General features: G+C 39.5%; 1 protein-coding gene and 1 pseudogene across 9 annotated transcripts; one reads left to right on the plus strand and one right to left on the minus strand.

Annotated features, from left to right (window-relative positions):
• The first annotated feature begins 8,119 nt into the window (after positions 1-8,119).
• PIAS2 (protein inhibitor of activated STAT 2) lies at positions 8,120-113,782 on the plus strand. 9 transcript variants are annotated; one of them, XM_006075270.4, is made up of 15 exons: positions 8,120-8,321; positions 26,879-26,967; positions 40,412-40,886; positions 47,582-47,666; positions 58,670-58,720; positions 58,851-58,941; positions 65,434-65,568; positions 68,611-68,716; positions 70,098-70,171; positions 77,078-77,238; positions 88,589-88,722; positions 90,991-91,162; positions 99,399-99,538; positions 103,797-103,834; positions 105,835-107,884. In XM_006075270.4, the coding sequence occupies exons 3-15, from the start codon at positions 40,415-40,417 to the stop codon at positions 106,015-106,017; spliced, it is 1,842 nt and encodes a 613-aa protein (XP_006075332.3). In that variant the 5' UTR covers positions 8,120-8,321; positions 26,879-26,967; positions 40,412-40,414; the 3' UTR covers positions 106,018-107,884. The 9 variants fall into 9 exon arrangements, 8 of the variants coding, with proteins under 8 accessions (XP_006075332.3, XP_006075336.3, XP_006075330.3 ...); XR_006547767.2 differs by lacking the exon at positions 26,879-26,967 and adding an exon at positions 101,491-101,663 and having other exon boundaries at positions 8,121-8,321; positions 106,133-107,884; XM_006075274.4 differs by lacking the exons at positions 26,879-26,967; positions 105,835-107,884 and adding an exon at positions 110,251-113,782 and having other exon boundaries at positions 8,121-8,321.
• LOC112581417 lies at positions 97,968-98,325 on the minus strand (annotated as a pseudogene).
• Positions 113,783-137,308: the final 23,526 nt, after the last annotated feature.

Consider the following 137,308-nt stretch of genomic DNA (forward strand, 5'->3'; position numbering starts at 1 on the left):
TTCCTTCCAAGAAGTAAGCGTCTTTTAATTTCATGGCTGCAGTCACCATCTGTAGTGATTTTGGAGCCAAGAAAAATAAAGTCTGACACTGTTTCCACTGTTTCCCCATCTATTTCCCATGAAGTGGTGGGACCGGATGCCATGATCTTCGTTTTCTGAATGTTGAGCTTTAAGCCAACTTTTTCACTCTCCACTTTCACTTTCATCAAGAGACTTTTTAGTTCCTCTTCACTTTCTGCCATAAGGGTGTTGTCATCTGCATCTCTGAGGTTATTGATATTTCTCCTGGCAATCTTGATTCCAGCTTGTGTTTCTTCCAGTCCAGCGTTTCTCATGATGTACTCTGCATAGAAGTTAAATAAACAGAGTGACAAATACAGCCTTGACGAACTCCTTTTCCTATTTGGAACCAGTCTGTTGTTCCATGTCCAGTTCTAACTGTTGCTTTCTGACCTGCATACAAATTTCTCAAGAGGCAGATCAGGTGGTCTGGTATTCCTATCTCTTTCAGAATTTTCCAGTTTATTGTGATCCATACAGTCAAAGGCTTTGGCAGAGTCAATAAAGCAGAAATAAATGTTTTTCTGGAACTCTCTTGCTTTTTTCATGATCCAGCAGATGTTGGCAATTTGATCTCTGGTTCCTCTGCCTTTTCTAAAGCCAGCTTGAACATCAGGAAATTCACGGTTCACATATTGCTGAAGCCTGGCTTGGAGAATTTTGAGCATTACTTTACTAGCGTGTGAGATGAGTGCAATTGTGCGGTAGTTTGAGCATTCTTTGGCATTGCCTTTCTTTGGGATTGGAATGAAAACTGACCTTTTCCAGTTCTGTGGCCACTGCTGAGTTTTCCAAATTTGCTGGCATATTGAGTGCAGCACTTTCACAGCATCATCTTTCAGGATTTGAAAGAGCTCAACTGGGATTCCATCACCTCCACTAGCTTTGTTCGTAGTGATGCTTTCTAAGGCCCACTTGACTTCACATTCCAGGATGTCTGGCTCTAGGTGAGTGATCACACCATCGTGATTATCTGGGTCATGAAGCTCTTTTTTGTACAGTTCTTCTATGTATTCTTGCCATCTCTTCTTAGTATCTTCTGCTTCTGTTAGGTCCATACCATTTCTGTCCTTTATCAAGCTCATCTTTGCATGAAATGTTCTAGGGAATTGCAAATCAAACAACAAGGAGATATCATCTGACACCTATTATGATGGATAGTATTAAACACCAGAATATAACAATGGTGGATGAGGATGTGGAGAAGTTGGAACCACTGCATACTGCTGGCAAGAATGTAAAATGGCACAGATGCTTTGGAAAACATGACAACTCCTCAGAAAATAAAATTACCATATGATCCACTAATTTCACTCCTGGGTATATACCTCCCAATATTGAAAGCAGGATCTAGGAGAGAGATTTGTTGGCATTAGTCACAATAAAAAGTGGAACCAACCTACTATTGACTCAATGTCTGTGTCCCTCAAAAACCCATTTGTTGATGCTTCAATCCCCATTGTGATGCTATTTGGAGGTGGGGCCTCTGGGCAGTAATTAGGTTTGGCTGAGGTCATGAAGGTGGAAGCCCTAGGATTGGATTAATGTCCTTATAAGATCAAGAAACCAGAGATCTCTCCCCATCATTTATGGAAATAGTAAGAAGATGGTCAAATGTAAACCAGGAAGGGGAGCCTCATCAGACACCAAATGCTAGCTAGCACCTAGATCTTATATGTCCCAGCCTCCAGAACTACGAGAAATAAATGTTAACTGTTTGAGCCACACAGTCTGTGGTATGTCGTTTCAGTAACCCAATCTGATTAAGATACAACCTAATTGTTCATGGACAGATAAATGGATAACCAGAATATGGTATACACATACAATGGAATATTACTCAGCCTTAGAAGAAAATTTTGCTATATGCTACATTATGAATGAGCCAGTCACAAAAAGACACATACCATGTAATTCCATTTATATGAGGTACCTAGAGTAAAGTTAAGGTGGAAAATTTTGCCATATGCTACATTATGGATGAGCCAGTCACAAAAAGACACATACCATGTAATTCCATTTATATGAGGTACCTAGAGTCAAGTCAAGGTGGATATGTTTTATGTGTTATTCTACTTAAGTAGGACATTCCATAGAGAACGCAATGGCACCCCACTCCAGTACTCTTGCCTGGAAAATCCCATGGACGGAGGAGCCTTGCAGGCTGCAGTCCATGGGGTCGCTAGGAAGCGACTTCACTTTCACTTTTCACTTTCATGCATTGGAGAAGGAAGTGGCAACCCACTCCAGTGTTCTTGCCTGGAGAATCCCAGGGACGGGGGAGCCTGGTGGGCTGCCGTCTATGGGGCCGCACAGAGTCAGACACGACTGAAGCGACTCAGCAGCAGAGTCAAGTTAAGGAGAAAGCAGAATGGTGTTTGTCAGGGGCTGGGGGGAAGAAGAGAATACGGAGTTACTGCTTAGTGAGTATAGCGCTTCAGTTTAGCAAGGTGAAAGGAGTTCAGGAGATGAACGGTGGTGATGGTTGTACAAAATGTGACTATACTTAATGGCACTGTATTGTACACTTGAAAGGGTTTAAGATGGTAAATTTTAGGTTGTGTATATTTTATCACAATTTTTTAAATTGTAGAAGGCTTCCCCTATCATGCTCAACGTTGGTAAATGTTCCATATGCATTTAAAATAATGCATTTTCTGCAAGTCCCATTCTGGGTCTTCTCACAGCCCCACCTCAGACAGACATGGTTGAGTCTGATCAGAACTGGGACCTGGGGACAAATCAGCACACCCCACCTGGCAGGGAGCTACTGCAGTGTTTGGACAAGGATTTCTCCTGGTGACTTTAGGAAAAAACAGTCATCTGTCTTTTATTAATCATGTGAAATTCTTCTGATAAAGCTGCACACAAGGCATGTGGCTTACTTGAAAGCGAGAAAGGCATATTCTTCTCTCAATCCATTATCTCAGAGGAGGGAAAGAAGGGTCTGAGTGTATGTGCTTTGTGGGAGATTTACCAGGTGGCTCAATAGGTAAAGAATCCGCCTGTAATGTGGGAGATGCTGATTCGATCACTGGGATGGGAAGATCACCTGTAGGAGGGCATGGAAACCCACTCCAGTAGTCTTGCCTGGAGAATCCCATGGACAGAGGAGCTGGGGCATGGGGGTGGGGGTGGGGCTACAGTCCATGGGGTCGCAGAGTCAGACACGACTGAAGCAACTGAGCATGCACGCACATTATTTGTAGTGACCGAGTTAGATCTGCTAATTACGCAGTTCCAAAAATCTGTATCTTTAATGATTTTGTTTGCTTTTTGTATCAATTACTGAGATAGTATGGTAAAATGCTTCACTGTACTTGTGGGGTTTTGTTTTACTTCTCATTGTAGTTCTGTATGATACATTAGGACATGTCATTTAAGCGCATACACCTTTAAAATTGCTGTGTTTTGCTGGTGAACTGAACTCATTAAGTCCTTAATATGGTAGCTCCATCAGGTCTATAAACATAGACCATTTATAGTTCTTCCTGGTCCAGAGGCAATTTACTAATCAGAGGTCATTTTTATCATAAACCTCTATTATGTTTCCAGGTGAAAAGAGCTAGAAAATTAACTGAAGGTCAAGTTTTCATGCGGAAAGGAAAAGGGTTTTGTTAACCCTTTACCCACAGTGTTTTTTTTTTAATCAGTCTGAAAATCTCCAATTTTATCTTGTCATATATTGCTTCTGCCTCATTTTGGTTTTTTGCTCTTTGAGGACTCCAATGAAAACATTTGGTAGACTTTTTCAACATTATCTTTTCTGTCTCAAATTTATGTCTAACATTTTCTTACACATTTTCCATCTTTTTGTTTCCCTTAGCTTCATTCTAGTCTTCTAACATGCTCCAGTTATTCTTTTAAATTATGTGTAATATACTATTAAACCTATCCATTGAGGTCTTTAACTTCTTAATTCTATAGTATCTATAATTTTTTTCAAGGTTTGCTTGTTAATTTACTTACTTGTGTAAGCATGTTTTTATTGCAGTCTTTTTCTGATTTTTGATTACGTGTTGGTCATTTAACTTGGAAAATTATCTGTAGGTTAATTTGAGGTTTGGGGTGATAAGATCTTTACCTGGAGAGAATTTTTGTTTATGCCCAGTGTCTGTAGAGTACCATCCTGGACCTATTTTTCAATATTCAAGGAGTGAGATTTACTGATTAGTAGAAAAACTGAATGCAATTTGTGGACGTGCTGACATTTCCGGTTTATCTTTACTCTGTGGTGTCTTGTATTAAATATCGGGGTTGTTTATTGGACTTTGCAAGTTATATTTCAGTTTGTTGCCGTTTAGTTGCTAAGTGGTGTCTGACTCTGCAATTCCATGGACTGCAGCCCGCCAGGCTCCTCTGTCCATGGGATTTTCCAGGCAAGAATGCCAGAGTGGGAGTTGCCATTTCCTTCTCTGAGGGATCTTCCTGACACAGGGATTTAACCCGCTATTCTTTTCTCCTGTATTGGCAGGTGGATTCACCACTGAACCACCAGGGAAGTCCCAGTTTATAGATTTTACTTTTGGATTGTCAAATTCCTTAGGATAAATGTTCAGTTTAAATGTCTGGAATATTGCCTTCTAGGATTTTGTCTGGATAACGCTTTACTTTTGGCACTTGCTAATGATTTTCTAAATCCAGAATTTTGTTCTCGGTTGTTGAGTTGTACCAAGTTACCAAGTCTCTAACATATAAGCTAGGGTAAAACCATCCTTGCATTACTGGGATAAAATCTGCTTATATGTTAGGTAGGATAATTAATTTTTGTCTGGTTTTGGCACTGAGGTTATGACAGCATTTTAAAATAAAGAAGTTTGTCTCATTTGAAAATTCTCTCTACAGTATTAGAAATCAGATCATTGGTTATTTCTGGTGGGAAGTTTGACTGAGAAGGAGTAGGAGGGAATTTTCTGGGGTGATGAAAGTGCTGTGTCTTGATAAACATTTTTCAAAACTAAATGAATAGTTCACTTAAGATACGAGGGTTTACCTATGTTATCTATACCTTAATAAAAACTGTTCAAATATTAGTAATTGCTGAATCTTGTTAGAAAGTATATTTATCGTGTTATGCTTTCAAATTTTGTGTTAAAAATGGGAATATAAAATATAAATTCATTGTTTATTTTCTTTTCCTACTGTTCAGTAAAGGCTAAGGCAGAATGCAAAAGGTGTGAAGAAATCTGATTAAAATAGATGTGCGCTTGGCAAGGAAAGGTGGCTTGAAACTATGTAGGAGCCTTGAATACAGATACAGGGAAAAATGAAGAAGTCAATGGAAACCAAATGAGAGATACTGAGATCAAGAGACTGATGGATGTACAGATAGGCAGGGAAAGGATTAAGACAGGTGCTTGGAAAGTAAATTCAGTATCTCATGCATCATCCAACTAGAAAAGAATATTCTTTTCTAAAGTACTAGAATATATCATATAGATATTTAAGTGCTTAATACTTTTTTTGGTGTGTGCTTATCAGCTGTTTAAATACAAAAACAATCACCTATCAAAGGTAAGTTTATAAAGTATAGTAAAATTCCTGATCTCACTTAATTCTTCAACATCCTGAGGTCTAGAATAGATTAGAAAAACGGAGTTGAGACTTTGCCATAGTTAAGACAGCTAATATGTGGAAAAGCTACTTGTGAGACTTTTGAGTCTGTGTAGTATAAACTTAGGAAACTTTAATTACAATACTTATGTTTTTAATGGGAGCTAGATAAAGGGGGTGGTCCAGCCAGGTAACTGCCTAGAACCTCAATCCATAAACAGTGTTAACATATTTAATCACTTAAAAATATAATGAGGAGAAAATTGTATTAAATGGAATTCCTCTAGGGGAACAGTTCTACATGTGGCAGGTGTGGTAGTTAGGTATGTGGTCTACAGTAACGGTGAGACTTTGGTACTTACCTCCTTCCTCAAGTCTCATCCATGGATGTATTATGTCACACTACAAAGAAGTTATATCCAACCAAGTGCAGAGATTTCTTTTGATGAGTAGGATTTACAAATTTGGATCAGAGCTAAATTGTTCATGACAGTAAAAAGAGACTTGCTTTTTACCCATTACCATTCAGCCTTTCCTTTAAACAAATATTGAATTAATATTAGGGAGTATAGTTTAGGACAGATGCCCAATTAGTAATCTGGCCTGGTGAGACCAAGTAGTGGTTTAGGCCAGTCTAAGACAGCATCTAGACTCTTTGCAGGCAAAGCTACCCAACCCTACAATGAACATTTCAGCAATTGTAGCGTGGCTTTTCTTGGTTTTGCGTGTCAGTGCCTCTTGTGGGTTTTAAGTGCCTTGGTGGAAGGGCTGTATTGTATTCTATTCATATATTCCCCTAAAGATCCTAGCCCACATAGGCCTTCACTTAAATGTCTGTTGAACAATGTTAAACTCTGAGGTGGAAATCAAGGCCTAAGATGAATAAGCCAAAATCAAAACTAAGTCAAACTGAGACCACAAAAATCAATGGTGGAAAGCCAGAATTCCACCAGTTTGACTTAGTTTTGACGGGGGAGCCTGGTGGGCTGCGGTCTATGGGGTCGCACAGAGTTGGACATGACTGAAGCTACTTAGCAGCAGCTAGTCTGATACTGTTCATTCTTTTACTCACTAAACAAATAGGAGGACAACAATTTTTCAGGCATCTGTCAGTTATTACAGTCTGCTGCTGCTAAGTCGCTTCAGTCGTGTCCGACTCTGTGCGACCCCATAGATGGCCGCCCACCAGGTTCCCCCGTGGGTTTAAAAACATTTTAAAGGAAAAAAAGGTAAACAATAATTATTTATATAATAATTACACAGAGACCTACACAATTACCATGTAAAAACATCAGGAGGGAAAGGTTCCGGTCCTATGAGCGGTCAGAGAGGGATCTGAAAGAAAATGGCGCCGGCAGCTCAGGTGGTAAAGAACCCGCCCACATTGCGCGAGACCAGAGCTCGATCCCTGAGTTGGGAAGATCCCTTGGCGGAGCCATGACAACCCACTCCAGTATTCTGGCCTGGAGCATCCCTATGGATAGAGGAGCCTGCGGGGCTACCGTCCATAGGGGTCGCAGAGTCGGACATGACTGAACGACTAAGAACAGCACAAGCGCCATGTGGGTTTAAGAGGTCTTTCTGAAAGAATGATACTTAAACTGAGATCTGAACGATGAGGAATTAGGTGAAAAGTCAGACTGGAAAACTATTTTTGGTCCAGGGGTCAACATTAGGTGTCTGAAATGGGCTTCATCCACCTCTTCAAGGAAATCTGAATCCCAGATTTGGTCCAGCGAATTTCTGACCAGCTTGACTCAGCACCTTGTCTCATCCTTGGTCAGCACTTCAAGGGTGAGGTGAAACTTCCTTCATCTCTGCCTCTGGCATTTCATCTTTCCCACCTATCTGATTTCCCTGACCCCTCTCTATCAGGGCACTTCTGGGCGCGCTCCTATTTCACTTCTCCAACTACCCTCCCCCAACTCGCTCAATTCTGCAATCCTTGACATTCAGTCGCCCTTCAAAGTCAGAAAGAACTAGCCATGTTAGCACTTTGAGGCAATTGGCAACCCAAAGAGGTCTTACCAACCCTGCACCATGAGATGGGAACAATAGTTTATCCAACATCCACGTTTAGGTTGTTCCGCCGCAACTAACCCAGGGGATGCCTTTATTTTGGGTGGACCTCTCTGTCCACAGCCACCGTGTAGAAGGGCCCCGTAAGAATTTTCCCGAAATGTTCCAGTCACGAGTCCCAGGCCACCTCCTCTTCTCCGTCACTCCCTTCGCCCAGGCCCTCCGGTAACGCTGCAGTCTCCACAGCGCTTCAGGAACTGGCGCCTGGCATCCACGCCGGGGACCGAGGGCAGAGAGCTGGACGGCGACCGGCCCGGCTTGGCCGGAAGGCGTGCGGGAAGGCGGGCAGGCCGCGGGAGAGGGCGGGGACCAGCGGGCGAGGACAGCGCGGCGCGGGGAGGGCCGGCGCGCGGGCGGAAGACGCGGGCGGAAGGCTGTGGGCTGGGTGGGCGGGGCCGCGCTCGCCGGGGGGCGGGGCTCCAGCGCTCATCACGTGACGGGCCCGGCGGCGGCAGCGGCGGCGGCGGCCGCGGCGTCTTTAGCGGCCCCCAGTGCAGGATGGTGCTGGAGGCGGCGGCGGCGGCCGTGGTGGCGGCGGCGTTGTTGGCGGCAGCGGGCGGGGGTGCTGTGGCGGCAGAGGCGGCGGCGCCCGCGGGTGGTATAAAATGGCGGATTTCGAGGAGTTGAGGGTAAGCGGGGGCGCGGGAGTGGAGAGCGGAGGCCGCGGGGGAGGGGAGGGGAGGGGAGGGGAGGGGAGGCGGGGAAACCGCAACGTCGCCGGCTGCCACCTTCTTGTTTCGCGGGGAGCGGTTGGCGGAGCCCGGAGCCCCGAGCCTGGCCGGCGTCCGAGCAGACGCCCGCGCGGCCGTGGGGGGAGCGCTCGGCAGCGGAGGACGCGCGGGCCGCGCAGGGGTGGCGGGCCCTGGGGCCCAGGGTGAGCCGACCCGTGGGGTCCGTCGGGGGTACGCACACCTGGCGCGAGGGGTCGCGGCCGCTCCCGCCAGGGGCTCGTGGGGACCCAACTTCCCTCATTTATTTTAAGGGATGAAGTCGGGAGTAGGGTTTGCTTTTCCACCTTCGCGAGGGGTGTACGTGTCTGGCGATTCCTTAGTCTCCGGGCCACTCACTTGAGTGGGAGGCTGTTTTCGGAAACGTGAAGTTGCTTTTAGAATTCTCTCTCTCCTTGGGGTGATGCTGCTGTTCAGGACGATCTGTCACGAGAAAGGCCCCTTCCTCCCACCAGTGCTCCTTGCACGTCTTGGAGAGGAGCGTCGTCTTTTGGGAATCCTGCCTTTCGTCATCGGCCTTAAACGTTGGTGTTTTTCTTAGTACTATGGGTAAGAACTCCGCAAACTCTGTGTTGTCATGAGAACAAGGTCATAACTTTATTGTTGATACGCTTGTATTGTAAAGTAGAGGTTTGAAATGGGCTGTGTTGCGGTTAGAATGGAAAATATATATATATATATATATTTTTTTTTTTTTCCCCGAAGCTGATAACCTTCAAAGCCCTGAGACAGAATTGTGATAAACGAGCCAGAATTTTTTTTTTTGTTATGGACTGTTGAGTTACTGACGGCATAAATAAGATTCTTAAGGAGGGAAATCTGATTAAAAAATAAATAGTCTTCAAAGAAGTGATGAATAGAAACTTTAAACTGCGATCAGTTTGCACAACATAGACATGTGTTGTTAGCGTTACTTTTTCAGAATAAGAAAGTGGAATCTGGCAAAAGATTCAGTGTGTATGTTTATTACGGAATTTGGGAGTGGGGTGTATTGGGGGAAGGGATGTTGGCGGGTTACCTGGCTGGTTTGGTGAACATCGGCAAAAGAACGTATTCATGGCTCTGATCTAAAGGTAAATTGTTTTGGTTTGAATAGTGCCTGCCATTTTCTCTCCAGCTGTTTCAAAAATTACTTAATTCCCAGTGAAAAGTATGTTAATACGTTTTATGCACTATGCTAGTTTATACAGAGAACCTGATACTAGGTAAAGGGTGTTCATATGGTTAAGTGTAAGGGTGAGTCTCAGCTGTAGAGCTAATAACACCTGTAGAGCTTTTGAAACAACAAGGCCTGAGCCTCATCTGTAAATTAATGCATTAGATGTAGAGTGGATTGAGGATACTGAAGTTTGTGGTTATTTGTATCTGCAATATTGTCTTAGTTTTTGTGTACTAATGGGTATATGTAACTTGTCCTCTTCTAAGCTTTTTTTGTTGTTGTTGTTGATGAAAACTTTCCCAAGACTTGTGTTAGACTTTTACAAATGTTGGTCACAGCTTAATAAAAAGTGGAGAATTTATTGGTGAAAGGCAAAAAGGGCTTCCCTGGTGGCTCAGTGGTAAAGAACCCATCTGCAGTGCAGGAGATGCGGGTTCTATCCTTGGGTCAGGAAGATCCCTTGGAGAAGGAAATGGCAGCCCACTCCAGTATTCTTGCCTGGGAAATCCCATGGACACAGGAGCCTGGCAGACTCCAGTCCACGGGATTGCAAAAGAGTAGGACATGGCTTATCAACTGAACAACAGTGGAGGGCAGAAAAGGCAGTCAGTGCTTATAGGTTGCAGTTGAACCAGAAACTGGAAAGTGGTTGAAAACCAAGATTTTTCTCTTTCTGTCTTTATCTCTCCTTACCTCCCTCCACTCTCGTCTCCAGCCCTCAGCCCTCTCTTCTCTCCCATTTTATTTTGTGGGTCATCTTCATCATTTTTTTTTTTCTGTAAATTAGTTGTCTTTGCTTCCTACACTTGCTAGAAGATGGCCCCTTCCCGACAGGTTGCCTTAGGAAACAGGAAAATTTTCAGAAGTGAGGAGGGTATGAGCTATGCAAACGCTGAGTTATCACCCCAGATTTTGCCATACTGCTTAATAGCATCGTTTGCACTTAAAGATGTGCTGTAGCTCTCCCGACTCCTCGTTGCAAACCTTGATGATGGTGGCAGATATCCATTATAATAAAGTGCTTATTATGTGCCTGGCTCTAGTTTCAGAACTTTACATTCATACTTATTTAAATAGTTCTCACAAAAAGTGAGGCCCAGAGTGGTTGAATAACCAGACGGAAGTCGCACAGCTTGATACTGGGAAGACCTGGGATTTTTAACTTAGGTCTAACTTCAGAGTCAGCGCTCCTAAGAGTCTAAGCTGTACTGCTCTGTCCAGTTTCCTTCAGGTCCATGGGGTGTCCCCTACCTGTCCTCCTGCACTCTGTGAACTAAATTGAATGCTAAACAATGATACCCTGCTTATATGACATAATATTGAGGGGAAAACCAGACAACTGGCTAAAAATCGAATTAGAAAGGAGGAAAAGAGGAAGACACATTAAGTGTTTTCTAAATGGTTTCTGAATCAGAGTGTATTCTGAATCAGAGTATATTCTGATGATCAGAGGGATAGTGAAGTAAATTCACGGATGGGGAAAAATCACAGGCATTGGTTTGTTGCCTAAATTCTTGGCTATAGAGGAAATGGCCAGCAGACCTGAATGTTGCATGTTTGGCTCATAATGCCGCTCAGAAGATTTCCTTTATCTTTGTCCATTATGACTCAGGGCCACTTCCTAGAAGCCCATGTCACAAGAGCAGGTCACTGCTGGCTAATGCTGGTGTCTCCTGTACAGAAGGTCCAGAATTTGGGGAAGGAATTTTGGGAATTTAGACCTCACTGTGCTTCAGTGACTCCTGTACCTTTGCTTTTCTTGGGGGAGGGGCGTCATTTGATGGGGCCACTCCTGTAGACCCTTAAGAGGCTGCCTGACAATTTCAGTTTTTGAGACTGCCTTGTGGGCCAGTACTAGAATTCTTGTCCAGTCATGGCAGAGTGTGGCATCCCTACATTTTGCCTCTTGCAGTTCAGAGGACCAGCAGAATACCAGCACACTCCCTTCAGTTCTTAGGGGAGAGAGGATCTGATTGGCTGAGCACTTAAGCCAGGAGATGAGGGTCACAGTGGGCTTCCCAGATGACTCAGTGGTAAAGAAGCCTGCCAATGCATGAGATGCCAGGTCAGTCCCTGGGTTGGAAGATCCCCTGGAGCAGGAAATGGCTACCCATTTCCAGTATTCTTGCCTGGCGAATCCCATGGACAGAGGTGCTTGGAGGGCTACGGTCTCTGTTCACAAGGAGTGAGACAGGACTGAGCAACTAAACAACAGCAACAAACAAAGATGATTACAATAATGCATCATGTGTTAGAAGCTTTCAAGGTGCTGTTGTTCAGTCGCTCAGTCGTGTCCGACTCTTTCAACCCCATGGACTGCAGCACGCCAGGCTTCCCTGTCCTTCACCATCTCCCAGAATTTGCTCAAATTCATGTCGGTGATGAATCGGTGATGCCATCTAGCCAGCCACTCCTCTGTCGTCCCCATCTCCTGCCTTCAGTCTTTCCCAGCAGCAAGGTCTTTTCCAGTGAGTTGGCTCTTTGCGTCACGTGGCCAAAATATTGGAGCTTCAGCTTCAGCATCAATCCTTCTAATGAATATTTAGGATTGATTTTCTTCAGAAATGACTAGTTTGATCTCCTTGCAGTCCAAGGGACTCTCGAGTCTTTTTCAACATCACAGTTCGAAAGCATCGGCACTCAGCCTTCTTTCTGGTCCAACTCTCACATCCATACGTGACTGTTGGAACAACTAGCTTTGACTGTATGGGCGTTGGTCAGCAAGGTAATAATGCCTCTGCGTTTTAATACACTATCTGGGTTTGTCACAGCTTTTCTTCCAAGGAGCAAGAGTCTTTTAATTTCATGGCTGCAGTCACCTTCTGCAGTGATTTTGGAGCCCAGGAAAATAAAGTCTGTCACTGTTTACATTATTTTCCCATCTATTTGCCATGATGTGATGGGACCGGATGCCATGATCTTCATTTTTTGAATGTTGAGTTTTAAGCCAGCTTTTTCACTCCTCTTTCACCTTCATGAAGAGGCACTTTGGTTCCTCTTTGTTTTCTGTCATAAGGGTGGTGTCATCTGCCTAGCTGAGGTTATTGATATTTCTTAATTCCAGCTTGTGCTTCATCCAGCCAGCATTTCGCATGATATACTCTGTATGTAAGTTAAATAAGCAGGGTGACAGTATACAGCCTTGATGTACTCCTTTCCCAATTTGGAACCAGTCTGTTCCATGTCTGGTTCTCACTGTTGCTTCTTGACCTGCATACTGGTTTCGCAGGAGGCAGTTAGGTGGTCTGGTATTACTATCTTTTAAGAATTTTCCACAATTTGTTGTGATCCACACAGTCAAAGACTTTAATATAGTCAATGAAGCAGACATAGATGTTCTTCTGGAATTCCCTTGCATTTCCCATGATCGATGGACGTTGTCAGTTTGATCTCTGGTTCCCCTGCTTTTTCTTAATCCAGCGTGAACATCTGGAAGTTCTCGGTTCACGTACTATTGAAGCCTAGCTTGGAGAATTTTGAGCATTACTTTGCTAGCATGTGAAATGAGTGAAATTGTGTGGTAGTTGGAACATTCTTTGATATCGCCGTTCTTTGGGATTGGAATGAACACTGACCTTTTCCAGTCCTGTGGCCACTGCTGAGTTTTCCTAATTTGCTGGCATAATGAGTGCAGCGCTTTCACAGCATCATCTTCTAGAATTTGAAATAGCTCAACTGGAATTCTGTCACCTCCACTAGCTTTGTTTGTAGTGATGCTTCGTAAGGCCCCCTTGACTTCACACTCCAGGATGTCTGGCTGTAGATGAGTGATCATACCATTGTGGTTATCTGGGTCATTAAGGTCAGTTCTGTGTATTTTTGCCATCTCTTCTTAATCTCTTCTGCTTCTGTTAGGTCCATACCATTTCTGTCCTTTATTGTACCCATCTTTGCATGAAATGTTCCCTTGGTATCTCTAGTTTTCTTGAAGAGATCTCTAGTCTTTCCCATTCTATTGTTTTCCTCTATTTCTATGCATTGATTGCTGAGGAAGGCTTACTTATCTTTCCTTGTTATTCTTTGGAACTCTGCATTTAGATGGGTACATTTTTCCTTTTTCCCTTTGCTTTTCGCTTTTCTTTTCTCAGCTATTTGTAAGGCCTCCTCAGACAAGCATTTTGCCTTTTTGCATTTCTTTTTTCTTGGGGATGGTTTTGATCACTGCCTCCTCTACAATATCACCAACTTCTGTCCATAGTTCTTCAGGCACTCTATCAGATCTGATCCCTTGAATCTATTTGTCACTTCCACTGTATAATCGTAAGGGATTTGATTTAGGTCATACCTGAATGGACTAGTGGTTTTCCCTACTTTCTTCAATTTAAGTCTGAATTTGGCAATAAGGAGTTCATGATCTGAGCCACAGTCTGCTCCTGATCTTGTTTTTGTTGACTGTATAGAGCTTCTCCATTTTTGGCTGCAAAGAATGTAATCAGTCTGATTTCGGTGTTGACCACCTGGTGATGTCCATGTGTAGAGTCTTCTCTTGTGTTGTTGGAAGACGGTGTTTGCTATGACCAGTGTGTTCTCTTGGCAGAACTCTGTTAACCTTTGCCCTTCATTTTGTACTCCAAGGCCAAACTTGCCTGTTAGACCAGGTATCTCCTGACTTCCTACTTTTGCATTCCATTCTCCTGTGATGAAAAGGATATCTTTTTTGAGTGTTAGTTCTAGGTCTTACAGGTCTGCATAGAACCATTCAAATTCAGCTTCTTTGGCACTAGTGGTTGGGGCATAGACTTGGATTACTGTGATGTTGAATGGTTAGGTCTTCATGCTATGCTATGCTGCTGCTAAGTCACCTCAGCCATGTCCGACTCTGTGCGACCCCATAGACGGCAGCCCACCAGGCTCCCCCGTCCCTGGGACTCTCCAGGCAAGAACACTGGAGTGGGTTGCCATTTCCTTCTCCAATGCATGAAGTGAAAAGTGAAAGTGAAGTCGCTCAGTCGTGTCCGACTCTCAGCGGCCCCATGGACCGCAGCCTAGCAGGCTCCTCCGTCCATGGGATTTTCCAGGCAAGAGTACTGGAGTGGGGTGCCATTGCCTTCTCCGTTAGGTCTTCATAGAACCTTTCAACTTCAGCTTCTTCGGCATTAGCGGTTGGGGCGTGGTCTTGGATTACTGTGATGTTGAATGGTTTGCTTTGGAAACGAACAGAGATCATTCTGTTGTTTTTGAGGTAGCACCCAAGTACTGCATCGTACTCTTTTGTTGACTAGGAGGGCTACTTCATTTCTTCTAAGGGATTTTTGACAACAGTAGTAGATACGGTCATCTGAATTAAAATTGCTGATTACAGTCCATTTTAGTTCACTGATTACTATAATATTATGTTCACTCTTGCCATCTCCTGTTGGACCACTTCCAGTTTGCCTTGCCAACAAAGGTCCATCTAGTCAAAGCTGTGGGTTTTCCCGTAGTCATGTACGAATTTGAGAGTTGGACTGTAAAGAAAGCTGAGTGCTGAAGATTGATGCTTTTGAACTGTGGTGTTGGAGAAGGCTCTTGAGAGTCTCTTGGACAGCAGGGAGATCCAATCAGTCCATCCTAAAGGAGATCATTCTTGAATATTCATTGGAAGGACTGATGGTGCAGCTGAAACTCCAATACTTTGGCCACCTGATGCAAAGAACTGACTCACTGGAAAAGACCCTGATTTTGGGAACGATTGAAGGCGGGAGGAGAAGGGGACGACCGAGGATGAGGTGGTTGGATGGCATCACCGACTCGATGGACATGAGTTTGAGTAAGCTCCTGGAGTTGGTGATGGACAGGGAAGACTGGCCTGCTGCAGTCCGTGGTGTTGCAAAGGGTCGTACGCTACTGAGCGACTGAACTGAACTGAACTGAGTTTACCTTGATCATTGACCTAGCATTCCAGGTTCCTATGCAATGTTGTTCTTTACAGCGCTGGACTTTCTTTTCACCACCAGACACAGCCACAACTGGGCGTTGTTTCCACTTTGGCTCAGCCTCTTCATTCCTTCTGGAGCTGTTTCTTTGCTCTTCTTCAGTTTACTGGGCACCTACTGATCTGGGGAGTTCATCTTTCAGTGTCCTACTATCTTTATGCCTTTTCATACTGTTCATGGGCTTCTCAAGGCAAGAATGCTGATGTAGTTTACCGTTCCCTTCTCCAGTGGACCGTGTATTGTCAGAACTCTCCATCGTGACCTTTCCACCTTGGGTGGCCCTGCGTGGCATGGCTCATAGTTTGATTGAGTTAGACAAGGCTGTGGTCCATGTGATCAGTTTGGTTAGTTTCCTGTGATTGTGGTTTTCATTCTGCCCTCTGATGGATGAGAATAAAAGGCTTGTGCAGGCTTCTGATGAAAGGGACTGGCTGTGGGGGGAAATTGGGTCTTGCTCTGGTGGGTAAGGCCATGCTCAGTAAACCTTTAATCCAATTTTCTGTTAATGGGTGGGGCTGTGTTCCCTCCCTGTAGTTTGGCCTGAGGCCAAACTATGGTAGGGATAATGGTGATAATGACCATCTCCTTCAAAAAGACCTATGCCAGCACACTGCGGCTCCCAGGACTGTTGTAGTCCGTGCCCCTGACCCCGCGGCAGGCCACTGTCGACCCACGACTCCTCCGGGAATCAACCCATGACTCCCGGACACCTGTGGGGAAGTCTGGCTCAGTCTTTTGTGGGGTCACTGCTCCTTTCTCCTGGGTCCTGGTGGGCATGAGGTTTTATTGTATCCTCCAGGAGTCTGTTTCCCAAGTCCTGTGGAAATTCTGTAATCAAATCCCACTGGCCTTCAAATTCAAATTCCCTGGGGGTTCTCAGTCCTTTTGCCCGAACCCCAGGCTAGGAAATCTGTTGTGGGCCCTAGAACTTTTGCAACAGCACGAGAAACTTCTTTGTTACGATTGTTCTCCAGTTTGTGGGTTGTCTGCTTGGCTTATCTGTGGCTGGTCTCATGGTGACCTCCTCCAGGAGGACTTCTGCCACTTGCCGCACCTCCCAGGTCTGCAGTCAGAGCCCCTGTCCCTGCGGCGGGTAGCTGCTGACCTGGGCTTCCACAGGAGACCCTCACACACTCAGAGGCAGGTCTGGCTCAGTCTCCTGTGTGTGTGTGGGGGGTCACTGCTCCTTTCCCTCCATTCTCCTGCGCACAGGGTTTTGTTTGCACCCTCCCAGCGTCTCTGGCGGGTCTGAGATTTGATTGTAAATGTGTCAGAGAAGGATTTATTCAGTTCAACTGTTGCTTGTTGAAAGTGTTTATGTTGTTAGGAGGTTGTGATTTATTAGGTTGGTGCAAAAGTAATTGTGGTTTTTCTTTGTTGAACTTTGACGTTTGATACTGGAATATGTTCTTGAATGTTGTGCTATACATCATTTTAATATGTATTTCTTGCTGTATTTTTTTTGCTAATGACTATTACTTGCTGTTTATTTTATATTTATTTAGACTATAGAAATAATGTTAGACAAAAAGCAAATTCGAACAGTTTTTGTTATTTGAATTCAAAATTGGTCATAAAGCATCAGAGGCAACTTGCAACATCAACAGCACACTGGGTCAGGCAACTCCCAGCAAGCGTACAGTGCGGTGCTTGTTCAGGAAGTTTGGCAAAGGAGAAGGGAGCCTTGAAAACGAGGAGGGCAGTGGCCGGTCGGCAGAAGTAGACAACGACCAACTGAGAGCAATCCTTGAAGCTGATCCTCCTACAAGTATGCAAGAAGTTGCTGAAGAACTCAGCATCGACCGCTCTATGGTCGTTCAGCATTTGAAGCAAATTGGAGAGGTGATGAAGCTCTGTTAGTGGGTGCTGCACGAGCTGACCGCAAATCAAAAAAAATCATCGTTTTGAAAAATGTTGTCATCTGTTATTCTACTAAAGAGTAATGAAAGGTTTCTCAGTTGGATTGTGACGTGCAATGACGAGTGAATTTTATACAACAACTGGCAGCCAACTTAGTGGATGAACCGAGAAGCTCCATAGCACTTCCTAAAGCCAAACTTACATCAAAAGAAGGTCAGGGTCACTGTCTGGGGGTCTGCTGCCTGTCTGATCCATTGCAGCTTTCTCAATCCCTGCAGAACCATTACATCTGAGAAGTATGCTCAGCAAATCAATGAGACGCACTGAAAACTGCAGCGCCTGCAGCCGGCGTTGGGCAACAGAACCGGCCCAGTTTCCACGACAGCGCCCAACTGCGCGTCGTAAAACCAACGTTTAAGAGTTGAACGGATTGGGCTATGAAGATTTGCCTTATCTGCCATATTCACCTGACTACCGCTTGCCAACCGACTACCCTTTTGTACGCTTGTTTTCTTCAAGCATCTCGACAACTTTTTGCAGGGAAAATGCTTCTGCAACCAGCAGGAGGCAGAAAATGCTTTCCAAGAGTTCGTTGAATCCTGGAGCATGGATATTTATGCTGCAGAAATAAACAAACTTATTTCTCATTGGCAAACATTGATTGTTGGTTGTGATGATTCCTATTTTGATTAATAAAGATGTATTTGAGCCTAATGACTTAAAATTCATGGTCCAAAACCGGAGCTACTTTTGTGCCACCCTAATAGTTTGTGAATTAACTACCTAGTTGTGAATTAATCTGGAACACGCTCAGGCAGTCTGGTGGCCTGGATCTTTGTCACCGCTGCTGTCCTGCTTTCTTCCTCCAGAATAGCCTCCAGGAGGCAAGCGCAGTGGTGGAGGAGAGGCAGGATAGTTGTCGTCTGAAGTCCTTCACCTCTTCAGCCAGAGCACCTTTTCTCCCCTTGTCTTCTCCAGTTGTGTAATTTCAGTACGCTACTGGTGCGCTCCCTAAAAAGGTCCCTGCTACGATTTAACCTGGTCAGCGTACTCTTCGCACTTCTCCCAAGGTTGCGGGTGGAGTGGGATCTACTGTAGTAACTTTTTTTTTAAGGTTGTCTTATGTATTCCTCATCCCCTTCCTTTTGTGCACTGAGAGTTATCTTTTGTGTGTCAGAGAATGAGAGTGAACGTGTTTGCAAGAATCTAGTGAAAGAGCCAGTGATTATAACTTAATAGATATTAGTATACCAGACACAGAAGGTCTACTCAGAGGCTTAACTTAAGGCTTAAGTAATTCTATAACAGAAGATGTTCTGCCTAAAAGACTTGAGTGTTTGGTTCCTTACTTGCCATCCTGGTACCTTTGGGTGCTGTTGGATACAGAGGGAGAATGGAAAGGGGAAGGAGGGTGTTGAGGTTAGAGGTCCTCATCCCTCCAAGTTCCCATCTATTGGGCCAAGAAGTAGACTAATACATACAATAGATGTAACAGAATCCACCATGTAACTCAAAGAGGTTACTAGTGGACACAACTCAATTTCCAGGAGGGCTTCCATTTGAGATCATGTTGATGAAAGCAGATTCAAAACCAGATATTTAATTTAAAGTGAAATAGATAATTTTTCATAGTAAACCAAGGTATTCTTAGCTGTAGTAGACCTTTTTGTGTGTGTGTGCTCCTTAGGTCAGCACCATCTCTCTGGTATACATGAATATTTAATCTGATGAAGGTGACATTTTTCTAACCATTAGATCCTCCAGATGTTTGTCTTTTGTCAACGTTTGTGCCTTTGTTTTCCTGAAATGGATCTTAGCTATTAAAGCATTTTTTTTTCTTGCACTGTAATTGTCCTACCGTAAAACCCAGCCGTTAGTGCTTGTGGTCAGTTTGCAAAGTTGTGCACCCATCACCACTATTGCGTTTCAGGACATTTTCGTCACCCCAAAGAAACCCATGTCACTGTCAGTCCCTTCCTGCGTTCTCCTTCTCCCAGCCCTCAGCATCTACTGGTCCACTTTGGCTCTATGGATTGGCCTATTCTGGACATTTCCTAGTAACACAGTGTCACATGTGGCCTTTCTTGGAAAGAATCATGTGATTTCTTTGACTTAACATATAATCTTTCCAGGTTTGTTATTGTAGCATGTATCAGTACTTCTTTCTTTTTTATGGTTGAATAATATTCTGTTGTATGAAATATACCACATTTTGTTTGTTCTTTCATGAGTTTATGTATATTTGGGTGATTTCCACATTTTGATTAGTGTGAGCATTCATCTCTAAGTGTATAAGTCCTGTGTGGACATAATGTTTTTGATTTTCTTGGATAGACACCTAAGAACGTAGTTGCTGGGTCATGTGGTAACTCTTAAGTTCTTAAGAAACTGTCCAACTCTTTTTCCAACTGCTACACCATTTTTCATTCCTACCAGAAATATATATGTTATGATTTCTCCACATACTTGACCTCATGGATGTGAAGTGGTATCTTGTGGTTTTGGTTCACATTTTCCTGGTGACTCGATGTTGAGCATGTTTTCATGTGCTTATTGGCTATCTGTATATCTTCTTTGGAAAAAAATCTATCCAAGCCTTTTGCCCGTTTTTTAAATTGGGTTATTTGATTTTTTTATTGTTGTTTATGTTCTTTATATATTTGAGGTATAAGTTCTTTGTCAGATAATATGGTTTTCAAGTATCTTTTTCCTTTTTGTGGACTGTACTTCATTTTCTTTGTTACATACTTTGAAGCACAGATGTTTTGAATTTTATCTGTTCTTTGTTGCTTGTGCTTTTGATGTCAAATCTAAGAAGGCATTGCCTTATGGAGTGTCAAAGATTTATTCCTGTTTTCATCTAGAGTTTATAGTTTTAATTTTTACATATAGATGGTTTATCCGTTTTGAGGTATTTTTTGTTTATGGTGTGAGGTGGAGATAAAATTTCCTTTGCATGTGGATATCCAGTTTTCCCAGGACGATTTGTTAAAAATTCTTTCCCTATTGAGTTGTCCTGATAGCTAGACTTTTTATTCAGGAATCTGAATTTAAGAAATTCACAATTGGAGTAAATGTGATATGAAATCAATTGGTGTCATAGTCTAAACTATCCTATATGAATGTTCATTTTGCATCCTCTAGTGGCATGCCAATTTCCCTAAATTTTTTTGAAACAAAGGTTTTTTTTTTAATGTGTGACTTCAGAGAATAATATTAACTTAACAGACATTTAGAGCTCTCCATATGATTATTCATATAAGTCAGTAAAAATCAGATCTAGATGAAGAGCTTTTTTTTTTTTTTTGATTGGGGATGCATAGATTTCAACTGTATGACCTTAGACATTATTTGACTTTTTTTCCCCCAGTTGGAAATGGTTTAATATTTTAAAATTTCTTATTTCTTTTTTTCATCTTTTTCTTTGATTCTTTTTTTAAATGAAAGGGCAGAAAATGTTTTTAAAAAAATTTCTTTCTTAAATCCTGATATTACTGCCTTTAATGAGGGTTCTCTTTAGGTTTTTTTTTAGGTTAATTCCAAAAGTCAAAAAAAAAAGCATATCTTTCTATGTCTTGACTTTTCTTTCAATTCTAAACAGTATCTGTTGCTTGACTCCCTAGTAGATAAGAAATTCAGGTCATTGTATTTTCTACCGGCCCCAGCACTTTGATTTCTAGGAGGTACAGTTTTGTTCCCTAATGCAGTTGATTATATTTTAAACTTTCTGTAATAGTTACATTTCTGTTTCTTTTGTTCTTTGCTTTTTAAAAAACTAATTGTAATCATGCTAATGAAGTTTGCATTTCTTTTAATTGCATTATTTTATTATTTTTACTGTTTTTGGCTAAGCTGGGTCCTCATTGCTGTGCACGAGCTTTCTCTCATTGCAGGGAGTGGGGCTACTCTTCTCATTGCAGTGCGGTGCCTGCTCTTCTCATTGCAGTGGCTTCTCGTGGATCACAGGCTCTTGAGCGTGGGCTTCAGTAGTAACAACATGTGGGTTCAGGACTTGGGGCATTCGGGCTTAGTTGTATGGAAACTTCCTGGACCAGGGATTGAACTGGTGTCCCCTGCATTGGTTGGAGGGTTCTTAACGACTGGACCACCAGGGAAGTCCCAGATTTCTGTTTTTTGACCCATCAGTTTAGACACTCTTTCATTTCCAGTCGTAGAGAGGATTTAACACCCACCGTTTTCCTTTTGTTCTCCCTGCTTCCACCCTTGTCATGTATGGATGTGAGAGTTGGACCATAAAGACAGCTGAGCACTGAAGAATTGGTGCTTTTGAACTGTGATGTTGGAGAAGACTGTTGAGAGTCCCTTGGACTGCAAGGAGATCCAACCAGTCCATCCTAGGGGAGATCAGTCCTGAGTGTTCATTGGAAGGACTGATGTTGAAGCTGAAACTCCAATACTTCGGCCACCTGATGCGAAGAACCAACTCATTAGAAAAGATCCTGATGCTGGGAAAGATTGAAGGTGGGAGGAGAAGGGGACCATAGAGGATAAGGTGGTTGGATGGCATCACTGACTCAATAGACACGAGTTTGAGCGAGCTCCGGGAGATGGTGAAGGACAGGGAAGCCTGGTGTGCTGCAGTCTATGGGGTCACAAAGAGTTGGGCATGACTGTGTGACTGTACAACAGCTACCCTTCTTTCCCATTCTAGCCTTCATTTTCTATTACGTTGTCAAGATTTGTAACTTTTATATTATGGCTTATAACTTTTCTAAACTTCTCTGTGCTTCTACAGAAAGATTCTACAAATTGAATACTAATAACCAGCCTTGTGATTTGTGTGCAGATATAAGTAAGTAGTTATTGTAGAACCGAGTAGTGTGGAGCTTCTGTGTTGTTAAACCTGGGCTCCTTAAATTAGTAATATTACAACACCTGGCTTGATTGTGGATCGCTCCTGGAAATCACTGTTAAAACTTTAATATTGCAACCTGTTTTCATCCTGTAACCATTCAACTTTTCTTGAAGATGGGTTTTCTGGAGCTCTCAGCCTTTTATAATTTGGGCAGTTTGCTTTCTAGAGCTGCTTTCTAGATCTAGATCTTGCTTTCTGCATCTGTTATCCTGAGATTACATTGCACTCCTGGGTTTGGTTTGTTGTTTGCATCTCATGTCTTTCTCTTTTTTAAACTCCTTTTTTATTTTACTGGAATATAATCTTGAATAGTTGTTTTATTTTTTAAATTTTGTTGAAGTATAGTTGGTTTGTAATGTGTTAGCTTCTGCTCTACAGCAAGTGACTCGGTCACCTGTTTATATTTTCATGTTCTTTTCCATTCGGGTTTGTCAGAGGATGTTGAACATAGTTCCTGTGCTGACTGTTTGTCCATGCTGTATATGCTGCTGAGCCCAGTATCCCAATCCCTGTCCCCGACCCAAGTAGTTGTTTTAGAAACGATATGCAGGTGATAAACTTTCTGATTTTTTTGAACATTTAAAAAATGACTTGCTTTCGTTCCTAGTGGAAAATTTAGATACAGAATTGTTAAGTTGGTAATACAGTTTTTCCTTCTGATCTTTGAAAGCTTTGCTTTTGGAATTTAAAACACCCAGTATTGCTGATGAGATCTGTTGCAAATCTGATGGTTATCCTTTTGTGGAAGCCTTGTTTACAGTCTTTATGGTTATCTCCTTATCTTTGGCTTGTGAACTGTGTTTAGTTGTGGGCCTTTTTCATTCCTTCTGGTGGAACCTTTTCAGTGGTAAGGCTTTTCAGGTCTGGGGAATTATTTTTTGTTTTTTTGATAATTTCTTTCCTCTTTTCTCTGAGACTCTTGACAGGTAAATGCTAGATTTCCTAAGTTGACATTTTATTTGTTTACATTCTGGAAGATTTCCTTGACTTGTCTTAGAACTTGTCCATAAAATTTATTTTAGTGATTATATTTTTGATTTAGAAGAGCTTTATCCTATTTTTCTTTCTGCTCCCTCTTTATTTTTTAAAATAGCAATCTGTCCTTGATTTATGGGGGAAAAATATCTTGAACTCTCTTAGGATTCTAATTCCTTTAAAAAAGTCCTCTTGATTGTTTTCTGAATTGATAATGGGGAATATTCCCTGGTGGCTCAGATGGTAAAGCATCTGCCTACAATGTGGGAGACCCAGGTTCAGTCCCTGGGTTGGGAAGACCTTCTAGAGAAGGAAATTGCAACCCACTCCAGTACTCCTGCCTGGAAAATCCCATGGATGGAGGAGCCTGGTAAGCTGTAGTCCATGGGGCCACAAAGAGTCAGACAGGACTGAGTGACTTCACTTTCATCAGTGATGTATGTATTGGTGTGTATCATGCTAATTAATAAACTTAAATATTTAAATTATTTAATAGATTCAAAAGATTGTTTATACCAGGGAATGAATGAATGAATGAATGAAGTCGCTCAGTCGTGTCTGACACTTTGCGACCCCATGGACTGTAGCCAGCCAGGCTCCTCTGTCCATGGGATTTACCAGGCAAGAGTACTGGAGTAGGTTGCCATTTCCTTCTCCGGGGGATCTTCCCAACCCAGGGATCGAACCTAGGTCTCCCGCATTGCAGGCAGACGCTTTACTGTCTGAGCAACCAGGGAAGGTCTTATACCAGGTAAGGTATAGGTAAATAAACATTCATGTGCACACCATCCTAGTTAAGAAATAGTTCATTAGATCAGCAGGGTGCCCTTCTCTGATTACATCCACATTATATAGATATAAAATTATATATATATAAATCACAAATTTTATATATGCATATTTTTTATAATTTGTGTGTTTTAAAATTTAATACAAATTGAATAATGCTGTATGTATTTGGGATGTTTTGGTTTATCATTGTTTTTGAGTTTCCATTGTGTAAATGTAAATACTAGTTTATTGTTTCTTGTTGGAAAAATTTCCTTTTTCCCCCTCCTATAGCAGGCGCCTAAATCTCTCTTCTATATGTCTGAAATCCAAAAAGCTCTGAAAATGTGTGCGTGCACACACACACACACAAGTAACTTACTTTGTGAACAAAGTTAACTTGCATTGATACGATGCTATTTGTAATCTTTGTCGATCTCATTTAATGTGAATATTTAATACTATATGTTTTACTGTAGAAATTCTAGGAGTAGCATTGCATTGCTGGGAATTAAAGATACTTGCATCTTCAACAATACTGGATAATACTAGGTTATTTTCTAAAGAGGATTGTATCAGTATTTACTTCCTCCAGTAATGTAGAGGTTTTCATTACTTAGCACTTTTATCAAACTTCAGAAGTTTTTGCTGGGGAGTATAAAATATCACCTTTTAGTTTTCAATTTTTTGATTTTTGCTAATGAGTTTGAGCATCTCTTACTGTGCTGATTAACATGTTCTTCCCTCATCTGAGATTCTATTCATGTCTTTTGCCCATGTTTGTACTAGGTTTTTTTAATATATATATTTTTATTGGGGTATAGTTGCTTTACAGTGTTGTGTTAGTTTCTGCTGTACAGCGATATGAATCGGCTCTGGGTACACATAGATTCCTCCCTCTTCAGCCTCCCTCCCTCTCCCCCATCCCACCCCTCTAAGTTGTCACAGACACAGGATTGAGTTCCTTGTTTTAAGCAACTTCCTACAAGTTATGTGTTTTACACATGGCAGTGTATATGCTTCAGCGCCGCTTTCTCAGTCTGTCCCGCCCTCTCCTTCCTCTGCTGTGTCCACAGGTCCGTTGTCTACATCGGTAACGTGTATTTTTCAACGCTCTCAGTTCATCACACCCTCTCCTTTCCAGACTGTGTCCACAAGTCTGTTCTATACGTCTGTGTCTCTGTTTCTGCCCTGCAAATAGGTTTATCAGTACTGTTTTTTCTAGGTCCTGTATATATGCATTGATACACAGTATTTGTTTTTCTCCTTCTGACTTTCTTCATTCTGTATAATAGGCTCAAGGTTCATCCACATCAGTTCAGCTGACTCAAATTCGTTCCCTTTTATGGCTCAGTTTTTTAAAAAAATTTCCTCCTGATTTGTAGTAGTTCCACGATTGAATCTATCTATACTTTCTAGACTAGTTTCTTAGTCTGACAGCACCATCACATAGTTTTAATTACTGTAACTTTTTAACAGCTCCCATAAAAACAGACTTCTGCTATAGGGCATATGTAAGTAAGCAGAGCACAGCAAGAAATAGAACATGACTGGCGTCCATTCCCGTGAGTCGTTTCCCAGTGACTAACCTCCTCTTCCTCAGAAGATACCTCCTGGCCAGACTTGAACATCTTACACTAGTTTTGCTTGTTTTTTGAATCTTATTTAAATGGACCTGTATAGTGTAGTGTATATTTTTTGTGCCTCATTTTTTCTTCTGTTTTGTTTGCGAGATTCCTCTGTATTGTTGTATGCAGTTGTAGTTTTTTGTTAATTTCCTTCTGCTAGCAAAGTAATAGAGTTCCGGTTGCTTCTTGTCCTTTCTCATCCATCCTTTGAATTTTAGACATTTTGGTGGATGTTCAGTGGTTTTCATTTGAATTCCATAATGATTAACGATGTTAAGCCCTTTTTAATACACTTACTGGTCTTTTGTGAGGTGGCTTGCTAAGTCTTTTTCCATTTTTGTATTGGGCTATCTGTCTTTTTCATACTGATTTGTAGGAGTTTATTAACGTATCCCAGATACCAGGGCTTGTATGTTGTATTTTGCAAATATCTTCTCAGTTTTCCCAGCCCTATAAGTATATTCAAAGTTCTGTGTGATTTCTTAACTTCTCCATTGCCCCCTTTCCTTTGGCAGGTATCTCCAGGGGAAAAGAGGCATCAAATATTAGATTCCATATTCTAGGCTTCCCTTCTTTCCACAATCTTGGCCTTCCAGGTTCTTACTGCCTTTGTTGTGCTTCTTGCCTTCCAACAATTTATTTTTTCTTAAATTATGTTCAGTTTTAAAGTTTTCAGAGTTGGTGTGAAACCATCTAGTTAGTCATTGAGGGACACAGAAGTAGGCCAAGTCCTTCTGCCTTGTAGCTCCTCAAGAAACTTCTTGGTGGTTTGCTCCTCCATATAATTTTAGGATCAGTTTTTAAAGTTCTGTAGATACCTGCACAGCTGTTGGGGTTTTGATGGGAAATGCATTGAATTTGTAAACCAATTTGAAGGGAACTGACATTTTGTTATTGTTTCTTAAGCATGAACATGGCAATATTCATTCACTTAGGTCTTTTACAATCTAATTCAATAAAGTTTTAATAATTTTCTTCTAATAGTTTCAAAAAACGATTGCAAGTATTTTGTTAGATTTATTTCTAGGTACCTTATTTTTGTGTCAAATCAGTAACGGTATCTTTAAAGATTATATTTTCTACCTTGCTGGTGTAAAGAAGTACAATTTGACTTTGTATAACGGACTTGGTATTGTTCTAATTGTGATAAATTGTATATAGAATTCTTTTGGATTTTCTGCGTAGACAGATCTGTGAATAATGACCTCTTTGTTTCCTCCTTTCCAATTCTTATGCTTTTTTTTTTCTTCTTTTTCTTGTCTTAATGTGCTGGCTAGGATCTCCAGTACAATGTTGAATAGAAGCGGTGATGGGGGCATCCTGATCTTGTTCCTGATTTTAAAGGGAATGCTTTCAGAGTTTCACAGTTAAGTATGATGCTTGCTGTAGGTTTATTGTAGATAATCTTTTCAGGTTAAGGATGTTCCTTCCTATTGCTAGTTTGCTAATTGAAAAGAAAAATGAATGGATGTTGAATTTTATCAAAAACTTTTTCTGCCTCTTTTGAAAGGGTCTTATGTTTTTCTTCTGTTAACCTATTAACGTGATGAAATACACTGATTTGTTTTCTAATATTTAAACCAAATTTGTGTTTCGAATATTAAGTCAACCCTGGTTTGTCCCTTTTTTCCATTATTGGACTCAGTTTGAATATAGTTAATGTACGATTTTGGCTTTAATAATGAGTAATATTTCTTTATAATTAAGAAACTATATATACTTTTCCTTTTTCTTTTGGAGGAGTTTATGTGAGATTAGAAAGATTTGTTTCTTGAGTGTTTGGTAGAACTTCCTTGTAGAATTGGGACACATCTTAATCACTGACTCAATTGCTTTGGTTACAGGATTGCTCATATTTTCAATTTTCAAACTGATTTTGGTAGGTTATACTTTAATAGAAAGTTGTCCATTTCATCCACATTCTTGAGTTTATGGCAATAAATTGTTAGTTTCTTATTTTGTAGTTAATGTCCTTTTAATCTTTTTTTTAGTGCTGCCTTTTTCTTGCTTAGTTTTAAAAGCTAAAAATGCCAATTTTTTTCAAAAAAACCTTTTCAAATAATCAAATTTCTGTCTTTTATATGCTCTGTAACATATCCTTTCCCTACTTAATTTCTGTTATTTCTGTTTCTTTTCTTTATACTTCCTTTGGGTTTATTTCTATTTTTCTAATTTCTTAAGTTGGATGACTTGCTTATTAATTTTCAGCATTTTAATAGACATTTAAGATCATGAATAGCTATGTATTTGCTTTCCCTGAATCACACAAGGGATGAATTCTTAATTTATGAGTTCTTTAAAAGTTTTATTTCCGGAGGACTTCCCTGGTGGTCCTGTGGCTAAGACTCCAAGCTCCCAATGCAGAGGGCCTTGGGTCTCTCCCTGGTCGGGTAACTAGATCCTGCATGCCCCAAGTAAAGATCCCATGTCCTGCAGCTAAGACTTGGTGCAAATAAATAAATAAAAATATTTTAAAAGTTATATTTCTAAACATGCTGGCATTCTTTTAGTTAATTTGGTTATTGATTTGTGTTGTGGCTAGGCAGTGTGATCTATGTGGATACAGTCCTTGGAAATCTGTTGAGACTTTTTGTATTTGGAGAGTTTTTTTGTATTTGAAAAGAGTGTATTTTCTAGTTGTTGGTGAAAAATTTTATATGTGTCTAGTATTAGACTTGTTAATTCTATTGTTAGAATCTTATATCTTTGTTTTTTAAGAGTAGATGTTATTCTTCTGCTAGAATTATTTTTTCAATTTTTTTTGTAGTTTATATCAGCTTTTTAAAAGACATTTTAAAATTGTTATTAGTACATGAAAATTTGAATTTATCATATTGCTGTTGAAACTTTTACTCTCTGTAGTTCCTCTTTATATCTAATAATGCTTTTTCAGTTACATACTGTTGTTTGATATTAACATACCTATTATTTATTTATTTGTTTATTTTTAGGCCAGCTGATCCTGCCTGATTTTTAAAATTTCCCCTCCCCCTACATTTTTGTGTACTTTTATTTTAGTTTTATCTCTTATGAATGTCATGGTATTGAATTAAAAAATTAATCTGCTGTAATAATGTTGGTCTTTGTACTTTAAATTTTTTATTAAGATAATTGTTAATTCGTTGACAATTGTCAGAAGGAACACAGAGGTAACAGAGACATCTGTGTCCTCTTTATCCAGGTACCCCGTTGATAATGCCTTGCTAAACTGTAGTACAAAAGCACAGGCAGGCATTGACATTGACACAAGGTACAGACCGTTTCCATCACCACAAGCATCCCTCATATTACTGTTTTTATAGCCACACCTATTTCCTTTCCATCCCCTTAATCTCTAGTTCCTTTGCCTTTCCATACAAATTTTAGAATAACCTCTTGTGTATCTATAAAACGCTTTGGTGAGACTCGGGTAGGAATTGTCTTAAATCTGTGACTTGACATAGGGAAAATCGATTTTGTTGTTTTGTTCCTTGTTCCAGTGCACAAGGAATCCATTTATTTAGCACTTTTTAGACTTCTTTCCGGAGAAGGCAATGGCACCCCACTCCAGTACTCTCGCCTGGAAAATCCCATGGACGGAGCCTGGTAGGCTGCAGTCCATGGGGTCGCTAAGAGTCGGACACGACTGAGCAACTTCACTTTCACTTTTCTCTCTCACACATTGGACAAGGAAATGGCAACCCACTCCAGTGTTCTTGCCTGGAGAATCCCAGGGACAGCGGAGCCTAGGGGGCTGCCGTCTGTGGGGTCTCACAGAGTCGGACACGACTGAAGCAACTTAGCAGCAGACTTCTTTGATTAGTGTTTTGTAGTTTACAACATACAAGACCTGTATGTGTTTTGTTATATTTTTGACTATACATATTTTCATTTTCTTTGGAGTGATTATAAATAGTATTGTGTGTTTTACTTGTTTCCACATGTTCTTTGTTAGTATATAGAGGTGTGATTGTATTTGTGTGTTGGCTTTTGTATTCTGTGACCTTGCTGGACTCAATTATTAATTCTCTCTCTCTTTTAACAGTTAAAACTTTTTTTATTTGTTCGGCTGCATCAAGTCTTAGCAGTGGTGGGGATCTTTCGCAGTGGTGCACAGGCTCTCTAGTTGTAGCACATGTGGGCTCAGCAGCTGTAACATGTGGGCTTGGTTGCTCCATGTCATGTGGGATCTTAGTTCCCTGACCAGGTATCGAACTCGTGTCCCCTGCATTGTAGGGTGGATTCTTTTTTTTTTTTAAACTTTACAATATTGTATTGGTTTTGCCAAATATCGAAATGAATCTGCCACAGGTATACATGTGTTCCCCATCCTGAACCCTCCTCCCTCCTCCCTCCCCATACCATCCCTCTGGGTTGTCCTAGTGCACCAGCCCCAAGCATCCAGTATCGTGCATCAAACCTGGACTGGCGACTCGTTTCATACATGATAGTATACATGTTTCAATGCCATCCTCCCAAATCTTCCCACCCTCTCTCTCTCCCACAGAGTCCATAAGACTGTTCTATACATCAGTGTCTCTTTTGCTGTCTCGTATACAGGGTTATTGTTACCATCTTTCTAAATTCCATATATATGTGTTAGTATACTGTATTGGTGTTTTTCTTTCTAGTTTACTTCACTCTGTATAATAGGCTCCAGTTTCATCCATCTCATTAGAACTGATTCAAATGAATTCTTTTTAATGGCTGAGTAATACTCCATAGTGTATATGTACCACAGCTTTCTTATCCATTCATCTGCTGATGGGCATTCTTAACCACTGGAACCACGAGAGAAATCCCCAGTTATTAATTCTAGTAATTGTTTTGCATACTCCTTGGGATCTGCCAGTACAGGCAGTTTTATTTTTTTCTTTGAATCGCTGTGTCTTTTCTTTTGTTGGTCTCATTCCACTAGCTAGAACTTCCAGCACATCCTTGCCTCATTCCCAGTCTTAGGGAGAAGCATTCATTTTTTTCCACCATGAGCTATAGTTTTTTTTGTAGGTGCTTTTTGTCAAGGTGTGGTGGTTCTCCTGTATTCTTTTCTGAGAGTTTTTATCATGAGTGGTTGTTGAATTTGTCACATGCTTTTTTCTTCATTGATACACACACACACATATATGTATAATCATGTGATTTTACTTAAGCTGTTAGTATGGTGTACTTCTGTGATTTCAGACATTGAGCTGACTGTTTATTCCTGGAATAAACACTTTACTTGGTCTTAGTATTCTTTTTATATATTGCTGAAATCTGTTTGCTAATACTTGAAGATTTTAGCATCTACAGTTGTGAAGGATGTTGGTTTTATTTTCATTTTTTGTATTGATTTTGTTTGGTTTTGGTATCAGTCTATTATTAGCTTCAGTCTATTATTAGCTTCATAAAATAAATTTGGGAATCTCTGATATTGTTTTCCAGAAGAAATTATGTAGAATTGGTACTGATTCTTATTAAAATGTTGAGTAGAATTCTCTGGTAAAATGATCTGGGTGTGGTAATTTTTTTTCTAATTTTTTTTTTAAATTAAGAGCTAAATTTCCTAATTAGATGGAGTAGTCAAATTATCTATTTCATATTGGGTGAATTTTGGTAGTTTGTATTTTTCAAGGAATTGATCCATTTCAACTCAGTTGACAAATTCATGTGTGTAGAGTTGTTCTTAGTATTCCCATATTTTTGATGCTGTGATTTCTGTAGTGATATCCCTTAATGGCTATTTTAATTGGGAAGTATTTCATTTTCATTTGTTGGGATTATTGATATATTTGTATTTATTTCTACACCTTCAGTTTGAGCACCTTTCTTTTTCTGCGTTTTGTTTCCTCATCTGTTTCCTTGCTGTCTTTTTTTTCTCTTTTTCATGTTTCTCCATTTTACTAGTTGTGAAATACATATTTTTTTTTGCTTTCTCACAAACTCTTGGAGTTTTCTCTTGAAACTTTATATATAAATCTAAAATTACTGTATTTTTCTTCCTTTGCTGTAGAATGTTTTAAACTGCTTACCACCTCTACCAACTTTCAGGCATGCCATCTTGCCCAGCACTTTTGTCTTTTCTTAGCCTCACATATTTCATAGTATAATTTTATCCAGTAAATGTTTGTTTAGGTTACTTCCCTCCCTCCCCGGGTTTGTCAGTTTCTTTGCTTATTCTGCTTTCATAATACGCATTCCTTTAGATTACTCTGGTTCAGCCATGGTGGGCTTTTACTTTCTGTTCAACGTGTTGCTGCTGCTGCTAAGTCACTTCAGTTGTGTCCGACTCTGTGCGACCCCACACACGGCAGCTCACCAGGCTCCCCCATCCCTGGGATTCTCCAGGCAGGAACACTGGAGTGGGTTGCCATTTCCTTCTCCAATGCATGAAAATGATGTATCTGTTTTTAATATGCTGTCTACGTTTGTCATAGCTTTTCTTCCAAGGAGTATGCTGCTTTTAATTTTGTGGCTGCACTCACCGTCCATAGTGACTTTGGAGTTCAGGAAAATAAAGTTTGTCACTGTTTCTATTGTTTCCCATCTATTTGCCATGAAGTGATTGATGGGAGTGGATGCCATGATCTTAGTGTTTTGAATGTTGAGTCTTAAGCCAGCTTTTTCAGTCTCCTCTTTAACCTTCATCAAGAGGCTCTTTAGTTTCTCTTTGCTTTCTGCCATAAGGGTGGGTTGTAAGCAGCGGAGACAACTCACAGCATCAGCAGTGCATTTGACCCAGGAACTGCTAGCGAACATATGATGCAGTGATGATTCCGCAAGTTTCGCAAAGGAAACGAGAGCCTTGAAGTTGAGGAGGGCAGTGGCTGGCCATTAGAAGTTGACAGTGACCAACTGAGAGCAGTCCTCAAAGCTGATCCTCTTAACAGCTACGCAGGAAGTTGCCGAAGAACTCAGCATCGACCATTCTCTGGTTGTTCAGCACTTGAAGCAAGCTGGAAAGGTGAAAAAACTCATTAAGTGGGCGCTTTGTGGGCTGACCACAAATCAGAAAAAGTCATCATCTTGAAGCGTCATCTTCTCTTATCCTACTCAACAACAACGAACCATTTCTCGATTGGACTGTGACGTGCAATGGAAAGTGGATTTTGTACAACAACTGGTGATGTCCAGCTCAGTGGTTGGACCAAGAAGAAGCTCCAAAGCATTTCCTGAAGCCAAACTTGTACCAAAAAAAGGTCCTGGTCACTGTCTGGTGGTCTGCTGCCAGTCTGATCCTCTAGAGCTTTCTGAATCCCAGTGAAACCATTACATCTGAGAAGTGTGCTCAGCGAATTGTTGAAATGTGCCGAAAACTGCAGCTCCTGCAGCCGGCGTTGGTCAAGAGATTGGGCCCATTCTTCCCCATGGCAGTGCACAACCAACATTTCAGAACTTGAATGAACTGGGGACCAAGTTTTGCCTCATTCACCGTATTCACCTGCCCTCTCCGATCGACTATCACGTCTTCAAGCATCTCGACCACTTTTTGCAGGCAAAATGTTTGCACAACCAGCAGGAGGCAGAACATGGCTTCCAAGAGAGCGTCCAATTCTGAAGCAGGGTTTTTTTGCTAGGAGAATAAACAGACATTTCTTGTAGGCAAAATGTGTTGATTGTAACAATTCCTATTTTGATTAATAAAGATGTGTTTGAGCCTAGTTATAATGATTTGAAATTCATAGTCCAAACCAATTTACTTTTGTATCAACCAGAGATCAAATTGCCAACATCTGCTGGATCATGGAAAAACCAAGAGGTTCCAGAAAAACATCTATATCTGCTTTATTGACTATGCCAACGCCTTTGACTGTGTGGATCTTAATAAACTGTGGAAAATTCTGAAAGAGATGGGAATACCAGAACACCTGACCTGCCTCTTCAGAAATCTGTATGCAGGTCAGAAAGCAACAGTTAGAACTGGACATGGAACAACAGACTGGTTCCAAATAGGAAAAGGAGTACATCAAGGCTGTATATTGTCACCCTGCTTATTTAACTTCTATGCAGAGTACATCATGAGAAACGCTGGACTGGAAGAAACACAAGCTGGAATCAAGATTGCCGGCAGAAATATCAATAACCTCAGATATGCAGATGACACCACCCTTATGGCAGAAAGTGAAGAGGAACTCAAAAGCCTCTTGATGGAAGTGAAAGTGGAGAGTGAAAAAGGTGGCTTAAAGCTCAACATTCAGAAAACGAAGATCATGGCATCCGGTCCCATCACTTCATGGGAAATAGATGGGGAAACAGTGGAAGCAGTGTCAGACTTTATTTTTTTGGGCTCCGAAATCACTGTAGATGGTGACTGCAGCCATGAAATTAAAAGATGCTTACTCCTTGGAAGGAAAGTTAAGACCAACCTAGATAGCATATTCAAAAGCAGAGACATTACTTTGCCAACAAAGGTCCGTCTAGTCAAGGCTGTGGTTTTTCCTGTGGTCATGTATGGGTGTGAGAGTTGGACTGTGAAGAAGGCTGAGCGCCGAAGAATTGATGCTTTTGAACTGTGGTGTTGGAGAAGACTCTTGAGAGTCCCTTGGACTGCAAGGAGATCCAACTAGTCCATTGTGAAGGAGATCAGCCCTGGGATTTCTTTGGAAGGAATGATGCTGAAGCTGAAACTCCAGTACTTTGGCCACCTCATGGGAAGAGTTGACTCATTGGAAAAGACTCTGATGCTGGGAGGGATTGGGGGCAGGAGGAGAAGGGGACGACAGAGGATGAGATGGCTGGATGGCATCACTGACTCGATGGATGTGAGTCTCAGTGAACTCTGGGAGTTTGTGATGGACAGGGAGGCCTGGCGTGCTGCGATTCATGGGGTCTCAAAGAGTCAGACATGACTGAGCGACTGAACTGAACTGAACTGGGATAGCATTTATCTAGCTAATCACATGCATTTTTTTGAGCCAGTAAATCTTTTTGTATTGTTTTTCTTCTTACCTTATCCACTTTCAGAATACTAATGAGTTGGTTTCCCAGTGTTTTCTAAAGGAGATCAGTGAGTTTTTTAAAGTATCATTATGTACAAATGATTTTTCATATACTTGATGTTTGAATCTGATGCAGTGTTAGACTTTTTGCTGCTCACATCAGCTTGTCCTGGGCTGCTGAGTTGTTTTCTGTGTCCTTCTGACAAGATTTCAGTAGTCTTTGATAATTTGTTTTCTGCATAGGATGTTCTAGGCATGTCTTGTGTGCATTTTCAGACTTGCAGTTAGACATTTCCTCAAGGAGCCTGAGCTTTTTTTTTTTTTTGGTGGGAAATGGTATTTAGATCACAATCTCTTTATCCTAGATCCAAACAAATGACTTTTTTTTTTTTTTTTTTGTCTAATTGAATATAGAATACTTTCAGATTAATAGAAAACTTGAATAGTGCCATATACCCCACAACCAGTTTGCCCTTGTCAAGCAAACTTTTTATTACGGAAACTTTCTAGGTGACAAAAGTAGAGAATTCTCTGTGTATCCATACCTTGCAATTATCAACTCGGGTCTTTTTTCATGTTGCCCAGTTGTGTCTGTTTGTGACCTTGTGGACTGCAGTATGCCAGGCCTCCCTGTCCCTCATTATCTCCCAGAGTTTGCCCAAGTTCGCGTCCATTGCATCGGTGATATCACCCAGCTATCGGATTCTCTGACGCCCTCTTCTCCTCCTGTCCTCAGTCTTTCCCAGCATCAGAGACTTTTCCAGTGAGTTGGCTGTTCATGTCAGGTGACCAGAATACTGGAGCTTCAGCATCAGTCCCTCCAATGAATATTCAGGGTCGATTTTCTTTAAGATGAACTGGTTTGATGTCTTTGCTGTCCAAGGGACTCTCAGGTGTCTTCTCCAGCAACACAGTTCGAAGACATCAGCTCTTTGGCACTCTGCCTTCTTTACGGCCCAGCTCTCACCCTGTATTTGAGCCCTGGGAGGACCAGAGCCTTAACTCTAGGCAGTGTGATGTCTCTTTTTCAGCACACTGTCTAGGTTTGTCACAGCTTTCCTGCCAAAAGCAATCGTGTATGTCCTCGTCTACTCTCCCCAAATGATTTTAACAGAAATTCCGTGTACTTTATAGAAGTTTTATCTGTAAATATTTCAGTATGTGAAATCATTCTAACCAAGTAATTTATTGAATTTATCTTAAACCATTTTTCCTAGATTAAATTATATTTGGGTACTTTGAGGCTTTTGTGTCTGTGCTCACAGGAAACATTACTGTGTTACCAGAAGATGCCTTATCTGTCTTCGGAGATGACAGAATGGGTGGTATCCTGGGTCCCTGTTTCATCAGCTTTTCTCTGAAATTTTGGTTGGATGCGTGGACTCACCTGCTGAAGTTTGAAATACAGTAATATTTTAAAAGTTTGTGTTTTGTGTTCAGTAATTTTTTCCATGTTTGTTTTCTAGCGTGTATTTGATTTTCTGACTCTTAAGCTCTTGAATAGTTCAAGGAAGAAAATTCCATTTTTCCCCTGAAGAGGCAGAGGAATTTATTTACTAAGCTATCTTTTCTGGGCAGATAATTTTGGAAGTAGAACAGGACAAAGATAATACTCCTTGAATCAGATTGAGTAACATTTTTCTAGAAAATAACTTTGTCTTTAAGTTAGACTATAACAGCATGTGCTGTTCTCTTAAAGAAATTTGCTTAGTATTTGTAGTCTTTATATTTCTCTTCTCATTCTTAGGACTGTATTTGTTTTCTTCCCCCTTTTTCCAGACTGAATATATAGACTTTTTGCATTTTGCTTTCTAAGTCATGTTTTCTTGTATCTTTTAATTTGTCACTCTTTTCTAGGGTGTGTTTGTTGTTGACTTTTTTTGCTTCTTGAACTGACTTATTTTAAACCTTGTACAAAAAGAAGGTGTTTAGGAGATCACTGTGTTGTAAAGAAGAGATCCACATCACATATCTCAAGTAAAATGGGATTTAATCATAGGGATTACGTGATCTCACAGGAGTAAGGCCCAGGAACTGAGGCCTCCTATGATTCTGGAATTGCATCTTATCTTTCTAATTTGCTGTTGTAGTTTTTCTTAAGGCATCAGCTTAATCCTGCCTTTGATGGATTGATGATGTATCTGATTTTTTTAATGCATCCCTGCTTATAAATGCAGGTGTAGATTGTTTTAATACTGTAGCTGGGAAAGGCGATACTAATAATGTGATTCGTCAGTTTGCCTCAGCAGCTCTTCTCCTTTCCCTGTAGTATATGTCACAGCAGGTGGAGGATCTACAGAGCTGTATTGCTCTTTACCGTGACATCTAACCCACTAGAGCTTCGCCAGATTCTGTGCTTTTTTTGGGCTCACATAGCACCGTCAATTTGCCTTCAGTCCTATATGTAATGTTTCAGTTGTATAAAGTTCCAGCTTTAAAATTTTTTTAATAATTTTGACAATGAAAAAGCTTGTTTTACATTTGTAGCCTTAATTGAATGTCAGTTAACCTAGATTAGCTTTATTGAATCAAATTAGCTCTTCCTTAGCAATCAGATTATCTTTTTTAAAAATGAGTCATGCCGGCATAGTTCATGAATTTTCTTAAAGTCAGTCCACAAACATTGATTGAGAAATTTCTCTGTAGCACACACAGCAGTTGTAACTGAAGTATTAGAGGGCAGACTTGGAAGCAGGCAGGACGGACTGGATAAAATCCACTTGAAAAAGGAGTATTATTAAAAACACTGACATCAGAGGTTGGTGGAAAACAGTAGCTGAAACCCATTTTTGGTAGTATTCATAGCAGGCTCACCTTACCTGGTGACTGCTGAAATTGGTTGAAGACAGACATTTTTTTAAAAAGGCATAACTTGAAGAAGAAGCGGGATCCAGCAGTGTTTGCCAAGAAACACATGTTCATTGGAGTTGACTGATTAAGCTTCTTAGGGGATACCTTAATAGTAAATGCTAAATAAAGGGAGAGTTTTGTTGTTGTTTTAAACTAGGAATTACCAGAAAGATGGTGTGACTGCCAGTGTCCTGAGTTGTGATGCTGGGACCTTCAGCTACTGATTGCTGGTGTGAAGTTTTCCACAGGACACTGTGGACTCTCAAAGCCATCGTCTTCGAGCAGATGCCTGCAGTACGATATCTTGGCAGCATTTTGCAGGGCAAAGGCTGCCCTGTCTCCTGTTGTTGTTTCCTTGCTCCTCTCCAAACCTGGGGATTTCTGTTTTGCTTCACAATACTGTAATTCTGCATTCTATCTCTTTATTCTTTCTCATTTGTGTATTTACAATAGATGTTAGACCAAGTACATTAGCATTCTTTGCCAAATAAAGTTCCCATTGAAAATAAGTATTATGAGACCTCCCAGGAATTCTTTTTTGAAAGTCAAGCTTTAGAATGCCTTGTGGTCTATTTTGTCATTTCCGTAAAACAAGTTTCCTTAAAATGAAGAATTACCTGAAAATAAGGGTAAGGAGAGATGCTATGAATTCTGAGTTAGTTTGATTTCTTTATAAAGAATCATAGATATCTTAAGTTTGTAGGACTGTCATTGTTCATTGTTTTTGTTGTTAGTGTTCTCCTAACAACTAGTTCACCTAACACTAGTGTTGTTAGATTTAATGTTATTTGTGCTACTGTAGTACAAGCAGATTTCACTTGAAGCATTTTTTAAGATTAAGGACTTTGGGCAAGAGGCATTGCATTTCTTGCTTGGGAGGAAATTTCCTGAAAAGCTGTCATAGTCTTTATATGCCTGAAACTGTGACTCTTAACTGGTGTACCATGAGATAGGCCCCAGATTCTCTTGTTTTCCATCTTTGTTGTCCTAAGCATAGGGGATCAGTTCAGTTCAGTCACTCAGTCATGTCCAGCTCTTTGTGACCCCATGGACTGCAGCAGCCAGACTTCGCTGTCCATCACCAACTCCTGGAGCCTACTCAAACTCATGTCCATTGCGTTGGTGATGCCATCCAACCATCTCATCCTCTGTCGTCCCCTTCTCCTCCTTCCTTCAATCTTTCCCAGCATTAGGGTCTTTTCCAGTGAGTTGGTTCTTTGCATCAGGTGGCCAGAGCACAAGGGTAGGGTAAGATAAATAAAATCTTCCTTTTACCCATGGGGGAAGTGAAACAAATTAAAATATAATGATCATGGTACCTGTGATATATGTTGCTGTTGGAGTGTGATTTAGATCCATAGTCCTCCACCTGTGGCTCCCTAAGCCCTTGAAGTGGGGTTAGTCCAAACTGAGATGCACTCAAATGTGAGACACACACTTGGTATTGAAAACTTAGTATGAAAAAAGATCTTGTTGACACTTAAAAAAAAAATTATGTTTAAATTGCAACCACTGTTTACATGTTGAAATAATGCTTTTGATGTATTGGATTAAATAAAGCATATTATCAAAGTAAATTTAAAACGTATTTTAATGTGGTCACCAGATAGTTTCAAATTATATATGTGGTTCCTATTTCTATTGAATTGCACTGATCAAGAGTGTAAAGTGTTTGCTGGGGTTACTATGTAATATTCTCTGACTGTACAGTCTGAAATTTGGAGACAGAGTATTTGAAGTAGAATTACGATACAGCATATACATTCAGATTACTTTGATATATTTAACTTTGTTTGCATTTTGGAAAACTGGCAAGTATTCCTAACAACTGTTTTAAATACCAAGAAGAGTTTTAGCAATTTTTCTTGGGCTATCAGTGACACTTAAAAGTGCAAAACAGAGGAATTATTATGAATCACTGCCAACTGTAGTATGGCCCCTGCATACTCCCCAGGTTGAATAGGCATCCCAGGCAGCTGTAGGGCCTGCAGTGCCGAGGAGGGGGGCTGGTCGGTTTCAGAAAGGGCTTTTGGACAACTCAGGTCTTCTCTTTCTGGTCAGATGGTGCTTGTACGGTACGGTCAGTACAGGTGAAACTGACCCAAGTGTGGTTTACCTCTAAGTTCAGAATCTGAAAATGACATAAATAGATGGATTTATGACGCAGTAAATGATAGGAAGAATTTACTAGGTTTGTTGAATAAATAACAAGGTGAAATGTGGAACAGCTATACATAGTCTTCATTTTACACCATAGAGTTCTTGTTTTACACGTGAGAATTTCAGTCATTTTAGGAGTTTGCTGAATAAAGATGATGTGATTTTTATCTTTAGTATTTAAAAAAAATCCTAATTTTCTTAGTGATTAAGTGAAGTTGCTCAGTCGTGTCTGACTCTCTGCGACACCATGGACTGTAGCCTCCCACGCTCCTCCGTCCATAGAATTTTCAAGACAAGAGTATTGGAGTGGGTTGTCATTTCCTTCTCCAGGGGATCTTCCCGACCCAGGGATGGCTTTACCATCTAAGCCACCAGGGAAACCCTGTTGTCCCTTAATACTGGAGTTGGGGTGAAAAATTTATTGGATTTTGGATTATAGTTCTGTCTTGATTTTGTGGATTTTTCCTGCTTAGCATCAGAAACTTTAGAGGTACATTGTTGCAGAAACTTAAGTTTTTTTGTTCAATTGGTGATAATACTGTAATAAACATTACACTGTGTATTGTACACTGTGAAAAGGAGTATTTTCATTGGTTATAGATTTCATAGTCAGATAGTGAAGTGGTCAACAGAAACCAACAGACCATAGATTTCCAAAATTGAGAGCAGCAAAACATAATTAAAACCACAATGTGAATGTAATTGCGGGGAAGGGTGGTGGTGGTAGAAACAGTTAACAATTGTAAGTGATATGTGAAAATGCTGATTACTAGCACATGCCAGTTGATATTAACAGAATGTTGGAAAAATCTGATTTTACAGTATATTTTAGATAGGGTTTTTATATGTTTGAGGCTGACTGTTGGCTTATATTCTTTTTTTTTTTTTTTCCTTTCCTTTTAGAATATGGTTTCTAGTTTTAGGGTTTCTGAACTACAAGTGTTACTAGGCTTTGCCGGACGGAATAAAAGTGGACGTAAGCATGACCTCCTGATGAGGGCGTTGCATTTATTGAAGAGTGGCTGCAGCCCTGCGGTTCAGATTAAAATCCGAGAATTGTATAGACGCCGATACCCACGGACTCTCGAAGGCCTTTCTGATTTATCCGCAATCAAATCACCAGTTTTCAGTTTGGATGGTAGCTCCTCACCTGTAGAACCTGACTTGGCTGTGGCTGGAATCCACGCGTTGCCTTCCACTTCAGTTACACCTCATTCTCCGTCCTCTCCTGTTGGTTCTGTGCTGCTTCAAGATACTAAACCCGCGTTTGAGATGCAGCAGCCATCTCCCCCAATCCCTCCTGTCCATCCTGATGTGCAGTTAAAAAACTTACCCTTTTATGATGTCCTTGATGTTCTCATCAAGCCCACGAGTTTAGGTAAGTGTTAGAGAAATCTGTTTCTTCTGGACAAGAGAGTAAATAAAGCAAGAGGGCTTCGACTGAATTGCTGTTAATATTATAAAATCAACAAGGCATTAAAATGCCAGATGCTTAAATGTACAGGTAAAAAGAAATATGGGCAACCATGACAAATCTGGCATAAAACTTAATTCGTTGATCAAACTTCCTTCTTACAGCTTAGAACTCAAATTGCTTCAGGGTGTATACGAACAGACACAAATCTTATTTATTGCCTGTGATTCTGCCTTTTGATATTTTTGCTGTTTTTACAGAGACTTAGTTTCTGTTCAGCATAGCTTTTAGAACTGTTTTTGCAAGAAATCTTTTTTACTTAAATTTTTCCTAAAGTGACAGTTTGCCACATATTTTAGCTTTTTGTTTAATAACCAGTGACTGCTCAGAAAATGTAATAAATTTTATATTATTAGACATTGATACATGTGACTCCAACACATTTTTACCTCAGTTGATGACTTCTGTGCTGTAATGGCATAATTTCCTCCTGGCTAATGAAATTATTTACAGAGGTATTTGAATTTGTTGATAAATTGTTTGGGAAATGACATTTCATAGTTAGGCTGGGAGATGATTTTCCTGTCCAGCCTAGGAAAAACGTTTTTTTGTTTCAAGTCATCTGAAAACTCTCTTAAATATATTAATATGCTTTTTTCATTTTGTATAGGATTATACTTGTACATCTCGGTTGAGCTAGAAGGAAGTTTTGAGGTTAATGGGGTCAACATGGCCTGATAGTGGTGGGCTCCTTACGTTGTTTTGTTTAGCACAGCTGAACCAGGCAGGTAGAATAATGTATTTTATCCCTTCATTACATTCATTCTGAAATAAGAATTCTATACTTGTTCATGTTTTACTGTTTTTACACAGTCTTGTGAGCAGAATTATTGCATCATAGAGTCAGGACTCTTGATAACATCGTGTTAGATTAGTCTCCAGTACAGCTGTGCCAGTTTGAATTCCACAAAACGAGAGACTGTCTCTCACTGCATTTTTTCTTCCAGTTTGTATCTTGTTTAGATTTTTCATTTTTCAAATTAATAACAGGAACAAACATTTAAAATATGTATTAGCTGTTTCTTTTATGGTTTTACTTTCATTTTTAACCAGGTTCGTTTATCTGGTTAAAATGTTTCCATAATTTATTTCTCCTTTTTTCATGGTTTTTGATTTGTATCAGTGTACATATGTAGCATCATGGTTCATTCACATGTTTCTTAGCAATCACTGCAAAATTATTTCTTTGTGTTTGGAGAAGGATTCAGACTAGTAGTGTGTGTAGGTGACCTTACCTCCAGGGACTCCTCAGAAATATGGTTAAAGGCAGGACTGAGAAGAAGAGGCCATCTGGGGTCCTGGTTCCAGTGGAAGGTTGAGTGCCTGGAAGGAAGACGACTGGAGATGGAGAAAAGACGCAGCAAGGTGTCTTCTCTGCCCCTGGCATCAGTGGGGCACCAGGCGGAGAACTCTGAAGAGGCTTCATGGAGTGCTTCCTGTTTCATGCTTTCCCTGTGTTCAGAAACAGAAATAGGAATTTTGTTACTTTTCCATGTTCTTTGTAAGTTTTTCTTTCATTAACCTTAGTAAGGTTAAAGGAAAGTAGTAGGCTTTTTATAAATTTACTAAAATTTTTGTATCTCATGTAACTTAATGATGTTAATAATACTGGAGGCATTTTATATTGAACAGTGATTAAGAAGAAAACCAGCTTTTTGCTCATAGTTTACATTAGAATGTAAGAAATACATATAACCTTGGGACTTATAATCTTTTGCTCCTGAGCTAAAAAATTGTCGATGCATGTATTATTCAGGAGTCCTGCTTATCATTGTTTCTGTAAACTTTATAAACTGATTTCTTGCTTTAAAACAAGGCTTAAACATTTCCTTATCCTGCTTTCCCTAAGAAAGAAAAGAAAACTATTTTTTTTTTTTAACTATTTTCTTAATGTATATTCTTAGATTGATAAAACAGTGATCTAAAAAAGGCTAGTTTCATACTGTCTAAAGCAATGCAGTGACATTCAGGAATTGCTTTTAAGTTTTAATGATTTGGTTATATAATGTTGAAAATACTTGTAAAAATAAAAATTTGGGGTAAATCCATTTATTTGGAACACTATTATGGAGAAACCTACTTATATTTGGGAAATGAGAAGTAGAAAGCCTTATGAATTGAAAGAGATCCAGAACCATATTTCAGAGCACATATTTTTGGCATCCTTCGGCCAGTCTGTGTATTCTTGATTTAATATATAGTTGATTAGATGATTTCTAAGCCATCAACACACTGTTGAGCAAGAATTAATTAACAACATGGGAAAGACTGGAAGAGCCCTCATAGGAAAAAAAAAGCCAACCGAAAAGTCAAAAAATGTTCCAAAACCTCTTGGGAACGTTGAAACCAATAGCCCCTTAGTGAGGGATTCACTGTTACAGCAGGGTGCATCTGTAGATGCTAAACAAGACCGTCTGCACAAAAGAAGATACATTATTATATAGTTTTGCAATTTGGTATTATTTCTATTAAAATTATTTAAATAAAATTAACATTTAAAATGATAGACTATTGCATCTAGAAAGTGAGTGTATACAATAATACTATATGAATTTCTCTATAGCTGAGGTTTTACTGTAACAAATGAATTATCCCCTAATCTGAAACCAAATTAATAAAATTTCTCTTCTCCCTTAAGTAGCTATTCTCATTTGCTTTTGCTTTCACTAGCGGTGTTTTTGTCTTTTTTTCCCTCTATTTTCTGTTTCTTTCTTTTGTTTTTTTTTTTTTTTTTTTTCTTTTGATGATGAAGTCCTTTCTCATTAAAAAAAATTTGTGTATATTCAGTCTGTATAAAAGAATATATTAAAGACATTGTTATAAAGAATATCTATGAATGAAAACCTGTGAAGCCACTACCCATTTTTTAGGAAAGGAACATTGCCAGTATCTTTGAAACCTTCTTGCCTTTTCCTCTTTGAGTTAAATCACTGTTCTGGATTTTGTGTTTCCTCTTGCTTGTTTTACCATATATGTGTGAGAAAAACTGATGTTCACTTAACTTGCTTTTGAAATGTATATGTGGTATACTGTGTATATATTCGTCTGTGACTAGCTCTTTTTGTTCATTCTTCTTTTTAAGCATCTACATGTTGATGTATTGAAGTGTTTAATATTTTATGAAATACCGTCAAAGTGTTGAGTCTTTGATTCCTTAAAGTTTCTTCACTTTGTTTTTCAGTTTACAAAAGTAATTTATGCTAGTAATTGATAACTTCAGACATGGAAGCATAACAGAAAGGAAGAGTCCCTTGTAGCCACAGTTATTACTCAGCTAGAGTCATTATCACTAATTAACTGTTTCTCTGGCATATTATGTCATCTTTTTTTCTCATTAAAAAAAATTCTTATTTTTCTTTATTAAAAAAAACCCTTTCTAACCACAGAGCCACTGTGCCACTTTTCTGGTGGAAGGAGAAGGGCATTATTCTACTTGAATCTACTGTGAAAAGCATCTTCTGGAGTTCTGTGCTATGACAGTCTTAACTGTATTTCTTTTTTTTTCCCCATTTTAATTTTTTTAATATTATTTTTTTTTATTTTTTTTTTATTTTTAAACTTTACAATATTGTATTAGTTTTGCCAAATAACGAAATGAATCCACCACAGGTATACATGTGTTCCCCATCCTGAACCCTCCTCCCTCCTCCCTCCCCATACCATCCCTCTGTGTCGTCCCAGTGCACCAGCCCCAAGCATCCAGTATCGTGCATCGAACCTGGACTGACGACTCGACTGTATTTCTTAGAAATAAATTATGCATCTGTAGATTATAGTAGGTCTGTCTTCTTGTAGATGTGCCACAGCTGAACCAGTGTTCTGTTGATGTACGTTTTCAGTTGTTATTTATTCAGAAGTATTTAATGTATAACATGTCTTACAGCCATTGCTGCTGGGAGCATTTTTGCATATGTTTCTGAATACTCGCACTGCATATTCACAAAGTGTAAATGCCTTGATGTGGATTTGTTGGGTCCGGGAGTATGATTATGTAATGTTTTGATATTCAGCTTTTGTAGAGAAGTTTGGCAGTTGCTTCAAAAGCTTTGTACCAGTTTCTATTTCCAATGATGTATGAATGTGTTATTTTCCTTATACTTTATCCGCATTGTATTGTTGGTCTTTTAATCTTTGTAGTCTGGTAGGTACAGAGAAGGCAATGGCAACCCACTCCAGTACTCTTGCCTGGCAAATCCCATGGACGGAGGAGCCTGGTGGGCTGCAGTCCATGGGGTCGCTAAGAGTTGGACACGACTGAGCGACTTCACTTTTACTTTTCACTTTCATGCATTGGAGAAGGCAATGGCAACCCACTCCAGTGTTTTTGCCTGGAGAATCCCAGGGACGGGGGAGCCTGGTGGGCTGCTGTCTCTGGGGTTGCACAGAGTCGGACACGACTGAAGCGACTTAGCAGCAGCAGCAGTCTGGTAGGTGACAGAGTAATGAAGGTCAGTATCTTTTCATAGTATTAAATTTCTGAATATTAGGAAATACTCATTAAGCCTCTGGGTACAGTTAACAGTTAATGGACTTCCCTGATGGCTCAGTGGTAAAGAATCTACCTATAATGCAGGAGACGTGGCAGGAGCCGTTGGTTTTATCCCTGCATCGGAAAGATACCCTCGAGAAGGGAATTAAAACCCACTCTAATATTCTTGCTTGGGAAATCCCATGGACAGAGGAGCCTGGTAGACTACAGTCCATGAGGTTGCTAAACAGTTGGGCACAACTTGGCGAGTAAACAACAACAACAACAAAGTGATACACACATTAATGTAAAGCCATTAAAATGTAATCTCATAACAAGTACATGATGAGGGTTTAATTTGGATATGGTCATGTAGCCTGATTGTAGAGAAGTCAGAAGTATGGCGTGGGCTTTAGGAATTTTACTCTTTAGTTGGAGAGAGAATGTTAAGGTGAGGGAAAAGTAGCAAGCAATTTATATGCTTGTATGGTGAAACCCTATAATTTGTGAACCTAAAGCTCAAATATTGTATTGGCCTAATGGATGGAAAAGTTAATCAAGACTTCTTGGAGTAAGAGTGATAACTTGAGGGAGATTTGAAGGATGAATGTGCCTGCTCTGAATCAGTGGAGTTTATAGGAGAGTAGACATCAAGAAAGGAGAGATTTGAGTAGTCAAAGGAGTAGAAATAAAAATGGCACAGTTCTGAGTCCTGACAGTGAAGAAACTGCTTTGAGTAGAGCAGGACTTCGGGAGACATTGAAAATGTAGGTTTGCTAGGAAAGACATTGTTACGGAGGTTCTTATAAATAAGGGACTTTGGACATGGTTCATTCAGAGATAAGATGATCTTAGCATTTTTCAGCAGGGGAACGATGATGAAAAAGTTTTACGAAGGATGACCAACTCTGCATTGATGTTCTGGTGAGGGATGGACAGAGAGGCACGGGTGCCCCTTCATTTGTACAGAGTGATTCTAGGTTTTGCTAGGATAGGATGGTGGTAGTGGAAATAGGGAGGAGGCAGTTGATAAGAAAATTAAAAAAGCAAAGCAAAACAACAGAACTTAATGAGTAACTGGTGACAGGGGTGAAGATGGAGGGCGAGAGGGAAGGAAAGGAGTGATTGCTGTGACTGAACAATCACTCATAATTCTGAATTAAAGCCACTGTTTTACAGGAAGCATGAACACTCAGCACTCTGCCCTCCCCAAATGATCTCTGTGGCCGATGTATTTATAGAATGAAAAGTATTTTAGTGTTAAACATCACTGATGATAATTAATATGATTGTTTTTGTAAAGATAAAATTATTTCAGTTGATTCAAGTTTGCAATATTCTGTTTAAATCTCATAAAATTTTGGTGTGTGCATAGGATTATTTTTAAACGTTCTCATAAAGCAATGTTTAGTGATAATTGTAACCGATTGATTATTGGAATTTAGATGCGTATTCAGTCAAGTGTTCATTGAAGGCATTCATTGTTTAAATGAGGACTAGAACATCATTGAATAATGGGTCAGTGTAAAACGATGAAAAGTTCTTTGTGAAGAAAATACATTTCAATTTTTAAAAACAACACTTCTGAAGAATGACTTCGTTAGATAATCTTTATGAACTGCATAATCTTCTGTATGTTCAAAATTATTTATGTCTTAATAACTCTCCCAACTTAGAAGTTTTCAAAGTTTTAAATTTTCTCTTAAATGAATGCTCTGTGTATGTAATTGAGTATAAAGTGTTGAAAACGAAACACAACAAAGAAAGAAACAAAAACTCCCGAGTCTTGACCAGAGTTTTCCTGGGGAGAGTTTTTTTACTTCCTCAGACTTTATTAGAAGATACTGTAGTCAAGGATGAAATGTAACAATTGTGAAGGGTTGTGTTATATTTTGATTATAATTAGAATATTACAATAAAGAATGATAAATGCTTAAAATTGAACCTGCTTTAGAGTGACCTTACTTTCATGACTCCAAGATGCATGTAGTTTAGTACTTCATTTTGGTGTATTTTAATAATAAAAATTTCAAAATTTGGCAGAGTCTTTATCAGAAGTGTCTGGTTATTGTAGGTTCTTCTATTATTGAATTTGTTAGTGGAATATTACCTTTCTTTTTTTTCTCCCCAGTTCAAAGCAGTATTCAGCGGTTTCAAGAGAAGTTTTTTATTTTTGCTCTCACACCTCAGCAAGTTAGAGAGATATGCATATCCAGGTAAGAGGAGTTTGGAATGTGTTTTCTGAGATATTTGTGTCGTAGTCTGCTCTGCCTGCTATAATAGAGTACCACAGATGGGGTGGCTTAAACAACAGAAATTTTTCTTCTCACATTTCAGGGGACTTGAAGTCCAAAACTGATTGACAGATTTGGTTTCTCCTGAGGCCGCTCTCCTTGGCTTGCATTGCAGGTGGCTGGCTTCTTCCTGTCGCCTTCTTCTCACGGCCTTTCCTCCGTGTGCCTGTGTGTTTCTGGTGTGTCTTCCTCTTCTTATAAGGACGGTAGTTCTGGTGGATTAAGGCTCCACCATTGGGACCTCATTTAACCTTAATGACCTCTTTAAAGCCCCAACTTCATAGTCACATTGGGAATTAGGGCTTTAGCATATGAATTTTGGGGGGACACAATTCTGTCCATAACAGTTAAGCCATTTCTCCTTAAGTAAGCATAGTATACTTTGACTAAAGTTAGGCAAATATTTAATAAATACTCTGGAACCAGACATCCTGGAGTGTGAAGTCAAGTGGGCCTTAGGAAGCATCATTACTAACAAAGCTAGTGGAGGTGATGAAATTCCAGTGAGCTATTTCAAATCCTAAAAGGTGATGCTGTTAAAGTGCCACACTCAGTATGCCAGCAAATTTGGAAAACTCAGCAGTAGCCACAGGATTGGAAAAAGTTTTCATTCCAATCCCAGAGAAAGGGCAATGCCAAAGAATGTACAAACTGCCGCACAGTTATTTTACATGCTCAGAATCTTTCAAGTGAGGCTGCAGCAGTATATGAAATGAGAACTTCCAGATGTACAAGCTGGATTTACAAAAAGCAGAGGAACCAAAGGTCAAATCGCCAACATCTGTTGGATCATAGAAAAAGCAGGAGAATTCTAGAAAAACATCTGCTTCATTGACTACACTAAAGCTTTTGACTGTGTAGATCAGAACAAACTGGGAAATTCTTAAAAGAGATGGGGATACCAGCCCACCTTACCTGCCTAAGAAGCAACAGTTAGAACCAGACATGGAACAACAGATTTGTTCCAAATTGGGAAAGGAATATATCAAGGCTGTATATAGTCACCCTGCTTATTTAAGTTATATGCAGAGTACATCATGTGAAATTCCAGGCTGGATGAAGCACAAGCTAGAATCAAGATTGCTAGGAGAAATATCAGTAACCTCAGATATGCTGATGACACCACCCTTATGGCAGAAAGTGTAGAGGAATTAAAGAGCCTCTTGATGAAAGTGAAAGAGGAGAGTGAAAAAGTTGGCTTAAAGCTCAGCATTCAGAAAACGAAGATCATGGCATGCGGTCCTATCACTTCATGGCAAACAGATGGGGAAACAATGGAAACAGTGACAGACTTTATTTTCTTGGGCTCCAGAATCACTGCAGATGGTGACTGCAGCCATGAAATTAAAAGTTGCTTGCTCCTTGGAAGAAAAGCAATGACAAACCTAGACAGCATATTAAAAAGCAGAGACATTACTTTGCTGGCAAAGGTCTGTCTAGTCAAAGCTATGGTTTTTCCAGTAGTTAAGTACATACGTGAGAGCTGGACAATAAAATAGGCTGAGCACCAAACAATAGATGCTTTTGAACTGTGGTGTTGGAGAAGACTCTTGAGAGTCCCTTCGACTGCAAGGAGATCCAACCAGTCCATCCTAGAGGAGATCAATCCTGGGTGTTCATTGGAAGGACTGATGCTAAAGCTGAAACTCCAGTACTTTGGCCACCTCATGCGAAGAGCTGACTCATTGGGAAAGACCCTGATGCTGGGAAAGATTGGAAAAAGGGGGTGACAGAGGATGAGATGGTTGGATGGCATCGCTGACTTGGTGGACATGAGTTTGAGCGAGCTCCGGGAGATGGTGAAGGACAGGGAAGTCTGGTGTGCAGCTCTCCGTGGGGTCACAAAGAGTCGGACATGACTGAAGGACTTAACAACAACTAGAAAAACATTTTAATTTTTTAATAAAACCCCTTTGAATTTTTGTCACTTCTGGCAGTACATTTTTTTTATGAAAATTTTATTCCAAATATAGCAACATAAAAAAGAACTTGTTTTAACAGCCCTAAAGATAGAATGACATAAAGTTCATCATCCGGGGGCTTTTTTATATTGAATGTGGACATTAATATTTTTTCTGGGATAAGAACATAAACTAGAGGACCATTCTGAGCTGTATGGTTACCTGGACCAAAAAAATTAGCAGAAATCTGAAAACAATTATGAAAAGTACTCTGAGCTTTGCCATTTCTAAAAATAGGATAAACTTTAAACACATTTATTAAGAGCATTGAACTAAAAAGAGATCGGAAAGAAAAGGAAATCTGTACTATATACTTTTCCAATTAAATGTATAGTCATCTTTGGTGTTAAAAGGTTTAGCCTAAAAAAACTGAGGCTCCTGGAGGTTAAATGATATCCTGGGATTGTAGAGTTAAAATTTAGAACCCAGAATTGAGCAAATTAGAGGTCTTTTTGCATCTTTTCAGCTCTTCATTAGAACACTTATCTTCTGTGAGATGTTAATACAAGTTTTTTAAAAAATAAAGGTCCTGCAGTTAAGTTTTGGAAATTCTGAATTCGAGGTAGTTTCAAAAGTTCTTAAAGCCAGACTTCAGTCTTTCTTATGTTAATGTACATTCTCAGTCTCCGAGGACGTGGATCAGAATTTATGGATTTCTCTTAAACATCCTAACATCTCGAAGATGCACACGATGTTATTAGGCGGAATAGTATGGGACACAACTTTAGATTCTTTCACTGATCACATCACTGCTCTCAGGAAAGCCTCAGAATAATTTTATACCTTGACTTCGTAAAATTTGAGCTCCCCAGAAGGGGACCAAATATTGAACAGTAAAAGAGAAAAAAAGGGACAGTACTAAAGATTGGTCCAAGAGACCTAGTATCCAAATAATAGGGGTTTTGGAAAATTTAGAGAAGGAAATTATCAAAGAAGTAAAATGAATGTACATGTTCACTAGGGGCAAGACATTGCAGGAAATTTTTATATTGGAAGTACTTTCAAGCTTGGGAGTACCAAAAAACCAACTAAGAAATGAAAAGGGTAAATTAAAAGTTAAATTTTATATCCCAAGCCATATCATTATTATATGGTTTTGTTTGTATTCACTGATGATCCCTTGCTTGAGAACATTTACTAAGGGTTTATTAGCTACACAGCATTATATTATATGGCATGTCTCCTTTCCACAAGTTGCTTGCAGTCTATCTAGTTAATGAACTGGGTTATATACATAAAATGATCGTTGGCATTACAGGGTGTCACATGGACAGAAGATGAGTAAGAGCTGATTTTAGGTGGAGGAGATTACCACAAGCTTCTTTAGGGTGTTGTGTTGGCCTTTGACCTAGGGAGGTTATTTAGTCAATAGGTTTCAAGATACATTTTTAAGTGAACAAATCAAAGTGTGGAATTTGGATAACATGTACCATTAGTTAGCCTTAAAAGGGGCCTCTGGTTGCTCAGTTGGTAAAGAATCCGCCTACAACGCAGGAAACCTCAGTTAATTCCTGGGTGGGGAAGATTCCCTGGAGAAGGAAATGGCAACCCACTCCAGTATTCTTGCCTAGAGAATCCCATGCACAGAGGAGCCTGGGGAGCTACAGTCCATGGGGTCGCAGAGTCAGACACGACTAAGTGACTAAGCACACGCACTGTCTTAAAAAGGCGTGTGTGTAATTTGCTTAAGTGTATAGCATATGTCTGGACATATATGATAAGTTGCCTCTGGAGAGGGGAATCAGGTAGCCGTGATCCAAGCTGAGGGAGTTTTTTCACTTTATATCTTTTTTCTGTATCTTTGAAGTTTGAACTGTGTGAATGTTATTAATTAGTCAGAAAATGAATGACTAAATAATTACTTTCAATAAAAATTTTTAATCATGGATGTTCAGTCATCTGTCTCCGGGATGGATGATAGTGATGGTATAGTATAAATGTACTTAAAGCCACGAAACTATACACTTTAAGATGGTTAACATGATAAAGCTCAGCTTTCTTTATAATTGAGGTCTCCACATAGCCTTAACTAGATGGACCTTTGTTGGCAAAGTATTATCTCTGGTTTTTAATATGCTGTTTAGGTTGGTCATAACTTTTCTTCCAAACCCCAGAAGTGGGAAGGATAAATTCTCTAAGGAGTTCTGATTCTACCCTTACAGTACTTTCTACCACTTACTTTGAAAAAGAGTGGTTCATTTGACTCTGTTAGCATATTACACATTGTGGATTTGGATAATTATGCTTCTTGTGGTATCGTGTAACTTCTATCCTTATGGTTCTCAAATTTCGCTGTGTATTAGAATCCAACTGGGGAGCTTTTAAGACTCCAGATACTTAGATTTCATTCATATCAATTAAATTTGAATCTCTGAAAATAGAAGCCATCAGCAGTAGTTTTTAAAGCTCCCCAGGCGTTTCCAGTTTGCAGCAAATTTGAAAACTGCTGTGCCTCCATCCAGTCCCCTTTGCCTATAATGGTGATAAGGTCTAAACCAGAGGCTTGAATACATTCAGGTTTGGGGTTTTTTTTTGTTGCATCTTGTGAAGACTGATAGTGACTTCAGCTCTGTTTTTGGCTGTAGCACTACTCCTTCCGTTGGGTACCACTGCCTCTGCAGTCGTGCTGTCTCCGTTTCTCATACTGCCATCTCTTGCATGTTCCCCAGATCAAGGTGTGATTCTCTCCTCACTGCTCTGTGATAGTATCCACGAATGTGCTTTTTTCTTTTCTTTCTTAAATTAGCTGGCTTCAAAGAGATTTTTGCTTAGTATATGTTTCCTCCTATTGCCTATTCCGTTAATGGTGTGGGATCTGCCTGAACAGAGGCCTCTTTATATTATCCCACATTGCATCTACCACATCCTTTCAATTTGCTACTCTGTTCATCCTTTTGTGTCTCTTTCAGGATTTAAAAGTTGAATCAACTCTACCTTTAGGAAGCTAGCATGGTCTTTAGAGTTCATACTGATTGAAATGTGAATTCTGGCTTGACCACTTATGTCTGTATACCCCTGGTTAGGTTACTAAAGCCTATTGAATCTTACTCAGCCTGTAAAGTTGAAGAAATAATCACTGTCTCACTTGGAGAAGGCAGTGGCACCCCACTCCAGTACTCTTGCCTGGAAAATCCCATGGATGGAGGAGCCTAGTAGGCTGTAGTCCATGGGGTCGCTAAAAATCGGACACTTACTGAGCGACTTCACTTTCACTTTTCACTTTCATGCATTGGAGAAGGAAATGGCAACCCACTCCAGTGTTCTTGCCTGGAGAATCCCAGGGACGGCAGAGCCTGGTGGGCTGCCATCTGTGGGGTCGCACAGAGTCAGACATGACTGAAGCGACTTAGCAGCAGCAGCAGCACTCAGTGATTGGTGGCCGAATTTTATAACTGGCTCTACCGCTGTTTATCCTGGTGCGTAGCATCACCATCTGTCCAGCTGCACCATTCTAAAACCTGGGCACCATGCTTAGTGCTCCCTGCTCCTTAGCCTGCCTCCTTGTATCCAGTCAGTCATTTAGTCCTATCAGTTTTTATCCCTAAATGTCATATTGTGTGGTATTTATATTTAAATAACTTTAAAGCATTCATTTTCTGCCTATACAAGTGTAATGATCTCCTAACTCTCCCAGCTGACCAACTGATCTTTCTAAAACCCATTCAGTCTTTTCTTCTTTGTGCTTAAAAACCCTAAAGTGTGTAAAAGTGTGTTAGTCGCTCAGTCGTGTCTGACTCTTTGTGACCCCATGGACTGTAGCCCGCCAGGCTCTTCTTTCCCTGGAATTCTCCAGGCAAGAGTACTGGCGTGGGTAGCCATTCCTTTCTCCAGGGAATCTTCCTGTCCTAGCAGTCAAACCCAGGTCTCCTGCATTGCAGGCAGATTCCTTACCATCTGAGCCAACAGGGAAGCCCTTAGTGATATCATCTGAAGTCCACACTCCATTGCTTGACGGTTCTCTGCCACACCTACTCTGCTCATCTTCGTTTTTAATTTTTTAAGTTGAAGTATAGTTGAGGAGAAGGAAATGGCAACCCACTCCAGTGTTCTTGCCTGGAGAATCCCAGGGACGGGGGAGCCTGGTGGCCTGCCGTCTATGGGGTCGCACAGAGTCGGACACGACTGAAGTGACTTAGCGGCAGCAGCAGCATAGTTGAGGAGAGTGAAAAAGTTGGCTTAAAGCTCAACATTCAGAAAATGAAGATCATGGCATCTGGTCCCATCACTTCATGGGAAATAAATGTGTAAACAGTGTCAGACTTTATTTTTTTGGGCTCCAAAATCACTGCAGATGGTGACTGCAGCCATGAAATTAAAAGACGCTTACTCCTTGAAAGGAAAGTTATGACCAACCTAGATAGCATATTGAAAAGCAGAGACATTACTTTGCCAACAAAGGTCCGTCTAGTCAAGGCTATGGTTTTTCCAGTGGTCATGTATGGATGTGAAAGTTGGATTGTGAAGAAAGCTGAGTGCCGAAGAATTGATGCTTTTGAACTGTGGTGTTGGAGAAGACTCTTGAGAGTCCCTTGGACTGCAAGGAGATCCAACCAGTCCATTCTGAAGGAGATCAACCCTGGGTGTTCTTTGGAAGGAATGATACTAAAGCTGAAGCTCCAGTACTTTGGCCACCTCATGCGAAGAGTTGACTCATTGGAAAAGACTCTGATGCTGGGAGGGATTGGGGGCAGGAGGAGATGGGGATGACAGAGGATGAGATGGCTGGATGGCATTACTGACTCAATGGACGTGAACTCCAGGAGTTGGTGATGGACAGGGAGGCCTGGCGTGCTGCGATTCATGGGATCGCAAACAGTCGGACACGACTGAGCGACTGAACTGAACTAAACTGAACTGGTGGTTGATTTACAGTGTTGTGTTTCAAGTGTGCAGCTAAGTGATTCATATATATAGATACCTTTTTCAGATTCTTTTCCATTGTAGGGTGTTATACCAGATATAGTTCCTTGTGCTATACTTTAAATCTTTGTTGTTTATCTATTTTATATATATATGGTGGTATATTTAATCCCATACTCCTGATTTATCCTTTCCCCTAGCTCCCTTTCCCTTTTGGTAACCATAAGTTTTTCTTTTCCTAAGTCTGTGTTTTCTGTTTTTTAAACAGGTTCGTTTATATCTCTTTTTGGATTCCACATATAAGTGATATATAATATTTGTCTTTTTCTAATTTACTTCACTTAGAAGTAAATGTTTCTTTACTTGGTCCACCCAGTGTTGCTGTAAATGGCATTATTTTATTCTTATTTGTGACTTATGTTCTATTGTATGTGCATATTTTTTATCCCTTCATCTGTTAATGGACACTTAGCTTATTTCCATGTCTTACTGTTGTAAATGATGCTGTGAATATTGGGGTGCATGTATTTTTTTGAATTACAGCTTTTGTCTCTTGTGGATATATACTTGAGGGTGGAATTGCTGGATCATGTGGTGACTCTAATTTTTTAAGGAACTTCCATATTGTTCTCCATAGTGGTTGCACCAGTTTGCATTCCCACCAGCAGCGTAGGAAGGTTCCTTTTCTTCCATACCCTCTCCAGCATATATTATTTGTGTACTCTTTGATTGTGGCCATTCTGACCCATGTGCGGTGATACCTCACTGTAGTGTTGGTTTGCATTTCTCTGATGATTAACAGTGTGGAGCATCTTTTCGTGTGCCTGATGGTCACTTGCATTTCTGTTTTGGGAAAATGGCTATTCAGTTCTGTTAATTGGGTTGTTTATTTTCTTGATGTTGTATGAGCATTTTCTTGATGTTGTATGAGCTGTTTATATAGGATGTTATATAAACAGTTGGAGGTTGATCCCTTATCTGATACATTATCTGCAAATCTTTTCTTCGATTCTATGGATTGTCTTTTTGTTTTGTAGTTGGTTTCCTTTGCTGTGCAAAAGCCTTTACATTTGATGAGGTCCCATTTGTTTATTTTTGCTTCCTTTTCCATGTTAGGAAAATGTTCAGCTGTTTGGTCTTCAAATATGTTCCCAGGGCCTTCTCTCTATTCCTTCTGGGGGCCCCTGTGAATTATTAGTGCATTTGATGTCCTAGAGGTCTCTCAAACTGTCCTTATTTCTTCTCATTCTTTTTTCTTTGTTCAGCAGCAGTGATTTCCACTACTCTCTTTCAGGTCACTGATCCATTCTTTTGTATCATTTAATCTGTTGTTGATTCCTTCTAATGTATTTTTCATTTCAGTTTTTATATTCTTCATCTCTGGTTGTTCTTTATATTTCCTAACTCTGAAAACTTCTAACTTTTCACTTTGTGTAGAAGTTAATTTCTCCCAAGTTCTTAGATCATCTTACGATCATTACCCCAGACTCTTTCTTGGGTAGATTTGCCTGTCTCTGCAGTTTTTTTCTGAAGTTTTATCTTGCTCCTTCATGTGGAAATTGCTCCTCTGCTGCTCATTTGGCCTAAGTTGCTACTTGTATTTTTTATGTTTGTGATAGGTTAGTTTTGTTTCTCAACTTTGGAGAAGTGGCCTCGGTAGGAAATACTCATTCATGTTTTTTTAAATCATCTCATGTCCCATCACTCTCCTCTAGCAGCTTGTACTCCAACTAGGCTTTCCCAGCTCTCCATCTTTGCGTATCCTCTTCCTCCTTGCTCTGCTTGGCAAACCTGAATCATGTTTTAAGGGCCAGTTCAAGTCTGACCTCTTCTGTGGTGCCTTTCCACATTTCCCCAAATGGATCCTCTGTCTCTCACTGTACCATTCTCATGAACTTATTTTCTGTTAAACATTTATTTGACTGCTTGAGTTTACAAACTTAATGAAACCAACATCTCTTTCTCATTTTTATATTCTCAAGGCCTGTTATATAGTGTGTGGCGTGTAGGAAACACCTTTATATCTAATGAACGAGTTCAACCTGTGAAAGTTCCCAGAGCAGTTACTGGCAGAAGATGTCAGAAGATGCTTAGTCATTACTTGTCATGTTTGTGAAGATATATAACACATTGTATTTCCCAGTTTATATTAATTTTCCTTAGTAGAATGAAGCATCAATCCTTAGTGAACTATCCAAACCTTTATAAATGTTCTCCCATCTATCTTTCTAGATTAGTCTTTTAAAAATTGTGTTCCCAACCTAACAAGCATTTGCCATGCTTTCCTTTTGTTTAGTATCACCCCACTAGTGAAGCCGCTGTTACTGATGGAAATATGTCTCTCTCAAGTGTAAATAGAACCAGTGCTGTCCAAAGGCTTTTCTAATTTGTTCAGACTAATTGTGGAAATTGTCTTGAACTTTCAAGACCAGGCTTCCCTGGTGGCTCAGAGGTTAAAGCGTCTGCCTGCAATGCGGGAGACCTGGGTTCGATCCCTGGGTCGGGGAGATTCCCTGGAGAAGGAAATGGCAACCCACTCCAGTGTTCTTGCCTGGAGAATCCCATGGACGGAGGAGCCTAGTAGGCTATAGTCCATGGGGTCACAAAGAGTCGGACATGACTGAGCGACTTCACTTGGTTCCCTTCAAGACAAAATAGAATTTCCCTCTTTTCTGTAATACTTATTTTACATAGTATGCTATAATACCATATTATTTTAGTTGTATATATTTGTTACCTACTAGCATATGAGACTTTTGAAAGCAAATATCATGTTTTATTTATCTTTGATGCTCCAGCACCCTGACTTTGCAGTGTTTTTTGATTTTAATGAGCAGAATGATACGGGTTACACATAAGAGGTCGGTGTTGTCTAGGATATTGTGAATAGACATTTGAGAAATGTGGATTACTACTGGCAGGAGAGACAGTTAACAGTAATAGCAACCAGCTGCCCACACGTGTTGAGCACTTGTTATATCCAGGCACTTCACATGTATTAACACGTTTGTCACCACAGCGTCATGAAGTGGATGCAGTCATTTCCCATCTTTAACAGATGGAAGCACAGAAAGCTGAAGTCATTTGCGCAAGATCCCTTGGTTTGGACTGTAGCACTCAAGCTGGTGATTACTGTGCTTTATTGCCTTCCAGCGAACATAGAGAATTAGAAGCAGTATGCAGGCTAGCCCTGTGGGAGCAAGGTGGAGGGCTGCGTGTACTCTCCAGACAGGACTCAGCTCTCATGATCTTCTCTTTGACATAGTCCAAGATTTATGACAATGGCTGAGGGCAAGATTTCTTAAACTGTAAAGCGAATACATATCACTTTGGGACTCTTGTTAGAATTCCGATTCTGATTCTGTAGGTCTGAGGTGGGACCTGAGGCTCTGCATTTCTAACTAGGAAGCTCCCAAGAAGCTACAGTGCTGCTTCATTGTGGACTCCATTTTGACTGGCAAGGGTTTAGGAGTTTCAGTGTCAGAGATATTTTATATGGGACCGTGTTAGGTTTTCATCTAGAAATTCTAAGAGATTCTGTGTCCTTAATTGGGCGCATAGTTAGGAAGTTGCTGTGGCATAGAGGTTCTGAGACTCTGGACACCAGTTATTGATCCTAGATCTTATATTAGAATCCCCTGAGTAGTTGTAAAGACTGTTAATGCTCCGACTGTGCTTCAGAGCCAATAAGGATACCTGGTGAGTGGGCCTTTATGTTTAAAACATGTTTGCAAGTGACTGGAATACTCAGCAAAGGTTTCAGAACCACTGTGAGCAAATTAATTCATCAGAGTCTTAGAACCTAATGTGCTCCTTTTCCTGTTAACCAAATCTGTTGTCTGTTGAAATAAAAATTGTATTGTGAAAGTTCCCATGAATTGAAAATACTGTAAAATTGCTGTAAAGACAAGACTAAATGTTAAGCATATGCGGCCTGTCACCACAGTGTTGTGTTTTGATTAAACCTTCTGCCATTGGTTAGGCTAATGTTCATTTTTTAAGGACTACAAATAAAAATACCAACAATGCTTTTTTTCTGTTGAGCATATTTCTGTGAATTCTAGTTGTATTTTCATAATCCATTTGTTTTTCTCTTTTCAACAGGGATTTTTTGCCAGGTGGTAGGAGAGATTATACAGTACAAGTTCAGCTGAGGTGAGTTTGCAGTTTTTGTGTTCCTTTAATTTTATGCCTGCTAACTGTGTGCATATAGTCCTGAATTTGTAAAGTGTAAATTTGAGTACAATATTTAAGAGTTGTTTTTTTTTTTTTTTCTTTAATGCAGACTTTGCCTGGCAGAGACAAGTTGTCCTCAAGAAGATAACTATCCCAATAGTCTCTGTATAAAAGTGAATGGGAAGCTGTTTCCTTTGCCTGTAAGTTGCTTTTTATTCACCAGGCTTTTGCTTGTGAGTTTATTATAATTACTAACAAGGCTTAAAAATCGTGACTACTTTGTGCCAATGAACAGTCCCAGCATTAAATACTGTTTTCCATTAGAGAGATTCATGGCTTCTTGGGGAAGTGGCAGATTCCAGGTCTGGGGGAGATGGAAAAGATGAGCTTGAAGCATCTTGTGCCAGGAAGTAAGGAAGCTGTGAGAGATTCTTAAGATGATATCAAAAGGCATAGTAGCAGGGCAGGACCTGTAGGGAAGGACATGAAGGCAGCATGTTGTAGTGGCTGTCTGAATGAGCTGGGCCTTGGCCTTGGATGAGATGGTGAAAGTTGGAGGCTGCTGATTACAACTGGACATGGTGATTGAGGATTCCAAGCTTGAGCCTTGATGGTGCACACCCTTGAGAGACAGATGCAGTGGTGTTTGATTGACAGCCTGTTGAGAGAGAGGGAGAGACACACACTCTTTCTCTCTGTAGAGCCTGTTTCTCTCTCTGTCTCTGTCTGTATAGCCTGTTTCTGACCTGATAGATGTCAAATCTTAAAATAACAATTGTTGAATAGGAGTATGTATCTGGCTCCACTGAGGGTTGAGCTAAACTGCTAATTTGCTACAGCTGTGTGGCAGTAAAGCTGTATTCTCAATAGTAGTAGAGCATGGCCTGTTTTTCAGAGTGGTTATGTATCTTAACTGAAGAAGTGCTGTGAGAACAGTGATTCTACCATGAAGGTAAGCTGCCATATTCAGCAAAGCAGAGACCATTTGACATGGAGATGAGGTGCCTGTTTAGCATTCCTGCTGAGTGCAAGATTTGGCTCTGAAATAAGTATATGAGCAACAGCTGTGAGCAGCTGAGCAAGCCAGACAACAAAGTCTATAAATCTCAGCTCTGCCAGGGCCAAGTGGTTGTAGTTGAACCCCAAAGTGACAAGGCTCGTGGCCAAGGCTGACCCCTGTATTCGAAGATCTGACTTACTGGTTGTCCGGAGTCTCATTTCTGTCATATATAGCCTGTGGATTTAAAGACCTGAGAAATAGCCCTTTTCATGTATTTTATAGGGCTTGAACAGTACTGTACCACTGCCTGACTCTTTTTGAAAGAGGTCTATAAGGCTGAAATCTTGTGGGGATTAAAGGGGAAATTTCAGAGGCTGAGTAGATACGGTTGGGAAGGCATGCTTACATGCTCTTGTGTGTGTTCAGAACCTAGGGGGCACATTTTGCCTCTTGGGTTTCTGGCTGTAAGTAACAGGAGATCTCAGGAGCTGTCTTTCATCTGGATGAATCATATAAAGATCTAAACCAGGAGAAGAAGCAGCCTCACTTGGAACTGAAGGATGCCACTGGGTGGCCACATGTGTGGCAGAGGAAACCTAGGATTTTGGAATGATAGCACATTTTCCATGGCTTTTCATATCCAATTCTCTTTGTGTTGGATGGGCTAAGATTTCTTTTGACCTTTAACTTTTATTGCTGTTTTACTCTCTCACTCTCCTTAAAGAAATATCTGACTGTGATAATCTTCTTGGTGTCTGTAGACCCACCTGGAAGATCTGTCCAGTATTAAATGATTGTGCTAGTTTTGGGGAGTTACGTCTCTGAAACATGTGAGGCTGTACTTAAACTCTGGTGTTGCTGCAGAAAATATGATGGTTACAGATGTGTACACACACATTCCACAAAATTTTCCAAGTGGACCAGTCAGCGCCATGCTGTGGTATAATATTCCTTCTTTAAGGTGTGCAGCACCACTGTGGATAGCTCTGAATTTGTCAGTCTTTCAGGACTGGTGAGAGAGGAAAAACTCAGGTAGTTGAGCATGTTCTCTGGGACACTGTTGCTAAGTCACTTCTGGTTTCTCTCCAGAAGCACTAACTAACCCTTGCATACTTACACTAGGGCTGTTGGTGAACACACTGACTACTGTGTGATGAGCCCCATACTCACCTCTGGAGCCAGGGTCCTGCAGTGGCTCCAGGGGCACTTGTGGGAGAGATGAGGAAATGGAGCATAGGACAAAGGAGGTCAAAACAGATTTCAGAAGGAGAAGGTGATGGAGTGGTGGTAGGGGCAAGGGGGAGCTTGCCTGACCCTAGTAGGGCCGTCCCAAAGATCAGATGCCAGTCTTTCCCAAAGAGGTTCTTCATCTTTAGCCTTGTGAATTCCTGTGGGACAGCTGACATAAATGTGCATGGAACTGATGTAGAACTGCTGAGACCTCCCCTTGATCCATGATTGGGATATTGTAATATCTCCCAGTATTGGGGTATTGATTGGGATAATGTAATATGGGCATTGACTGGTGTATTTATGAGAATCATGTGAGTATACTGCCACCTTAGGAGAAGAATTGAGCTCTTTACCACCATGGAGATCTTCAGGAACTTTGTTCCAATGGTAAGAAGCATCAACAAGCCACAGAGAAGTTTGACATGTGATCCTTGCCCATGATCCTGATTTATTACACAACAGATCTTGGAGGAATAAGCTTTGACAGTCATGGGATTTCCCATTTGGGCTCTGAATAAATTTGAATTTGTGTCCTGGAACAAGTCCCTGTCTGTATGACTAATTGCAGTATGCAGTCATCATGGATCCATAATGGTTGGATACTCTACCTCATGAACAGAGAGTGAACTGAATAGAAAATGGTGTTCCCTTGATAATAGCAAGGTATCCCTGGATAATAAGGGTCAAATAGTGATGAAAGCAGTTTATATGCTGTTTTTACCCAGATCAAGATGATGGCTTTTAAAAGATACTTTAATCCATTGATTTTCCAGCCTCTTGATAACAGGGATGACAGTAAGCAGCTCGTAGCAGGGCTTGTAGAACGACATGTGTAGTGAGGACAGACACAAGTGAAGCCGCCTCCAGGAATGTCCCCATACCGCCATCTTTGACCCAGATGCTGCCGTTGTACAGACTGACCACATGATGAGAAAGTTATGTGTTTTTAAGGGCAGGAGAGAGGGGGGAAAAAAAGACCCTCTTTGCCTGGAGAGTTTTGAAAGGCTGAATTATTTTTCCTTTTAGACATATTTTGAGAAATGGATGTAAACCTGTGGAGCTGTGAGGTTAGGGGGCTGTGTGGGGGTTGATGTAGGGGAATATTTCTTGTAGAGATTCCAAAAAATGGAGAGGATGTGTGTTACAGTACAGCTGGCAAAACTCTCCTAAGTGTTTCCTCTCATTGCAGCGGGAAACATGTCAGTACCAGCGCCATTATCTTAATGTACTCTCTTTCTGAGTTTGTGGATTTCCTTTTCCTGTTACCTAATTTTTTCCTGCATATATTAATTACGCCGATGGTCTGCCTCACAGTAAATCTGGCGTAAAGTGCAATCAGTATTTTCTTTTGTTAAAACACACACACATGCTCCAGTGTGACGAGATTCCCTTGACCTAAGATGGGATAATATTGGCATCTAAAATATAATACTTAAGTAGGCTCAAAATTATCAAACATAAGTGAGTTTATAATTACGCTAAAATAAACCATTGGAGGTTGCATCAACTCATTGCTCTAAAAATTGACAGAGAGAATCATTGATTTTGGAGTAACCAAATGTTGATGTGGTCAAATTGTTTATGGGAAGGTTTAATACAAGCAAAGGAAAGAATGGATTTAAAAAACCTTTTTTTTTTTGGTAATCCATGAATCAAATAATGGATCTAGGTAACCATGACCAATGGATACTGAAACCACTAGGTCAAAGCTAGATGGGAACAACCAGGCTGACATAAGCTGAACTGATCAACCTTCACATCACTGACAGTGGAGCAAACAGGCATTCTGTGCCTCGTGACATGGCACAGTAGGAAGCACGTAGCATTCTCTATGAAGTTTTTGTCTCCGAAAATTTAAACCTGAATCTAGTCAAGCCTGTGCAACTCATTACTATCTTAAAGCATGGAGTGTCACATCTTCAAACTGTGAGGAAGCAGTCCGCCTAATCCAGAAGATGAGAATATTCTTCAGATCAAGAGCCCTGGGGTCCCCCACAGAACAACGGCATCAGAAACAGAGTGGGAGTTTTGGGGCAGGGGGTGAGAGAGGATGAAAAGCATTCTTTAATATAGAATAAAGGAGACTTCAGAGACAGCTGAGCACACTGTGAGGCTCTAGTTTGGATTCTGATTCAGACTGTAAAGGGACATCTTCTATGTCAAACTATGTATGCCTAAAATAATGTGTCTGGGATGCTTTATATAATGGGCAAAGACTACTTACAGGTAACCTATTGAATTGGGTGATAGTTCGTTTAGACTTTTTTCTCTAGTTTTGTATACATGAAAGTTTCAGTAATAAAAGAAAAAGACATCGTCGAGGCAGTTGAGAAATTGCAGTATAAACTAGATACTAGACAATTTTAAAAATCATGGTTAATATTGTTAGGTTATGATACTGTTCTTATTTCCTGAGGTCTTTTAAAGATGCATATAAAAGTATGGGTCAAGTCACATGTCTAGAAGTTGCATTCAAAAAATACTTGGGCAGAAATAAAGGTGTATATGTGTGGAGTCCCCTTCATGGATCATAGCCTTGTGGCAAAGGGGTTTGCGTAACTCAGTGTAGCTGTGAGCCATAGCAGGCAGGGCCACTCAAGAGGGGCGGTTCATAGTGGAGAGTTCTGACAAAATATGATCTTTGGGAGAAGGGAATGGCAAAACACTTCAGTATTCTTACCACAAGAACAATACAAAAAGGCAAAAGATAACCACACCAGAAGATAAGTCCCCCTCCCAGGTCTAGGTGTCCAGCATGCTACTGGGAAAGGGCAGAGAACAGTTATTAACAGCTCAAGAAAGAATGAAGAAGCTGGGCCGAAGCGGAAACGACATCCAGCTGTGGATGTGTTTGGTGGTGAAAGTAAAGCCCGATGCTGTGAAGAACAGTATTGCAAAGAACCTGGAATGTTAGGTCCATGAATCAAGGTAAGTCGGACGTGGTCAAGCAGGAGATGGCAAGAGTGAACATCAGCATCTCAGGATTCAGTGAACTGAGATGGACAGGAATGAGCGTGACCATTATGTCTACTACTGTGGGCAAGAATCCCTTAGAAGAAATGTAGTAGCAATGTTTCATGCAGTGATGGGCACAATAAAGGGCAGAAGTGGTCAGGACCTAATAGAGACAGAAGAGATTAAGAAAAGGTGGCAAGAATACACAGAAGAGCTATATAAAAAAATGTCTTAATGACTTGGACAACCACATTGGTGTGGTCGCTCATCCAGAACTAGGCATCCTGGAGTGTGAAGTCAAGTGGGCCTTAGGAAGCATCACTTCGAAGAAAGCTAGTGGAAGTGAGGGAATTTCAGCTGAGCTATTTCAAATGCTAAAAGATGATGCTGTTCAAGTGCTGCACTCAGTATGTCAACAAATTTGGAAAACTCGGCAGTGGTCACAAAAAAAGATCAGTTTTCATTCCAGTCCCTAAAAAGGGCAGTAACAAAGAATGCTCAGACTACTAGACAGTTGTACTCATTTTGCATGCTAGTAAAAATTATTTTCAAAATCCTTCAAGCTAGACTTCAGCAGGATGTGAACTGAGAACTTCCAGATGTACAAACTGGGTTTAGAAAAGGCAGAGGAAGTGAAGTGAAGTCACTCAGTCACACTGACTCTTAGCGACCCCATGGACTGTAGCCCACCAGGCTCCTCCACCCATAGGATTCTCCAGGCAAGAGTACTGGAGTGGGTTGCCATTTCCTTCTCCAGGGGATCTTCCCGACCCAGGGATCGAACCCAGGTCTCCCGCATTGTAGGCAGACGCTTTACCGTCTGAGCTACCAGGGAAGCCCTAAAGGCAGAGGAACTAGCAGTCAAACCCAATGTTCAGTGGATCATAGAGAAAGCAAGGAAATTCCAGAAAAACATCTGCTTCATTGACTACACAAAAACCTTTGACTGTGTGGATCACAACAAACTGTGGAAAATTCTTAAAGAGATGGGAACACCAGACCACTTTCTCCTGAGAAATGTGTATGCAGGTCAAGAGAGCATTTTTATCCCTCACAAGATTTTAATAATTCCTTTGAAATTCCCCAGTTTGTACTTTTTTAAAAAAGTTTTCAGAGTTCATTTTCCCTCTTTGTCACCCCTGGTATTTGAATGAATGAAAGTTCCTAAAATGAATCAGTATAAAGAGATTCAACTTTATTGTTTAAAAGAAAGGAAAAAAAAATCATAGCCAGTATGGCAAGATCTCAGCACCTCTGATTTTACTGGAACATGGAATTTTTGTTGTTACATTTTTCTGGATTTGTAAAATATTTTATAACATTTTTAAAAGGTTATTTTCCTCTTCTGGGTTTCCTCACCTTAGAGTGAGGACTGTGTGATTTCCAGGATAAAATAAAAGAATTTAGTGTGACTGAAATTAGGCAAGATACTGTACTTGTCTTGGAGAAAACGTTTGCACCTCTGCTCAGAATTTTAAATCGCTTTTCTTTTCTGTGGTTACAGGGCTATGCACCACCACCTAAAAATGGAATTGAGCAGAAGCGCCCTGGACGCCCTTTGAATATCACGTCTTTAGTTAGGTTATCCTCAGCTGTGCCAAACCAGATTTCCATTTCTTGGGCATCAGAAATTGGAAAGGTAAAGATTCTTTTCTCTGGGGAACATGAAAGTGATTCCTCTAGGTGGTATTGATTCGCTTTGCTTTTTCTTAGGCTACTAGTTCCATCTCGTTCACTTTTCTGTTTATAACCCCCGAAAGCCATACTTTTCAATTCGGGCTAGAGATGTGAGATTCTTAAAAGTTAAAACTAAGGTTTCTTCAGTATCATCTCTCTGTCTCCTTCCAAAGGAGATAAGTACTCTAACGGTATTTCTTAAAGTTAGTGGTTAATCACAGTTGTGTTTATGTGTGTGTTTTAAGTTGTATTTTTAAAAAGTGGGAATTTGGGCTACTGTTACATATTTATGAAGAGGGATGAAGAAAGCTTTATTAGGCTTTGGGGGAAATGGTTAAATGTACTCCTATTGTGATTAGACATAATTTACTCCAGCCTTTATATGAACAGCTGATACTTAAATAATGTGAATATCTCATAATATTTACTTAGATTTATATTTATTAGAAAACATTTACTTAGATTGGTATTAATTTCTCCATACTTTTAGATTGATGAACTTGGTTTTCTGCAGATTCTTAAGTATTAAAAAGCTTTTCGTCAATTATGAAATACTGGTTAATACAACAGGGATTTCCATTTTAGAACTGCTTATTTATATAACTGAAGTAATAGAAATGGAAGAGATTTCAATTAATTTCTGATCATCAGCTTTAATGTTGCTGTTTCATAGAAATAAACGATAGTATTCCTCCTTATGGATGGAGAAGTTGAATCATGTTTGTAGCCAGAATTAATTTGGTTGTATCACAAAGGTAATTGCCGAGCTGGACATAATGAATATTTTTGTATTAATCTTTGGACTGTACAACTGTGATTACTAGGACCTCTAATGATTGTTCTCTTGAACTCTCATTTCTGAATTTTTACTATAACTTGTTTATCATAAGACACTGATCCCTAATATTTTTTATGTGCATGAACTTAAATGTACAGTGATGTAGCACTGAATAAAGATTCAGGAAATCTTGGCTTAGTCTCAGGTTGGCAAATTGTTTGATTTTGGCAAAATTGCTTAATTCTCTGGGGCCTGCTTATTATAAACAATAAGTAAAATCTTGAGAATGGGTGTTATATACAAATATAAGAGACATTGTTAACTGAGCAAGTACTAATGCTTTAAAGTTTAGTGAGATAATAAAGTTTTTTGAGAGAAATTTGAGCAGAAAAGCAGTATATCTTTTTGAAATGATTATGACCTTACAGATTTTGTTTTTGAATAAATGATTGCAGATATTGAATGCTTAGCAGTTTTTTTTTTTTTTTTAAACCCCTTATAATGGCTGCCCTGGTAGCTCAGCTGGTAAAGAATCTACATTTCAATTCTGGAGACCTCGACTTGATTCTTGGGTTGGGAAGATCCTCTGGAGAAGGGATAAACTACCCACTCCAGTATTCTTGGGCTTCTCTGGTGGCTCAGATGGTAAAGAATCTGCCTGCAATGTGGGAGGCCTGGGTTTGATCCCTTGGTTGGGAAGATCCCCTGGAGAAGGGAAAGGCTACCCACTCTAGTATTTTGACTTGGATATTTCCATGGACAGAGGAGCCTGGCAGGCTACAGTCTGTGGGGTCACAAAAAGTCAGACATGACTGAGCGACTTTCACTTAATGGAAATAATATTCTTTTCTTGCAGTTGTAATCAGTAAATTTGTATACTCTTTTGGATATTCAGATATTTGGAAGGACTGTAGCAGGATGTTAAAAATGATATTTAAAGTATCTGATTTGGCAACTATTAAAAGTATTTTGTTTATTGTAGAATCAATTGAATGAATACGTGTAGTGAATTGGTAAGGTGGGTTTTAAGTATTTAAGTAAAATTATATATCATCTCTTCATTGCTTTATAGATAGCTCATGAAAGTTCCTTTGTGCCAAGTCTAAGAGGGTATGGAATTGGATGCTATTATTTTCTGACCTTGTATTTTTTATTTTTATTATTTCTTCATGTGTCTTATATACTACAGTAGTTGCCTCTTCCCGGTAAAATGTCCATTTGCAAATAGCAATTGTCACATTTTTTCTCCAAAAAAAAGCTGATTTGGGGTTCATGTGAATGATTTGCCTAAGGTTATGTAGCAGGTGTCTGCCAAAATTAGAACTGTGGAACTCTGGATTAAAAGTTTTTTGTTTTTTTTTGTTTTTTTTTTTTTAATTTTATTTTATTTTTAAACTTTACAATATTGTATTAGTTTTGCCAAATATCGAAATGAATCCGCCACAGGTATACCTGTGTTCCCCATCCTGAACCCTCCTCCCTCCCCATACCCTCCCTCTGGGTCGTCCCAGTGCACCAGCCCCAAGCATCCAGTATTGTGCATCGAACCTGGACTGGCGACTCGTTTCATACATGATATTATATATGTTTCAATGCCATTCTCCCAAATCTCCCCACCCTCTCCCTCTCCCACAGAGTCCCAAGACTGATCTATACATCAGTGTCTATTTTGCTGTCTCGTACACAGGGTTATTGTTACCATCTTTCTAAATTCCATGTATATGCGTTAGTATACTGTATTGGTGTTTTTCTTTCTGGCTTACTTCACTCTGTATAATAGGCTCCAGTTTTTAGACCACAGGTGTTTGAACTTTGTTTCTGTAGTGGAACTCATTTTTCATGAATATATTTTCCCTATTACATAAAAAACAGAAAATTCTAGTTAGAAGTGTTCATAGGAGGGTGTATTCTCATTTATACCATGATGGCTCCTGAGGTACCAGTTTTGCTAAGTTGGAAACACAGTTTGAAAACCACTGATCTGAGCATTTTATTTTTCATGTAGATGTTTTAAAGTGGTGAGTGATTGAGAAATATCTTTCATAGGGTGAAGCATTCATCTTCCCTGAAGTAACTGAGTTGATTTTGTTCCCTTCCCGGAAGTCATTGACTTTGCTGTATAAGTTATTTTGCATGTTATTTTTAGAAACCAGAGTTTCTTAGACAAGTGTTTTATATAAATAACTATTATCTCTCATCTTTAATACTGATTATCTTTCTTTGTAGAATTACTCCATGTCTGTATATCTTGTACGACAACTCACATCAGCCATGTTATTACAGAGATTAAAAATGAAAGGTATTAGAAACCCTGATCATTCCAGAGCACTAAGTAAGTATTATTTGTAAGACTGAGCATATGAGATGGTTTTAAATGGAAATTTTAAAAGCTTCACATATACATCAATACAGAAACAATTTGGGAATAATTACTAAAAACCAAAAATGAATTACGAGTTAAAAATACTCTTGAAGAATGGAGCTGTATAAATTGAAAAACCCTTCTCTTAGAAACTGCTCCCAAGAGGATGAAGTTTGAATCTCAATTGATACTGATATTTTGCCTTTTCATAAGAAGTTAATTTAGGTAAATGTCTGGTTGTTGGCAGTTTTGATGCCTGTGTTGGGAATAGGAATGCAGGTCTTCAAGTCCTCCAGTGTGTAGTGTGTTATACACTTAAAAAACTTCTAACTTAAAAGGTCTTTTTGCAAAAGAAATGTTGATATCCATCAGAAATAATATTTATCTTCTGAGATGTTTTATTTTGTACTTTGATACTTTCATGCTGTATAATAATAAATAGAGGAAAAAATGTGTAACCCAAGCTGTAGATAATTCAGTAACTGATGGTAATTGAACAAGACTTTTTTTTCTGGGAAAGAGAATATTTTTACCCCCATTACCTCCCATATCACTGAATGAACCAGAAAGGAGAGAGAATCTGTGGGTTGGACAGGGAGCCAAGCAGGGCTGTTGAAATGGTATTTTGTTTCTTAAACGAAAGCCATTTCTCATCACACACAGCACAGTGTTGATCTTCCTGTCTAGAGCTGAAAGCCAGGGGAATTCTTCCACAATTTTTCTTACCTGATGATGGTTCCAGTCTTCCAGTTGCAGTCTGGTTCTCCCTGTCATGGTGTTGAGAATTAGGCCTCTGAAGGCAGTTTATGTATTTATTAGTTTCTGTCGACAGTAACTTCTATGTATTATGTGGTGAAGAAGATGGCACGTGATCCTACATCCATAGTAGTTTTCAGTAGTCAAAGAAAGTATAAAAATATTTTACCTTTTTTATAAAGTATAAGAACAATTATTGGAAATTACATGTAATCCCTAATTAAAATAGTCATGCATGTGTTTTAGAAAAGTATTGAAGCTTAGAGTTCAGCTGCCTTCCATAATTGTATTGTTCTTAAGCCTGAAACAGCTCTCTGTTTTAAAAACTCTTCCTTACCCACAATTTTACTTTTAAAAATAAATCTTAAAAATTTGATTAAGCATGTCATTTAGAGTTTGTAATTCTTTAACCTAATACTGGAAGTATGGCTGTGTTTTCAATACATTAATACTTAACATTTTATTTTGTTTTTGTAGTTTCTTGATCTATTTGAAGTGTTTGGGAAATTTTAAATAAGATGGCGTATATTTCTATAATTCCGTTCATAAGTCACAATTTTGTAAACCTTGTGTCTATTGTCGATTTTCCCTCCAGTTAAAGAGAAGCTCACTGCGGACCCTGACAGTGAGGTCGCCACCACCAGCCTTCGGGTGTCCTTGACGTGCCCTGTAAGTGCCGCAGCGAAACACTCTTAGGCGTTTTGCTTTTTTATAAGTTACTAACTTTCCTATAAGTAAGTATGGGAATGAATGATCCAGTATAAAATTTTGAACTTTTTTCATTTTCCCATTCAGGAATCTTCATAGATAAGCATTATAATATCAAAGAATGCAAGGGTTCTCAGGCAGTGACTAAACAGAAAGAGACGTAAAAGGATATTATAACGAAGAGGAAAGAGAGCTTTAGGTTCACAGTAATCTGTCGCTGCTAATTATAGATAATCCACAGCTAATACTGAACATAGAGAGTTGGCTCCTTTTATCAGCATATAAACTGTGTTGAAAAATAGCAACAAAATTATTAGGACCTAATGCTAATTGATCAGAGAAGGCAATGGCAACCCACTCCAGTGTTCTTGTCTGGAGAATCCCAGAGATGGTGGAGCCTGGTGGGCTGCCACCTATGGGGTTGCACATGACATGACTGAAGCAACTTAGCAGCAGCAGCAGCAGTGCTAATTGATGGGAGAAATCAGGAATAGTGGATGAAGGCTTCTTGATTAAAATCACTGCTTTTGGGAATGACAAGTCCTGGGATTAGGAATTTATGATATGGTTCAGTGGGGGAGGGTTGGGTTTGGTGACTAGCTACCATTGTGTACAGTTTTTTAAATGGAAAGAGAATTGCGTCAGAGAAAGGGATACTTTATTGAGCTCCTATTACGTGCTCTTAGACTGTCTTAGCTAGCAAGCCTGTATGGAGTTGTTCCCATTTTGCCGATGAGGAGCCTGAGACTGAAAGAGGTTGCTAACCCAGGTCACACACTTAGGGTATAGTAGAAGAAGAATAGAAAGTTTGGTCTTCTGACCATATTCCAATTTTCTTAACAAGGTACCATATTGCCACATGGGGCCAAAAATATGAATATCCTGATTATAAATCTACCTCTCTGTTATTCTGGAAAGCAGTATTTGCAGGTATCTTTGTTTCTAAAGCTTTATGCATTATCTTTTACTTGAACTTACCTTTATCGAAAAGGGATAGAATTACATGAAATTGGGATTGCTTCCAAATTGGGAACCTGTGGTTATGAGCAGGGTGAAGGTCAGCAGGAGGACTTTAATGAGGTGGCAGCAGAGGCCCTCGAGGGCATGTGTTTAGACCCGGGGTCTTCCCTGGTCACTGGGCATCAGTTCATTTGAGTGTCCTCACAGTACCTTTTTCTCCTGCTCATGTTAAAATTAATACTAAATTGAAACACGTAAAATTTCCGTTTTGTTAGTCAGAAACAGTTTGGATATTAGAAATTTCTTAGTGGTTTAACCCTAGTGTATTTGGCAGATACTCATTGCTGGCTATATTTTAAGCACAGCCACTGTTTGGGAATGGAACTTGTGTTACATTTATGTTTTATTATGTCAAACTGTTATCAGGAAGAAGGCACTTCTCTTGACAACTAAGAAGTTGTACAGTTACACAGTGCCGTATTCTGTAAGGTTTTTTTTGAACCTTTTGTTGGTGTGTGTTTTTCCTCTTTTCTTCAAACACTGTGCTGTTCTACATGACAACAACTAAAACAACCAAACTGTTGAGTTCTTGGACATTCAAAACAGTGGAAGTGGCATATTGAAGTGGTTGGGATTTCTCCTATATAAGAATAGGTTCCTTTCAGATGTGTCAGTTTTAAGAAAACTGACAGTTTTCTTATTTGAAGAAATAACAAGATCCTGTTTAAAGTTCATTAATGTTTTCTTTCTCTGCTTACAAGTGAAAACAGATCTGTTTTGAGACTGCCTTTTGAGCTTTTCCTCAATATTCATTCTACCTGATTTTTTTCATAACATTTTCTAAGAAAACCGTGAATGGTACTCTTCAGATTGCCTTAGTACTAACATACTTTGCGTTGATAGCTGTAGGATGTGGTGTATGTTATTAGAAAATCAAGCATAGGTGTTTTGAGCAAACTTAGCAGATAGATGATGGAACTTAGATTATGAAAGTAGTTTTGGAGGCAGAGACACTATAGCAGAATGGAAATAAGACAGGAACTAGGATGGTGATGGGAACTGGAGAGGAGAAAAAGGATTATAGGCAGTTGGGAGGATAAGCCTAAAAAACCCTGGGTTAATGAGGCAAAAATTAGAGAAAATGATAGCTTAAGGAGGTGGGAGAAATGTTCTGTTTTCATGGTATGTGAAATGTTTTGTTTTGTAAAGTGATTTAGAGTAGACATGCATGTGGATAGTGAGAGTGCAGTCCACGACCTCTGTCCTTGGGACCCAAGGGAGGTATGTTTTCAGCACTGGTTGTTGAAGAGGGATCTGATTGAGTGTGTATAATTAACTTTTTGAACACAGGATCTGAATTTTACACAGAATTGAGATTGGGATAAAAACTGACCTTGTCCAGTCCTGTGGCCACTGCTGAGTTTTTCAAATATGCTGACATGTTGAGTGCAGCACTTTAACAGCATGATCTTTTAAGCATTTTAAATAGCTCAGCTGGAATTCCCTCACCTCCACTAGCTTAGTTCATAGTAATGCTTCCTAAGGCCCACTTGACTTCACACTGCAGGATATCTGGCTCTAGGTGAGTGACCACACCATTGTGGTTATTCCTGTCACTAAGACCTTTTTTGTACAGTTCTTCTGTGTATTCTTGCCACCTCCTCTTAATCTCTTCTGCCTCTGTTAGGTCCTTACCCTTTCTGTCCTTTATCGTGCCCATCCTTGCATGAAGTGTTCTCTTGATCTCTCTAATTTTCTTGAAGAGATCTCTAGTCTTTCCCATTCTGTTGTTTTCTTCTACTTCTTTGCATTGTTCATTGAAGAAAGTCTTATCTCTCCTTGCTGTTCTCTGGAACTCTGTGTTCAGTTTGGTGTACATTGTTCCCTTTCTCCCTTGCCTTTGGCTTCTCTTCTTGCCTCTGCTATTTGAAAAGCCTCCTTGTATAACTTCTTTGCTTTCTTGGATTTCTTTTTCTTGGGGATGGTTTTGGTCACCACCACCTGTACAGAGTTATGAACCTCTGTCCATACTTCTTCAGGCACTCTGTCTACCAGATCTAATCCCTTGCAGCTATTTGTCACGTCCACTGTCTAATCATAATTAATTAGTATTTGGGTCATATCTGAATGGCCTAGTGGCTTTCCTTACTTTCTTCAATTTAAACCTGAATTTTGCAGTAAGGAACTCATGATCAGAGCCACAGGCAGATCCAGGTCTTGTTTTTGCTGACTGTATAGAGCTTCTCCATCTTCAGCTGCAAAGAATATAATCAATCTGATTTTGATATTGACCATCTGGTGATGTCCATGTGTTGAGTCTCTGTGTTGTTGAAAAGGGTGTTTGCTATGACCAGTGCGTTTGCTTGGCAGAATTCTGTTTTAGCTTTTGCCCCGCTTCATTTTGTATTCCAAGGCCAAACTTGCATATTACTCCAGTTATCTCTTGACTTCCTACTTTTTCAGTTCAATCCTTTATGATGAATAGGACATCTTTTTTTGGATCACTACCTTGTTGGGGTGACGGGTCTTCTGTAACTCAATGAAGCTATGAGCCATGCTGTGTAGGGCCACCCAGGACAGTTGGGTCATATTAGAGAGTTGTGACAAAACGCGATTCACTAGAGGAGGGAAGGACAAACCACTCCAGTATACTAGCTATGAGAACCCATGAACTGTATAAAAGGGCAAAAAGATAGGACACTGAAAGATGAGCCCCTGCCCCCGCCAAGGTCAGAAGGTCTCCAGCATGCTACTGCGGAAGAGCAGAGGACAGCTATTAACAGCGCCAGAAAGAAGGAAACTGCTGAGCCAGAGCAGAAACCACACTCAGTTGCGGGTGTGTCTGATGACGAATGTAAAATCCAGTGCTGTAAGGAACAGTTTTGCACAGAAACCTGGAATGTTAGGTCCATGAATCAAGGTAAATTGGATGTGGTCAACCAGGAGATGGCAAGAGTAAATATCGACATCTTAGGAATCAGTGAACTAAAATGAATGGGAATGGGTGATTTTAATTCAGATGACCATTATATCCACTACTATTGGCAAGAATCCTTCAGAAGAAATGGAGTAGCCCTCGTAGTCAACAAGAGAGTCCGAAATGTACTTCTTTTAAGGTGCAACCTTAAAAACAAGAGAACAGTCTTGGTTCGTTTCCAAGGCACACCGTTTAGTATCACAGTAATCCAAGTCTGTGCCCCAAACACCAGTGCTGAACAAGCTGAAGTTGATCAGTTCTATGAAGACCTAGAACTAACACCAGTACTCTTTAAAAAAAATGATATAATGAAGGGATGCTCTTAGGAATGCAAGTGTAAGTTGTTATTAGAAAATCTATTGAAATATTCAAATCTATAGCAATAATTGAAAAAGAAAAAAAATCCTCCAGTTACCCCATTAGGTGCTGAGTAGGTCAGCATCCTTTCCTCACAGAACAAAACCTCTTAGCAAAATATGAAAACGTAGATAATTAAAACTAAAAATTACCACCATGTATGATATAAAACTAGGGATGTCTTCATGAAAGTGAAGAACATTTGAATTTGTGTTATAGCTCTGCCAGCTGTATCTTAGTGAGTGTATTGTTTTTAGTATCTTGTAACCTCAACATCGTCATTTCAAAAATAGAAATAGAGGTACTAGTCTTTGGAGTCATGCAATTATTATGAGAATTACATGAAATTTATGTAAAAGTCTGTAACATGCTGTAAGGTTCTACATTATGTAAGAGGTTATTTGTTATTAAAGGAAGGGGAAATAATGAAAGCATGTATCATAGAAAATTGCCTCACATTTTTTTCTCACCTTTTTCCATCTTAAATATTCCCTAACATTATACAGAAAAACCTGAATGAACTTATTGGGCAGCCCAGTAGTTAAATTGTTCTACCCATTTGCATGAATCACTATAACTTCTAAAATCTCTTAGAATCCTAGTTAGACACTTAAGAGATAGTATGGACTCGTAAGCTAGATCATCTGGGTTCAAATATTGACTCTTGATTTTGTAATGTTAGTCAAGTTAACTTAGTTTCTTTGTGCCTGTTTCCTCATGTATAAAATGAGGATGATAATATAGATCAACTGGGTAGTGTAGTTGTTAGGTTAAAAGGTAGTGTCACTAAGATTAAGGTAGAGGTTATTCATTGTGCTACTTGGCATACAGGACTGCTATAATGATGAGTTGGCTAAATTATTTTCTTTTTATATTATAAAATAACCCAATGTTAATTTTAGAGGAAAGAAATTACAGGTAAACCAAAAAGAAAAAAGGAGAATATCCTAAAGATCCTCCCCCTCTCCCTCAGGGAGGATTAATGGTGTTATAATTTTCTGTGATTTCTTCTAGACTTTATAGTGCATATGAAGAAGTCCTTTCTTTTTCCTTTTCTTTGTCTTTGCCATTTATCCAGTCTCTCTCCATTCCTTCTACCATCTGGTTGACAAATACTGAGCATACGTTGCGTCCTTGGTACTATGTTATAACACTTAGATTACAGTAGTTAACAGTGACATAGACCTTTTCCTTGTGGGGCTTAGCATATAGTCGAGAAATAGATTTTCTATCAGAATAAGAGAACTGATTATAAACTGAGAATTTTTTGTAAAGGAAATATACAGGGAAGTTTGAAAGGCTTTACAGCAAAACTTGGTCTGATCTAATCTGGATGTCATGTGTGTCTTGATGTTCGTATTCCTCTACCAATTGGCCATTTAAGTTTAATAGCAAAAGACTGGTTAATGATAACAATACATTGTAACACCTTCAAAAGGAAAGGAGAATGTTTTTGTGCACCATATGCTTTGTGTGTGGCAGTTTAAGTTATTAGGTTTTAAAATCAGTACTTTTTAATGAAAACAACTTGACCAAAAATCTGTCACATAATTTGAGACCCATTTAAAAAAATTTAATGAGGAAAAAAAAAAAAAAGAACTAGGTTTTATCAGTATACTGACACTTCAACATATGTGATTATAGGAAAGTAAAAAGCTTTCTTTCTTAAGTGAAAAATACATTTGCAGTCATATCACATATATGAGGCTGATTAATATAGGTAACCAAAGATTAATAACCAAGTAGAAAATCAAGAAGGTTTTGAATAAGTAGTTCTTGGAAACCCAAATGACCCTTAGAAGCTATAAAAAGCTCAGCTTCACCTAGAAGTGTATTACAAAACTATAATGGGGTGTTTTTCACCTGTCAGATTGGCAGAGGTTAAAGGATTCAAGAACTGCTATATTGATAAGGTTGAGGGGAACCAAGCACATTAATACATGTGTATGTGTAAATCAGTAGGTAATTTCTGTGAAAGTTAGTTTGTTATTGGGACAAAAATCACAGATACGCTTGGACTCAAAATTTTTCCTTCTAGGAATTTATCCCGTAGCGATCTATTGCAGCATCATCTGTAGTGATAAAGGATTAGAAAAAGTTTGAATATAAGTACAGAATTGTGTGAATTGCATGCCACCATTTCTGTGAAAATATTTTTTAAAAGACACACTTGATTATGCATAGACCATCTGTGAAAGGACATGCGAGAGATGGATAGCAGTGGTTCCCTTTAAATAGGGGAAGAGATGAAAAAGAAACGTGTTTCCATGTTTTAAAAAATTTATTTTTAATTGAAGGATAAAGCTTTAAATGTTTTCATTTTATATGTATCTTTTTCTACCTGTGATTTTATAAGTTTTACTTTCTTTCAGAAAGTGAAATGGTCTTTTAAAAATTTTAGCTCAAGCAGTGAATACAAATAAAGTATATTGGAGTCTTGATGGAAATAAATTCTGGTTTGAATTTCTTTTTCACTTTGTTAGTCTTGTATGACTTCTTCAGATTTTTATGACTTTTGAGGCTTTGTTCTCCTTTCTGAAATGACTTTCCACGTTGTCTTCCCTGTCGTCCAGTTAGGGAAAATGAGGTTGACAATCCCATGCCGTGCGGTGACTTGTACACACCTACAGTGTTTTGATGCTGCCCTTTATCTGCAAATGAATGAGAAGAAACCCACCTGGATTTGTCCTGTGTGTGACAAAAAAGCTGCCTATGAAAGTCTAATTTTAGATGGGTAAGTATATCCCAACATAATACTTAATTATACTCAATCTTATTTTTAAACTGTAGTTAGTGGCCCTTCTGTCTTTACAATATTATGGTGTTGGGGGCAAGAGGGTGAGTAGTTTCCTTTTCTTTTTGCTTTCCATGATCATATTTCCTTACCTATAGGAAAGAGGGTAAAATCCACTTAGTGATATCATTTTGCTTATCTAGAACTAGAAGAGCAGTGAAGTCTTTGCAAAAACATACTAATTAAGTGGTAGGGTAAATAGAGTTGTGTTATGCAGCTGGTAAGTTTAAAATGGGAATTCACTTCTAGGTTTTTCTGACTCTGGAGCCCAAACTTTTAAGCAGTATTGCTCATATTGTATATGTTGAAATTAAGGAAAATAATACAACCTAATTGTTAATAAGTAATGTATATATACACTATCATTTTCATTCAATATAGAGTGAAAAATAACCTTGATCTTTAAAGATAATTCTGCAGCACGGTTTTTTAAGTTTGAAAAGAGTATTATTGTAGAGAGGAATGAAACAGTAAAGAGTGATGGGACTTTTTCTCTCTGTAAACTTTTACTTTTTAACTTGCTTTGAAATAATTTCAAACTTTACAAGAATTTGTTAACAGTAGCGTGTACTGTGTCAGTTGTTAACAGTCTGCCATATTGTTTTATCACATTCCCTCCTAATTTGTATGTGTTTTTGTGCATGTATATCTGTGTGTAGAGAGAAAAAGATGATTGTCACTATTCTCAGAAACTTTTTGAACCATTTGAGATAAGTTACGTGTTTCATGCCCTTTTGGCCATTCGTATTTTAGGGTGTGCTTCCTGAATACTTGACATTGTGTTGTGGGTATACTGCTTATCATTAGTGTATTTTAGAGAGTTCCAGAGATTTTATTTGAACAAACACTAGTTTTTTTGTCAGAAACTTCAAGATGTCATTTTCCCTCCTTTCATTCATGCAGTTCTTTATTCTGTTATGCATTCCTTCATGAATTCTTTCAGCATAATACATATTAAATACTAGCCATGTGTCAGGTCTAAAATGGAGACAATAAAGAATTGTGAAGTAAATGTTAAGTGCTGTGAAAGTAAAGAATGAAACTATGTGAAGAGAACTGGGGGTGGGGAAGAAACTGATGGTAGGGAGTATGTATTCGCATTACTACCCCCTACCTGATTGTTGGTCGGTAGTCTCACCAACACTTAATGAATATTATCTCTTCATAGGCTTAGGACACTGCCTCCATCATTTGAAACATTTTTATACACAAGTGTCATTTCTGTGCTGTTATTTGTGCCGTTGATCAAAGTATTGATCACTGTAAAACTTTTAATTATTGGATTTTTGTTATGTATTAATATCTCTTTGGCCATATGAATCAGAATTTTCTTGACCATCATTGGAGTTGGCCATATTCACCTGAATGAAAGTATTCTTAAATTACACAAATCTTGTTTTGATTTTGATTGAAATTTTGTTTTTCATATAATTGGGGAAATACATATTTAAAGTTTTACATTTCTAAGGAAGGTAGTGTTTTTCTTCATTCATTTTTATCAGTTTTATTGTGGTAGAAGAACTATCCCTGTTTAAAGTGTGCAATTTGATACATTCTGACCCAGTATATACCTGAAATATCATTAAAATATGATAAATATATCTGTCACACCTGAAGTTTTCTCAATTCTTTTGGGACTCCATGGCCTGTAGCTCACCAGGCTTCTCTCTCCATGGATTTCTAGGGAAAATTATTGGAATGAGTTGCCATTTCTTTCTCAGGAGATCTTCTGTACCCATGGATCAAACCTGTGGCTCCTGTATTTGCAGGTGGATTCTTTAGCACTGAGCCACCTGGGAAGCAAGGTGGCTGGAGAAGAAAATGGCAGCCCACTCCAGTATTCTTGCCTGGAGAACCCCACGGACAGTATGAAAAGGCTAAAAGATAGGATGGCGGAAGATGAGCCCCCTCCAGGTCAGAAGATGTCCAGTATGCTACTGGGGAAGAGTGGAGGGCAGTTACTAATAGCTCCAGTGAGAATGAAGCAGCTGGGCCAAAGCAGAAATAACACTCAGCTGCGGATATGTCTGGTGGTAAAAGCAAAGTCCGATGCTATAAAGAACAATATTGCATAGGAACCTGGAATGTTAGTTCCATGAATCAAGGTAAATTGTATATGGTCCAGGAGAAGATGGTAAGATTGAACATTGACATTTTAGGAATATGAATTTTCAGCTGACTATTATATCTACTACTGTGGGCAAGAATCTGTAGAAGAAGTGGAGTAGCCCTCATAGTCAACAAAAGAATCTGAAATGCAATATTTGGGGTACAGTCTCAAAAAGGACTGAATGATCTCGGTTCGTTTCCAAGGCAGACCCTTCATCATCACAGTAATCCAAGTCTGTGCACTAAATACTTAACACCAAAGAAACTGAAGTTGTCTAGTTCTATGAAGACCTATAAACTTTATTAGAACTAATAGTAAAAAAAGATATGCTTTTCATCGTAAGGAATTGGAATGCAGAAATAGAAAGTTAAAAGATAGCCGAACTAGCAGGCAGCTTTGGCCTTGGAGTACAAAATGAAGTATGTCCGTGGAATTCTCTAGGCAAGAAATTCTGGAATGGGTAGCCATTCCCTTCTCCAGGGGATCTACCTGACCCAGGGATCAAACCCAGGTCTCCTGCATTATGGGCAGATTCTTTACCACTTGAGCCACCAGGGAAGCCCCTAATGAAGCAGGACAAAGGCCAACAAAGTTTTGTTAAGAGAACACACTGATTGTGGCAGACACCCTTTTCCAACAACCCAAGAGATGACTCTACACATGGACATCACCAGATGGTCAATACCAAAATCATATTGATTGTTCTTTGCAGCCAAAGATGAAGAAGCTCAATACAGTCAGCAAAAACAAGACCTGAAGTGGACTGGCTCAGATTATGAGCTCTTTATTGAAAAATTCAGGCTTAAATTGAAGTTGGGAAAACCACTAGGCCATTCAGTTATGACCTAAATCAAATCCCTTATGATTATATAGTGGATGTGACAAATAGATTTGAGAGATTAGGTCTGGTAGACAGAGTGCCTGAAGAACTATGGATGGAAGTTCATAACACTGTACAGGAGGCAGTGACCAAAACCATCCCCAAGAGAAATAAATGAAAGAAGGCAAAGTGGTTGTCCAAGGAGGCTTTACAAATAACCTAAGGAAAGAAGAGAAGTTAAAGGCAAGGGAGAAAGGGAAAGATAGACCCAGCTGAGCACAGAGTTCCAGAGAATAGCAAGGAGAGATCAGAAGGCCTTCTTAAATGAACAATGCAAAAAAAATAGAGGAAAACAACAGAATGGGAAAGACTAGAGATCTCTTCAAGAAAATTGGAGAGATCAAGAGAACATTTCATGCAAGGATGGGCATGAGAAAGGACAGAAAGGGTAAGCACCTGACAGGCAGAAAAGATTAAGAGGAGGTGGCAGGAATATACAGAAGAACTATGCAAAAAAGGTCCTAATGACCCAGATAACCATGGTGGTGCAATCACTCACCTAGAGCTGGACATCTTTGAGTGTACAATCAAGTGGGCCTTAAGAAACATTACTATGAAGAAAGCTACTAGAGGTGAGGGAAATCCAATTGAGCTTTTTAAAATGCTAAAAGGTGATGCTAGTAAAGTGCTGCACCATTATGTCAGCAAACTTGGAAAACTCATCAGTGGCCACGGGATTGAAAGTTTAATTTTCATTCCAATCCCAAAAATGATCAATGCTGAAGAATGTTCATACCACTATACAGTTGCTCTCATTTCACATGCTAGCAAGGTTATGCTCAAAATCCTTCAGTCTAGGCTTCAGCTGTACTTGAACTGAGAACTCCCAGATGTACAAGCTGGGTTTTGAAGAGGCAGAGGAACTAGCGATCAAAATGCCAACATTTGTTGGATTATGGAGAAAGCAAACATGTTTAGTTCTTGATAAACATCCACTTCTTCATTGACTATGCTAAAGCCTTTGTGTGGATCACAAAAAAAACTATGGAAAATTCTTAAAGAGGTGGAAGTACCAGACCGCCTTACCTGTCTGCTGAGAAACCTGTGTGTGGGTCAAGAAGCAACAGTTACAACAACATACTGTTTCAAAATTGGGAAAGGAGTACAACAAGACTATATGTTGTTACCCATTTTATTTAACTTATACGCATAGTACATCATGTGAAATGCCAGGCTGGATGAATCACAAGCTGGAATCAGGACTGCTGGGAGAAATATCAGTAACCTCAGATATGCAGATGATAGCACTCTAATAGTGAACCAGTAACTAAAGAGCCTCTTGATGAAGGTGAAAGAGGAGAGTGGAAAAGCTGGTTTGAAACTTAGCATTCAAAAAACTAAGATTGTGGTATCTGGTCTCATCACTTCATGGCAAATAGAAGTGGGAAGAATGGAAGCAGTGACAAATATTATTTTCTTGAGCTCCAAAATCACTCTGGATATTAACTGTAACCATGAAATTAAAAGAGTCTTGTTCCTTGGAAGGAAAACTGTGACAAACCTAGCCAGCATATTATTAATAAAAAGCAGAGACATCACTTCGCTGACAAAGGTCTGTACAATCAAAGGTGTGGTTTTTCCAGTAGCTACCTACAGATGTGAAAGTTGGACCATAATGTAGGCTGAGCACCAAAGAATTGATGCTTTTGAGTTGTGTTGGAGAAGACTCTTGAGAGTCCTTTTTACTGCAAGGAGATCAATCCAATCAATCTTGAAGGAAATCAACCCTGGATATTTATTGAAAGGACTGTTGCTGAGGCTTTAGTATTCACTGTTGAAGCTCGGACTTCAATTCTTTGGTCACCTGATGCAAAGCACCAACTCATTGGAAAAGACCCTGATGCTGGGAAAGATTAAAGGGGAAAGGAATAGGGGGTGGCAGAGAATGAGATGGTTAGATAGCATCACCAACTCAGTCACGAATTTGAGCAAACTCCGGGAAATAGTTGAGGACAGAAGAGCCTGATGTGCTACATACAGTCCTTGTGGTCACAGAGAGTCAGACTCAACTTAGCAACTGAACAATAACAACAGTTTTCTCATGTATCTTTTTCATCTCTTCCTTTCTCTATTTCCTCAAATACTAATATGCTTCCTGTTTCTATAGATTGTTCTGGATTTTCTAGAGTTGTGCATGAATGGCATCATAGAGTGCATTCCTTTGTCTGACTTATTTTTATTCAGTGCCGTTGAAGTCTGTCCACATTGCTGTAGGTACCAGTAGTTCGTTTTTATTGCTGAGTAGCATCCATTGCACAGATAGCCCACAGTTTTATCAGTTCACTTGTTGATGGGTTGTTTCTGGCTTGGAGTCTTGCAAATAAACCTGCTAACAACATTCATGTCCAAGTCTTTGTTCTGATGTTTTAATTTTTCTTGGGTAAGTACTCAGAGTGGAATCCCTGGTCACATGCTAGGCATATGCTTAATTTTTCAGTAAATTACCAAACTGTTTTCCAATGTGATGTACTATTTTGTATTCCCAATAGCAGTGTATGAGAGTTCTAGTTACTCCACAGTCTGATCAACATTTGGTATTGTTAGTTTTTTAAACTTCAGACAATCTACTGATACATGGTTGTACTCCATTGTGGATTTAATTTAATGCAAAGAAGGGATTTGCATTTCCCTTATTTCTATACTGAACATCTTTTTGTGTGTCGATTTGCCATCTCTGTGTTATCTTTGGTAAAGTGACTGCTTAAATTTTCACTCACTTTTCAGTTGGGTTCTTTGTTTTCATATTGCTGAGTTTTGATAATTCTGTACATATAGTGGATGTACGACCTGTTATCAGATAATGTAATTTTACAATGTTTTGTGCCTTATCCTCCTTTTACTCTCTTAACAGTGTCTTCCAAAGAGCAATAGTTCTTGGATTAAGGCCAGTTTATCAGGGTTTTCTTTTATGTCCTATGCCTTTGATATCATACTAAGATATTTTGCCCTAACCCAGGGTCACAAAGATTTTCTCCTTGCTTCCTTTAGAAGTCTTTTCATTGCATTTTACACTTAGATGTCTTGTCTGTTTCAAGTTAATTTTTGTATATGGTGTGAGATAAAAATCAAGGTTTTAGCTTCATTTTTCTTTCCGGCATATGGTCATGCAGTTGTTCTGCCACACTTGTTGAAGAGATTGACTTTTACTCACTGCATCATCTTCGCATTATTTTTTCAAAAATCAGTTTGCCATATGTGTGTGGGTTCATCTTTGAATTTTATTTTGTTGACTTGTATATGTTTATGTCAATATTGCACAGTCTTGAAATCAGAGTAATAGACTTCTAATTTCTTTCTTTCTTAAAATTATTTAGGCAATTATAGATCTTTTGCATTTCATTGCACATTTTAGAGTGAGCTTGTCAATTAGGGAAAAAACCTGTTTTTTTTTTACTTGTATAATGTTGAATCTGTAGATCAATTAAGGGTGACTTCACAATATTGAGTCTTTTAATCTATGAACATGGTATATATCTGTTGATTAATTCAGTTCAGTTGCTCAGTCATGTCCAACTCTTTGCGACCCCATGAACTGCGGCACGCCAGGCCTCCATGTCTATTACCAACTCCCGGAGTCCACCCAAACCCATGTCCATTGAGTCGGTGATGCCATCCAACCATCTCATCCTCTGTCGTCCCCTTCTCCTCCTGCCCTCAATCTTTCCCAGCATTAGGGTCTTTCCAAATGAGTCATCTCTTCACATCAGGTGGCCAAAGTATTGGAGTTATAGCTTCAACATCGGTCCTTCCAGTGAACACCCAGGACTGATATTCTTTAGGATGGACTGGTTGGAACTCCTTGCATTCCAAGGGACTCTCAAGAGTCTTCTCCAACATGACAGATCACAAACATCAATTCTTTGGCACTCAGTTTCTTTATAGTCCAACTCTCACATCCATACATGACCACTGGAAAAACTATAGTCTTTACTAGACGGACCTTTGTTGGCAAAGTAATGTCTCTGCTTTTGAATATGCTGTCTAGGTTGGTCATAACTTTGCTTCCAAGGAGTAAACGTCTTTTAATTTCATGGCTGCAGTCACCATCTGCCGTGATTTTGGAGCCCCCCAAAATAAAGTCTGACATTGTTTCCACTGTTTCCCCATCTATTTGTTACGAAGTGATGGGACCGGATGCCATGATCTTAGTTTTCTGAATGTTGAGCTTTGCTGCTGCTGCTAAGTCACTTCAGTCGTTTCCAACTGTGCGACCCCATAGATAGCAGCCCACCAGGCTCCCCCGTCCCTGGGATTCTCCAGGCAAGAACACTGGAGTGGGTTGCCATTTCCTTCTCCAGTGCATTTAAGCCAACTTTTTCACTCTCCTCTTTCACTTTCATCAAGAGGCTCTTTAGTTCTTCATTTTCAGCCATAAGGGTGGTGTCATCTGCATATCTGAGATTATTAATATTTCTCCTGGCAATCCAGCTTGTCCTTCCTCCAGTCCAGTTTTTCTCATGATGTACTCTGCATATAAGTTAAATAAGCAGGGTGACGATATACAGCCTTGATGTACTTCTTTTCCTATTTGGAACCAGTCTGTTGTTCCATGTCCAGTTCTAACTGTTGCTTCCTGACCTGCATACAGATTTCTCAAGAAGCAGTTCAGGTGGTCTGGTATTCCCATCTCTTTCAGAATTTTCCACAGTAATGTGATCCACACAGTCAAAGGCTTTGGCATAGTCAATAAAGCAGATATAGATGTTTTTCTGGAACTCTCTTGCTTTTTCGATGATCCAATGGATTTTGGCAATTTGATCTCTGGTTCTTCTGCCTTTTCTAAAACCGGTTCATGCATTGCTGAAGCCTGGCTTGGAGAATTTTGAGCATTACGTTACTAGTGTGTGAGATGAGTGCAATTGTGCGGTAGTTTGAGCGTTCTTTGGCATTGCCTTTCTTTGGGATTGGAATGAAAACTGACCTTTTCCAGTCCTGTGTCCACTGCTGAGTTTTCCAAATTTGCTGGCATATTGAGTTGCAGCACTTTCATAGCATCATCTTTCAGGATTTGAAAGAGCTCAACTGGGATTCCATCACCTCCACTAGCTTTGTTCGTAGTGATGCTTTCTAAGGCCCACTTGACTTCACATTCCAGGATGTCTGGCTCTAGGTGAGTGATCACACCATCGTGATCATCTGGGTCATGAAGATCTTTTTTGTACAGTTCTTCTGTGTATTCTTGCCACCTCTTCTTAATATCTTCTGCATCTGTCAAGTCCCTACCATTTCTGCACATATTGAGCCCATCTTTGCATGACGTGTTCCCTTGGTATCTCTCATTTTCTTGAAGAGATATCTATTCTTTCCCATTCTGTTGTTTTCCTCTATTTCTTTGCATTGATCACTGAGGAAGGCTTTCTTAGCTCTCCTTGCTATTCTTTGGAACTCTGCATTCAAATGGGTATATCTGTCCTTTTCTCTTTTGCTTTTTACTTCCCTTTTTTTCACAGCTATTTGTAAGGCCTCTTCAGACAGCCATTTTGCTTTTTTGCATTTCTTTTCCATGGGGATGGTCTTGATCCCTGTCTCCCGTACAGTGTCACAAACCTCCATCCATAGTTCATCAGGACTCTGTCAGATCTAGTCTCTTAAATCTATTTCTCACTTCTACTGTATAGTCATAAGGGATTTGATTTAGGTCATACCTGAATGGTCTAGTGGTTTTCTCCACTTTCTTCAATTTCAGTCTGAATTTGGCAATAAGGTGTTCATGATCTGAGCCACAGTCAGCTCCCGGTCTTGTTTTTGCTGACTGTATAGAGCTTCTCCCCCTTTGGCTGCAAAGAATATAATCAATCTGATTTTGGTGTCAACCATCTGATGATGTCCACATGTAGAGTCTTCTCTTGTGTTGTTAGAAGAGGGTGTTTGCTATGACTAGTGTGCTGTCTTGGCAGAACTCTATTAGCCTTTGCCCTGCTTCATTCCGTATTCCAAGGCCAAATTTGCCTGTTACTTCAGGTGTTTCTTGACTTCCTACTTCTGCATTCCAATCCCCTTTAATGAAAAGGACATCTTTTTTGGGTGTTAGTTCTAGAAGGTCTTGTAGGTCTTCATAGAACTGTTCAACTTCAGCTTCTTCAGTGTTATTGGTCGGGGCATAGACTTGGATTACTGTGATTTTCCTTGGAAACTAAGAGAGATCATTCTGTCGTTTTTGAGATTGCATCCAAGTACTGCATTTCGGACCCTTTTGTTGACCATGATGGCTACTCTATTTCTTCTAAAGGATTCCTGCCTACTGTAGTAGATATAATGGTCATCTGAGTTAAATTCACCCATTCCAGTCTATCTTAGTTCGCTCATTCCTAGAATGTCGATGTTCACTCTTGTCATCTCCTGTTTGACCACTTCCAATTTGCCTTGATTCATGGACCTAACATTCCAGGTTCCTATGCAGTATTGCTCTTTACAGCATCGGACCTTGCTTCTATCACCAGTCCCATCCACAGCTGGGTGTTGTTTTTGCTTTGGCGCCGTCCCTTCATTCTTTCTGGAGTTATTTCTCCACTGATCTCCAGTAGCATTTTGGGCACCTACCAATCTGGGGAATTTATCTTTCAGCATTCTATCTTTTTGCCTTTTCATACTGTTCATTAATTAGGTCTCAGTAATACTTGGTAGTTGATTGGTCTTGTGTGCCTTATGTCAGATTTATCCCATTATTTCATGTTTGATGTGGTATTAGTTTTTATATTAATTTCTGCTTGTTATATGGAAATTTAGTTGATTTTTGTCTATCTTGAAACTCGGCTCAATGCATTTTGTAGTTCTAGTTGCATTACGGAGAACATAGAATGTTCTGTATAGAAAAGTTAATAATTTGTGAATAAAGGCAGTTTTTACTTCCTTTTTAATTTAGATGCCTTTTATATTTTTGTCTTGCTGTCTTAAACTGACTACTCTGTTTGCATGATGATTTGCATTGATTGATTTTCAAATATTAAACTAACCTTTCATTCTAACCCCACTTGGTCATGATTTGCTATGTTTTATATTTATTGTTGGGTTTGTTTTGCTAAGTTCATGAGAGAGAGTGGTCTGTTTTCCTGTATTGTCTGTTTTTACTATCAGAGTAATGCTGGCCTTATGGGGTTTCCCAGGCGGTGCAGTGTTAAAGAACCCTCCTGCCAGTGCAGGGGACACAAGAGATGTGGGTTCGATCCCTGGGTGGGAAAGATGCCCTGGAGGAGGAAATGGCAACCCAGTCCAGTATTCTTGCCTGGGAAATCCCATGGACAGAGGAGCCTGGTGGGCCCCAGTTCATGGGGTTGCAAAGTCAGACTCAACTGGGCAACTGAGCACCCACACAATGCTGGCATTATAGGTGAGCTGGAAAGTCATACTGTGTCTCCTCAGATATTTGGTAGAATTTCCTACTGAAGACATTTGGGCCTAGAATTGTCTTTGTGGTAAAGTTTTTTACAAATTCAGTTTCTTTAACAGACACAGGTTCCTTCTGTTAACTATTGCTGTTTGAGTAAGTCTAAGTCTGACTAGAAGTTTGTCAGTTTTTATTGATCTTAAAGTACCTGCATTTGGTTTCTTTGTTTTTTCTCTATTTTGTTTATGTTCTTTGTTATTTTCCTTCTCTGGTTTATTGCCACTTTAATTTACTTTTTTCTAGTTCTGTTTAGTTAGAAGGTGAGATTCTTGATTTGCATCCTTTTTTAATGGAAAATTGTACGGCTTTAACTACCTTCTACAGATTTTAGTATATTTTCATTTCCATTCAGTACAAAATACTTCCTGAGTGTTTTAATATTATCTTTGTGTCATGAGTTGTTCTGTGTAATTTCCATATATTTTTCTGAAGTTGTTTTCCAATTTCATTTTGATCCTGTAACATAATTTATATGCTGAGTTATTTTAAATTTATTAAGACTTCGATGTCCCTATTTCTGCCTCCTTTCCCCATCCCTGTGATCCTTTTTTCTTGATAATCTTATATGTTATATTTTGGACAGTAATTTTTGTGTTTGGTTCATGCGTTATGTTGAGGGTTGTTTGTTTATTGCAAGTCCCAGCAAGAATGTTCCAGTTGTGTCTGTTTTTGTTTAACCACTGATTTTTAGACTGATACTCAGTAAGTCACTTAACTCTTCTGTTGCCTGTTAAGGAGATAAAGCCTAGGAGGAAGGAGGTGATAATAGTTGTTGTAAAGTGTGAAGTATTAAAACACCAAACAAACAAAAAATACAAAATACCTTTTGTCTCCAAGGTAAAATGTATTACTTTGTTATTTCACCTTTGAGCAAAGCCATTCAATTATGTTTCTGTTCTTCTTACTTGGTTCATAGGCTTTTTATGGAAATTCTCAATGACTGTACTGATGTGGACGAGATCAAATTCCAAGAAGATGGTTCTTGGTGTCCAATGAGACCGAAGAAAGAAGCTATGAAAGTATCCACCCAACCATGTCCAAAAATAGAAAGTATGTGCAGAATGGCCGCAGAGAGCAAAGCAGTGAGACTCGTGTGTTGTTATCTGTAGCATTAACCTTGGCCGTTAGAACGATTGTTTGGAGTTCAGTGTGCTCAGTTTACCTTTTGATTGTTACACATCTAATTTCTCCCAAATGATTTTTCATAAGACATGTGCAGAGGTTTATACCACATTATAATCAGTCTTTTCATAGTATATTTTTCATATATAAAGTAAATAACCATGTAAATTGTCTTATTATTTTTATTGAAGTATAATTGCTGTACAATATTATGAAAGTTAAAGGTGTACAATATAGTGACTCATAATTTTTAAAGGTTATACTCCATTTATAGTTAATTGTAAAATATTGGCTATATTCCCTGTGTTGTACAACATATCCTTGTAGCTTATCCTGAACCTAATAGCTTGTACCTCCTGCTTCCCCACCCCTCTAATGCCCCTCTTTTCTTCCCTTTTCCCACTTGTCACCACTAATCTGTTCTCTATATCTGCGAGTGTGCTGCTGCTTTGTTACATTCACTAGTTATATTTTTTAGATTCCACATATAGGTGATTTCAGATAGTATTTGTCTTTCTCTGATTTTTTTCACTTAGCATCATGCTGTCCAAGTTCATCCATGTTGGTGCAAGTGGCAGAATTTTTGTTTGTTTTTAATGTCCGTGTGCGTGTCTGTAGGTACACACCATATCTTCCTTATCCATTCATCTGTTGATGGACACTTCGGTTGCTTCCCTATCTTGGCAGTTGTAAATAATGCTCTTATGAGCATGCATCTTTTTGAGTTAGTGTTTTTGTTTTGTTTTTCAGTATATACCTGGGATGGAATTGCTGGGTCATAGGGTAGTTCTGCATTTAGTGTTTTGAGAAACTGCCGTATTGTTTCCCACTGTGGTTGCACCAGTTTACATTCCCACCAGCAGTCATCTGGAGTTACCTTTTCTCCACATCCTCACCAATACATTGCTTGGAGTTTTTAGAATCATCTTAATATGCTGTGCTTGTTAAAACGTGCAAATTTATGTGACATTTCTATGGATAGTTTTTCAGAATTGTTTTTAGAGTATCTGTTGGAGGAACCCCAAGTAGACATGTGGGTAGAGAGGCTGCATTTTCCATTAATGGAGGGTGGGGAAAGATGGTCATACGTTAGTTGGTTTGAAAAAAAAAAAGGTGAGTTCAGAGCTCATTGCTTTGTGGGAAGAAATATGAGCCTGAGTTACACTTAGCTCAGCCTTCAGCTCCCTGTGATGTCTGTGCTGAGTGGGGAAATTCAGGGCCATCTGAGAAATTGAAACCTGTAGGTGAACCTAGTTTCTTTTTATCTGATATAGTCCACTCACTGAGTTTTGTGCTGACTGTGTTTCACATCTGGCAACGTAATGAATAGTAGGTGTTCAGAGTAGGAGGAGAGGAAAAAGTAAAGGATTTTATGTCAGTATTAATCATTCTCCTGTGTTGTTACTAAACCTGTGGGAATGATTAAGGTTTTCCTCATATGTGAGAAAAATAGTGATTTAATTAGTTGCTACTGCTTTTCCATGATCAAGTAGCATGCATTTTCTACTGAGTAGATTGTAGAGCATATTTTCTTTGAAATAGTGAGTTAACATATCGTGTAAGACTATGGAAGTGGGCAGAAAGGAGAACCTAAGTAGGTAATTGGTAAGAAAAACTTTGAATGTCTGGGTAACTTGTTAAAGTGAGATAGTTAGGCTTTTTTTCAACTGATACTATCAAAGTGAGCATTTTATCCAGTTCTGGCTTGTGGTGAAGAGCTTATGTATTCTTTGATACAAGCACCACTGCTTTGTTAGAATGGAAGTGTTTGATTCTGACTTCATACTACTATGTCTGTGAGAATACACAGCCAGTAAAGCCACGTACTCTTGTCCACGGCCAGAGACCAGCCCCTTAACTCCAGATGTCTGTCTATAATGTGAGTCCTCACCGGGGGAGATAGTGTGAGGAGCAGGATCTACACAGATCTACTGGCAGTACTGGGGAGATAACTCGGCAGGTGCCGTCTGAAAGAGGTTTTGGTCTTCTCACAAGGCATTGTGCTCCCTCTGTCTCCTAGGTAAGCAGTCGTTTCATAGATGAATGTCTGAAGTTAGAGAGTTAGTCTCTGTCCATGGGACGAGTATGGACTTTATGGGCTGTGTATTCTCTAGGATGTGCTGCACAGTTTAAAACTTATGGTTAGAGCTTGTGTTACACCTCTCACTTTTTTTCCCCCCTGTTCCCTCCATGTAGCTTCAACTGTCCTCAGTAAGCCGTGTGCAGTGACTGTAGCCAATGAGCCAAGCAAGAAGAAAGTGGATGTCATTGACCTAACAGTAGAAAGCTCTTCTGATGAAGAGGAAGGCCCTCCTGCCAAAAGGAAATGCATCTTTATGTCAGAAACACAAAGCAGCCCAACCAAAGGGTTTGTGAATTTATAGTTCACTATTGTTTATTACACTTGGAACTAACTGTTCCTGGGTTAGGTTTGTAAATGGCTCTTGGAGAGTGGCATAACCATAGAGGGCCACTTTAATTTGTGTTCTGTTCAGTTGAAATATTTTCAAATGAGCATGTTGTTCATGGGAAAGCAGATTTTGATGAAGAAGATATTCCCATCTTTGGGAAGTGAGGGTTGAAATCTTCTCATGTCTAAATATTTCATATTGAACACTTTCTGTTATTTTCTTGACTCTTTGTAAGGAGTAAATTTGGCATCACAGACCACCGTGAGGAAGTGGAGTGTGTGGAGTGTGTAATTGGCAATCTGACCAGTGTGGATTCTACTTTTGACACCATTGCTTACTCGTTCTGTGATCTTGGATGAAATACTTAACTTGTTAGAGCCTCCTTTTCCTGTTCTGTAAAATGGGGTTAAATAATGCCTACCTCATAAGGTTATATTCAGGTTTCAATACAATAATGCAAGAGCTCAGCCTGATTCAGGCCCATGGTAATTTTCTCAGTAAAAAATGATTGCCTTCCCTTCTCACCCTCTCCAAAGCACAGTGTGGGCAAGTAAATGTGGTCTAGCATTTGTTTCTAAGGCATCTAAATGACAGGTTTAAGTAATTAGCAATAGATACTTCTGAGAGATTTTAGAACCTGCAAGAAAGTAGCAGAGGGTTCTCTCGACATCCCATGAGCATATTATTCCAAACTTGGGTGTGCCAGTCTTGTCTTTTGACCTCTCATTGCACTTCTTTTCTCTAATGGCTTTATTGGAGTATAATTTAGATACCATAAAATCCCACATCTGAAGTCTTGAGTTGCACAGTTCAGTGGTTTTATTAAATTCATAGTTACGCAGTTATCATCACAACTCAGTTGTAGAATATTCTCAACACCCAGTAAACGTCTGTCATGTTCCTTTGAGTTAATCCCCATGCACACTCCAGTTGGCAACCATTGCTCTCCTTTTTATTGCTATAAATTTGCCTTCTCTAGGCATTTTATATAAGTCGAGTTATATTCTCGGTGCACTTTTGAAACATTGCTTTTTTGCAGTTAACTTTTGAAACCAGGAGAATTAAAGCTTTCTGTGCTGCCTTCTTCACTGTTAAAATACTTGTATTTCCAGATGTGATTTCCACATCACAGTGAGAGTGCATTTTTTTTCTTAGTGGAACTGAAAATGAAATAAGTATTTCAACTGGAATTTTTTTTCTGGGATGCTGATCATTTATGGTTTCTTTCAGACAATTTGGTTGGCACTTCTAGAATTTAAATGATAAAAAATGAAAATAGAGTTTTGAAATGTGTACTGGCTTAGATGTGATATTTCCAGAGTTTACTCTCTAATAAAATGCTTTAGAGCACGCTGGGGAAACGTAGGTTGCACAACATATAATCAGATGGATATATGTATAGTTAGATGGATTCACACCAGGTTGAAGGGTTACTGTTATCTTGGAGGGTGTCTCTGGTGGCTCACTGTAAGGGTCATCTGAGATGACCTCACCATGCTGAGCACTTGGGACAGTTCACACCTGTGATCAGCTACCACAGAGATAGATGTTGAGTCTCATCTAGGTTAAAAAGAAAAACCTAACATTTAGAGTATAAGGTGGAAATTTGTGACTAAACCAGCAACACGTGAAAATTTTGGTTTAAATTGTTTGTAAAGTGCAGCTACCCCATTCATTCTAAGAAGCTGGCATAATTCTTAATACCCAAACTTGACTTAGACATTAACAGCCAAATTGGAAAACTGTTATAAAACAGGCTTACATTAGGAAGATCAATGAAAATTCTGAATTTGATCTTAGTAAATTATTTAATAATATGTTAAAATGGCATCCTTTAATACCAAGTAGAGTTTATCCAAGAATGCTTTATAATTAGGAAATACATTGATAAAATGGATCTTGTCATAGACAGCTAGTCAGCTCTCCACATCTGTGGATTCTGGCAATTGTGGATTATCAGAAATGGCTAGAGGAAAATTTTTTTTTTAAAGTTTCCAAAAGCAGGAACTATTTCACATAGCATTTGCATTGTATTAGGTCTTATAAGGTATACATCCATGAAGTCGCTCAGTTGTGTCCGACTCTTTGCGACCTCACGGACTGTAGCCTACCAGGCTCCTCTATCCATGGGATTTTCCAGGCAACAGTACTGGAGTGGATTGCCATTTCCCTCTCCAAAGGATCTTCCCAACCCAGGGATCAAACCCGGGTCTCCTGCATCATAGACAGACGCTTTACCGTCTGAGCCACCAGGGAAGTCCTATAAGGTATAAGGTAATCTAGAGATGAATTTTATGGTATTTGAGGTAAGGGACTTCAGGATCTGTGAGTTTTGGTATCCTTTTGGGGAGAGGGTCCTTGGACCCAGTCCGCTGTGAATACTGAGGGACAGCTGTATATCATCATCTTAATAGATGATGGCCGTCTGTAAATTAACAGCCATTTAGCTAGAAGCTCTCTGAAGTGTCACAATTCACTTAATGGTTTACCACTTGAGCAGATTTGTTCTTAGATTGCATTAATAAAAGAAGCAGTATCCAGGATACATACCCATGCCAGTTCATTCCGTTTTAGGCTAAATGACTTTCACTTAGACCATTTTAGTCAGGGCTTTCATCAAGAAGGGTATTAATGAGAGCAGCCAGAGGAGGGAAAGAGGATGGTGAGTAGCCTGATGGATGAGTGGGTCAAAGGACTGAAGCTGTGAAGCCAGGAAAAGAGAAAATGTGATATTTACCTTGTAGGTCTTGAATGGGAGTCATTGATGAACTGGGTTAAGTTTATTCTTTGTTATAGCATTTGGCAGATACAAATCCAGTAGAGGAATGATACATGAACACTTTCCATTGGAGTTTTCTGAACACTAAGAACATTGATGTTTTTCTGTGTTAAGGTAGAGTGGATGCCACCTGTGCAGGCGTCACACTGGTGACCATACTGTGATTATTTCATCTGTGTAGTCCTGTCCAACTCTTAGTTGTTTGTTTGTTTGTTTGTTTTTTTTCTGGTTTTGTGTCTGGTCATTCTTCTCATGTCCTTCCTTTTGTGTCAGCATCTGGAAATTTTCCCTGAGGTGAAAATTTATCATAGGGCTTCTTAGTGTTAGTAAGCAAATGGGGAATAGAGGGAAAATAAGACTTTTAGAAAACCTCTGGTGTTTTTCTAAATTAACAGATAATTTTAAAATATTATGCATCTACTCCATGCCTTGAAAATTGAATGATTGCTTTGTCATTAATAAAGAGGTATTCTCAAGACAGGAAGCAAAGATTAGAGATACATTAAGACTGTGGTTTTGGAGAAGACTCTTTAGAGTCCCTTGGACTGCAAGGAGAGCCAACCAGTCCATCCTAAAGGAGATCCGTCCTGGGTGTTCATTGGAAGGACTAATGTTGAAGCTGAAACTCCAATAATTTGGCCACCTGATGCAAAGAGTTGACTCATTGGAAAAGACCCTGATGCTGGAAGGGATTGGGGGCAGGAGGAGAAGGGGACGACAGAGAATGAGATGGTTGGATGGCATCTCTGACTCGATGGACATGAGTTTGGGTGAACTCCGGCAGCTGGTGATGGACAGGGAGGCCTGGCATGCTGCAGTTCATGGGGTCACAGAGTCAGACACGGCTGAGTAACTGAACTGAACTGAACTATCATTAGAAATTGGTAGCGGAATTGAATCTTTGGAAATATGTTTATGATCATAAAGTGGGAACACCTGGTGAATTTCAGTTTTATAGATAAAAATTCAAGTTACTGAATTTTCAGACATCTAAGTCTGGGCCAAGTATGATGAATTTAGTGATCTGGTACTCTAGAATACTAATATTTGCTGTCTAGCAGTATGCCAGCAATTTTCTTTTGTGCTGTGAAATAATGTTGTTGTTCAGTCACTAATTCGTGTCTGACTCTTCGCAACCCTGTGGACTGCAGCATGCTAGGCTTCCTTGTCCTTCAGTATCTCCTGGAGTTTGCTCAAACTCATGTCCATTGAGTAGATCATACTCTTCGCATCAGGTGCCCAAAATACTGGCGCTTCAGCATCAGTCCTTCCAATGAATATTCAGGGTTGATCTCATTTAGGATTGACTGGTTTGATCTCCTTGCAGTCCAAGGGACTCTCAAGAGTCTTCTCCAGCACCATAGTTCTTAAGCATCAATTCTTTGGCACTCAGCCTTCTTTATGGTCCAACTGTCACATCCGTACATGACTGCTGGAAAAACCGTAGCTTTGATTGTACCGACCTTTGTTGGCAAAGTGATGCCTCTTCTTTTTATTAATAATGTGCTGTCCGGTATCACTGACAGAGATAGAGCTGACTTGGACAAGGATAGTGACTTTCTATTTAAATATGATGAACCAAAGGTGACAGTAAACAACCTGTAATGTTTCCTGTGTATTAACCCTGTGACTTTGGGAATTCTGTAAGCTCAGTTTTCTCATCTGTAAAATAGAAATGATAATAATGTGCAACTCATTAAGTTATTGTGAGGATTGAATGAAATAATGGCAATGACAGTACTCAGTAAAGCATTGGAAAAGTGACATATTTTGGCCATTGTTGTTATTCATCTTATATTTGACAAACCGCCCAATAACTCTTTTTTGTTACATGAAAACAAAAAACAGACAAAAAATAATATGCTGTCTAGGTTTGTCATAGCTTTCCTTCCAGGGAGCAAGCATCTTTTAATTTCATGGCTGCAGTCACTGTCTGCAGTGATTTTGGAACCCAAGAAAATAAAATCTTTCACTGTTGCCACATCTGTTTGCCATGAAGTGATGGGACCAGATGCCATGATCTTAGTTTTTTGTAAGTCGAGCTTTAAGCCAACCTTTTCCTGATATTATGCATAAAGCTATAAAAACTTATATGTGTACATAATACATAATGTACATATAGGCCTGTGTGTGTATTTGCCAATCCTATGAGGAGGGAGTAACAAAATGTTTTTAGTATTTATAGCGTCACATACTTAAACCCATAATTCCACCAGACATAGCCATTTAGATTTCACCGTGGTTCCTATTATTCCATATCTATAAATACATCTATTTTTGCACAGGCATTAGAGTTGTTTACCTTTCCAAATGTGATCTTTGTGATGCTTCTGATTGAGATAAAAATCTGCTGCTGCTACTGCTGCTAAGTCACCTCAGTTGTGTCCGACTCTGTGTGACCCCATAGACGGCAGCCCACCAGGCTCCCCCGTCCCTGGGATTCTCCAGCCGAGAACACCGGAGTGGGTTGCCATTTCCTTCTCTAGTGCAGGAAAGTGAAAAGTGACAGTGAAGTCACTCAGTTGTGTCCGACTCTTAGCGACCCCATGGACTGCAGCCCACCAGGCTCCTCCGTCCATGGGATTTTCCAGGCAAGAGTACTGGAGTGGGGTGCCAAAATCCGCTACCAGTAGGTAATTTGATAATCCTAACAAATGGCGAATTTTACCCATTCTATATAAAGTTGAATTTGTGTTAATGTTACAAAGTTCAGGTAATCGGATTTAACTTACCCTGAATTGTTTAATTTTTCAGATATTTGCTGAGATTGTAGATGTTGATTAATAATTTGTACTGTCACTGGATTGTGGCATTTTTACCTGTTGTGTAGCATTTTATATTGGTGAAACAAGGAATAGTTAATCACCCAGAGTTTTACGTTATGAGAACAGAAGATGTGCAGTGGTTAAGGGTTACTATGGTGACGAGTGCACTGGGACATTGACCTCAGTTCTGTGCAGGTGTAAGTAAAGGGCCAGGGAGGGAAAGTGAGTGTTGTTTTCTATGAATCTGATCCAGATTGAAAGGTCAGTTGAGGATGAAGAGAAAAGCCAGTGTGAGATAATCAGAGCCACTTTTTACGCCCCCTTGTGAGTACAAACATATGCCAGTCTCTATTTCCTTCTTATTTCCCATGACCCCATGCCCCAGTTTCTGATACACATTCCTGTGTGGGAGGTAGGATCATGTGTAATTTGGAAACACTTCTGGTGATTTCCTGTTCTACTTTCATCCTTGTAGAGGACCAGTGTCTTCAGACTTCCAGAAGCAGATGTGCTTTAATATAACATGCATACTTGAGCTCATCTCAGGTTCTCTCTTTCCCTCTCCAGAGTCTACCTTTGTGGTTTTAGATGGCCAGGTAACACTGGCATCCAAGAAACCTCCTGATTGTAACTGAGGCAGGTTGCTCTTTTTGTTGGTCTTCACGTACGTCTGGAAAATGTGTTTTGAAATACTTAGCTTATGTTGTTGTCTCAAGCATACCGTATTTCCCGTGATTCCCAAATAGATCAGTCTCCGTTCACTTGCTTTCCTGAGACTAGCATTTGCCAACACAGCCACGTATATCCTCTCAAGATGACTTTGTTTTCCTCCTTTCCAGTGACATCTGTTTTTTTTGAAAAATAGTACAGAATAACAGGGCTTCCCAGGTGGCTCAGTGGTAAGAATCCTGCCAGTGCAGAGGCTGCAGGAGATGCTGGTTTGATCCCTGGGTTGGGGAGATCTCCTGGAAGAGGAAACGGCAACCCACTCCAGAATTCATGCCTGGGAAATCCCGTGGACCAGAGGAGCTTGGTGGGCTCCAGTCCATGGGGTCTCAGAGTCAGACATGGCCTAGTGACTGATCATGCACATGCACGCGCTGTTTCTGTCAGTTGCGCGTCATCTTTGTAGTGACCCCTTCCGGCTATGGAGATTGTGCCTGTCTCGTTGAGCTCACAGAAGTTTTATTTTTTGAAATGTACAGTGGTGGGACCCATCTATGCATCTTTACTGGAAGCTGGGGCATCTTCACCTTTGGTGTTTCTGGTTTAAATTACTTGTACTCTGTGCTTTGAAACCACTTTAATGGATGCTTTACTAAGTAGCCCCTGAAGGGCTACCCTGACCAAGGAGCTGTGAGTCTTTAGTCTCTTGGAGACAACAGCTGAGGTTTTAAGCTTGTAGTCAGGAACTTCCTCACGTAGTCTGGCATATGTGGTTTTGTCAGGCAAGACTAGGTTATTGAGCTGTCCCATATTTTGCCTTTGGCCTTGCCCCCAGACTTGTTCACTGGGTGTTTGTCTTTCTTGGCTGGCTTTCTGGCATCTACTTTTTCTTGTCATCCTTGGGTAGCATCTCAGAGATTGGAGAGCAGCTGCTACCCCTGCAGCTTCACTAAGATGTTGGACAAAAAGATGGTCACCATCAGCCAGAGGGTCCATGACGTTGCTTAGTTTCCTCTCTCTCTCTTTCTCTCTCTCTCTCTCTATATATATTTAAGATGTTTTCTTGAGGACTTCTAATCATTAACTCTGGACTAAGATATAATGACTATTAAGTGGGAAGAATGCAAAATCATTTCTCTTTTTTCCTGAACTACTGCAAAAATATGTTTAACCATACTGCTTCTTGAAATTATAAAATAATTATAGTATATATATACAGTGTATATACATATATGTATAAATACCAATAATAAATTATCTTAAGTATATTTAATTTGTGTTTTTAGTGCATGAACAGTGAATTTCAAAGTCATAGCTCTCCTACAAGAGTAGATGGTATCATGGTAGCTAGTGTTTTTATTTCTGAATGTTATGTCTTAAATCCTGAATGTTTTACTCTTAATTTAATTTCTTTTCTGATTGCTACTGGTTTTTTATCAGACTGGCTGGCTTTAGGACTGTCTTTACTCAGGTGATCCCCAGATAAGAGGGCCAATAATTAACACAATTCATGTTACATAATGGAAGGAATTATGTTTGAGCTATAGTAAGTAAGTAGCTTTAGTCATAAAGGTACCCTGATTTAAATCAAATTTTAGGAGTCTTCTATTTTTTTTCTAAATTTCTTTATATATAACTTACTAATATCACATGCATGTTACACATACATTAATAAAAGCAGTGTGTAGCGTATAGTCCTATTTGTGGTTCAGAGTTCTGTGTTTTGCTCCAGCAGTGTTCTTTATGTTTTAGTGCCACCTTGCTCTTATGTCACAGCTGCTATTGAGAGGCAACATATGTTCATGTTAAAGTGAAGACTGTTATGAAAGAGGAGAGTGAGTGGCGTTCTGTGTAGTGAGTAGCTGCTATATAGTTGTTCTGAAGCTTAGTGAACTTACGATTGAGAATGCCCCGTAGTACAGCTCTTCTCTCCTGTGAACTAACAGCCAGATTGTTTGTAATTTCCCATGCTATTTAAAACAGGGTTCTCATGTATCAGCCATCTTCTGTAAGGGTGCCCAGTGTGACTTCGGTTGATCCTGCTGCTATTCCGCCTTCATTAACAGACTACTCAGTACCATTCCACCACACGCCAATCTCAAGCATGTCCTCAGATCTGCCAGGTATGTGAAGAGTTGTTTTGTTTTTTATCAATTTTTTTTTTTTTACCATTTATTTTTTATCTTAATCTGTGAAGCAAATATAATTTAAGTATCTTAAATAAAAATGCAAAGGAAATTGCTAAGGAAAGGGTTCCTGTAAAGGTGATACCTGTTTTAAATATTAATCACGTTCAGTTGCTATCATTTTAACTACCGAGCAATCTATAGATTTTGTTGGGAGGAAATAGAATAGTAGGGTAGTGGGAAAATTTGACGGAATTTATTCTCCCGCATAGAGGATGTACCACAGGGAGACTTTTTCTTGGTTTATTTTTCATGGAAGCTTCACAGGTTAGGGAGAATGTTTTCTCATACTTTTCTTTTCTAAAAGCGCATCACTTCTTGGTAGCCCATCACGACTTCAGAATACAGTTGAGAACTGTGAGGTCAGGTTGCCTGCCAGCTTTACCCTGTAAAAATCGGACCTGCCTGCTCTTTTTCCACAACACTCCTGAGTGTTTAGGGTTATCTTTTTAAAAAAACATTTTTTTTTTTTAAATTGGAGGATAATTGGTTTACAATGTTGTGTCGGTTTAGGAATATCTTTTATATGATATTAACAGTTAAAAACGTCATGGCTGCCTGAGCTACCGTAGTATCAAGTTTTTTCATAGATCAAATTGGCACAAGTTTAGAACCAGTGACTTTATGACTTCCCTTCTCTCTGAAGGGTCCTTTTATTGAAATTCAGTTACCTCCTCCTGTTATTAATTTTCTTTTCTGGATTTAGGAAGTTAATTTTGACCTGTGATTTATCCTTCTTAGCCCTCTTAATAAGGTCTTTATTTTAAGCACAATATATATTCTATTGGGTGAAATTTGTGTTGTTGGAACAGTTGATAGTTGTGTAATCTAGTCAGGTGTAATTTTGTTCAGAGTTTATTCAATTTGAATACAATTTAATGGAATAGAGTAGACTAAAAATAGTATCCATCAAAAAAAATGTTAAAAGCTTTTTGGTTCTTAAATATATCTCCTCCACATGTTCTTTGGGAATTGGTTATTTTAAAAAAACTGTTTGTAAACCCAGCCAGCACCAGTTACAGAGTCATTGCTGATACAAAGCTTGATCTTGAGTTACAGGTGAAGTTTCATGGTCCATAAGAAAGAGGGAAAGTCAGAGTCTTAATTCCTAACTGCCATGTTTTATTTTAACTGTGGCTAGTTTTAAATGAAGTTGAAAGGTTTCCACATGTCATCTTACTATGTGTTACAAATAAGCATTCCAGAAGAATTCATTTCCTAAAGATCTTGAATTAAAAATTAATCCTGAGAAAAAAGATAATGAACATTCTCTGTTTACTAAGTGACTTTGGCCATTTAGCAATAGAATAGATACATTGTACAAATCACTTGCTCTGTTAGTTTTTGAATTGTGTGAGTTTGGATGAATTTTTAATTTCAGAGAATTTATATTTCAAAATTTGGGCATAAAGTCAGACTATTTACTTTATAAAATGTACAGATTTGAGAAAAATGCGATAAAATATGTTAATTGAAGCTGGTAAGAACTAAGACTATTATCCAGGACTGGTATTTAGCCATTATAAGCTAGTATAGTGATACTGCTTATTAAAATGAACGGAATAGAATAGGATCTATTGTACTTTAGAAGAGTTACCAGTTTACCGTCATTTATGAATTATGTAGTAGTTACTTGATCTAAATAGTTTAGTTTTTATTTGGGTTTTACTGTTAACATGCTCTTTTGTAATTAGTAATTACTTTGGAAATTTTTTTGTGCATAATTTTTATGTAATTAGTCATACTGTACAGAGTTTTGATATTTATAAATTTAATACTTTATAATAAAATATTAAATAGAATACCAAGAATTGAGAGATGACAAACTCTTAATACATTTCTTAACATTCCTTTTAAACATCATAAACATGAATCTTCTGAATCTGCAGGAGAACAAAGAAGAAATGATATTAATAATGAACTGCAGCTTGGAACATCTTCTGATACTGTGCAACAGTGAATGCAAAAATAAAACATAATTTGTATTTGTGGAATGGAAAACAGCTTGATTATTTCACGAAAAAATATGACTGCCTTATTATTGCTAGTGCCATATTGTCAGGTGCGAATGGTGCTCAAAAGTTGTATCATTAAAATTTGAAAGTGCTAAACATTTACATATTTAATCATGTAGCAGTTATGTTTTGTTAAACTTCATGGCTCAAGTAAGTAAAATGTGTTGTTATTAATAAGACATACAGAGTCAGTTTCACATGAAGACGCATTTAAAATCTAAAAACTACAGATCTATCAGTATTGAGAAAAGCATTTAGAATGTACCATCATAATTTTTAAAACTATCTGCTTTTTTAGTTAAAGATAATTATGAAATACTTAAGAGTGAAAACACAACATACCATTGCAGTTCAAACTTATGGTGAAATAAGAATAGCATTTTACTGAACTTTTATAAAGTATTAAGGCAATAATGTTTTAATCACTATTCATGAAGCTTCATCTGTTTCATGTAAGAGTTTTCATAGTGTATACTTACAAAGTAGAATTATAAGACATTGTTGATAATATTTTTTTAATAGAAGGAATAACATCTGAAATACTGTTCAAGCTTCAGTGTTACTGTTGGAGAGAAAATGGTTTCAGTGAGAAATATTTACATTGAAATATTATTGACTTTTATGTAGACAGCATCTGTATAATACAGCTAGGGAGATACAGTGGGTTTCAACCAAAATTTCAGAAAAATTTCTAGATACTTTTATTATGGCATTGTATGTTATCATATTCAGTTATCCTTGGATGAGATGTCAAAAGATACAGATCAGTAGACTGTTAGCACACATGAAATAAACATCCAATAGTAGAAATGCTGAATATATAAAACTTGCAGATGATATTATAAGGGCTAGACAGATTTTGAATTACTGTTCAGCTGCCGCAGAGAGAGGATTTACTCAGCGGTATTATTACTGTGAACAGAAACTCACTTACTGAAGTACATCACCTCCTTAGTATCACTTTAATGGGGAACTCTTAGGAAAAATTGGTTATGATTCCCTTTGTCCAGTGTTGGCTCAAATCTTGTATCTTATAGCTAGTAATAGCCATAAGAAATGACAAATCATGTCAGCAGTTCTCAAAAATCTTTTAGAAGTTGAATGACTTCTTTCAAATGATTGGTGCTACAGCTTGTATTATTCAATAAGTATTATCATTTTACCCTTATTTAGAGATTATAAGGGAATAAGCTTACTTAAACATTTATCAGTTATATTAACACCAGTTAAATATAATTTCCCACTAATATTCTCTGTTTAGACTAACAGTCCAGTATCATAGTACACTCTATTATGATTATTGTACTTGAGGTGACCTTGAATACCAGGATATAAAAATTCATAGAATAAATAGAAATTGGCCTTAGTAATCATATACCTAATATATGATTTTTTTTTTTAATGTTTTAGAATTGAGTCAAACAGAGGTCTAGGGGAACTGACCTTGAAGTTTATTGCTAGACTTTTCAGACATGAAGATTTTATTATTTATTGTTATAACTTTAATATTTCAAAACAGTATTACTGGGCAACCTTTTGTTACTTTTCTATTTCTATATAAGTATAATTGGAGGATCCCAAATCTTTAGAAAACTGCATTAGCTTATAACCCAGCACACGTTGGCAAGCTTTAGCTTGTTAGTAAGCAGCGGCTACGAAGTGCTTGCTTTATGCAGCGTGTTCAACTGTGTACTGCTCCTTTTGTCATGGGAACTGGGGGACAGAGAGCTGTCCGTGAAATAGACATTTATTTGTTTAAGAAGTGATATTTTAGATGAAGCTTAATGTGTATTTCTAAAAAATAAATGTGAAGTGTCTTAAGAGACTAAGCATGTTTTTTTTAATGTCTCAATCCAGATAATCATCTCTTCATTTTATTGCTTCTCATTCTGCTAAGTGAAAATTTGCTTTGACTAGTTCTATTTAAATTTTGGACTCCTCTACCCCTTTTAAACCTCTGGGGATGGTTTTTCCAGTTGTTTTGTCAAGACATATGTACATTTTTGGGTTTTATGCATATAAATATCCTGAAATATCCTGATTGTGGTATAGACCTTCCCTACAGCAGAATGGTAAGGACTTAACCCAAATGTTCTATGACTTAAATAAAAACTGATTTGGGGAAATAATTCTTGTCTCCAAAATATGAGACAACTATTAACAGAACATTTTTGTTTTAGGTTTGGATTTTCTTTCCCTTATTCCAGTTGATCCCCAGGTATGTATCCTGAATTTAAGCAACTAATTTGTATGGATTGTTGGTTGTGTCACTAACTAAAAATGACCAGTTGCATAAAATCAGGACAGTCAACTCTCAGTTACTTAAATTGATGGAAGGAAAGTACTTCTATAAATACTTCACAATTTTACTTGGAGGCATGACGTTGTTTTTCAGTTTAAGATATTTTGACCTTTACTACTAGCATTTTAAATTATTTTTTGTTTAGTTTAATATAATCATTTGGCATTTCTTAACAAGCATTTGAGTGATTAAAATGAGGGGAAGCAGTGCTGGATGACTGGAAATGGTGAAACTTTATAGAGATAATTTGTAAAATACTTGTTCTGTACATAGAAGATGGCTGAAGCTGATTAAACAGATTGAATCATTAGCTTGATTCTTCCTAGTTTTTAAAGGCAGTCAAATTCAGACTTTGAAGAAGCCCTCACCTAAAATTGCTATAAACCAACCATTCGTGTTTTCTCTGTCGGAGATAAGAAACTAGTATTCCAGTGTCCCACCATGAAGACCTTGCAGTGAGCACAGCCTCCACTGATAGGCTAACAGCAGAGGAGGAAAAGGCACAAGGAAAGCTGATGGGGAAAGCAGACAGAGAAAGAGACCTGGAGAAGTGCTGAGAGTAGGGACGGATAGAGGAAGAACCATGGATCACTGCTCTTGTAGTCTGCTCAGAATCAGCTAACCACAGGTTGTGTATCAGCTTCCTGGTTTAATACTCTGTTTGATCACACAAGCAGTACTGGAAGTTTGGGCCCAAGGTGACAAGCACAAAAAGAGAAGTTTCTTTTCACCCTAAATTGACTTTGCTACATCAGTAGATTCTATAGCAAAATATCTATGTATTTTTCTAGGAGATAGATTCTTCAGGATTAAAGTATTACTGACTTTTATGTCAGCCATCCTTTTTTAAAAAATCATCTTGGAACCTTGAGGATTTTGATTTTATAGGGCCATTCAGCATGCTTGGTGTCAGGCTAACTTGTTGATAAAAAATACCTAGAATTGATAATATTGATGAGCTGTCCTTACTGATCTTTCATGTAGTCAATCTAAACACAAACTTAGGACCTCTCCTCTTGCAGTGTGTACTGGGCCTCGCTTATCATACTAAAGTTAGTGCAGTTGTTTCTCACATGAAACAGTCTGTGGTGATATAAAATAAAGCTTTTAGCTCTGGTCTCTCTTCCTCCTGGTCAGTATCAGCGTACTTAAACCCAGGTTGAAATTTGGGGATCAGCAACTAAGATTTAAACCAACATTTATAAACACTTGCAGGGGGCTGTCAAGCAGGCATCTCGAGAGGCAATTAGATTTCCTTTAAGATTTATTCCAAAATTTTGTTTGTTTTTTATTCCAAAATACAGGAGATCTCATTCTGAGCATCCTGGGGTAGTTAGCTACCGTGTAGTCTCTATATTAGAGTGTATGCTGTCTTCTAATCACACAAGTACTGTTACATGTATGTAGATAGGAATCAGATGTTGTTTTTCCGCTGATCAGTCTTAACATTGTTCCCTAAGGGTCTAATTAATAATAAGTTTTGAAAGAATTATTGAATTTTGTGTAAGCACTTTTGCTTAAAGCCATTAAAGATAAGTTTATTAGCCTTTTACAGTGTGCTTTAAATTTGGTGTAAATACATTTAGTGAGCAAATTCAAGACTAAGTATGATTCATAATTGTGGGGCTAGTATTCAGTATTAACTATAGTTATTATTGACATTTTTGTACTACTACCTGCATATTTGGTCAACAGATTCTGTTTTGAGACAGTCAAGAATATGCTGCACTCATCAAATAATGTAAAATGTTAAATTCGTACCACCTTCTATCCAAAGATGTGAAGTTTTGAGAAATTTTTAAATCCCACCGAGATTTAAATATGTGGCTTTCACTTATGCATATCTAACAGTGTGTAGTCTCTTTATTTACAATCAATGAAGCCTCTTCCTCATCCGCATCATTGTTTGTTTCAAGCAGTACTGTCCTCCTATGTTTTTGGATAGTCTCACCTCACCCTTAACAGCAAGCAGTACGTCTGTCACCACCACCAGCCCCCATGAAAGCAGTACTCATGTTAGTTCATCCAGCAGCAGGAGTGAGACAGGGGTCATAACCAGCAGTGGAAGTAACATTCCTGACATCATCTCACTGGACTAAAGAAGGACTCACTCGATTCTAGGAATCATTCATCAGAACTGCTCTTTCTTGGATCTCTGGTCCGTGGAAGCTATTTTTTTGCTAATGATTGCTTTGATATTTATTGAAATGTCAGATGGATTCGTTTGCCTTCTGAGAGATGAACACAGATGACTGCAACAAGAACCACATGACATGCACGGATATTTCTTACTCTTGGTGTACTCTGGAGCATCAGATACATTCAGCTGTAACTATATCCTCCTCAGAGATGGATTTCAAGTTCATGTTACTGGATAGATTCTACAAATAAGTTAAATTTTTTTTGTTGTAATACACAGCAATAAAATTATGTAAATATTCAAGTATACTTTTTTCTAATTAAAAAAAGATGTAATCAGTGATTCTAAAATGACAACTTTTTGTTTAACCTGATGTGAAGGAAAAAATACATGGAAAGAAGTTACATTTGCCAAATGAGTCCTTTCCATGGATTTGTTCTGTTTTGTTGAAGTAATGAAGTCTAGATAAGTGGCCAAAGCTTGGGTTCCACTGTTCTCCGTTTCCATCCAAGAAACATGGCCTGTATGTTCCCCCTGGCGGTTGTTTCTACTCTGGTGTTCTGTGCCCGTGAGTACAGAGTGGAGTTCTGGGATTTGGCTGCTCCTTAATAGTGAGTATGTTGAAGAACACTATACAGAGTCTGCCCTGATGTAATGTGTGCTGTTTTTGAACATTGAACTTTCTCATTCTAGAGATGTCTGTAAATTAGGGACTTACCTTCTCAACGAAGTTCTCTGTGACTGTTGACTGAAATGTGTCTGGATTGAGGTGTGGCTGGAATGTTAAGATTGTGTTCACACTGTCCAGAAATATTGAGAGCATGGAGGCAGTGGAAGAAAGATTTAGGGGCAGTGGGAATAGCAAAGTTTAATTTCTTCCTAAGAACTTCTTTTGCTCGTTTATTCTATAGGATAATGTTCAAATCTGCAATGAGTAATACTGACAAAGTATGTCATAGATCTCATTTTTCTCATAGCAGTGATTTTTAAATTTAAAAGAACAAACAATAGCAAAGGGATGGAGGTGGCATCAGATTTCCTTTTTTTTAAAAAAGGAGATGTTTGCTGAAACCACAGAAGATAAAAACAGAATTAGAAGTGTTTGAGTATAAGAAAAGTTTGAAGAGAGGATGGGCCTGAAACCCACTTTGAAAACCACTCTCTTACTATGTGTTTGATTTGAAGTCTCTCAGGAAGCTGAATTTTACCCTTAGAGAAACATTTTTATCCAGATTTTATACTTTGCTTTCATTTGGCTGCACAGTTTTGATTTCTCAAGGAGTTAATACTTTCTGAATGTTTAGCTTTCTCTCCCTAAGCTGTATCTAAGTAAACCTTTGTTTAAAAATCATTAATCTGGCTGATTTCTCAGACTGAAATGCCCAGATGAAGAGTCCACCAGTTCCGTGTAGGACAGGGAACAGTCAGGGCTGGTGCAACTCCAGGGAGCTGCCTTGTCGCTGCTTGGTTTTTCATACCTTCTCAAGTTCTCATGACCTTTGTGCTGTTTTTGTACTCATTTAATTTCCTGTGATTTTCTACATCATCCCTTCTTTGGCTGTATTATCCCCTTAATGTATTATCCCTTTTGGAGAGTTAAAAACATGGAAAACAAGCCTGAATCTTCTGCAGTTGTTACATCATAGTTGCCAGTTTTCAATTCTTAGGACATGTTGTAGTCCTTTGGTTCATACACAGAATTTCTTCCTGGTAAACTTTTATATTGCTGCTCTAAATGTGGATGCAAGTTCTGTTAACTCTGTAATCAGACAGAAAAAGTAACCTGATTTGTGTGATATAATTTGTTAATAAAGAAATGCTGTATATTTGTTATCATTTTGTTACCCATTAGATTCTAGATTCTCAGAGACCCCCCCCCAACTTAACCAACAGAGTTTTATAAGGTAAATGAAAAAAATAATAGAAATTAGTTCATTTACTTGATTCTTGTAACTGATAACCGCTGTGCTTTTATAGTTGTACTTTGTTTTCTTTTCACTATTTTATGTGAACAGTTGTATTGTTCATTTTTGGTGCTTTACACTAAATTACATAAATTTTTAATTTATCTCATACAGGCGACTAACATTTTTAAAAATATACTTTTAAGTTTATAATCTTAAAATTGAGACTTTTATGTATGTATCTCTGAAGGTGAGTACCTTTTGGTATGCTTTTGGCTCTATGACAACAGCATGCTTACTAAGCCATTGTCCTTTTTTGAGTATGGCCACCAAATACTTTTACTGGGACCCTGCCTTTGTTGCAGTGTCTTTTACTAGCCAAGATACCTGCTCAACCAAGTATAATTCAGTTTCAGAGGAGGTCATCTCTACTTGTACTTGGGTGGCAGCCAACCATCTGCCGTCTGATGATGTGTAAGAAAAGGAACTGCAGTTACCAGCCTCTTAGAAACACTTAGCCAGCCTGTGTTTTTATCTTTGTTCACACAGAAATGTTAGAAGAGTTTCCTTGCTCTGGTAACTTATGACAATATAATTGGTACTGAATGTAGCTTCACGCCTAGGGTCTGCTTACATCGACTAACTTTTTGATTCTTAGGTAAGCCGCTTTAGGACTTTGTTTCCATTTCTGCCCAGAAGGTATAAATTCTTTCCGCATCTGTTGTGGGATGAGTATAAAGGCCACACGAAACCGTAGAGTCCAGAAAGCTAGAATGGAAATACCATGATTTAGTGAACGATTGTGAGTATACATAAGGAGATCCATAACTCTGGGTATAAAGCAAATTTCCCTGGGGTAGAATTTTAAAAGGATTTGAAGAAAGGTTGGATTATAGAGGAAAGATATTCAACAGACTGTTGTGATTTAGGATTCAGACCTTTCAGCCATTCTTCCTTCAGAGCAATCCTGAACATCTGTCATCTAGTAACCAAGGTGTCTGCTTTTCTTCTGCCAAAAAAGTGTTTATTACATTTCTTCTTTTTAAGTAAAGTTGAATTTTATAAAGTATTAGTTCTCAACTCTGTCTTTCATTCCTCTCTAGCCCCCAAAGGGTGTGAAAAAAGTCCCCCACCCCCACCCCAAGTAAACACTTTTTATTTTCCTAATCTTTTTCATCGTGGAAAACGTAGAGCAGTGTGCCATTTAAAACTTGGGTGTGACGTTGTATTTTGTGACCCTGGGTCTAGGTCTGTGTGTTGTGGGAGCGTGGAGTTGTCATTTAGATTGGTAATTCATGACAGAACCTGATTCACCATCTTTTCTGCTACATTTCTACATGAATATGGTGGAACTTACAGAAAAGAAATTAAATAAGTTCTCTGCTTTTTAAAGAATGACTGGTTTGTAAGCCCCCACTTTTTTGTTAGGAACCACACTCCAATTCCTAGCAGAAACCACTAAATCTATATAAAAATGCCCATTCTGCTTTAATGCTTGTCTGATTTAATATTTTTTTTTTTGTTTATGTTGGTAATACATGCTTATTGTGGGAAGTCCAGACAATACAGAAAAGGTAGAAAGGGCACATAAATATTTTTGAATGTTTCTTGCTGGTCTCTCTGCTACATGTTTGATTTTACATAGTTTTATTCCTTCTCAGTGTAATTTGTATCGATTGTTTTTTCTCAGTCTACAGGCATTATTCCATGTTACTAAAAACTGCGTTGTATGGATGTGCCATGCTTTCTGTTGCTTTTCCCTGTTGGCATTTTAGTTGTATCTCATGACGCTGTGTTACAGTGCGTGTCTTTGTGGATAAATTATTTCCTTAGGATAAATTCCTAGAGGTGAGCTTGAGTCAAGGATGTAAATACTTCTGTAACTTTTGGTGCACAGCACTTTTCCAAATGGTTTTGCTAACCATGTGGTATGAGAAGAACTATCTAACCATATTTTCCAAGAATATATACCATTACCTGTATGCAGGCATCTGCATTAAGGCCTTCCACCTCTGACCTTGTTGAGCTGGGGTAACTGATTTGGAGATAATTGGCAGAAATTTTCCTGGGATGTCTCAGTTTCAAATATATCTCTCTCATATGTTCCAGAAACACCTGTGTATAAGGATATCCAAATGATTTTTCACACATTTTTACTTGCATTACAAAGTAGCCCGTGTTACACTACGTTTTCCATTTTTAGTTAGAAAGTCTTGACTTTCTGAAACCATCTTTGCCTGGGGCCAGCCCTTAGTAGCCAGCTCTCTCTTTTTTTCCTCTTCTCTTAGGCTCCATTTTGGCCTTTCTGAGTTCCCCAAAGCCAGTAGGATCTTCTGAGCCAAAGGCAGTGCAACTCAAACTGGAAAAGTGGTAAGGCTAAAGCGACACAAAAGCAGAGCCAAGCTTTGCTTTCTCATTTTTTTCGTGTGTGTTTCCCACCCCATCTTGGTGTTCTCAAGGTAGCTCTGGGATAAGAAAAACAGACTGCAGTCGTCTTTTGCTCAAGGTATTACTTTCTTGATTGGCATACCACGTTGTTTCCTGAACTGTTTTCTTTTTGAATGGATTTTAAAACTGCTTTTATGTTTTCAAAGCTCAAGTTGTTTACATGAAGAGTGTTATGTTATAAAATATCCCTCGTATTTTGGCCTTCATTAAACCATTCAACAAGATTTCAGTGTGTTTTGAAAGTGTATGTGGACTAGACTGGTATAACAGATCTGGTCCCATTCTTCAGAGGGCTTACAACAAATTTTCAAAAATCAGGAATTCTTACCTACTAAGAGATGTGCTAAGCAACCTACAACATATCACATTCCTTACTGCAGTCTTTTAAAGGAAAGTAGTGTTGTCTTTATGTTGCAAATGAAGAAACAGATAAATTTTGCAGTTGGACTTGGGTGTCTGAAACATACCTATTCAAAAGCCTTATGACTGAAGTGACACTAATTAGGTAGGCTATTTGGGAGGCTGGTGTGGTAACCTAGACATAAAATTATGAGACCTGATTTCAGGTGATGGCTGCAGGAATAAGGAAGGAGTGGATGATGGAGCCATTTCAAAGGAAGACTCAAGATTAAGTGAATGTAGGAATAAGAGCTGAGTCCATTTCTCAAGGTAGAATGGGCAACAGTCATTAAGGGGAGACAATGGTGAGTTTGATGATTAAGATGAGATTTCAGAAAGGAAGTTTTCAAGAGGCGTATTTTTGTTCTGCAGTGTTAAGAAGTGCAGACTTCCCTTGCCTCCATTTTTACCGTCACTGGTCTCCCTTGTGTATGTGTTCCAGTCTCTCCCGATTGCCTGCCCGCCTTTGTGCTTGCGCATGCCCAGTCGCTCAGGTGTGACCAACTCTTTGCGACCTTTTGGACTGTAGCCTGTGTTTCCTGCATCGCAGGTGGATTCTGTACCTGCTGAGCCATGGGGAAGCCCTCTGTCCACCCTCTCTCCTCCCTTAACCATGCTTGGCTGCAAGTTGATCTTTTTTTTGAATTTGCACTTAACTGCCTTGTCATAACGAATTTGGCTGCCTCCTAAAGGCTTGCCATAGCCTGCAGCTCTCACCAGTGTGGGCTGTGTCCACTTTCGACTATCTCAGGAGGTGGTGGCAGCTGCCCTTCCTTTGTCTTGTAATTTCTAAATAATTTCTCAAGGCTTCTGACAAAAATCTGCCCTTTTGTTGCCTGTGTTGGGAAGTTACACTGTCAGTTACTTCTGCTTTTACCATCGATCACTCCCATTGATTTGCTGAAGGCCTCACTTCCTGACAGTGTACTTGGCCATCTCTGATTCTGTCGTATTCTCAGTGACTTCATGTTCTGACGGATGACCCATCCAGCACTGGCTGGTGAGATTTTTGGTTATCTTGCCTCCAACATTTTCTTCCATTGAAACTCCCTATTTAACCCTCTCTATTTCCATTCCTTTTTTCTTTTTTAATTGAAGTATAGTTGATGTACAAAATTGTGTTAATTTTAAATGTACTACATGATTTGATGTTTGCATGTATTCTCGCCATGATAAATCTAGTAACCATTTGTCTCCATATGAAGTTATAATAATGTATTATGCTGTATGTTTTCATTCCTGTGGCTTATTTTAAAACTGGAGGTTTATATCTCTTAGTTCCCTTTACCCATTTCTTCCCCTCTCCAGCTCCTCCCTCCTGGCAGCCACTCATTTATTCTGCGTATGAGTCTTTTCGTTTCATTTGATTAGATTCCACGTAGGAGCAAGATCATGTGGTATTTGTCTTTCTCTGATATAGTTCGCCTAGCATAATACCCTCTAGATCCATGCATGTTATTGGAAATGGCAAGACTTCTTTTTTGTTGTTAATGGCTGTGTTGTGTATGTATGCACTTCTTTGCCCATTCATCTGTGGGCACTTAAGGTGCTTCCATATACATTGGCTATTGTAAAATACTGTTGCAGTGAGTATTGATGTACACATGTCTCTTTGAAGTCACTTGACATCATGTAAATACCCAGAAGTGGAATTGCCAGATCGTATAGTAATTCTACTTAATTTTTTGAGAATCCTTCGTACTGTTCTCCGTTCTAGCTGCACCAGTTTACTCCTGCCAACAGTGCACAAGGGTTTCCTTTCCTCTACATCCTCGCTAACATTTACTTGTCTTTTGTGCGTGTGTTTGATGACAGCCTACCACTCCTTTTCAGAACACACCTTTCTTAGCAGGTGATCTTGTTTCCAAATTCAATCAGAAGATTGAGGACTTCAGCATGGTTTCTTTACCTCCGTGCTCACCTTCATCCTTTATTCCAGCCTCAGAGGACAAGTTGGGCCAAAGGCCAGTCCAGCCCCGTGAACCTTCGACGCCTGTGTCCTCTGTTGTCCTCAGGACCTCCCTCCATGAGACTTCCCCTATGTCTTCCACCTTTTGGCTGCTGCTTTTGGCTTATAAAAGTCTCATGTCATTAAATACTTGAGAGGCTGTTTATGCCAGGCACTGTATCAGGCACTTGGAACACACGACAGAGACTTACCTTCACCAAAGTTGTCATCCAGTAGATGGGGCTTCCCTGGTGGCTCAGCTGGTAAAGAATCCGCCTGCAATGCGGGAGACCTGGGTTTGATCCCTGGGTTGGCAAGATCCCCTAGAGAAGGGAGTGGCTACCCACTCGAGTATTCTGGCCTGGAGAATTCCATGGACTCTCTAGTCCATGGGGTCACAGAGTCAGACATGACTGAGCGGTTAATACTAACTACTAACTAAGGCCATATAGATGAGTGAATAGGGAGATCATAGTGCAGTGGTTAAGGGTGGAGTCAGGGTGCTACAAGAGCATACAGATAAAGAGACGGCTGAAAATGTCCAAAATAGCCAGAAGTTTGCTAAGGAATATTAAGAGGAGTATGTAAGAAATCATGCAAAATCATGTAGAATATCAATAGCAAGAAGTTACTGAAGACTTTTCATGGTGATTCACAGTAAGGAGCATTGGTCGAGTTTCATATGATAATTTCCATTCTACGAATGTGGAAACAGATTCTGAGAGGGTAAGTGACTTGTAGCATATAAGCGGGGAGTCAGGCTTCATACTCAGTTTTTAACCATCTTCTCATAGGGGCCTTCCTTGACTATTCTGTCTAAAAAGTGTTTCCTAAATAACCTGACCACATCACTGTATCCTATATGGCAGATAGCACAACCTGTGTTTATTTTATGTATTAGTTCACTGTGTATTTGTTTTCTCTGCTAGATTGTAAGCTCCATGAGGGCAGGATATTTCAATTGCATCCCAGAGCCAAACATGGTGTGGCACATAGTAGGTGCTCAATAAATGCTTGTGAATGAAGAAATGGTGGGTCGTCATTTGTGTTTGACTTACACTGACTGTTGAAATCACTTGACATCTGACCAACTGGTATTCACAAGGGAGGGAAACAAGAGAAGGCAGACGGATGAAAGAAGCTGGGGATTTTGGAGGAAGTCAGCTCACTAACCTAATAGACTCCAAACTCTTAAAGGGGCGAGGGCCAGGAATGGGAGATGGGTAGGGAAATGCCCAGTAGCGACAAGAATGTGCCAGTAGGTGTTTCATTAAACCTGAAGGCCTAGGACCCATTGTAGACTCAGCCTACTGTGTACGTAAGGCTGGGGAAATTCTGCCTGTAATCTCTATATCCTAGGGGCCAAGTTACCTGGGTCAGCTATACTACTATGAATATTGCAGTACAATTGTATTGGTATCTAGGAATACCAGACACCTTACCTGCCTCCTGTGAAACCTGTATGCAGGTCAAGAAGCGAAACTATGGACTGGTTCCAAATTGGGAAAGGAACACGTCAAGGCTGTGTTTTGTCACCCTGCTTATTTATCTTATATGTAGAGTACATCATGGGAAATGCCAGGCTGGATGAAGCACAAGCTGGAATCAAGATTGCTGGGAAAAATATCAATAACCTCAGACAACATATTAAAAAGCAGAAACATAAGTTTGCTGACAAAGGTCTGTATAATCAAGAGCTACGGTTTCTCCAGTAGTCATGTATGGATGTGAGAGCTGGACCATAAAGAAGGCTGAGTGCCAAAGAATTGATGCCTTTGAACTGTGGTGTTGGAGAAGACTCTTGAGAGTCCCTTGGACTGCAAGGAGCTCAAACCAGTCAATCCTAAAGGAAATCAATTTTAAATATTCATCGGAAGGACTGATGTTGAAGCTGAGGTTCCAATACTTTGACCACCCGATGCAAAGAGCTGATTTGTTAGAGAAAACCCTGACGCTGGGGAAGGTTGATGGCAGGAGGAGACAGGATGACAGCATGAGATGGCTGGATGGCATCCCTGACTCGATGGACATGGAATTTGAGCCAGCTCTGGGAGATGGTGAAGGACAGAGAAGCTTGGCTTGCTGCAGTTACGGGGTCGCAAGGAGTCGGACACGACTGAGCGACTGAACAACAAAATTAAAAGAGAACTTTAATTTTTTAAAATGTGTGGAATATGAACTAATACTGGTTTCTTAATGGTTTATGTAATGATTTGGGGAAACCACATGTTTTCAGAGCTGATTAGCTGTCTCTCCATAGCATTTACGTGTTGGGGATACAAAAGCCCAGTGTTTTAATTCTTGAGGAAAACCTTGTTTGGTCTCAGCAGTTGATGACAGTTCAGCCGCGGGCAGTCACGGCAGCGTGTGTCTTCTCTCACTGGAGCTGCTGTAACTGCAGGAAGCGTCTTACTGTTTTCATTCCTGTCTCCCTGTCCTATTTCTCGAAGTAACAAGTTTTGTTTTGTTTGTTTTTTTTTTTAAGTTAGTTTGTTTATTTTTGGCTGTGCTGGGTTTGTTGCTCCACGGGCTTTTCTCTGCTTACGGGGAGCAGGGGCTGCTCTTCGATAGGGATGCGTGGACCTCTCGTTGCAGTGGCTTCTGTTGCTGTGGAGCACAGACAGTTGGGCACGCAGGCTGCGGTAGTTGCAGCATAGTTGCGGTTCCCTGACTCCAGGGCACGGGCTCAGTACTTGGGGCACAGGGCCTAAGTCGCTCCACAGCTTGTGGGTTCTTCTCAGACCAGGGGTCAAACCCTTGCTCCTGTAGTGGCAGGCAGATGCTTTACCGCTGAACCACAAGGGAGGCCCCACAAGTTCATTTTCTTAAGACACAGTTCAGATCATATAACCGCTCTGCTCAAAATCCTTAATGTTTTCCTGGCTCGCTCTGGGTAAATCGAATGTTTTTACCATGACGTACAAGGCCCTACATCAGTGATTCTAAAACTTTGAAATGTGACCATAGTAATATATTTTAAGTTATATCTCAAAATACACACTATATTTTAAAAACAAAATTTTAGGAATCATTGTTGGTCCTCACATATTTAAAAAGCATGTATGACTTCATTAACATTTAAAGTATGATAACCTCAGATATGCAGATGCAACCACCCTTATGGCAGAAAGTGAAGAGGAACTCAAAAGCCTCTTGATGAAAGTGAAAGAGGAGAGTGAAAAAGTCGGCTTAAAGCTCAACATTCAGAAAACGAAGATCATGGCATCCGGTCCCATCACTTCATGGGAAATAGATGGGGAAACAGTGGAAACAGTGTCAGACTTTATTTTTCTGGGCTCCAAAATCACTGCAGATGGTGACTGCAGCCATGAAATTAAAAGACGCTTACTTCTTGGAAGGAAAGTTATGACCAACCTAAATAGCGTATTAAAAAGCAGAAACATTACTTTGCCAACAAAGGTCCGTCTAGTCAAGGCTGTGGTTTTTCCTGTGGTCATGTATGGATGTGAGAGTTGGACTGTGAAGAAGGCTGAGCGCCGAAGAATTGATGCTTTTGAACTGTGGTGTTGGAGAAGACTCTTGAGAGTCCCTTGGACTGCAAGGAGATCCAACCAGTCCATTGTGAAGGAGATCAGCCCTGGGATTTCTTTGGAAGGAATGATGCTAAAGCTGAAACTCCAATACTTTGGCCACCTCATGCGAAGAGTTGACTCATTGGAAAAGACTCTGATGCTGGGAGGGATTGGGGGCAAGAGGAGAAGGGAACGACAGAGGATGAGGTGGCTGGATGGCATCACTGACTCGAAGGACGTGAGTCTGAGTGAACTCCGGGAGTTGGTGATGGACAGGGAGGCCTGGTGTGCTGCGATTCATGGGGTCGCAAAGAGTTGGACATGACTGAGCGACTGAACTGAACTGAATGAATTATCTAGTAATTCAGTATATTTTTTATTTCTAAAAATTCATTTATGGTCTATAGTATATTCCAAGTTGCTAATTGAGTCTTTTAATATATGGAATAAAATTATAACAACTGATTCACTGTCCTTATTGGCAAATTCTAACATCTGGGTCCATTCTGGTTTGTTGATAAGTCTTCTCATTATTGATTGTGTTTTTCTGCTGCTTATATGCTTATATGCCTTATACTAAACAAAGGTAATCTTTGTTTAGATGCCAGGCATTGTAAATTTTATGTTGTGCTGAATATATTTGTGTTTGTATGAATGAATTGAGCATTGTTTTGGGATGCAGTTATGTTACTTGGAAATAGTTGATTCTGTCATGTCTTGCTTTTATAGTTTTTTAGGAGCCTCCAGAACAGTCATCTCTCTTAAGGCTAGCTATTCCACAATAATGAGGCAAGACCCTCCTGGTTATTATATGCAGTGCCTCTTGAACTGTGAGGTTTTACACTGTGGCTATTGGGAATAGGCACCATTTCTGGTCCTATGTGCTTGACATTATTCCCTCTAATTCTTTTGTGTTTTTCCCCCATCCTCATATAATTTACTTACGTGCATTTATTGAAGCCACTGTGATGAATTCTGGAGGGAATCCCTCTCTGTTTAGCTCCTTGTCTCTGTTTTCTGTCCTGCAGATTCTCACCACCCTGGTCTCTCTGGGTTCTCAGCTCCATTTTCTAAATTCAGAGGATCTGCTGGCCTTTGCCTGGGTTCTCTACTGTGCTGCAGCTTGGAAACTCGCGAGGTCATGAGCTGGGGCAGTGGTAGGGCTCAACTCTTGTTTCTGCTTTCTCAAGAATCACTGTCCCTGATATCCAGCATCAAAGAAACAGTTGTTCCATATACGTTGAGAATATTTTGATTGTTGCAGGCAGAAGGATAAATCCAATCTCTTCTTGCATGGAAGGGAAGTCACTAACTTTTTATGTTTCAAATTTCTCTCCTGGAATGTAGTGATTAAAAGTCCATGATGGAAAAATGAGGTATAACACTCTTGTTTAAGCCATTGTCATAAATACATTCACATTGCTAACAATGTTAAGAAATATGATACAGTCATATCGTTTAAGTCATTTTCCACTTCAAAATATTGTTGATAATCTTTCTGAAAAACAAACTTCGCATAATTGAAACTCATAGTAATGACATGTTTACCAACAGATTATATGTCTCTGCATTTAGCTTGATAAGCTACAAACTGTGTTAATATAAAACTCAGATAATATAGCAGTAACCCTCCTAATAGAAGTTGACCTTCATATGCTAGAAAATCAAATGGAACAACATTTTACAAAAGGTTAAATGACCTGTTCTTCCATTTCGTATATTCATCACGTGCTCTTTACTCTTTTTCCTGTGCTCTTTGTCTCAGTTGGCTGTAGTGTTTATTGAGACATTTCTAGTTCTTGCAGAATGTTCATGGGTCTGCTCACTTAGGAATCTATTTTGGTAGTTATTTATAATATCTATTTTTGAAAATACTGACTTTGGCCCTCTACATTGCTTCCCTGACACATTAAATTGAAGTGGCTAGTTCTTGCAGAGTCCATAGCTATTTTTCTATTCTATTATCTATTTCTATTATTTTAAAATTCTGAGTGTGACCCATTCATTACATTGGTTTCCTAACACATTAAATTGTGTCAGCCAACAGTTTGAAAAGTTGTCTGATAACACTAGATTTTGTCCAACTGGATCAAACAGGCACCTATTTTTGAAGCTAGCCAGGCTCCTGCTAAAACAGCTAAGAGTCTTAGATTAAAAAAAAAAATTTTTTTTTTTTAAAGAAGCTTTGAAGCATTGATTAGCTAGTATAAAATCAAGGAATTCTCAAGGAAGAAGTAAAATGGGGTATCTAGAGAGTAAAACAAAACTCTGCTGCAGTTGGCTTCAGCAGTTATTTGTTGACCAGAGCAACCTGACTTTGGTCTTCACAGGCTCTGGGGCATGATTATAGCAAGCAAATCTCAAAGGTCCTAAGTTATCTACTGTGTGATCTTCTCCCCATAGAACCAGAGCCCAAAGGGCTGTACCCTTAGTATAAAGATGAAGTAGAAGTAATCCCAGTCTACGAGGGAATCACAAGGAATCTGAGCTTTTAGCTAAGGAGGAAAATTAGCACAAGGCTTCACATTCACACAGTCTTGTAGCTTGAATGCATAGTATGAGATATTTTGACTAAAACTTCAACCTGAGAATTTAGTTAGTGACCCTCCATAATGGTAGTGCCCCATAGTACCTGGGAGATGTAAATACAGATTCACTCTGGAAGAACGTACATTCACCCCGGAAGGAAATTCCAAACAAAATGAGCTGCTTGAAGTAAAACCAAAAAACTTCAGTTTACAATGATCAGGAGGAAGAAACAATGAAACTACAACAACCTTCAGGGACTTTAGATAATGAAATTATCAGGGACAGACTGTAAAATGATCATCTTGTTCAGTGAAAGACAAGACTGAAAAATACATGCAAGGAATGAATTATATATCCAATTAAATACTAAAAGATAACACAGAACTTGTAGAGGTAAAAATGATTGAAAACTATGTACAGATTAGACACAGATCTGAAAATAAATGAACAATATAAATGTTTTACGAACTTTAATGTGCATGCAAATCATATGGTTTATTTTAGTTTGCTTGATCATTCGTGTCCGACTCTTTGCAGCCCCATAGACTGCAGCCCGCCAGGCTTCCCTGTCCTTCACTTAGCTTCTGGAGTTTGTTGAAACCCATGTCCATTGAGTCAGTGATGCCCTCTGGCTATCTCATCCTCTGTCACCCTGTTCTCCTGCCTTCAATCTTTCACAGCATCAGGATCTTTTCCAATGGGTTGGCTCTTCGCATCAGGTGGCCATAGTATTGGAATTTCGGCTTCAGCATCAGTCCTTCAGTGAATATTCAGGACTGATTTCCTTTAGGATGGACTGGTTGGATCTCCTTACAGTCCAAGGGACTCTCAAGAGTCTTCTTCAAGACCACAGTTCAAAAGCATCAATTCTTCAGTGCTCAGCTTTCTTTATGGTGCAGCTCTCACATCCATACATGACTACTGGAAAAACCACTTGGGGATGATATTAAAAAGCAAGTTCTGATTCTGTATGTGTAAAGTGGTTCTTGAAATTATTATGCAGTCCTAAAAGGCTCAGAGGTGAGAAGACTTCTTCAGATTCAAGGACCACACTTCAAATACCAAGACATTTCAGGATACGTCAGAAGAAGTCAGTAAAAATGCAGCTCAGAAGTATAATGAGATGAAAAATACAAAGAGTTGAGTGCTGGCAGGGGCTCAGTGCTAAAGCATGGGGCTAAGAGATTGGATATGGGAAGAGGACCACTGTTGGCTGTGTGGATACATCAGAGGAGATGTGAATGAGGGGAATTGAGGCACCAGTGTTGAGTGGGATGCAAGTGGTGAGCACCCTCCACGGGCATTGGGAGGGACTTGCACCAGAGTGAGCACGCCCTAGACTCTCAGCATACACCCCAGCTGTGGCCGCCTTACTCCACTGCAGCCTGAGTGAGTGGGTGTGCCCCAATCGGCGGTTGCTTTTGCTCCCTTTCGCCCGGGTGGGGAACAGACCCCTGAGGGTGCTACACAAGCAAAGTTGGGGCCAAAATCCAAGCTGAGCCCAGGGGCAGTGTGACATGAAGGGGAACTGAAATCGCTCCATGCAGCTGTGCAAGCCATGGATTAAATCCCTGCGATCAGCTCAGTAAATCTTGCGTCTTTGGAATATCTGAATAGCCAGTGAGTGTTCCTACAACTGAGACCCGTCTAGCTTTAGCAGCAGTGGACTTTGGAGGCAAGTACATGTGGGATTTGGGCCAGGTCACAGTCTGAGCTGGCCCCACAGTGCCCACGGCAGGTCTAGAAACCTACCTAGTGATAACGAAAAGCCACCTCGGGAGGCAGGGGCTGTGGCTCACTGTGGAAGTAAGGACACTGACAGGAGGCCTCAGGAAGATGCTAATATTATTTTTGTGTGTGTGTTTCATTTTGTTCGGTTGTCAGTGGTGTGTTTTGTTATTTTTAACCTTTTCTATGTTTAAATATATTTTTATCCTATTTTTACTTTTTCTGTTTTTTTATTTGCTTGATAATTTTTACATGTTTTATATTTTCATTGTTTTTCTTAGTCTCCTTTCTGTTTTTGTTTTGTTTTTCTTTTTTGTTAATTTAGTCCTTATTGTTTTCATTTCTGAGTTGGACTGTAAAGAAAGCTGAGTGCCAAAAAATCGATGCTTTTGAGCTGTGGTGTTGGAAAAGACACTTGAGAGTCCCTTGGACTGCAAGGACATCAAACCAGTCAATCCTAAAGGAAATCAGTCCTGAATATTTATTGGAAGGACTGATGCTGAAGCTGAAGTTCCAATACTCTGGCCACCTAATGCAAAGAGCCGACTCATTAGAAAAGATCCTGATACTGGGAAAGATTGAAGGTGGGAGGAGAAGGGGACGACAGAGGATGAGATGGTTGGATAGTTGGCATCACCGACTCAATGGACATGAGTTTGAGCAAGCTCTGGGAGCTGGTGATGGACAGGGAAGTTTGGAGTATTGCAGTCCATGGGGTCACAAAGAAACATGACTGAGCATCTGAACTGACTGACTGACAAAAAGAAATAAAATTGTTGTTTGTAGTGATGTGGATGGATCTAGAGACCATCATACAAAGTAAGTCAGAGAAAAATATTAATGCATACCTGTGGAGTCTAGAGAAATGGTATGCTGCTAAGTCACTTCAGTCGTGTCTGACTCTGCAACCCCACAGATGGCAGCCCACCAGGCTCCCCCGTCCCTGGGTTTCTCCAGGCAAGAACACGAGTGGGTTGCCATTTCCTTCTCCAATGCATGAAAGTGAAAAGTGAAAGTGAAGTCGCTCAGTCGTGTCCAACCCTCAGCGACCCCATGGACTGCAGCCTACCAGGCTCCTCCATCCATGGGATTTTCCAGGCAAGAGTACTGGAGTGGGGTGCCATTGCCTTCTCCAAGAGAAATGGTATAGATGATGTTATTTGCAAAACAGAAATAGACAGGCATAGAGAACAAATGTATGGAAACCCAGTGGGAAAGGTGGAATGAATTGGGAGATTGGATTGACATACACTATATTATGTATAAAATAGATAACCTAGACAACCCACTGTATAGCATAGGGAACTCTACTCAATACTCTGTGGCGACCTAAATGGGAAGGAAATCTTAAGAAGAGTGGGTATGTGTATACATAAGGCTGATTCACTTCATTGTACAGCAGAAACTGACATAGCAGTGTAAAGCAACTATAATTTAAAAATAAAATGCAAGGGGAATAAAGATACTAGAGACTTGAGGGTCACTTCAAGAGCCGAGGCAGGTTATATATCAATGTGAGGTGTTGCATACTTTCATACCTAACATTTTCTCTTAAATCTGAAGATGTTATATTCTCCCATTTTACAAGACCCAGAGTGTATGTTGGTAGAATGTTGTGTACAACTTGTACACGCACAAGTTGTGGTGCTTGTCCTTTCAGAAAGACTTAATGATGTTTGGGACATTTCCCCAAAGGGCAAGGGCCAGCAGAGGCTGCTGTGCAGTTTAAGACTAGAAATATCAGGACTATTTTGCCTTGAAATATTAGGTTGAGAAAAAGTGGGCACAGAATCTGAAGGCATTTGAAGAGCGTAAACACAGTTTTATTCATCAAAACCCAACATCCTTCTTTCAGGCTCCTCTTAAAGCTTGAAAGAAGGCACATTTAAGGCAAATAAAATATTATTACTTTCCTTTGGCATGACACTTTGTGTTTCCAAATGTTTGATTATTTTACTTTTTTTCTCAGATAATCCACATACCATCTGTGTGATGAATATAATTATTCCTGTTCTATAAGTTGAGAATATCAAGGCTCTGAGAGGTGATTTGCCCGAATCTCTTCAGGGAATGAACCATGTATCCTCTTAGTGTCTTTTCTAAAGTTTTTTTAAAATGGAAAGAAAAAAAGATCATCAATAAATGTGTATAAAATTGAAAAACAGAGATGAGGTTATGAGACATGGATGATAGAGAAGGTCTAATATATTTCCAATTGATGTCCCAAAAGAAAGGAAGAGAAACAGTGGGAAAGAGACAGTATTCAAAAAGATCATGGCTGAAAATTTTTCAAAACTGATGAACGATATCATCTTACAGATTCAGGGGGGGATAAATTCCAAAGAGAAATAAGAATTCACACCTTGACATATCAGGGTAAGACTTTAAAACACCAAAGATAAAGAGGAAACTATTAAAGAGAAAATGGATATTTTCAAAGGTTTGACAGTTAAGCTGACAATGATCCCTCATCAGCAATGATGCAAGCCAAAAATTGACACTTCAATGTAGAAAGATAACCTAGAACTCTGTACCAAGCGGAAATCTCTTTCACGTATGAGAGAATAATATATTTTCACTTGAAGACAGAAATTTGTCCCCAGTAAACCTTCACTAGAAGATGATATAAATCAGGATAGAAGGAAGAAAACCCATATGGAAGAGCTCAGATGTGAAATAAAGGCCACAGAAAGTGATTAGCAGATACTGTCTAATAAATTAACAACTCAATGTAAAATTTTTAAAAAGGCAAAAAAGAATGAAAAATCACATGAGGGACTTTCCTAGTGGTCCAGTGGTTAAGAATCCACCTTGCCATGCAGGCAACATGGGTTTGATCCCTGGTTAGGAAACTAAGATACTGCGTGACAGAGAACAACTAAGCCCACACACCACAATTAGAGCGTCTGTACACAGCAGTGAGAGATACTGTGTGCTAGAGAGTCCATACACGGCCGTGAAAGGTTCTATGAGCTGCAACTAGAGAGTCCATACACGGCAGTGAGAGATCCTGTGTGCTGCGACTAGAGAGTCTACACAGCAGTGAGAGATCCCGTGTGCTGTGACTAGAGAGTGCGTACACTGCAGTGAGAGATCTGTGTACTTCCAACTAGAGAGTCCATATACGGCAGTGAAAGATCCTGTGTGCGGCAACTAGAGAGTCCATACACGGCCGTGAAAGATCCTGTGTGCTACAAACTAGAGAGAGTGTACACTGCAGTGAAAGATGCTGTGTGCTGCGACTAAGACCCAAAGCAGCCAAATAAATAAAAAATCGGTAGTGACAAATGAGTGAGAATGAAGTGATGAATAGGCTTTTTATTGGTAAAGAAGAGGGTCAAGATGTTAATTTACTTTAGATTGCATGTTGTTAATTTTGGAGTACCTGCTAAAAAGAGTCAGACTGAACAACTTTCAAACTGGTTGGGGAATAAATGGGATGTAAAAAATAATCCAAATGATAATCAAAACATCAAAATTGTGGGATAAGTGGAAAGCAAAAAAACAGTTGATATAAATCCATATATCTCAACAATTACATGAAGTGAAAATGGACTAACTGCTTTAGGTGTATGACAAAGATGGTCAGATATCAAATAATATACTGTTTACAAAAGACATTTGAAACAGGAGTGCAAAAATGCTGGACTTTAAAAGATAGAGCAAACTTTGACTTGGGGAATTTTGAGGTAGTTTTATTAATACCAAGCAAAACAGCTACCAAATTATTAGATAATACAGTTTTAAATGTGCCTATCAACATAGCCAAAATACATTGTGTAGAAAATGTAAGAACTGCATGGAGAGTAAAAAAAAAAACAAACAAACTGGTCATTACATGAAATAGTAACATCTCTCTTTGTAAGGAATAGAACAAATGTTTAAAAATTAGAAATGTACAGAACTAAACATTAACAAACATCATTTAATGAACATACGTAGACTAATATATCAAACAACTGCAGAATATACCTTTTTTTATAGCACAGATAGGACATTTCATACAAATTTCAAACAGTTCAAATATAGAAGTATGTTCTCTAATGTTAGTTGCTCAGTCATGTCCAACTGTTTGCGACCTCATGGGCAGAAAGTAGCCCATCAGTCTCCTCTGTCTGTGGAATTCTCAAGGCGGGAATACTGGAGTGGGTTGCCATTCCCTTCTCCAGGGAATCTTCCTGACCCCCGGATGGAACCCAGGTCTCTTGCGTTGCAGGCAGATTCTTTACCAACTGAGCCACCAGGGAAGCCCATTGTGTTCACTAACCACAATACAATTAAGCTAGAAATCAGTGCAAAAAATTGCACGTCTAGAAATTTGTGACCCCATGGAATTCTCCAGGCCAGAATACCGGAGTGAGTAGCCATTCCCTTCTCCAGGGGATCTTCCCAATCCAGGGATTGAACTCATGTCTACCGCATTGCAGGCAGATTGTTTACTAGCTGAGCCGCAAGGGAAGCCTAAGCAACTCCTGAATTCAAGAAGAAAATGTATGACTTTGTATACAAAACAGAAGCAAGATTTGCAGAAGTAGAAAACAAATTTATGGTTTTTAAAGGGGGGAGAGAGGGGAGGAGGGACAAATTAGGAATATAGGATTAATAGATACAAGCTGTTATATGTAAAATAGATAAGCAATACAGATTTACTGTATAGCACGGAATTATGTCCAAAATCCAAAACCTATAGTGAAATATAATCTGCAAAAAAACTCACTATGTTGTATGCCTGAAACTAACACGATACTGTAAATCAGCTATACTTCAATTTTTTTTTAAAAGAAACTGTTGGAGATTAGAAAGTATTTAGAATTGAATGCAAATAAAAACAATATATCTAAACTTTTGGGATGCATCTAGAGCAATACTTAGAAGTTTATAGCCTCAAATATGTATATTAGGAAAGTCAGGTTGAAAAGGGATGAGGCAAGCATTCTTACTGAGTTAGAACAAGACTGGCATAAGTCAAAAAACAGGAGGAAAAAATAAGAGTAGAAATAAATAAAATAGAAGATCCCAATGGAAAGATCAGTATGTTTTCCTCCTACTCCGCACAGCCTTCTTCACCTTATTAACTATTACCCTTCAGATTGCCGTTTGGCCATCTTCTGATCTAGAGCAATGGTTCTCCAAGTGTGCATTCTGGGAACTTGTCAGAAACACAGATTTTTTTTATTCAGACTTACTGGGGGTGGAACATAGCCATCTGGGTTGTGAGGCTCTTTGAACATGGATCAGGAACCCTCCAGGGAATTCTGATACCTGTTTGAGAACCACTGTTCAAACTTGAGTTTGTATCAGAATCCCCTCTGGGCTGATTTAGTGGAAAGTTTAACAAGTTCCAAGGGGACGTTAATTCTCTTCTTTTAGAAACCACTGTTTTAGGGGCTTTATAAACAGGCCCAGGAGATTCTGGTTGGCTTGGGTTTGGCAATGTGACAAACTTCTGTGTGTTCCTAATATGCAGCCACTTCTCCAGGAAAACTTACCCAACAATCTTCGCCCTCCCAAGCTTTGGGTCCATCTCTCCAAGGAGCTCTCGTACCCAGTGCTCCGCTCCACTGTAGCAATTATTTTGTGGCGCAGCACTATCTACTTGTCTGTCTCTCTCAGCAGAAGATAAAACTCTTGTAGGCAAAGACCTTACCTCCTTTGCTCTTTAACCTTAATGTTTTGATGGGTATTCAGTAAATGTTTCGGAGAAGGAAATGGCAACCCACTCCAGTATTCTTGCCTGGAGAATCCCAGGGACAGAGGAGCCTAGTGGGCTGCCGTCTTCGGGGTCGCACAGAGTCGGACACGACTGAAGTGACAGCAGCAGCAGCAGTAAATACTTGTTGGTTAATTGATACTTGAAATACCTCTGACTTAGTGGTACTTACCAGCTGGGCTTCCCTTATAGCTCAGTTGGTAAAGAACCCGCTTGCGATGCAGGAGACCCTGGTTTGATTCCTGGGTCAGAAAGATCCACTGGAAAAGGGATAGGCTACCCACTCCAGTATTTTTGGGCTTCCCTGGTGGCTCAACTGGTAAAGAATCCACCTGTAATGCGGGAAACCTGGGTTTGATCCCTGGGCTGGGAAGACCCCCTGGAGAAGGGAAAGGCTACCCACTCCAGTATTCTGGCCTGGAGAATTCCATGTACTGTATAGTCCATGGGCTCACAAAGAGTTTGACATGACGGAGCGACGTTGACTTCACTTCCCCAGTTGGGCGGTGCTATTCTTCTTTGACCCTCAGAGAAGCGCAGAGAAAGGCATGTGTTCTGTAGTTTGGGATGAGGTTTCTGGAGGGAGAAGAATCAGTAGGGGAGCTAAATCAGACATTCCCCTTCACTTGGACTTGAGCAGTCTGGTAGGACCCTGTCGAAGTGGCTGTGTGGACTGCCTGAATTCGAGTCCTGCCTCCTCTCTCTGCGATTTACTAGTGTGATCTTGGCGAAGTTACTTAACTACTGTACATTTCCGTTTTCTCTTGTGTAATATGAGGATAATAAAAGTACTTTGGGGTTTGTCATTTTTGAGAATTAAAATATATGTGAAGCTATCAGAGCAGTATTTAGCACCTACTAAGCATGAGAAACGCTGGACTGGAAGAAACACAAGCTGGAATCAAGATTTCTAGGAGAAATATTAATAACCTCAGATATGCAGATGACACCACCCTTATGGCAGAAAGTGAAGAGGAACTAAAAAGCCTCTTGATGAAAGTGAAAGAGGAGAGTGAAAAAGTTGGCTTAAAGCTCAACATTCAGAAAACGAAGATCATGGCATCCGGTTCCACCACTTCATGGGAAATAGATGGGGGAACAGTGGAAACAGTGTCAGACTTTATTTTTCTGGGCTCCAAAATCACTGCAGATGGTGACTGCAGCCATGAAATTCAAAGACGCTTACTCCTTGGAAGGAAAGTTATGACCAACCTAGATAGCATATTCAAAAGCAGAGAGATTACTTTGCCAACAAAGGTTCGTCTAGTCAAGGCTATAGTCTTTCCTGTGGTCGTGTATGGATGTGAAAGTTGGACTGTGAAGAAGGCTGAGTGCCGAAGAATTGATGCTTTTGAACTGTGGTATTGGAGAAGACTCTTGAGAGTCCCTTGGACTGCAAGGAGATCCAACCAGTCCATTCTGAAGGAGATCAGCCCTGGGATTTCTTTGGAAGGAATGATGCTAAAGCTGAAATTCCAGTACTTTGGCCACCTCATGCAAAGAGTTGACTCATTGGAAAAGTCTCTGATGCTGGGAGGGATTGGGGGCAAGAGGAGAAGGGGACGACAGAGGATGAGATGGCTGGATGGCATCACTGACTCGATGGACGTGAGTCTGAGTGAACTCCGGGAGTTGGTGATGGACAGGGAGGCCTGGCGTGCTGCGATTCATGGGGTCGCAAAGAGTCGGACACGACTGAGGGACTGATCTGATCTGAAGCACTATTACTACACTCCCTTTTAACTGATTAATTAAATTTTTTTAAATATACAGATTCAACTTTAGTATATGTAATGAAATTACATTCAAACATCCAAAAAGTATGAGTTACACAATCTTAATGCATTGCATCATAGAGGTTAGCTGTATATTAAAAATATATACTACTTCTTTGTCTCTAAGACAAATCATGATGCCTTTGCAATTCATTATAGCTTTTTAAAAATTTTTATTTATTTTAATTGGAGGCCAATTACTCCACAGTACTGTATTGGTTCCTTTTAATTTATGGAAGTGAGTAAAAATTATCTGATTATTAAATCTCTTGGGGCTTCCCAGGTGGCTCAGTGATAAAGAATCTACCTGCAATGCAGGAGACTTGGGTTCAATCCTTGGGTCACAAAGATCCCCTGGAGAAGGAAATAGCAGCCCACTCCAGTATTTTTACATGGGAAATCCCATGGACTGAGGAGCCTGGTGGGCTAGAGTCCATGGGGTCGAAGAAGAGTGCGACTGAACAACAACAACTAAGTCTCAGAATAGATGACTCTCATTTGCCAAGCCCCTAATTAAGCCCAAACATTATTTTCGTCCCTAGGGCTGAACACAAATGGAACCTAAGTAAAAAAAACTATAGTAGTGAAGCAATGCAAGCTGATAAAACTATTGCACCAAAAGCATTAAATTATTTGCCAACATGAACTCGTATTTTTCACTCAGTTTTAGTATATTTTCTAATTGGATATGTTTTACATATAATAATGTTGCTATACTTTTCTTTGTAGCTAGTGCCAAGCTTACATTTTATTGGTCTTATTGATTAGGCAATCCCCTCCCTGCCCCCAATTTGCTGTTCTCCATTAGGATTAGAGGTAAAATTGCTGTGAGCTTGGCAGAAAAGTAAAGATATTAAAACACATTGCCTGCCCTGGGGTACTGACTTTATTAAGGATAGTAAAAAATAGCCTTTTATATAATCTTTTCCCTCAGCTATATCTCGTAATCCCATGAGGAATATATATGGCAGAAGTTTCTCTCTCTCATTCCCCCTTTCAAAGGGAAACCAAGCTGCAGACTGTTTGTTCACCAAAGGTCCAACAGGACTCCACATTGATTTCCAATTCAAGACCTTCCCCATCAGGCCCCACTGCCCCTGGAGGATCAGTAACCATCTTACATGAGGCTTGGGAGGTAACAGCAGGGAGGTGTCAAAGGACACTGCAAATTCACCCATTTCATCCAAAATCCACAAGCTGTTAACCCCGTGGTGCCCAGCCCTGCCTGCACATCACAGTCACCTGGGGAGCTTTCACAAATTAACCTGTGGCTGGGCCCCACCACAGACCAATTCAGTCAACTTCTGAAAAGTGGGGGTCCCGCATGGACATTTTGTAAAAGCTGGGGGCAGGGGGAAGGGGAGGGGAGGTTCTAAGGTGCTAAGGTGCAGAGCCACAGTGCCTGGAAGGATAAATGCCAAGAATGAACTAGTAGGGGAAGGAACCCGCAGGACTGCAGGAAGTCGCAGCACGCTGAGCCTCGGTCACTTGCCCACAGAGAGGGTGAATTTATTCCAGAGCCTCCTGTCTACAGGAGAGATTTCTGGCCCTGCTGTTTTCAAGTATATGGGTAGCAGGAAAAATAAATATTGAAACTCTGGTTGTTTTTCCTTTTCCTTCTCTGCCCTCCCCCTCCCCACCCCAGCCCCACTGACTCCCTCTCCCCCTTACACCCAGACTAGACATCCACTCCAGTGGATTCCAGCCCCCGGCCTGCCTGCTAAGTTAGAAAGTCACCTGGGCCTGCTGACTGCGCCTCACCCACCCTTTGAGGGAGTACCACTGCAGGTTCTGGGGAGGTTGGGTTCTCCCCGTCTAGACTGAGACAGTCTTCCAAGCCTGGGAGGGAGACAGTGAATTCCTAGTGGTGACCCAGTTGAGAGGGACTCTGCCCAAGGGGTTGAGTGGGACTGCCAGGGTCAGCCAAAGGCATGCCAGGAACACTTCCTACTCGGATCCAAAAAGAACCACACTCCAGAGTGTCCATGGGAAACAGTGATCTATACCTGGGATCTCTCAGACCTCAGCTCCTCTTGAGTATGGGGTGGGAGAGCTCTCCATATACTTGAGGCTGAATTTCCTGCCTCCTCTGAGGGTGGGGGTGGGGTGGAGGTGCAAAGAGGATTATATTTATTTAAAAGAAATGCACACAAATGCTGCAGTCTGTGAGCAGATCCACTCCTGCTATGCAGGCCAGAAAACAGGAATTAGCCTTCATTGACCATCTAATAATACAACAGCTAACATTTATGGAGCCCTTACTCTGTGCCAGGCACTGGTTATCTCATGCGGTCAAACACTGACCCTGCCAGGGTGAGACACTGACAAGGTGATGTGAAATTACTCACCCAGAGTCACACAGTTACTAGCTGTGGAAAATGAGATTTGAATTCAAGCTGCCTCATTCCATTTTCTTACTCAAATCGCTGGCTGCATCTCTTCACCTGTGTCTTCTTGCTTAGTCCTCAAACTGTTGTTCAGCTGCAAAGTCATGTCCGACTCTTTGCAACCCCATGGACTGCAGCACACCAGGCTTCCCTGTCCTTCACCATCTCCTGGAGTTTCCTCAAACTCATGTCCATTGAGTCAGTGATGCCATCCAACCATCTCATCCTCTGTCACCCTCTTCTGCCCTCAATCTTTCCCAACATCAGTCTTTTCCAATGAGTCGGGTCTTCACATCAAGTGGCCAAAGTACTGGAGCTTCAGCATCAGTCCTGAATATTCAGAGTTGATTTCCTTGCAGTCGAAGGGACTCTCAAGAATCTTTTCCAGCACCACAGTTCAAAAGCACAATTCTTTGGCACTTAGCTTTCTTTATAGTCCAACTCTCACATCCGTACATAATTACTGGAAAAACTGTAGCTTTGACTAGACGAAAGTTTGTTGGCAAAGTGATATCTCTGCTTTTTAGTACTCTAAGTTTGTCATAGCTTTTCTTCCAAGGAGCAAGCATCTTTTAATTTCATGGCTGCAGTCAAATCCACAGTGATTTTGGAGCCCAAGAAAATTAACTGTCACTGTTTCCACTTTTACCCCTTCTGTTTGCCATGAAGTGATGGGATGAGATGCTATGATCTTAGTTTTTTGAATGTTGAGTTTTTTTAAGCCAGCTTTTTCACTTTCCTCTTTCACCCTCATCAAGAGGCTCCTAAGTTGTTCTTTGCTTTCTGCCATTAGAGTGGTATCATCTGCATGTCTGACATTGTTGATATTTTTCCTGGCGATCTTGAGTCCAACTTGTGTTTCATCCAGCCTGGCATTTCACATGATATACTCTGCATATAAGTTAAATAAGCAAGGTGGCAATGTATAGCCTTCACATACTTCTTTCCCAATTTTGAACTAGTCCATTGTTCCATGTCTGGTTCTAACTTGCTTCTTGACCTACATACAGGTTTCTCAGGAGGCAGATAAGGTGGTCTGGTATTCCTGTCTCTTTAAGAATTTTCCACAGTGTGTTGTGATCCACACAATCAAAGGCTTTAGTGTCCTCAGTGAAGCAAAAGTAGAGGTTTTTCTGGAATTCTTTTGTTCTCTCTATGATCCAATGAGTGTTGGCAATTTGATCTCTGGTTCCTCTGCCTTTTTAAAATCCAGCTTGTACATCTGCAAGTTCTCGGTTCACATACTACTAAAACCTAGCTTGAAGGATTTTGAGCATTACTTTGCTAGCCTGTGAAATGAGTGCAAAGAATGTTCAGAATGAAAGTCACTCAGTCATGTCCAACTCTTTGCAATCCCCATTGACTATACAGTCCTTGGAATTCTCCAGGCCAGAATAGTGGAGTGAGTAGCCTTTTCTTTCTCCAGGGGATCTTCCCAACCCAGGGATTGAACCAAGGTCTCCCACATTTCAGGCTGATTCTTTACCAGCTGAGCCACAAGGGAAGCCCACGAATACTGGAGTGAGTAGCCTATCCCTTCTCCAGCAGATCTTCCCGACCCAGGAATCGAATCGGAGTTTCCTGCGTTGCAGGAGGATTCTTTAACAACTGAGCTATGAGGGAGTCCTAAGAATATTCAAACTACCATAAAATTGTGCTTATTTCACATGCTATCAAGGTAATGCACAAAATCCTTTAAGCTAGGTTTCAGTAGTATGTGAATCGAGAACTTGCAGATGTACAAGCTGATTTTTAAAAAGGCAGAGGAACCAGAGATCAAATTGCCAACATTTGTTGGATCGTGGAGAAAGCAAGGAGATTCCAGAAAAACATCTACTACTGCTTCATTGACCACACTAAAACCTTTGACTGTGTGAATCAATTCTTAGAAAACTGGAAAATTCTTAAAGAGGTGGGAATACCAGACCACTTTACCTGTCTATCTCCTGAGAAACCTATATGCAAGTCAGGAAGCAACAGTTAGAACTGGACATGGAATAACAAACTGTTTCAAAATTGGGAAAGGAGTATGTCAAGGTTGTATATTGTCACTTTACTTATTTAACATATGCAGAATAGATCATGCAAAATGTTGGGCTGGATGAAACACAGACTAGAATCAATATTGCTGGGAGAAATATCAACAGCCTCAGGTATGCAGATGACACCACTCTAATGACAGACACAAAGAGGAACTAAAGAGCCTCTTGATGAGGGTGAAAGAGGAGAGTGAAAAAGCTGGCGTAAAACTTGACATTCAAAAAACTAAGATCATGACATCTCCCATCATTCATGGCAAATAGAAGGGGAAAGAGTGGCAGATTTTATTTTCCCGGGCTCCAAAATCACTTCAGACAGTGACTGCAGCTATGAAATTAAGACTCTTGCTCCTTGAAAGGAAAGCTATGAAAGACCTTTAGTTGCTGTCATGTCCGACTCTGCGACCCCATGGACGATAGCCCGCCAGCCTCCTCTGTCCATGGGATTTCCCAGGTCAGAATGCTGGAGTGGCTTGCCATTTAGACAGTGTATTAAAAAGCAAAGAGATCACTTTGCTGATAAAGTTCCATACAGTCAAAGTTATGGTTTTCCCAGTAGTCATGTATCGATGTGAGAGTTGAACCATAAAGAAGGTTGAGTACAGAAGAATTGATGCTTTTGAACTGTGGTGCTGAAGAAGACTTTTGAGAGTCCCTTCGACTGTAAGAAAATCAAAGCGGTCAATCCTACAGGAAATCAACCCTGAATATTCACTGGAATGACTGATGCTGAAGCCCCGATACTTTAGCTATGTGATGCTGGGAAAGATTGAAGGCAGGAGGAGAAGGGGACGACAGAGGATGAGATGGTTGGATGGCATCACCGACTCGAGGGACATGAGTTTGGGTAAACTCCGGGAGTAGGTGATGGACAGGGATGCCTGGCATGGTGCAGTCCTTGGAGTCACAAAGTGTCAGACACAACTGAGCAACTGAATTGAGCTGATGGAACCGAATCCCATGATCTTAATTTTTTGAATGTTTAGTTTTAAGCCAGCTTTTTCACTCTCCTCTTTCACTGTCATCAAGAGGCTTTTCAGTTCCTCTTCACTTTCTGCCATGAGGGTGATGTCCTCTGCATATCTGAGGTTATTGATATTTCTCCCGGCAATCTTGATTCCAGCTTGTACTCCATCCAGTCCAACATCTCTCATGATGTACTCTGCATATAAGTTAAATAAGCAGGGTGACAATATACAGCCTTGACATGCTCCTTTCCCAATTTAGTCAGTAGGCAAATGTAAATTAAACCTATAGTGAGACAATGTCACAAACCTCTGTCCATAGTTTTTCAGGCGCTGTATCAGATATAATCCCTTGAATCTATTTGTCACTTCCACTATATAATCATAAGGGATTTGATTTAGGTCATGCCTGAATGGCCTAGTGGGTTTCCCTACTTTCTTCGATTTAAATCTGAATTTGGCAATAAGGAGTTCATGATCTGAGCCACAGTCAGCTCCCAGTCTTGTTTTTGGTGACTGTATAGAACTTCTCCATGTTTGGCTGCAAAGAATATTATCAACTGATTTTGGTTTTGACCAGGTGGTGATGTCCATGTGTAGAGTCGTTTCTTGTGTTGTTGGAAGAGGGTGTTTGCTATGACCAGTGCGTTCTCTTGGCAAAACTCTATTAGCCTTTGCCCTGCTTCATTTTGTACTCCAAGGCCAAATTTGCCTGTTACTCCAGGTATCTCTTGACTTCCTACTTTTGCATTCCAGTCCCCTATGTTGAAAAGGACATCTTTTTTGGGTGTTAGTTCTAGAAGATCCTGTAGGTCTTCATAGAAAATTAGAGATACCAAGGGAACATTTCATGCAAAGATGGGCACAATAAAGGACAGAAATGATATGGACCTAACAGAAGCAGAAGGTATTAAGAAGAGGTGGCAAGAATACACAGAGGAACTATACAAAAAAGATCTTCATGACCCATATAACCACGATGGTGTGATCACTCACCTAGAGTCAGACATTCTGGAATGCGAAATCAAGTGGGCCTTAGAAAGCATCACTACGAATAAAGCTAGTGGAGGTGATGGAATTCCAGTTGAGCTATTCAAATCCTAAAAGATGATGCTGTGAAAGTGCTGCATTCAGTATGCCAGCAAATTTGGAAAACTCAGCAGTGGCCACAGGACTGGAAAAGATCAGTCTTCATTCCAATCCCAAAGAAGGGCAATGCCAAAGAATGTTCAAACTGACATACAATTGCACTCATCTTACATGCTAGCAAAGTAACGCTCAAAATTCCCCAAGCCATGCTTCCACAGTACGTGATCCATGAACTTCCAGGTGTTCAAGCTGGATTTAGAAAAGGCAGAGGAACCAGAAATCAAATTGCCAACATCTGTTGGATCATCAAAAAAGCAAGAGAATTCCAGAAAAATATCTACTTCTGCTTTAAAAGAAATACAATTATCTAATTACACAATAAATATTTGTTTAAAAAAATTAGGGGGAAAAACTAATAAAAGCAAAGAAAATCTGTATCACTGTCTAACAAATATTCTTAGAAAACAAATTTAATAAAGGTAAAACATTGCAAATTAAAGGCATTAAATCTTGATAAAAGTCTAAAAAAAAAGAATAAGGAAATCTGAATAAACTCTGGGTTCTACTTAATAACAGTGTATCAACATGGGTTCATTGATTGCTACAGATACACCATCCTACTGTAAGTTGTTGGCAAAGAGAAAACCGAATTTGGGATCTATAGGAATTCTGTACTATATCAAAATTGTTCTAAAATAGTTTACTTTAAAAATGCCATTTACAATAACATGAAAAAACATAAAATACCTAGGAAGAAATTTAACAAAAGATGTGGGAGTCCTCTATGCTGAAAACTACAAAATATTGAGAAAAACTCAATAAAATATGAACAAATGAAGATGTATTCTATGTTCATAGACTGGAAGACACTATATTTCAGATGTCATCTTGTTAAGATGATATCCTAATTGTTTTTTTTTTTTTTTTAATTTTAAAAATTGAAGTTTAGTTGAGTTGCAATATAGTGTTATTTTCAAGTGTACAGTACAGTGATTCATATATGGGTATGTGTGTATATATATGTATATATATGTGATCTTCAGATTATTTTCCATTATAGGTTATTACAAGATATTTAATATAGTTCCCTGTGCTATACAGTAAATCCTTGCTGTTCATGTAGTGTATATATAGTAATGTGTACCTGTTAACCCATACTCCTAGTTTATCCTGCCCTGCCCCTTTCCCCTCGGTAACCATGTTTGTTTTCTGTGTCTGTGAATCTGTTTCTCTTTTGTAAATAAGTTCATTTGTATTACCTTTTAGATTCCACATATAAGTAATATCATATATTTGTCTTTTTATGACTTACTTCACTTATGACGTTAATCTCTAGGTCCATCTATATTGCTTCAAATGGCAGTATTTCATTCTTTTTTATGGCTGAGCAAAACAGTCCCTGGTATATGTAAACCACATCTTTTTCATGCATTCATCTGTTGATGGACATTTTGGTTGCTTCCACATGTTGGCTATTGCAAATAGTGCTGCTGTGAATATTGGGGTGCATGTATCTTTTCGAATTAGAGCTTTTGCCTTTTTCTGAATATATGCCCAAATGTAGAATTACTGGATCATATGGTAACTCTACTTTTAATTTTTAAAGGACACTCCATACTGTTCTCCATAGTGGCTGTACCAATTTACATGACTACCACACCCTTTCCAGCATTTATTATTTGTAGACATTTTTATCATGGCCATTTTTGCTGGTGTGAGGTGATGCCTCATTGTGGTTTTGATTAGAATTTCTCTAATAATTAGTGATATTGAACAGCCTTTTGTGTGCCTGTTGGCCATCTATAAATGGCATCCCAATTATAATTCCATCAGATGTTTTGTAGAAATATCAACTTCTGTTTATCAAAGCTGATTCTATAAATGTATTAATGTTTGAAATTGCAAAGGAGCCTAGAATAAGCAAAACAATCTTAAAGATTGAAGTTGGAGGACTTTTACAGTTGGATTTCAAGACATACTATAAAGTTACAATAGATGAAACAATATATATTTTGCATATGGGTAATTAAATAGAAAAATGGAATAGAATATCAAACCCAAGTGTAAATCCATATATATATTAAGAGTATAACTTGCTATTCTGAAAAAGCACTAATGCATTTCAATGGGCGAAAAATGTCTTTTCAATAAATGGTATTGAAATAACTGAAGGTCCTTATGGACCAAAAATGGACCTTGACCTTGACCTCTACCTCATACCACACACAAAGTTCCTGCTCTCAGCTCACACAGTCTGGCCAGGTAGGGCAGTTTCACACAGAGGAGGAGGCAATGAGCTCAGCCTGCAGTTGGGCATGAAGAGTGAAGTGAGTGGAGCTGATAACTTAATCAAGCATTACAGGTTTATGACATGGCAACTCACTCCAGTATTCTTGCCTGAAAAGTCCCATGGACAGAGGAGCCTGGCGGGCTACAGTCCAAAGGGTCGCAAAGAGTCAGACACGACTGAGTGACTTAGCATGCCCTGTGTCCTGAGCTCCTAGAACAGTGCTTTGCACGAAGCAGGTGCTCAACAGCTTTTTGTGAATGAAGTTGAAAGCCATAGAAAGAAAGAGTAAGACAGTGACAGTCATCACATGCCTGGCTGAAGAGTTGAACGCGATGGAGAGGAACGGATTTTAAACAGCACATGAGATCAGTGCTGAGAAAAGTGTGGTGGCTGTAAGGAGAGCAGATCGTAGGGGCTGACAGGAGGGTCTGGAAGAAGAGTCCAGTGTCTACTACACTAGAGCAGGCATGACGTGAGCAGGCAGATGGCTAAGGCACTGGCAAGCC

Source organism: Bubalus bubalis, chromosome 22, assembly GCF_019923935.1.
Source record: "Bubalus bubalis isolate 160015118507 breed Murrah chromosome 22, NDDB_SH_1, whole genome shotgun sequence".
Taxonomy (NCBI): Eukaryota; Metazoa; Chordata; class Mammalia; order Artiodactyla; family Bovidae; genus Bubalus; species Bubalus bubalis.

What these genes read in the sequence shown, in the direction of transcription:
- PIAS2 (XM_006075268.4), top strand. Translation starts at nt 8,298, where the DNA reads ATGGCGGATTTCGAGGAGTTGAGG. An exon ending in ACAGTACAAGTTCAGCTGAG is followed by an intron (nt 58,721 to 58,850) that starts GTGAGTTTGCAG and finishes TCTTTAATGCAG; the next exon opens with ACTTTGCCTGGCAGAGACAA. An exon ending in TTATTCCAGTTGATCCCCAG is followed by an intron (nt 103,835 to 105,834) that starts GTATGTATCCTG and finishes GTTTGTTTCAAG; the next exon opens with CAGTACTGTCCTCCTATGTT.